This window comes from Oncorhynchus clarkii, chromosome 1 (genome assembly GCF_045791955.1).
Source record: "Oncorhynchus clarkii lewisi isolate Uvic-CL-2024 chromosome 1, UVic_Ocla_1.0, whole genome shotgun sequence".
In the NCBI taxonomy this organism is placed as follows: domain Eukaryota; kingdom Metazoa; phylum Chordata; class Actinopteri; order Salmoniformes; family Salmonidae; genus Oncorhynchus; species Oncorhynchus clarkii.
In genome coordinates, this window is record NC_092147.1 from 60,955,478 (window position 1) to 61,099,656 (window position 144,179).

At 42.1% G+C, this 144,179-nt stretch overlaps 3 protein-coding genes and 1 pseudogene across 4 annotated transcripts; 3 read left to right on the forward strand and 1 right to left on the reverse strand.

Annotated features, from left to right (window-relative positions):
• Positions 1 to 26,575: 26,575 nt before the first annotated feature.
• LOC139409986 (DNA-binding protein Ikaros-like) lies at positions 26,576 to 51,344 on the forward strand. 2 transcript variants are annotated; one of them, XM_071155407.1, is made up of 8 exons: positions 26,618 to 26,897; positions 31,847 to 31,900; positions 32,070 to 32,192; positions 38,290 to 38,574; positions 40,872 to 41,039; positions 41,554 to 41,679; positions 47,568 to 47,702; positions 48,500 to 51,344. In XM_071155407.1, the coding sequence occupies exons 1-8, from the start codon at positions 26,618 to 26,620 to the stop codon at positions 49,207 to 49,209; spliced, it is 1,881 nt and encodes a 626-aa protein (XP_071011508.1). In that variant the 3' UTR covers positions 49,210 to 51,344. The 2 variants fall into 2 exon arrangements, with proteins under 2 accessions (XP_071011516.1, XP_071011508.1); XM_071155415.1 differs by lacking the exon at positions 38,290 to 38,574 and having other exon boundaries at positions 26,576 to 26,897.
• A 4,405-nt stretch (positions 51,345 to 55,749) lies between these two features.
• On the reverse strand, positions 55,750 to 58,522 carry LOC139416734 (fidgetin-like protein 1; annotated as a pseudogene).
• A 4,862-nt stretch (positions 58,523 to 63,384) lies between these two features.
• Positions 63,385 to 70,280, forward strand: LOC139410003 (tubulin--tyrosine ligase-like). The gene is made up of 7 exons (XM_071155426.1): positions 63,385 to 64,091; positions 64,713 to 64,791; positions 64,923 to 65,155; positions 65,390 to 65,525; positions 65,715 to 65,984; positions 66,184 to 66,327; positions 66,865 to 70,280. Exons 1-7 carry the CDS (start codon positions 63,923 to 63,925, stop codon positions 67,070 to 67,072), a joined length of 1,239 nt encoding a protein of 412 aa, XP_071011527.1. The 5' UTR covers positions 63,385 to 63,922; the 3' UTR covers positions 67,073 to 70,280.
• A 1,263-nt stretch (positions 70,281 to 71,543) lies between these two features.
• Positions 71,544 to 93,408, forward strand: LOC139410014 (RNA polymerase I subunit B). Its single transcript, XM_071155437.1, has 15 exons — positions 71,544 to 71,776; positions 75,337 to 75,504; positions 75,643 to 75,789; positions 77,361 to 77,493; positions 77,670 to 77,806; positions 77,976 to 78,199; positions 78,984 to 79,155; positions 79,455 to 79,626; positions 79,802 to 80,083; positions 80,411 to 80,544; positions 80,697 to 80,867; positions 90,919 to 91,075; positions 91,279 to 91,475; positions 91,619 to 91,869; positions 91,999 to 93,408. The coding sequence occupies exons 1-15, from the start codon at positions 71,600 to 71,602 to the stop codon at positions 92,879 to 92,881; spliced, it is 3,405 nt and encodes a 1,134-aa protein (XP_071011538.1). The 5' UTR covers positions 71,544 to 71,599; the 3' UTR covers positions 92,882 to 93,408.
• The last annotated feature ends 50,771 nt before the right edge of the window (positions 93,409 to 144,179 follow it).

Below are 144,179 nucleotides of genomic sequence, written 5' to 3' on the forward strand. Positions count from 1 at the left end.
GAGATTTTTCATCCCCCACCTCCTTCATTAAACATGTTTTCATGAAGGAGGTAGGGGGATGAAAAATCTACAAATTATAATGTACAGAGGCATATTCATGACTTCATTGAACTAACTAAGTGTGACAAGTATAGAGCAGGAGCGACTGAGGGCAGGAAATCCGTAGCAGAAAAAGCCCTTGGCCACTCTCAAAGGACATGACTGCCCCTGGTGCTCATGGGAGTTTTCATCTCAGCATTCTGTTAGGATTTTTCCAAACGGTTAGAGGTACTGTACACAGCATGAGACACAATCTGCTACATCCACGTTAGCCTGAGTCAACGCTAATACACTACCGGTCCAATTTTTTAGAACACCTACTCATTGAAGGGTTTTTCTTTATTTTTACTATTTTCTACGTTGTAGAATAATAGTGAAAACTTCTAAACTAAGAAATAACACATATAGAATCATGAAGTAACCAAAGAAGTGTTAAACAAATCAAAATATATTTAATATTTGTGATTCTTCAATGTAGCCACCTTTTGCCTTGATGACAGCTTTGTACACTCTTGACATTCTCTCAACCAGCTTCACCTGGAATGCTTTTCCAAAAGACTTGAAGGAGTTCCCACATATGCTGAGCACATGTTGGCTGCTTTTCCTCCCAGGAAATGGAGAGCCATACACGCTACGATTCACAAGGACGGAGCTGAAGTGGAGCAGGTCGAGAGCTTCAAGTTCCTTGGTGTCCACATCACTAAGGATCTATCATGGTCCACACACACCAACACAGTTGTGAAGAGGACAATGCCTCTTCCCCCTCTGGAGGCTGAAAGGATTTCCAAATGATTGTCCAAAAGTTCTAGGTAGTCACCTGGAATGATTTTCAATTAACAGGTGTGTCTTCTTAAAAGTGAATTTCTGGAATTTCTTTCCTTCTTAATGCATTTGAGCTAATCAGTTGTGTTTTTACAAGGTGTGTGTGTGGGGTGGGGGAGGGTATACAGAAGATAGCCCTATTTGGTAAAAGACCAGTCCATATTACAGCAAGAACAGCTCAAATAAGCAAAGAGAAATGACAGTCCATCATTACTTTAAGACATGAAAGTCAGTCAATCCAGAGAATTTCAAGAACTTTTAAAGTTTCTTGTACAGCAGTCACAAAAACCATCAAGCGCTATGATGAAACTGGCTCTCATGAGGACCGCTACAGGAATGGAAGACCCAGAGTTACCTCTGGTGCAGAGGATAAGTTCAGTAGAGTTACCAGCCTCAGATATTGCAGCCCAAATAAAAGCTTCACAGAGTTCAAATAACATACACATCTCAACATCAACTGTTCAGAGGAGACTGTGTGAATCAGGCCTTCATGGTCGAATTGCTGCAAAGAAAACACTACTAAAGGACACCAATAAGACGAAGAGAGTTGCTTGGGCCAAGAAACACAGGAAATGGGCATTCATCTGGTGGAAATTTGTCCTTTGGTCTGGAGTCCAAATTGGAGATATTTGATTCCAACCTCCGTGTCTTTGTGAGATGTGGTGTTGGTGAACGGATGATCTTCGCATGTATATTTCCCACTGTAAAGCATGGAGGAGGAGGTGTTATGGGGTGGGGGTACTTTTCTGGTGACACTGTCTGTGATTTATTTAGAATTCAAGGCACACCTAACTAGAATGACTACCACATTATTCTACAGCGATAAGCCATCCCATCTGGTTTGGTCTTAGTGGGATTATCATTTGTTTTTCAACAGGACAGTGACTCAACACACCTCCAGGCTGTGTAAGGTATATTTTATCAAGAAGGAGAGTGATGGAGTGCTGTATCAGATGACCTAGCCTCCACAATCCCCTCACCCCAACTAAATTGAGATGGTTTGGGATGAGTTGGACCGCAGTGTGAAGGAAATCAGCCAAGTGCTCAGCATATGTGGGAACTCTTTCAAGACTGTTGGAAAAGCATTCCAGATGAAGCTGGTTGAGAGAATGCCAAGAGTGTGCAATGATGTAATCAAGGTAAACTGTAGCTATTTGAAGAATCTCAACTGATTCCATATGTGTTATTTCATTGTTTTGATGTCTTCATTATTATTCTACAATGTAGAAAATAGAGAAAAACCCTTGAATGAGTAGGTGTTCTAAAACTTGACTGGTAGTGTACATGGCCAGTGATCAATTCACTGCCTCTTTACAGTTTGATGGATACAGCCCAAGAGCTATGACCTACAGCACAAGCCTATAAATATATGGCCATATACTGTATTTTCATGAGTTTAGAAAGTCATGTGGACATACTGTACTCCAAGCAAGCAGTATAAAAAACACCATATATGTACAGTGTCTTTAGTTCTAGCCTAAATTATGGTGCATGTACCTCATGCATAAGAATAAACTTAAGATAAGGACGGCTATATAGTAGATTCGATTTCTCCCTCAGTCCATCAGGAGACCCAAGATCTTCTGGAATGAACTTTTCCTCCACTATTTCCTTTTTTCCTTTCGGTTATCAGCTTTTTAGAATGATCCGGCTAAATTACCCCTATGTACACTATGTACATGATCAAAAGTATGTGGACACCTGCTCGCCGAACATCTCAACGGTCCCCCTTCTGGGAAGAATTTCCACTAGATGTTGGAACATGCTTCTTCCATTCAGCCACAAGAGCATTAGTGAGGTCGGGTACTGATTTTGGTCGATTAGGCCTGGCTCTCAGTCGTTCCAATTAATCCCATAGGTGTTCGATGGGGTTGTGGTCAGGGTTTGTGCAGACCAGGCAAGTTCTTCCAAACTGATCTCGACAAATAATTTCTGTATGGACCTTTCTTTGTGCACAGGGGCATTGTCATGCTGAAACAGGAAAGGGCCTTCCCCAAACTGTTGCCACAAAGATGGAAGCACAGAATTGCCTAGAATTTCATTGTATGTTGTAGCGTTAAGATTTCCCTTCCCTGGAACTAAGGGGCCTAGCCCGAACCGTGAAAAACAGCCTCAGAACATTATTCCTCCACCAAACTTTACAGTTGCCACTATGCATTGGGGCAGGTAGCCTTCTCCTGGCATCCGACAAACCCAAATCCGTCTGTCGGACTGCCAGATGGTGAAGAGTGATTCATCAAACCAGAGAACACATTTCCATTACTCCAAAGTCCAATGGCGGCGAGTTTACACCATTCCAGCTGATGCTTGGCATTACGCGTGATTATCTTAGGCTTGTGTGCGGCTGCTCGGCCACGGAAACCCATTTCATTAAGCTCCTGACGAACAGTTCTTGTGCTGACGTTGCTTCCAGAGGCAGTATGGAACTCGGTATTGAGTGTTGCAACCAACAACAGACTCGGCGGTTGCGTTCTGTGAGGTTGTGTAGCCCACCAAGTCGCGGCTGAGCTGTTGTTGCTCCTAGACGTTTCCACTTCACAATAATGGCACTTACCATTGACCGGGGCAGCTTTAGCAGGGTAGACATTTTACGAACTGACTTGTTGGTAAGATGGCATCCTACGACGGTGCCACGTTGAAAGTCACTGAGCTTGGGCCTCCTGAGTGGCGTAGCGTTTAAGGCCTGCATCTCAGTGTTGTGGCGGAGTTCGATCCCAGACTGTGTCACAACCGGCCATGGCTAGGAGTCCACCCAAGCATCAAGATCAGGATTGCCTGATCTGTAGATGTCATTCTGTGTCAACATCAGTCTTCAGCCAGTTGTCTGCTGGCTGAAAATAATCCCTGCCCAGGAGGAGAATCAACCCCGCACACATTGCCTATGACAAAAACACTGAAATCATGACTTTGTTTTAATGACCCTCTGCGTCATAACATCTCCAAATTCCAAAGCTCTATTTCCTTCCAGATGAATGCAGCCTGTTCAGAGTAGTCAACGCTGCGTGGTAGTGTTTAGGCCCGGCACCATGAGATAAATGTGAGATTTAAATCATTTGCGAGACTGCAGAGGAGGAGAGAGAGAGGCAGACAAGCTGACTAATAACATAGGACTCTGACTGCTCCAAAGGAAACTATTTCTCACTCCAGAAATACCCATGTCCCTACCAAAAGGACTTTCATCCTGTGGCAGGGGGAGGGTTTCAATTCATTACCAGCTTTTCTTGCTCCAAAACTGGAATCAAAAATATGTTCATTGAAATAAATGACGGAGTAACATGTAAGAGAAATGTTGAATGTGAAGTTATAAATAGGGCTGTGGGTGAAATTAATTATTTGACCTCGGGAGGAATGGACATTGCACTAATCTTCAATATTATTCTATGCCAGGGCAGATATAATGTACCTGACCTTAAAGGGGCACTATGGGATTCAAAAGACACCACCCCGCCATTTTGATTAAACAGCTGAGGAATGAGAGTGGAGAATTGTAATCACTCTCAAATTCGTAGACAGATCTATTGGATGAAAGGACTGACCATCCATGATATCACAATTATAGTTTTAACCATGTTTTTGGGCTACACAGTGTTTGTTTACATTTACGTCGTTTACAAACAATGGGAGTAAAACAAGCTTACATTTTGGGTTCTGGTGGAGTACGACTGTTGAACTAAGCACATGAGGCACATGAGGCATTTCTAAGTCATATTGTTATATATATGTCATCATACCCATTATACTAACAACAAAAAAGAAATTTCTGAAATATATGTAGCAATTCCAGATTTCCCCTTTAAAGATATACTACTATGTATATCGACTTGGGAAAGGGTTTTAGTATTATTAAGGTAGGCCTATTCAGTATTTTTTAAGTCACACGCGTCATTTGAGACACCCTTGAGTGAACCACACTGTTAGAGACAGGCAGTGTCATTTTCACAGCACCGGTTATCAGAATAACTCTAATGAGGCTATTTTTGACACCCTTGAGTGAACCCCACTGGTAGAGACAGGCAGTGTCATTTTCACAGCACCGGTTATCAGAATCACTCTAATGAGGCTATTTTTTTTATCAACAGCACTTTAAACATGTACTGTTCTTGGGGTGTTTACATTAGCTAAATCCAGTCTGAGTAAAAACCATCCATCATCACTATGACAGCCTAGATTACAATGAATTATCTCGCAAGAGCATCAATAGGCCTACATTTGGCCACAATAAACAATAGTGATTGAGATGACCATATAATTTATAAGATACTATTTAATATTGAAGAGTTTCAATTTATTTACACAAACCTGAAATGGTATGTGATGTATCCGATGTATTTTTGCTCCACTGCACACAACGAAACAGCTCTTTGTAGGCAGCACAACAACATTACCAGATCAAGTCCTTCACAAATGCGCTATCCTTGTGTATCCAACTGACATAATTTTCTTTCTTCAAATTAAAAGTCAGCTATTTCATATATAGTCTCTTGTGCCAGACTGTCAGCACTATCTTTGATTGAATATTCAACATGCAACAACTTCAACTGTATTATATTATTGTCCCCATCCATAGTTGTTTTGTCCAAGAAAAGGGCTTTGGTAGTATCACGTGTCCACAAGTCCTAATTGTAGGCCGACGTGTACTGTCAGGCTCCTGACTCCATCTAGTGATAATTTCTAAGTATTGCTGAACGTAATGCACAAAGTCAAAGATAATTCAATAAGAAGGCCCACTGTGCAGTGTGCAGACACACTGATGTGATCACATGTAGTATAGGCCTAGTTTTGAACATATTTTCTTATTTAGAATTTCCAACAAATTACAGGTGAGGTCTTTTCTCCCAATTCCCCTTCCTTGGCATAGATAATTTTTGTTCAATGTCACACACCACTCGAACCAGCCCTGAAGGCCAATACACTGTAGGCCTAAAAACCATACCTATAAATTCACTTGAAGTGTTTTATAGCTACACTATTATACTATTTAAATAAATTGTATCTTATTATTATCTCTCTCTGATTAACACAGGTAGCCTAGTGGTTAGAGAGTTGGGCCAGTTACCACAAGGTTGCTGGATTGAAACCCTGAGCTGACAAGGTAAAAATCTGTCGTTCTGCCCCTGAACAAGGCAGTAAACCCACTGTTTCCCAGTAGGCAGTCATTGTAAATAAGAATTTGTTCTTAACTGACGTGCCTAGTTAAATAAAGGTTACATTTTATTTTTTATTTTTTATCCTTGACTTCATTAAATACTTGAAAGGCTGCTCATCTTTCCAAGTCGGTAATTTGACCCCAGCAACTAACAATACCAGTCTCCAGGAAACAAGAGACGCAGAATAGTCATACCTGCCTTGACTTTGTCATAGTTAACCAACAAAGGCTCTGTGACTCAAGCGAAAGTGGGACTAATTCATGTTTTCTGTCGATCTGTCACCCGGTGTCTGACTTGAATGATGCCTGGAGTGTGCGTTCTATCTGCGTTATCCTCTGCCGACTGATCAAATGTAAACTAAGCTGGTGCGAGATGGATGCGGAGGCAAAGGAACTTGTCCTCGATGGGACGATATGACTTTAACAGCTTACTAGAAAAAACGGGTAGTACATTCCTGAAATTCAACCCACTGGCCCAGCCTTCTGCCGACAATGCTCTCTTGGCACCTTTACGAGATGAGGTCTTGCTGATTGATTCATGCGATGGGCATCTAAGGCTGCGTTTACCCAGGCAGCCCAACTCTGATCTTTTTTTCCCTCACAAATCTGACCAATCAGATCAGCTCTAAAAAATATCTAATGTGAAAAGATCTGATGTGATTGCTGATCAAAAGACCAATTAGTGGAACAAATTGGGCTGATGTGCAGAGGCTGAGGTGGATTTGGCAACTTAAGGAAGACATCGATTTATAGATATCCTTATATTCCCTCTCGGTTATGGGTCGCCCCTGGTTCCAGAGAAAGGCCCCAGACACCCCCAGTCAGGCCATCATAGGGACATGCAACCTGTCAGAAAACAACACATGGAACTCAGACGAAGCTCTTCGGGCCAGTCCTGGACATAAAATTTGAATTTAAAGAAATTTAAGGCTAAATGTGAAGTACACTTATAAGGCTGGTAATTACCTACCCATAGGATTTCTCAAATTGATTTATTTTTGTTATTAAGATTTTATTATATGTACATTCAACATTTCACTGTAGCTTATGCCAAATAGGCTTACAGTTTCCCACACTTTAATAGCCTATAATGTCGCTATGCAACCTGGTCTCAAAGCATTTCATTTTATCCCGAGACACTCCATGTAGTATGGAATAGCCCATCCGTGAAAAGGATTGACTAGTTGTGCATTCCGAGGTGCCGTTCTGCACACCACTGTTGTACTACGCCGTTATTTGTCTGTTTGTGGCCCGCCTGTTAGCTTGCACAATTCTTGCCATTCTCCTTAGACTTCTCTCATCAATAAACTGTTTTCACTCACAGGACTGCCGCTCACTGGATGTTTTTTGTTTGTCAAACCATTCTCAGTGAACCTCAGTGGACACTGTTGTGTGTGAAAAGCCCAGAAGGGTGTCTGTTTCTTCGATACAGGATCCGACGCGCATGACACCGACGATCATGCCGCGCTCAAAGTTGTTTAGGCCTCTCATTTTGACATTCTAACGTTCAATCAAACAGTATCTGAATGCCTCGATGCCTGTCCGCCTGCTTTATGTAGCAAGCCGCGGCTACGTCTGTAGGAGCGATCTATTTTTGTGGAACGGGGTGGTGTACCTAATAAACTGTCTGGTGAGTGTAACTAGGAATTAAATGAAACCGCAACAGGATAGACAATAAACAGTAGCAGCAGAATATGTGATGAAATAAAAAAAGTTAGTGCTAAAAGGGTCATTGCGGGTACTATTTAATGAAGCTGCCTGTTGAGGACTTGTTTCTCAAACTAGACACTCTAATGTTCTTGTCCTCTTGCTCAGTTGTGCACCGGGGCCTCCCACTCCTCATTCTATTCTGGTTAGAGCCAGTTTGAGCTGTTCTGTGAGGGGAGTAGTACACAGCGTTGTGCGAGATCTTCAGTTTCTTGGCAATTTCTCGCATGGGAATAGCCTTAATTTCTCAGAAGAAGAATAGACTGACGAGTTTCAGAAGAAAGTTCTTTGTTTCTGGCCATTTTGAGGCTGTAATCGAACCCACAAAAGCTGATGCTCCAGATACTCAACTAGTCTAAAGAAGGCCAGTTTTATTACTTCTTTAATCAGAACAACCGTTTTCAGCTGTGCTAACATAATTGAAAAAGGGTTTTCTAATGATCAATTAGCTTTTTAAAATGATAAACTTGGATTAGCTAACACAACATGCCATTGGAACACAGGAGTGATGGTTGCTGATAATGGGCCTCTGTACGCCTATGTAGATATTCCATAAAGAATCTGCCGTTTCCAGCTACAATAGTCATTTCCAACATTAACAATGTCTACACTGTATTACTGATCAATTTGATGTTATTTTAACGGACAAAAACATGTGCTTTTCTTTCAAAAACAAGGACATTTCTAAGTGACTGCAAACTTTTGAACAGTAGTGTGTATAATTTTGTTATACATATACATATACATATATATAAGTTTGTTTTTAGGTTCATGTGTAGGCTAAATCAGTGTGTCTATGGAATAGAGAATGTGTCTCTTAGTGTGACTGGGCTTGCTTTGGTGTGGGTCCTCTTTACTTCATTGCTGTGATGAGGCGGGTCCCAAGAACTTGTACAGCATAGATAAAACGGGAAATGACTTCCCCTGGCTATGCAGCAGACCTCCTAGCCCCCATACACTCCCACAGCACAGTATGTATCTTCATGATGTACCTTCACTGATCATTATACACCACACTGCCCAATATACATATATATATTTTTTCACCTTTATTTAACCAGGTAGGCTAGTTGAGAACAAGTTCTCCTTTGCTACTGCAACCTGGCCAAGATAAGGCAAAGCAGTTTGACACATACAACAACACATAGTTACACATGGAATAAACAAGCATACAATCAATAATACAGTAGACAAATCTATATACAGCATGTGCAAATGAGGTAGGATAAGAGGGGTAAGGCAATAAATAGGCCATGGTGGCAACGTAATTACAATATAGCAATTAAACACTGGAATGGTAGGATGTGCAGAAGATGAATGTGCAAGTTGAGATACTGGGGTGCAAAGGAGCAAGATAAATAAATAAATAAATACAGTATGGGGATGAGGAAGATTGGATGGGCTATTTACAGATGAGCTATGTACAGGTGCATATACCTACAGTGGGCGATACATGAATAATGTGCAAATGTACAAAACTTGATTCTCTAGCATTTCTATCCCACCGTTCCTTGAGACAATTGAGACATGGATTTTGTATGTGTGCCATTCAGAGGGTGAATGGGCAAGACAAACGATTGAAGTGCCTTTGACTGGGGTATGGTAGTGGGTACCAGGCGCACCGGTTTGTGTCAAGAACTGCAACGTGGGTCTGCCTTCAACACCGTGTAGAGGGGAGTGCAACTCAGTATTAGGAAAGTGTTCCTAATGTTTAGTATACTCAGTGTATGTGAAACAAGTGTATTTTTCCCCCCATTCACATTGGACAAGGCTTACCACAATAATCCATTAGAGGGCATCCTAAACTCAATAACATAATGTGCCTCAGGCTATGACTATGACTGTAAACCCCAGGGCATCCATGGACTTGCTCGGGATTGCACTGACAATTCCTTGAAAACAAATTGAACATTTTTAGGAGTGTACAACCAGCTTGTGAGGGACCTATGGTACCTTTATTGCACAAATTAATATTGTGTTTTCCCCTTAAGCTATATCAGTTCAGAACCACAGCAAGTAACAGAAAATTATGTTTTTATTTCAATAATAATCCTGCAAAAAATATATACATTTTCTGCTTGAAATAAATGAATAACTGCCGTAGGTTATTCTGACAGGTGTGATTCCAAATTAGTTCCAAAGTAGAAACAACAAACGTGAAATGAAAATAAGTTACATGTATGTTTGTTAGTGAACTGTGGAAATGATGTCTCAAATAGAGTTTACTGCCTTCCTTTTAATCTGAAAAAAGCCAAATTACAACCTGTAAAACGATGAAAATAAAACCTAATATAACTCAAACGGAAAGTGATAATTGCGTTGTTTGCTCTATAACCTGTTAATTAATGTGCCTTGCAACTGTGATATATATAGAGGCCTAAAGGCAGAGACAATAAGAAGACACAGTGGCAGAGTAAATTCAACCACACCTTTGTTTTATCACAAAACCGGATAGCACCCTCTGCCAGTGAAGTCCACAAAGCATATTGCATGTACAGTAACAGACAGCAGCTGCCTCCACTATTCCAGTACCATTTCAACTTCAACATTTCAACAACAGTGACAACTAAAAGATACCATAAACAAGCTAAATATGATGTGGCTCTCCATGATTTCTCTCTCTCTCTCTCTCTGTGTGTGTGTGTGTGTGTGTGTGTGTGTGTGTGTGTGTGTGTGTGTGTGTGTGTGTGTGTTGTGTGTGTGTGTGTGTGTGTGTGTGTGTGTGTGTTCAGGAAAGTAGAAAACATGTTGACTCACCCTACTTGTAGAGAAACACCAATGCCATCCTCCTCTCTTTCATGTTTTTCATGTTAACGAAACGGTCTATCACTCTGTCATACAGTACATGCTTTAATTATTTGTTGTCCTAGGCTACCTGGCTAAAATGCTTGCTCGCTAGCCTAACTTCCATTCATGGGCAACGTTAGCTATTTAACATTAGCCCTCAAAATCTAGCTACATATTGAACTTCCATCCTCTCAGGCCAGGGACACAACAATGTATGAATTAATGGTTGGATCAGAATCATTGTTATTATCATTTGCCAGTACGGAGAATTAAGTAAAACCACAAGTCCAAATCCCTTTCTCCATCCATGGCTAATTTAAGGAAAGGGACAATTTTAGCTAGCTGGCTAGCTAACCACCGGAGGACAACAGCACAACGAGATGCAACAATTCAACTGTTTCTGTCACTGACGTATGCTCTCAATGGGATTTGATAGGAGTGATGCCAAATCCGAGCTGGCTTCCCTTGACACTTTTGTTTTAGTGTGCCAGGACCAATCAGCTCAGCGCTGATTGGCAAATTTTTTATGCTTGTTTTGTTAATGGAGGCCAGATGCTCGCTGGCTTACTTTGTCTTCAATGCTATGGGTGGCAACAATGTCATACTCGTTTGGACCAGACTGCATCAGATAGATGGCCTACAGGTACAGTAGGGAGACAGAGGGGCGCTGTTTCGCTCTCTCGGATGCTTTCTCTTGTGATACATTCAACTTCTTGCGAATTGAAGATAAATTATGAAACAGAGAGAGAGAGAGAGATGAAAAATACATTATTATTATGAATAATTTTTGGGGGCAATTTTTGGGGGAAGCCTGGCTTCTCTTGGCATCCATGCATATACGCCACTGGATCTAAGCAGCTAGCTGCCAGTCGTATCACACAGTTTTTTGGAATCCACAAGATTGGATCATACATGGCTACTTCTTTATCAAATGGAGAATTCGTATATTGGCTCAAGTTTTTCAAGTCTTGTCATACCATAGCAATTAGCACAAAGCAGAGTTTGGATTTCAGAATGTTATAAACGTTTTCCAACGGTTCTCATGGTGTTTTTATAGCTTTCACAGTAATGTTGCCAGAACACAATCTGGATGTTTTTAGGGCCAAGTCTCTGCGTCTTTTTGTTTTTTCCTTTCAATTAAGACCTAGACAACCAGGTGAGAGGAGTTATTCAGTAATTCGTGACCTTAATTCATCATTCAAGTACAAGGGGACGAGCAAAAACACGCAGACACTGAGTGTGACGCAGACACTTGGTTTAAGGAATAGTGCGAGATTCTGGCAATTAAGCCATTGTTCTACTTATCCAGAGCATGCTAGCGGTACCCATAGACTTCCAGTCATTGTGCTAATGCTAGTTAGCATTGCCGATCGAAACTACCTCCAACTTTCTTCAAACTGCACGCAGAGACATACAAATGGTATGCACAAGTTCATCTGACTCTGGGTATGCAGAAAAATGGCTTAATTGCAAGAATCTTGCACTATCCATTTAATGTGTCCCCAATATACCTATAGAAACCAATTTTCCTGTGAGGTTTGTAAAAGTTTTTTAAACAAGTTTTTTTTTTCATTTCACTTCACCAATTTGGACAATTTTGTTTGTGTCCATTACATGAAATCCAAATAAAAATACATTTAAATTACAGGTTGTAATGCAACAAAATAGGAAAAATGTCAAGGGGGATGAATACTTTTGCAAGGCACTGTAGAGCTCACCAGTAGTGGGTTTGGCGACGAAAAGAGGAATCATATACAGAAAAGAACCCCATGCCTACTGTAAAATATGGTGGAGCTTTGAGGTTTTGGGGCTATTTTGTTTCCACTGGTGAACGTTACCCATTACCAGAACATTTTAGCCCAAAACTTGGTTGTGTTTGCCAGGAGGCTGAAGCTTAGCCACAAGAGGATCATCCAGCAAGACAATAACCCCATGCACACATCAAAATCCACAACGAAATGGTTAATTGACCACAAAATCTAAAATTACACCGGCAATTTTGCCTTCTCCAGACTTGAACCCCATTGAAAACCTGTGGTTTTTATTGGCAGTCCATAATATACCAAAGGATATCAAGGATCTAGAAAAATGATGTAGCCTATATATTCCCATAGATTTACAAAGTAGCCTGCTAATTACCATCATTTCTGACAATTCCTGTAACTATGGTCAATTGCCGGGAGTTTTGCAAACCTGCGATTGCAACATTTCCTAAACAAAAGTGGGTTCCTCAAATGTCTATATTAGTCTTTCAGGAAAATTCATAGTCCATTGTTCAGATGAACTCCATGTGAAGCTTTGCTTCCCATGTTTCTGTTAGATCAACTGTACAAGTTAACACTTGTCAGCATTTGTGTCGCTTTTGGAAATACAGTTGGTGGCTAGCACATGACAGTGTCGCCTAAAAGACTAACAACGACAGTTGTGACACAGGAAAAACAATGGTTGACATTAGCACAGAGGGAGCAGAACCACACCACCAAAAGAAGGAAGTCTGGGAGAAAAATCAGGAAGAAAGAACCATTCATCATACTGCCAAACGTATCCAAGTTGTTTAAACGTTTAAGCGTTTTTTAATACTTATACATACTTTCAAACTTTTTTCATAGTGACCAAAACATGTATGCACTTTGTATGTGGAAATCAACATGAAACTCAGGTACACAAGCTTAAACTGTACTCAAATGACAAAAGAAGAAGGCCTGAACACAAATAATGATTAGGATTGGAACCTATATAGAAGTATCAAATGGAACATGTATTGCACACTTTAGGCTACAATTACAAATAAGCAGAGGAAAACCATCCCCCAAAGTCAGGGAGTCTTGTGTGTTGTCGAGGATGTAAAACCTGTTTCCTAGTTGGGCCCCAGTTGAGCGAATTTTACCGGCTTTTGGAGCACCTCTCTCCAGATGGTTGAATCCAGAGCAGCTCGTGGTAATGGTGGTTTTTCACAACCCAGATCCATTTTCCTGGTGCCCGACACCCTGTGAGATCTGTTTCCTCTACTGATTAAGCTGGCTTCCCATCTTTTTCCCACAAAAAGTTATCAGATGACTGATTGTCAACGCCAACATTCAGAGGCCTCTGGACTCTGGCCTATACTGTTGTTCTGATGTGCTTTTCCCCTCCAATTCATTTTTACAGTTTTGCTCAATTGCATACAAGTGAACAATGTTGTCGATTTTTTTTGTACTCAAAACACAGAACTGTGGCTTTTTGCCAAACAGTAAATGCATTTTCAAAATGTACAGTAGTTGCCTTCACAAAACATAAATGCATTCATGAAAACTACACGATAAAGTGTAAAGAGCAGAACCAACTCACCTGCTTTTTACACTGATTTAACTATTGGATGTTCAATATGATTTTTTGGGGAAAAGGAATTACAAAGGAATAGTTTTACCACGTTAGAGTTCAGTTCAGGTCACAGGATTGACCTTACACCTGAGACGTCAATGTCCAATGTTGGTGAAGTGAGGACTGTAAACTTAAGATGAACTCCATGTGAAGTTTTGCTTCCCGTTCGTCATAACAATTGATTATCTCTTGAATTGTGCAACATTTTATTTTGTATGGTCAGAAAGAGTCACCGTTAAGGGAGTATGTGTTAGCATTCTGCTGTTAATATTATTTATGCTCTAAAACGAACTGCCTCGGTGTTGATGTGTTTCACAGGACCACTCAGGATCGACGGAATCCTCCCGCTCATGCTCGCACTGCACCCCTGTCCAGAATGGTGACCACTGTGCCTCCACAAAACCCATTTATGCACCCCACGCAACCAGTGTTTCCAATCTAATGCTTCCTCAAGAACACATGAGAAATATTAAACAAAGCACATGAGAAAGTTTGGAAGGTGTCAGTGGCTCTTTTATGCCATCCAATCTGTATGTGTGAATAGATCTATAATGATGTGATGTAAATGACTGATTCTGGCTGAGTTGGAGAATAATGAGAGGCCTCATTGGCATAATATCCGTGATTTAGATGAGTAGTTTTGTGAATTCAGGGCTGTGAGCTTTTTGCTATCATTGTCCTCTTAGATTCCAGTGTGCGTGTGTGTGTGTGTGTGTGTGTGTGTGTGTGTGTGTGTGTGTGTGTGTGTGTGTGTGTGTGTGTGTGTGTGTGTGTGTGTGTGTGTGTGTGTGTGTGTGTGTGTGTGTGTGTGTGTGTGTGTGTGTGTGTGTGTGTGTGTGTGTGTGTGTGTGTGTGTGTGTATGTGTATGTGTATGTGTGTGTGAATGCGTATGTATGTGAATGCGTGTGTCAGTCTGTCTGTATGCCTGTCTGAAAAAATAATAGCGAGGGAGAGAGGAATAGGAAGATTTTTTTGTTGTTGCAATTTCCTTATCCTAATTGTGGGGTGAAACCAGACACATTTAGCCTACATCATGACAACATCACATGTAACATGTAGCCTAGCCATGTCAACACATTGCATTTGGGCAAAACAATCTGCGTTTTAACCATAAATAACATGCAACTGTTGTTTCCCTACTCAATGATCATACAACACTGAATCATTGATTAACACCTCATTGAAATTTGCCATGGTAGCCTGTTCCACCTCTGGGCAGCCTAACTAGCACATGTGCAGAAGGTACAATTGTTTAGCTATCGGGAAGAGGCATCCAGAGAATACAGTCAACACAGCTACTCAGAATTGGAAAAAAAACGTTAATGTCACGTGCACAAGTACAGTGAAATACCTTTCTTGCAAGCTCTTAACTCAACAACTCAGTAATACATGTCAATGTAGTATTAAAAATAACATAAGGTAGAACAAAAATAATTAAAAATAAGAAATAAGAAGAACACTAAAAAGTAAGAAGCTACATACAGGATCAGTTCCAATACCATATGTACAATGTGCAGGGAAACTGTGGATATCAGTGGAGGCTCCTCAGAGGAGGAAGGGGAGGATCATCCTCCTCAGTGAATTTCATAAAAATAAAAATAGTGAAATATTTATCCTTTTTAGATAAAAGTATACTAAATATATTCATGTCACCAAATAATTGTTTTGCAATGAATGTCTACAGTAGCCTCAGCAGCACTCTGTAGGGTAGCACCATGGTATAGCCGGAGGAGAGTTAGCTTTTGTTCTCCTCTGGGTACATTGACTTCAATACAAAACCTTGGAGTCTGATGGTTCACACCCCCTTCCATAAACTGACACAATAATTATGACAACTTCCGGAGGACATCCTTCAACTTATCAGAGCTTTTGCAGCAAGAACTGACATGTTGAGAAAGAGAGAGAGATTCCTATTTCGTAGTATATTTATTTTCACTTTCACTTACTTATCTACCATTGGATGCGGCAATTCTGTTTGAAAAATGCTTCTTAAACGGAAACAAACGGATTGAAACAGGGATAAAAATACCTGAATTTGTCCAATAGAAACTCTCGTTTGCAACTGCTGGACTAAGGATTACACTCTAGATCAGCTAGATGCAGGCAAGAGTGTGCAAGGCGGTACTGAATGTGTCACTGTCTGTCACCTTGACTACTCTTGACCTGTGCACCTACGTTGTAAACTTTCATTCATAGGCAAGGTTGTAGCAACCTCATAATGGGTACAGGGAAAAATTGTAGTAGCCTAAACCTATCAATATTACATTGAGCTGGGTGTATGGAATATTAATAACAGTCATCCAATATGCTGTAATAGAAATAAGACCATGTTAATTCATAAAAATTATATTCCTCCCTCGTCGTAATAAGGATCTGACCCTTTTTTTCAATTTTCGCCTAAAATGACATACCCAAATCTAACTGCCTGTAGCTCAGCACCTGAAGCAAGGATGTGCATATTCTTGATATCATTTGAAAGGAAACACTTTGACGTTTGTGGAAAAGTAAAAGTATTGTAGGAGAATATAACACATTAGATCTGGTAAAAGATAATACAAAGGAAAAAACACGTGTTTATTTTTTTTTAATCATCTTTGAAATACAAGAGAATTCAATTCAGATACCATTTTAATACCATTTTGTTAGCTATTTAGCAGTCTTATGGCTTGGGGATGAAAACTGTTCAGGAGTCTGTTGGTGTCAGATTTGATGCACCTGTACCACTTGCAGTGCGGAAGCAGAGAGAACGGCTTGGGTAGCTGGAGTCTTTAACAATTTTCCGGGCCTTCCTTTCACACTACTTGATATAGATATATAGTGAGAACACTAACCAAGACTCAGTTCTTTAGGAAGTGTGTCGTCTACAATGACATCCCCAAAAGTGATGACTTGTACTGTAGGTATATCATGCAGGCATACCACTTATTTGGGTAAGAGTGATACAAGGATAGGGGTTATTTTTTAAGTGCTTGCTTAGATCTGCAGTAAGATGAAAAGGAGACAGAGTGCTGGTGCAGGTTCATGTGTTGACAGGAAACTGGGATGTGCTGCTTTCCTGTCTCTTCTCCATTGTCTACCGTATGTCTGTGTTTAAAATCGTCTTGCCAGGATTTGACTTAGTGAGAGTGACTCGAATGTGCATGTTGCTACGTCTCCAAAGTAGTACATATCATCCAAAGCAGTCTGTTGCACAGGGGTAGAAGAAATTGTAGGAAGGTTTTGAAGAAAATCACAGGGAACGCACCCCTAAAAAATTTGAGAACTCACCATAAAAAACAACACACTTTTACACGTCAAAATGATTTTACTCAGTTTCCACATGTTCTGCCTCAATACCACCCATGGTTATGCGCCATAATAAATGAAAATATTTTTCAATTCAATAATCAAACAGTGGGATAGTTTTTGATTTAGATCCCCATTAGCTGTTGTACATGCAGCAGCTACTCTTCCTGGTGTCCACACAAAACATAAAATACATGACAGAGTAAAATAGTTATAGACAAGAACAACATAACATAATATTACATTAAATAAAACATTTAAATATGACAAAAGATTCATACATTGATTGTACAAGACAATAGGAACCCCTGCTCTTTACATGACATAGACTGACCAGGTGAATCCAGGTGAACCCTATGATCCCTTACTGATGTCACTTGTGAAATCCACTTCAATCAGTGTAGATGAAGGGGAGGAGTCAGGTTAAGGAAGGATTTAAAATACTTAAGACAATTGAGACATGGATTGTGTATGTGTGCCATTCAGAGAGTAAATGGGTAAGACAAAATATTTAAGTGCCTTTAAAAGGGGTATGGGAGTAGGTGCCAGGGGGCAATGGTTTGTGTTAAGAACTGCAATGCTGCTGGGTTTCTCAGGCTCAACAGTTTACGGTGTGTATCAAGAATGGCGCCGGGGGAGATGGCTGCCATTTTACGGGCTCCTAACCAATTGTGCTATTGTGTGTTTTTTAGCGTTATTTGTAAATTATTTTGTACATAATTTTCTGCCACTGTCTCTTATGCCTGAAAAGAGCTTCTGGAAATCAGGACAGCGATTACTCGTACTGGATGAAGATTTTTTCTTTAACGAGTCGGACGCAAATGATTTACTTCAGACACCGGACAGGGCCCTCATCCCCGTCATTCGCATGAAGAAGAGACGGAGATATCGGGGACGTAGGTCAGTGTGCCTTGTAAGGATCTGACGGAGAGTGGGTAATCCACCTCTACCATCAGTCCTATTAGCCAACGTGCAATCATTGGATATTAAAATGGATGAGTTCCGATCAAGACTAACCTACCAACGGGACATTAAAAACTGTAATATATTTTGTTTCACCGACATGACATGTTTCACCGACACAGACATGGATAACATACAGCTGGCTGGGTTTTTCGTACATCGGCAAAATAGAACAGCTGCCTACGTTAAGACAAGGTTTGGCGGTCTGTGTCTATTTGTAAATAACTGCTGGTGCACTAAATCTAATTAAGGAAGTCTCAAGGTTTTGCTCGCCTGAGGTAGAGTATCTCATGATATGCTGTAAACCACACAATTTACCAAGAGAGTTATCTTCTATATTTTTCAGTGCTGTCTATTTACCACCACAAACTGATGCTGGCACTAAGACCGCACTCAACGAACTGTATAGGCCATAAGCAAACAAGAAAATGCTGATCCATAGGCGGCGCTCCTAGTGTTCAGGGATTTTAATAAAGGGAAACTTAAATCCGTTTTACCTGATTTCTACCAACATGTTATATGTGCAACCAGAGGAAAAACAACTCTAGACCCCCTTTACTCCACACACAGAGATGCGTACAAAGCTCTCCCTCGCCCCCTGACCAGAATTCTATGCCCGACTTCCTGCTTATAATCAAAAACTAAAGCAGGAAGTACCAGTGACTCGGTCAATAGGGAAGTGGTCAGATGACGCAGATTCTAAGCTACAGGAGTGCTTTGCTAGCACAGACTGGAATATGTTCCAGGATTCTTCCGATGGTATTGAGGAGTACAACACATCAGTCACTGACTTCATCAATAAGTGCATCGATGACATCGTCCTGACAGTGACTGTAGGTACCCCAACCAGAAACCATGGATTACAGGCAACATCCGCACTGAGCTAAAGGCTAGAGCTGCCGCTTTCAAGGAGCAGGACTCTAACCCAGATGCTTATAAGAAATCCCGCTATGCCCTCCGACGCACCATAAAACAGGCAGAGCCTCAATACTGTCATGCCCTGATCTGTTTCACCTGTCCTTTTGATTGTCTCCACCCCCTCCAGGTGTCGCTTATTTTCCCCAGTGTATTTATCCCTGTGTTTCCTGTCTCTCTGTGCCAGTTGGTCTTCTATGTTTCCAAATCAACCAGCTTTTTTCCCTTTCTCCTGCTTTTTGCATTCTCCTTTTTCCAGTCCTCCCGGTTTTGACCCTGGCCTGTTTCTGGACTTTGTACCCGCCTGCCTGACCATTCTGCCTGCCTTGACCACGAGCCTGTCTCCCACTCTGTAACTCCTGGACTCTGATCTGATTTTGACCTTTTGACTGTCCACGACCATTCTCTTGCCTACCCCTTTGGATTAATAAACATTGTAAGACTCCAACCATCTGCCTCCTGTGTCTGCATTTGGGTCTCGCCTTGTGCCTTGATAAATGCAGGACTAAGATTTAATCGTACTACACACACAGACAGTCGTCGGATGTGGCAGGGCTTGTAGACTATTACAGACTACAAAGGGAAGCACAGCCGCGTGACAAGAGCCTACCAGACGAGCTAAATTACTTCTAGGCTCACTTCGAGGCAAGCAACACTGAAGCATGCATGAGAGCACCAGCTCTTCCGGACGACTGTGTGATCAAGAGCTCCGCAGCCGATGTGAGTAAGACCTTTAAACAGGTCCACATTCACAAGGCAGCAGGACCAGACGGATTACCAGGACATGTACTCCGAGGATGTCCTGACCAACTGGCAAGTGTCTTCACTGACATTTTCAACCTGTCCCTGACCGAGTCTGTAATACCAACATGTTTCAAGCAGACCACCATAGTCCCTGTGCCCAAGAACACCAAGATAACCTGCCTAAATTACTGCCGACCCGTAGCGCTCACATCTGTAGCCATGAAGTGCTTTGAAAGGCTGGTCATGGCTCACATCAACACCACTATCCCAGAAATACTAGACCCACTCCAATTTGCATACCGCCCCAACAGATCCACAGATGACGCAATCTCACTCCACACTGCCCTTTTCCACCTGGACAAAAAGAAAACCTATGTGAGAATGCTATTCATTGACTACAGCTCAGCGTTCAACACCATAGTGCCCTCAAAGCTCATCACTAAGCTAAGGACCCTGTGACTCAACACCTCCCTCTGCAACTGAATCCTGGACTTCCTGACGGGCCGAAACCCCAGGTGGAAAGGGTAGGTAACAACACATCTGGCACGCTGATCCTCAACACGGGGGCCCCTCAGGGGTGCATGCTCAGTCCCCTCCTGTGCACCCTGTTCACCCATGACTGCATGGCCAAACACGACTCCAACACCACCATTAAGTTTGCCGACGCCAAAACAGTGATAGGCCTGATCACCGACAACAATAAGACAGCCTATAGGGAGGAGGTCAGAGACCTGGCAGTGTGGTGCCAGCTTAACAACCCCCCCCCCCCCCCCCCCCCCCAACATGATCAAGACAAAGGAGTTATTCGTGGACTACATCCCCCCTTTCCCTGTAGTGGAGCAGGTTGAGAACTCCAAGTTCCTTGGTGTCCACATCACCAACAAAATATCATGGTCCAAAGAGGGTAGTGCATACAGCCCAGTACATCACTTGGGCCAAGCTTCCTGCCATCCAGGACCTCTATACCAGGCGGTGTCAGAGGAACCCCCTAAAAATTGTCAAAGAGACTGTGCTCTCTGCTACCGCATGGCAAGTGACACCGAAGCACCAAGTCTAGGTCCAAGTGGCTTCTTAACAGATTCTACCCCCAAGCCATAAGACTCCTGAACAGCTAATCAAAACGCCACACGTACTATTTTTATTGACCCCCCCCCCCACCCCCACCTCCATTTTTACGCTGCTGCTACTCTCTGTTTATTATCTATGCATAGTCACTTTACCTCTATCTACATGTACATATTACCTCAATTACCTCGACTAACCTATGCCCCCGCACAATGACTCTGTACCGGTACCCCCTCCATATAGCCTCGCTGCTGTTATTTTATTGTTGCTCTTTAATTCTTTTTTAATTTTTCTATTTTCTTATTTTACATTTTTTTATTTGATTTATTACTTCAGTTTATGTTAGTAAATACTTTCTTACACTTATTTTTTTTTAAACTGCATTGTTGGTTAAGGGTTTGTAAGTAAGCATTTCACTGTTGTATTCGGCACATGTGACAAATAAAAATGTGATTTGAATGGTCCACCACCCAAATGACATCCAGCCAACTTGATACAACTGTGGGAAGCATGGGAGTCAACAAGGGCCAGCTTCCCTTTGGAACACTTTCGACAACTTGCAGTCCATGCCCTGACGAATTGAGGCTGTTCTGAGGGCAAAAGGGGGTACAGCTCAATATTAGGAAGGTGGTCCTAATGTTTTGTTACACTCAGTGTATGTTTCAAATGTATGCGTAGGTAGGCAAAAACACTTGACCAATATGGTTAGCCACATGTACTGTAGGAATGGCTATAAACTCTTCCCACAATCTGATTCTTAGCCTGTTGCTACTACAGAGGTGGCATTGTAAGTCTGAAATTGATTGGTCGTGTCATACCGGACCAACTTCCTCAATGCAATTAACTGTTCTGTTTCCCTTCATCATAGTGACATACAGACTGTGTCCGAAATCTGGCTTGCCTACTCCTTACTTAAACTGCACACTGTGTACTAATTGTACTACGTACTATTTAGCACGTAATGTTTATAAAATGATGCAGTATGCCACAGCCAAAACGAAAACAAACGAGATCAGACTGGGGAAAATCTTGACATCGGTGTCCTTCAGGTCGGAGAAGTCGTGGCTTTAGGATGATGCCCGAGTTTCTGACCCAAGATTTAAGTGCCTTTCAATGGGGTATGGTAGTAGGTGCCAGCTCGCACCGGTTTGAGTGTGACAAGAACTGCAACGCTGCTGCAACGCACACAGTTTCCCGTGTGTATCAAGAATGGTCCACCACCCAAAGGTTATCCAGCCAACTTGACACAACTGTGGGAAGCCTTGGAGTAAACATGGGCCAGCATCCCTGTGGAGCGCTTTCGACACCTTGTAGAGTCCATGCCCTGATGTTTGGTATACTCAGTGTACTGTATATTGTCAAGGCATCAAGACAGAACAACAACAAATGTCTTATACACTATTCATATAAACATATTCATACATTATTAGATGTGTAGAAAGAGGATAGGTGCTGTGATACAAGTGCTGTGTTTTTTTTAAAGATTAACTTCCTTTTTGCCTGAGTAACCTCTGGTGGCCGAGCATTCCATGATGTCATGTCTGATGGGGTATGTCTGTTTGAATTGTATGCAAATAGATTATACAAGTGGTTAGGGATTTTCAACACACAAATGTTTTTCAAAAATATTCCAGGGGAAGTAGTCCATTTCTCCTCAACCCTCAACCAGGAAAGACTTTCATTCTCACTGAGATAGTGTTTCCAAACCCTGGTCCTCGAGCACCCCCAACAGTACACAGTTTTGTTGTAGCCCTTGACAAACACCCCTCATTCAACTCATTGGGGGCTTGATGATTAGTTGACATGTTGAATCAGGTGTGCTTGTCCAGGGTTACAATAAAAATGTGTACTGTTGGGGTTACTCGAGGACCAGGGTTGGGAAACACTGGTCTATATCATGCTCACACTGAGGTAGCGCATGTATCTTAGTGTGAAGACGGGTGGGGCCTTAACCGCTTTTTTTCTGTATAGACTTTTCATTCAACATTCCCCATTCACCCGTGTGTATACTTGTTACTGAGACACTAATCTTGGGTAACCCAGAACTAAGATCTTGCGGAATTTGGTCAGATGCTCGATTAAGGTACCAGAATGTTTACCTAGTCTGTCCGCCAGAGATCACTGAGACAGCGAAAGCAAAAGTCTTCCTCTGTGCAGTCTTCTGTGCTTGATGTTAGTTAATAGCTGTGCCACTCTGGGTGTGGACCTGTCTGCTGGACAGTAATTGACATGTGTTAACCACCGTTCAACTGTAGGGTTCTGCTCTGTTCCTGTCTTTGACTGAGGGAATCAGATGTCTCTGACTAGCCTGGTCCCAGATCTGTTTGTCTTGCCAACTCTTATGGTCATTGTCACAAACAGACCTGGGACCAGGCGTCTTTGACTAATCAATATAGCTCAATGTCACAAGTATCAGTCTGTCTTACTTGTATTTGATAGAACCGCTTTCCAATCACAATTTCACAGCTAGAAATGTAAAGTTTTAAATTAAAAGTTTAAATGAGTTTAGACTCTGTTTCCATCCCCAGTTTTTTACTGAGCAGTTTGTTACCAACCGCCATAGTAGCAGTTTAGCAGCAGACACTACAACTTTCCTAAGGCTTCATATACCCAGGCATGCTTGAGAGGCTGTGTGCTGAGATAATAAAAGCCCTCCAAAATTTAGATTAAAAAAAAATAATATCAACATGCCTCTTCATTGCCAAGGAGCATATTGATATTTGTGCTTTAGATATAAAAACAACATTCCTTTCCCACAAGGTTGCCAATGGACTGAATCTCATTATTGGTCCCCTTTTCAAAACAGGGTTACAAACACAATGACTGAATCACCCACTATCATTCAGGATCTCCTCAATGCCTGCCTAGCCAGGAGATTCATTTCTCTATCCTCATGTACATTTTTTTTGTCTTCATTTCTCTATACAGAGGCTAAATGTCAAGCTTGCCTGACTCCTTCTAGTGACACATCCATTCCAGCAGATAATTACCAAAAGGAAAGTGATGCTTTAGTGTGCCGAGGGGAATTTAATTTACTCTGAAATAAAGAGTTTTTCACTTTCCAATTGACGTTTTAGATACATGTGACTATTTAATTTGATTACCGGTCTTGAACATCATTGACTTATTAAGGTGTTGAAACCAATTAAGGGCTACATGCTGTTCGTGCTTCCAGATTATAAACTGTGAATACTGCTTAAAGATCCATGAAATAAGAAACAGGCTGAATATTTTGTTCATTAGTCTGTTGGCCACATAGAGATGCTGTTATTATGAGGCAATCCAGGTAATGATGTTTAATTACAGCAAAATGCTTTACAAAACGTTGAAGAACCTAAAGCAGTGTAGGATTGTGTTTGGTGTATGTCGTCTGGTCTATGATGATCATGTATGTGTGAAATAAAACATTGCTATGAATCGGGGTTTCCCATTTGGCAGCACATGGTCCAAATTTGGCCCTTGGGTGATTTTATTTGGCCCTCCAAGTTTTCTGAGCAAAAAAATATACATATTTGTTTTTACATCGTTGTACTCCAACAAATCAGCTCCAAGTGATTTTCATGTGTAAATATTTTCCCATGGATACTAGTGAGATACTGTATATGTGATTGTATACAAATGTAAGCAAGGTTTGAAATGATTGTGTTTTAGTGAAATATTACAACTGTTTGGGCTTCTTGCGGTCAATTTGCAGTCTAAACATTTTTTGTAATTATGTTCCAGGCCACTGACCATCAGCGCAAGAAAAAAATGATATGGTGTAGAAAATGTTTAACTGACTGAAAAGGGCCTTTATCCAGTCAGGATCAAAACATTTTGTTTAAATACCCATGCTTATTCAAAGTCTTTACTAATGCATTATAACCCCATCATAACGCATTCTACCTGTTGGCTTTATTAATGTTACTGAAAGTTTCAAAAATAGTGGTGTTCAAAAACAAAACTGTACCACCTGCAAACATTGTGACACAACATAAGCACCGTTGGATTCAACCTCTCTTTAAACTAGACTGTGTCCTTGTGTCCTGGTGTAAGCCCCACCACACACGTTGAGTGAGAAGATCTGCTGTGTCACTGGGATAGGGTGGTATCTCTACAGCTGGGAAGACCATGCTCCTCTGCTGGTTATGATTGGAGCGTGCGTTGTCATGGGTCACGCCTCTGATCCAGGATTCCCTCCGTCTGGCCTCAGGTCAGGAGTTGGGCTACGAGGGGGGGGCCTTTAACGCCATGACACAACTATTAACATTGGCTTCTCACTCACAGTAAGTTCCTTACTTGACCTGTACTGTAGCTGAAGATACTTTTATAGGTGCTGGATCAAGATAACTCTTTTGGAGACTGTTGTAATCCATACTGACATGTGGAAACAGCAGACCAAAAAACACACACTCCTGTGAAAAGTTCCTCTTTTGCACCATGACCAGACCAACTGCCTGTGAATGTTATGCTGTTTTGTAGATAAGGGCTGCCTTCCATTGTAGGTGACTCAGCTATCCAGAACACGCTGCATCTCCACAGATAATACCACTCAGAAAGGTCAGAAAATAATGGGATAATGGGGAACAACTGTCGCTTTTCTCCTAGCATACTTGCAGCAAAGATTCCCTGTCCCCGAAACGTAATTTAAGGTATTATAATGACAAAACATGGCAGACAAAATGAGCCCACTTCTTTGAATAAAATAAGAGGTATATTACTCATTATTTATTGACCATTTTTATAATTATTAATCCACAAAAGATTTGGCTTTGAATAATTTGAGGCAATATCCTTATGTGCATTCAACACTGCAATAAACCAATGTTCTGAACATGTTAGTTTAAAAAAAATATACATTTGACAAACTACTATGAATTCTGAGAAAAATAAGAAAAGTTCATGGGCCCTAAACTATGTGTGCTGAAATGTTTCTACTATGTTGGCAGAATATGAATTCAATGCACTAGAAACAAAACAATGCAATTATAGAGCGAAGAGAAAGGCAGTACTTCAAGAATTCATTCACTGTTGTGCACAGTCTGCCTGTGCAGGGACATGCCGAGGTATCCCTCAACAAGCATGCAGCTGATTTACAGAGACATAGTATCATTGCGTCAATGGGATGCTTGTCTTTAAGAGTCTGTTTAAATTGTAATTAGGTGTTTTCGCACGTTACTTTTCTTCCCGTTATTCCAATGGCAGTGCTGCTTGGAAATAAATCATGTCAAATGACACTTCTAGAACAGATCATTGTCCTCAAACTCATCGCCTGATCTAGGCAGAGCTCCTTTTTCTCTCTTTTCCCTATGTTACCTCAAAGGCATCTGTCCTACTGAAAGGATGTAAACAACGTGAAAACGTGGGTGATAGCCTTTTTAGGAATATAGGCCTATAGGCCTATTAGCATACATTCCCGAAATGTCATTAAATTATGAATTTTTTAAATAATGAAATAAGTGTTAAAATAGTATACAAGTATAGGTAAGTATATGAGACTATATTCATTTGTTAATATATAAGCAAAATGAAGGATGCAACTTTCTACAATGATTGTCGGCTGTTGTCAATGTAAGCAGTCACAACAGTTGTTCGAATATAATCGGGAAACCAACACAGTTTGTTATTTTAATCGCACTGTGGCTATTATAGCATGCCAGAACAGGTGACTGAAGGGGCGCTGCCAATGCAAGTGAGGAGTCCCCATCCTTCTCTACGAAATAAATAAATAAACTATGAATCGTCCAGTCTCCTGTGCGCCCAGCCTGGTGCGCCTCATCCCATCTCATGCATGGCTGCCAGTAATGGTCTACTGGGTGTCAGCTTTTATTTGCAGGACACAAAGCAAGTGCCAAGGGCTGCTGCATCGACTCCCCGAGCAGACTCGGCCTCTGGATAAAAGCAAGCAAAATGCTTCAGTCGAGCACAGAAACATAGAAATGTTAGGCTGGAAAGAGGAAGTACAGTGGAGAGGGGAGGGACCGAGGGCAGAGTTCCATGGGGCTGCCGCGGCGCTTCGAACTTCTGCACATGGAGCGGGGGGGAGTTGGAAGAACTTCATATTGCAAACTCAAGGAATAGCAGGTAGAGTAACTTTCACGATGGTTGTTAAGTTCAATGTCATTTAAAGTGTTTATTCATATTTCTAAATGGTAAGAAATGAAATATCGTTACTCTTTAAAAAATGAACTATGTTAAACAGATTGGAAAACATTGTCCTGACGTCTGGGGCAGGTGCGTGAGTGTGAGCGTCTGAAATCCTGTGACGCGAGTGGTGAATGTAACCGAGTTGACTAAATTAAGGAACATTTTAATGTTACATGAATGTTATACAATTTTGATACGCATTATAATTAATATCGAATGTATTTTCTTTGGAAAATAATGGAATAATGGAATATTTTCCTCCTTTCCCAAACAAATTTTAGGAGATCACAGGAATTGCTCACAATTATCTTAACCATATCGAAGCAGTAGGCTATATGTCTTGCCATTGACAATTAAGCCTGTTAGAATTAGGCTAAACATAAAAACAAAAAAATAAATGTCCTTGGTTTCAAAGTTTTCTATAGACTCGTTTCACTTTTCGTGCCAGATTGCCACCTGTTGCAACTGTGCGCATCCAGAATGAATATCTGAAGTCTACCAACCATTTTACATCATGACATTCAAGCTGGAGTTCTTATTTCAGAAGTCCACTTTCCATTATTACAAATGAAACCAAGTCAATTTAAATAGCAGGTATAAAATTGATCTGAACAGTCCTCAATGAAAGCGACAGGAAATAGGCTAGAACTGCGTTGCCGAGAGTATGAAAAACGTAATCTGTTTCTATGCCCTTTTCAAAGTTACATGAAAAAGACACACTTAAAAATTCCTTTTCAAGATACACAAGACGGTCTGAAATATTGGTTGATCTGATCCGAACCTGACATGTGTGTTGATAGTATTGGTGGGCAGGGCTCAAGTATAGCCTACTGTTAACATGTTGTGAAACTGACATTCAACAAGAACACCATCGAATATTAATTGTAAGAGAAATAATGGGGAAACAACTCCACAATACTTTCCTCGCACATTTGTGCGCTGGGACAACATTTTACACGCTTCAACATGGATGATATGTTATTATTGTTATGTAGAACTATAACCATAAACAATGATTCATCCTACTTAGGTCGGCTAATTAATTTGGTTAATACGGAATAATAAGATATCGTATTTTCATTACTGCATTGTCTAGATTGTCCTCACAAAACTTCAACAGCAATGTTGATCTTGTTTTAACTTGATTTTAATTTGTTGTTAACAATAGTATTTCCATTTTGTTGACAGTCCAAACTGCCCTACAAAGGCCAAACGCAGTAACTACATTTTTTATTTATTTTTTTACTGCAAATCTGATTTCAAAATATTTTTATGTCTAGACAGACAGCAGTTTCTGATATTCCATTATATATTTTAATCAACTGGCTAGTTCTTGTGTCAGGAAACTATACACCACATGAATCAGAAAACACCCTTGGCCATTTCTGAACAACTCAACATTTATGACCAAATTCGTAGTTACTGCGTTTTGCCTTTATAGGGCAGCATAGCCTACCTCCTCATTCAGTATTGACATTGACAAGGTTAGGCTACTCACCTTTTTTTTTATATAGGGCAGCCAAACACTTGCATTTCAATTTGATAGCAAGGTTTGCTCTTTTCAAGCAAACCACTGCCACCTCAAAGGTTTCTGTTCTACGGAAAAGATGAGAAAACAATGTGAAAACTTGGGCGATGGCCTTATTATGGTAGGAATTTGTTATTTTTTGAATGAAACGTTCATTTTAAAAACGAATCCAAAATTAAAAACACAGCAACCTGTACAAATGGACTCACCCTCAAGAAAAACAAACATGATATATTTCAATTACTATTAGTAAATTAAGCACTGAATTGCAACCCACCCCATAGCACAATGACATTTGATGTATCTGCTTCTTCCTATTGAGGAGGGTTGGAATGCTGAAAATACACGTTTGTGGACACATCAGCATCCTTGTTATTACCATACTGAGGAAGGAGACAGCGAAAGAAAGGCTGTTATTAAAATGATTCTCACTGAATACCGGTGTAATGAAGTGTGTCAGATGCAAATGAGGACAATAAGGAAACTCCTTTCAATGCCCCTATACTGTAGCCCCTCTAACCCACAATAGGTGCCAAAACATCAGCTTAGTACGATTATCATCTTTCAATTTATGGCTGCACGTTTCATTAATTGCTAATGAGTATTCTCTCTATAATTTTCAGATAAAAAATAAATGAAAACGATGACTGTTTTGAGTGTTATGTTACGTGGTATAATGTAGTAGGGCATGGTTCCCCAAATGGTGGTTTGGGAGCCACAGGTGGGTCGTTGCTAAGGCATGAGTGAGTTGTGGCACAAATACTGTTTTGTTTCACACTGGAATGAATGAGGTGGCTCTCAATACACAAAAAATAATTCATATTCATTTTTACATCTCAGTATCAAAATATATTCAATGAATCAAGCTGATGACATTATTTTGGGGGGATAAATTAGCAACAACAGTCACTGTTCTTAATTTGTTGTCCAAATGAATGATTTTCTGGAGAAACAAATTATGATTTTCGAGTACCGTCTTTAATCACACTTCTCACAGAAGCAGCATATGCTTATAATAGTTTGAGGGGGGGAAAAACATTTCAATAATGATACCTGATATGATATAATTCTTGTTTGACTTTACTTTATTAGAAACATAGCCTAATGTTCTATATCACCCCTCAGATTGTATTGATTTTCATATGACTGTTTTATTCATTCATATAGACCCCATATTATTCACATATGTTTTATGTTGATATTCCTGACATTTAAGGAGAAATATGTGTTGCCAAATTATAGTTTACATTATAAAATTCCGTCAGTCGGTTTGTACTTCCTCCCAGTATCCAAAGTTTGCTGTTGTTGTGCACTTTGGCTGTTTAACGGTTTGACTGTTACAGTCTCCACCCTGCTCCCTGTCGTGTGCTCTGCACAGCCCTTCCACCCCACCATCCATCCATCACACACACACACACACACACACACACACACACACACACACACACACACACACACACACACACACACACACACACACACACACACACACACACACACACACACCCTTGAGTTAGGACTGGGGGTGTTGTGAACCCACAGCCCTCATCCTGCCTCTCCTCCCCTTACTGAGCGCACTCAGACCCACTGCCATGACTCTTCCTGCCCTTTGTGAGGCACTTTCAGAAAGCAGGTGTTGCCCTTAGTGCCTTGTTTTGTCACATTTGACTAAGGTGGTGTCATTCTGAAATAATGTCTGAATGAAACCATCCACAAAACACAAAATATATTGAGAATTGTCAACAAGAAATGAACTACAACATAACATGTCATTAAGATATCCAACTAATTGGGTTTTGTCACAAACACCTGTGGTTTATAATGAACCAGGAAACAAAATGATGATAAAACAAATAAAATAAAATAAATGTAATCTAGCATAACTAAAAGTAATAACAGTGTTACTTTGGGTGAATATACAGCTTCCTGAATGCCTTAACAACTGTGTTGTGGTTAAACATGGGAATGCATTTCTCACTTCTGTGAAAGTCCCCCACCAACACGATCAGTATTTCCCTTCGCACCATACGCCTAGAAAAAAAGGCACATGAGAATACCACCCCCTCCCGACCTCCAAACTCCAGATGCTAAAGAATGATGGTGCCGGCAGGGCCTCCTAGTCCTGTATCGACACACCAGCATGCAACACCCACTGTGCTCGCTGCGCCAGCATCTTCTGCACCAATGACCTCTGCCCTTCCTACCCCTTCCCCAACCCACCACCACCTCCCCCACTTGGGTCCTGGGTGTTCGTGGGTTGTCGAACCTCTGACTTGACTCGCCTGTCCGCTGAACATTGGGCGTTGCGACCGCAGCAGGGGCTGCTTGGTGGCTTCCCACTATTTGTTCCAAATGTGTGGAGCCATCTGTCAGTAAAACAGGAAGGCCTAGGTTCCCCTTCTCCCTCGGGCTCGCTTCGCTATTTTAGGGAGCTTCACTTCTCCCTGTGTGGCTGGCTGGGCCGGGAAAGCAGCTCCACCAAGGGCCTTCTTGAAGTGGCGGAGCCGAGGCTGAGGCTGTTGTGCCCATCTGCTGCAGGCTTGAGGCGGATGCATTATTAATGGGGCCACGCGCACTGGTGACTCCTCAGATATGCAGCAGGCCCCTGGCCAGGGGATGTGCTCTTCTTCACTACATTCCCTCCTCTTGTGCGAAATAAACTTACTTAGGTGCCCCTTGGCCTTCTCCTTCCTCTATCTCTCTCTCTGTCCCCTGGTTCTCTCTGTTTACTTTCGCTCTCTGATACACTCCCTGTCTGTCTTGGTTCCCTCCCCTCACTATCTCTGTATCCCCCCCTCTCTCCATCTCTGTCTCTATCTCTCTCGGGGTCCCTCTCTTTATTATCTTTCTCTCTCTCCTCTCTCTTTCTGATGGTTGCACCTCTCGCACACGTCTTTGCTCGGGTAGTGGCGCGCTCAGCGGTGCATGCTCAGTAAATTAGAGTGAACATGAGCGTCGATCAGCTGGGCACGACAAACAGCCGTATCCTCAGTGACCTTGGGCCACTGAATTTTCTGCTTAATTTTGCGGCAGTCAGTATGCGTTTTTGGATGATTAGGTGGCAGGAAATTAACAATAAATAACAAATGTGGTCTGAAAGCTCCTCATCACCATAGCCCGTCATGCAGGGCCAAGCCACTCTCCCAGCCCATCCTCTCTGTCAGACATGTAATGTAATGGGACAGCGGTGTGTCTTTCGGTGTGACAAAAGGGATCTTGCCAGGGTGACAGAGTTGTAAAGAGAGAGGTCATAGCTTTCGTCAGTTGTGGCTTTTTATAATGTTGTCTTTTTCAGCCCTGCTGTGCCGTTGATACAATTTAAACACATCTACATCTCTGTCTCTCTCTATCCCATTAGAGTACCTGCACCGAATGGAGACGGAGGAGGCACAGGAGATGTCTCAGACGCCAGGTAAAAGCCACTGTTTTCAGACCTCAGAGTGAGTTGCACAGAGCCCAAGCCGAGTGGCACAATTCACAGCACATATAATGGATTATAGATGATTACGGTTCTACCATATGAGCAATAACGAACCATGTTCTGGTGACTAATGGGTGTTTTCTGGTGTTTACCCATGCAGGCAGGGACAGCCCCCCTCCCAATGATGTGTCTGAGGACCAAGATGAGGCCATGCCCGTCCCAGAGGACCTGTCTGCCAGCTCCAATTTGCAGCACAACAATAGGGGTGACAAAGGAGGCATGGGTGAGTGACAGTTCCTATAAGTCTGTGCCACATATGTTTAAATGTGCCACTCCCACATCAGTATGCCTATAACCAGTTATTACACCTAGACCAGTATAGCCATCAAACCTTCACCCGTGTGCCCCAAAACCTAGCAGTTTCCATAGGAACTTCAGAAATATGTATACCGTCACAAGGACAAAAGCAGTAGTATGGTCCACACAACTCATAATGAAAATAAAATGATTTAAAAAGAGCAATTATCATAATATATTAATAAATGCCATATGATGAATACATACTAATACATGCCATATGATGAATACATACTACAATAATACATTCCTGTTACAGCTGCCTGCACTAGATATACAACAGAAAAAGTTCCACCCCCTTATTTTTTTTAACGGTAAAAGAAACCAAAACTACATTTCATAAAAACAAATGTGTCGGTAACTTAACTATTTTGTGTTAGTAAAATAAAAAACGGTTTCCCAACCAGTAGTTAGCACATGAACAACAAATCCCTTAGTTCCACTCATTAGTTGCAATCTAGCGCTTAATCGAGCTTAGTCCTTTTGAACATGTAGTCTTGATGCATTTAGGTCATTGGCAGGAACGGTTGGACATTTCTCTCATCCGTCACATGATGTGCAAAACCTTAAGGAATGGCTAATGTGGCCTTGATATGAGGATGTAACTAAATTAAGCCAGGGAATACCATTATCTGATCTACAAGTTAATTGAAACTCGGGACATGACTGGCATGTCAGGGGACACCAGGCAGCATTTACCAGATGAAGTTCTGGAATTCAATTTTTTTGCTTTATGAGAACATCTGTGAACCCCCCCCCCCCCCCCCATATCATGTTGTATACGTAAAAGTACAGCATCTCATACAACCAATATCTATGGTAGGTTTATGGGACGTGTTAGTGGTTGTGATAACTGGAGTACACGATAAGTGTTACTGTAATTTGTGGTGTAAAAATGGAACGTCCTTTCATATTAGCTCCAGATAGCTGTGTGGTGTAGTTTACCCTTGTGCGTCGAGGCTGCATTTAGTCAGAAACAACATGTCGGAGCAGAGGAAACTGAAATAGGATGTGCAAGAGTTTCCTAAGAAGAACTTGCCATCAGGCAGTTTCAACACTCCAGGAGATAAAGACTTCAGGAGCAGAGCCAAGATCGGAGATCAGCATTGCACATCACCAGTGCATCTCACCACCACACAGCCAGCGCACCTGCAAACACACTCACCACTTTCACTTCAACTGTCAAGCTTTTAACTCAGCAGCACACATAAGGAACTCCAACCCTCGCCAGCATGCCATAGTTTACGACATGCACCAGGAATCTATTGTAACTGCCCTACTATCCATGAAGTGCACATTTATCCTCATCAAAAGTCACTTAGTCAATGTGACAACGTCTGTCAGCATTGAGGTGAAATCATCGTAAAATATTTTGAGGCTTTCACCTCCTGCAGCTTTAGTTCCAAGGTTTATCCATGAGCCACCAATTGATTGACTTTCTGAAGCATTACATGGACTATACTAATTTTGTTTATCATAAATGCTCCTTTTTTAGGGCTTTGTGCAAGTTTGCAGTTGAGCTAGCGCTGGAAGAGGAGGCCATAGGTTCAGTCCAGTCAGGCTGTTCTTTCTCCATATGACTGTCTTTGTGGTTGAGCCTATGATTAGTCATTTCACTTGCCGGATTTGACATAACTAGGGAAAACTGCTCAAATGACTAAAGTATTCACTGATGCACAATGGGGACCATGCCATAGGGATTTCAGTCAGACAGTCAACATTTTTTACATATCTAAGAAAAATGACTGACAATTGTCAATCAATTTGGGAATGTGGTTACAGACATTATTCCATATTTCATCAGAAATAAAATGTTCTTTGGCGAGTTCGTTTTTTAAGGATGTGTTGTATGATTCCTAACCTCTTTATCTGGTCTTATAGTATTTTGATACACAGGAAGAGGTCCTGATTCAGGAGAGAGTTCTGCAGAAACATAGACAACACTGTGTGTGTGTGTGTGTGTGTGTGTGTGTGTGTGTGTGTGTGTGTGTGTGTGTGTGTGTGTGTGTGTGTGTGTGTGTGTGTGTGCGTGCGTGTGTGTGTGTGTTTGTGTGTGTGTGTGTGCGCGTGTGCGTGTTTGTTTGTAAGTGTTTGTCTTTGAGTGTGGGTGAGTGTAAGTGTTTTTGAGTATGTGTTGCTCTGCACTCCCTAAAGATCTAATCACCACTGTGAGAGGAAGTGGCTGTTATGCTGTATCTATGCAATGCATCACTGGCTCTCTGATAAACCCCAAATGCATCAGGGAGTTATTATTATCTGTTAGGATCATGTGGTACAAAGGCTATTGGCCTGAAGTGCAGGACGTAAGCAGGACTGTGTAACTGAGACAACGAGGCTGCAAGTATAACGGAAGCTCAAGACCTCAAAGCCAGGTTGTTTGTTGCAGTTTTCCATTCACTTTCCAATGCCAACATACTGTAGGTTTGTCCTACACAGCTTCTCTAGTTTCATCCTACACAGCCTTCATCATACGATTCAAAAAGCCCCAAAAGGATTTCCCTTGTGTGGGAAGGACAAGACACATTGTCACAAAAGGTTGCCTTACTGAATGAAATTGTCTGAAAATATTTTTTGTCAGTACAGTCACACAGACACCTAGTTTCCTGAATCGGGGTCGCAAATGACATGTCACAGTATGCCTGTCCGGTGACACAATTTCTCTTTCAGTAGGTATGAGTAATTAGGGCTATCCAGTCTTCACTACAATCCTGTCTATTTCAGACTGAAGTGGTAAGCTTTTGAGTTCTAGGTTAGAGTTTCAAAAGAGTGGGGAAAAGTACACTTTGTTTTTGGGGCTCCTTATCGAAACCGACACACCCAATGGAATTGTGTTCAGTATGGCGTCTACGTGGATTTACACACATGTGGATGGTCCCACAGCGGAGTTAGCACACACTGGGCTATTTTCATCAGGCACTGAGAAAAGCAGCTCCGTTGCAGGAACCTCCAACAGGCTCTTTTTAACTTCCACACTGCATAACTGAGCCATCATCAATGGCTTGTTATCAGTTACCTGTGTTTCCTTTTTTTGTTGTTGCTAGTTCTGTCAGAGTAGATTGTGCGTTTCAGTGGGTGGTCTCTTTTGTACCAGTGAATCCAATCAATGACACTGGAGCTGTCACTAAGTATATGGTAGCCTACAATGTTGAAAATTATGTCTTTAGTTAAAATTGTTTTTATTTTTTTATTTTTTTACTTCCAAGCAAAGTAAATAAGCCTAGGGTTTTGTCACAGAAGGTCTCTGGAAAGATACTTCAGTTTCAGTGGTCTACACCAACCCTCATGTTGTCATTCTGGCCCCTCTTTAACCCACCTCCTCATAGCTGAGCTAGACAGCATTGACATCGGCAAGGCCGAGGGAACGACTGCTGCTGTGCTGCAGCTTCTCAGGGATATATGGGGAAGTTGTGACTAAATTGGGGATGGGAAGAAGGGCTTGTACTTTATATCATGCTTGTCACACATCCTGATTTACTAGTTTTGGGAAGCAAGTGTCAAATCTCACAGGAAAGGACCAAACAAAGAGAAAGAGCAATAAACCAACAACAGTGAATCACTAGACCCGACTCTCGATTTCAACGCCAGACATTTAAGTCGAATGAACGATGCGTTTTTTACTATGAATAATATCGAACCAAAAGGCAACAGAAAGTCTCAGTGAGATTCTAAAGGGTAACACCACTGCAACAAGAGCACTTTCTGTGAGTGAAATCTTTTTTTCTCTCTCATTGCCGTAATCACATAGACGTTTAAAAAGAAAATGGTTGTGTTCATGTTGTAGCCAAACAACCCAGTAATCCCTCAGGTCTATGATTCTGGCTGACCAGTAGGTCTAACATGCTTGGGGAGATGCAGGCCTTAACTCAGCACCTGTGGTTAGTGATAATATCCTCTTTAAGGTTATCAGTGCCCGGGGTGTTCTCTCTATGTCAGTAGTAATCTGTGCCTTTTCTGCTTTCATCTAGCTAACTTCCTTTGTGCCGGGTGTGCGATTTCTATAAGCATATGGTTTGTGTTTCCTTCATCTCGCCTGCTCGACAGAAACACATGTCGTGGTCTATGTGTCCACTCGCAAAGAAAAGTCGCAACAGGCAAACAGACAAAATGTTGTGTGGTGAGGGAGGAGCAGTTTTTTTTCACAAGGCTGCCCTGGGCCTAGAGTATTTCAGCAGTTAGCATAACGTAACTAATTCTAACGTTATTTTGGTCTTTGGTTTGTCCACTATCACCAAGGTGGCGCTTAAGTGTATTATTTGAGTAGTTAGCATAGTACTGTATACCAAAGGCTGATTTTATCCCGTATCACCAAGATGGTATTCAGTTAATACTGAAGTATTCATCTGAGAGCAACAAAAAAAAGTCCAAAAGAGTTCACCCAAGTTGCCTTTCCTATCTCACTGGATGAATCATGCATTACGGGAGCTTGTTCCCTAGGAGTGTCAGTGAAAACAAGAGTCCCCACAAAAGACGGTTTCAGTTACACTGTTTTACAATTCCTTGTCTGTGCTTCCCTTTCTGTCACTTCACCATAATGATTGGTATTTCAGTTAGGTAGGCCCTGTGTCTGAAGCTTCTCCTTTTTCCCTATAGATTCCTATATTTCATTATTTCCACTCCTTCCTCTTCGGGTGTACAAACAAGTTAGACACATGAGGAAATCAACCAACATGACATGCAAATCACAGGCTAATAGTTGAGGGATTGTCGAGGCTTTAAGTGGTTAAAAGTAAAGTCCAACAAATTGAGGAACCAGTCACTTGACCTGATATCCCTCCAATACTCAATCAGATGCCTGTCGTCACATTTCCTTTACATCCGCGGCTTTTTATAGTTGTGCTTTATTGAGATGATAGATGTTGATTAAATTATGGTTAAACAAAAATATTTGTGCAAATGGATTGTCATGCCATAGTCTGGTTACAAAGTTAGTGAAAAGAACAGTTCCCACTGGACAAAACAACTTGTTGAATCAATGTTGTTTCCACATCATTTCAACAAAAAATTGAACGTGAGGATATTGAATCAATGTGGGAAACTAATTGAATTCGCAAGACGTTAGCAGCGTAAGGGGCATTTCATCTTTTTTTCACCCAACTTTGAACCTAAATCCAATGACATGGTGAATTTCTTTGTTGATTTCACGGTGAATTCATGTTAGTTGACAATTAAACCAAATGTAAATCAAAACTAGATGTTGAACTGACGTCTGTGCCCAGTGGGTTATATCTATAAACCAAACATTGATTGTGTTACACTTAGAATGCAAGCGTTTTTGGATTATCACTGACATTTTTTACATTTATTATTTCTCCCTTGTTTGGTGTGCGAGTGTTAGTGTGTGTGTGTTTGTTTACCGTAGTTTGTTGGACTAGTTTACACCGCTGCCGTCCCTCGTTTCACACAACTTCCTGTGTCTCTGTTTCCTGTTTATCTTGCTGTCATTTTCACAGTGTGTGATGATGAGAGATGCAGTATGAGTTTCCCTATTTCCTTTAGCAAAAAGTTTAAAATAAAAAATAAAAAAAAGAATATATATATATATATATATATATATATATATATATATATATATATATATATATATATATATATATTATCCATCTGTTATGTTTGATCTGGAGCACTGATCACAAGAACCCACTGCATGAGTTCACCAAATTTGTTTCAAGGTTTTGCCCTAGTGTGCTCAGCCAATCAAGTTGAATTGAGGATAGCTACACAGAAAGTGCTGATTTACATGCTCTCACTCTGCAATTAACTTTTGCTATCAGTAAGTTCATTGGAGGTGAGGCATACCATCACAGATACATATTCATAGACTAAAACAACCATTCAAGTAGAGAGAGAAACAGACACATGCCCTTAAACTAATAGTCACATATTGACCCATAGACAGTCAAAGATATACATGTACTCCAATAGTAACATAGTAATGTACTCATATTTTTACACAGTAATGTAGGCTATAGTCCCCCAGAAACATGCTCCCATTCTAAACAGTGGCCCACTGCCCTCTTTTCCAGCCTGTAACATTAAAGTTGAGGCTCGCAGTGACGAGGAGAATGGGCTCGCCTTTGACATGATGATGAATGGCGAGGAGGAGGAGGAGGAGTGTGCGGAAGACTTGCGCGTGCTCGATGCCTCGGGGGCCAAAGTGAACGGCTCCCATGCAGGCGGCCCCGACAGCAAGGGCCCCTACTCCTCGGCCGGGGGTATTCGCCTGCCCAACGGGAAGCTCAAGTGTGATATCTGTGGGATAGTTTGCATTGGCCCCAATGTGCTGATGGTGCACAAGCGAAGCCACACTGGTAAGCCATCTGCGATACCCATCGCCCTTACTTTGCACCCACCCTCACTGGTAGGTAGCCTTACTGAGAGATCATGTGTATGTGGAGTGGAGAAGCTGAGATGGATTCTGTCAGTGTCTTTATCTTCACTTCAGACACTGAGAGCAGTAGACAGAGCACTGTTAGGGTAAATCTTTGCTCAAAAGTTTTACTCCAAAGTTGTCCGCAAAGCATAGGCTACAACACAAGTCATTGGGTTTTCACACTGTTTTACAGAAATGAATTACATGCTTATCACCTAATAAGTATGTTTTTGTATATTGGAGAGCTAAGCACCACTAAGTAGGATACCATGCTACAGTGCTAGGTATCCACCAATTGTGTTGAATTCTGTAAGATAAGAACCAGGAGGTGCTAACTGTTACCATGTACTTTCTCAGTAAGTGAGGTGCAATGAAGCAGTTGAATACTCGTTTGGTAAAAGTTATTGCTTAACCAATAGGTGTTCATTGATGATGGAAGAGCTTAACATGAGGAGATCAATTCCATTTAGTTGATGTGGATAATATAGAGCTTTCATTGGTTTGTAGTGGTCAAATGGGTTTCAGAGGTGTATTTTCACATAGTTACTGTGCTATAGTCAATATATTGGTCTGTAATGTTGGCAACAGGAGTTTTAGAGTAAAATATGGAAGTATTAGTTAAGTACGTCATGTGTCCTGTGTAGTATCTAGATATTCTGTATGGGTGACTTTTGGGTGACTCATTCTCTGAGTGTCCTTTTAAATTATTACAAGAGAGAAAATGCTTGTGGTCGGTCTATTTGTTGTGTGATAAAATAAAAAAGTAAGATGAATATAGTCCCTAAACATGACCTTGCATCACAGTTGAAAAACAGGATATCAGCAGCAATGAAAAGGAATCTTTGCAAAATGGCAATTATCCAAGTATTACAACTTTTTCAAAATTCAAATTTGATATTCTATTGAAATGAACCCAAACCAGTGGGGGGGAACACTTTTTAAAAAGGCACTTAACTGCCAAGCTTTAGAAACTAATGAAACCCAAAATGGAAGAAAGGAACACTAGACTAAATGTAAATGCAAAAGAACGTAGAATAAAATATATAATGAAGTGCCTCCTATTTAAATAGAACATATTCTGTGGTGACTCTGCTCCTGAAATGCATTTTTAATGAGTTTCCTTTTTTCTATATTTTTGCTGCTTCACTGGTGAGTCTTATTTTATGGGGGCCTTTTGAGAAAAAAAAAGCCATATTAAAACCTTCTCACAGAATGCCACAACACACGGAGAGGATGGATATTGGTTTATTCCAGAACCACTGATCAGGAAGACTGGCTCTCAACACAAAGTGTTTCCTTCGCTTTATTCAAATTAGCTTGAATTTGCATTGTGATGGGCCGCTCTTATTTTAGAGCCAAAGAAGAGGGGGAAAAAATTAGATTTTCAGATCAAATTGACCCAGGCACTGGTGCATTACGAAACTGGCAGCCTTAGTCTGAAAGGCTCTTGTTCGATCAGAGTGGTACTCGGCTCTGAGGTGCAGGGCCAGGGAGAGCACGGAGAAATGGAGTGTCACTCCGCTTTCAAACCCTCCTAGGCTGGTTGATTGGGTTGTGCTCCGAGTTCCTCCATCATCCACTGTGTTCAAGTACTCGGGATTCTTTTAGTACAGTGACCCCGAATTCACATCCACAGTGGCGCTATTTGGGATGCTTTAGTTCCTGCATCCAGTAGCAAAATTCAGACAATGACTTTATACCTAGCCTATTATTGTCTGAGGAGTATCTGTTCGCGTTGAGCTGAGCTGACATTGGTGTATCTCAAAGCAAACTAGAAACTCCCAATGGTTGATAAACTGATACAAACTACAAATTGGTCCATCTCATGCTGTAGGATGACAAAAAAAAAAAATCCCATTCGTACATTCACCTTACACTGTCAACACTCTGCATTAACCCTCGTTTATCTAAAACAAATAGAATTCCATTCATATAGGCCGACTCTTACAAATAAAATACTCATTTGCTATATTATTGTAATTTTGTGTCTGAGCTCACAACACAAGATTTTGCTGAAAATGTTCCTATTTAATGTTAGCACCTACATAACTTACAGATGCCTATACTCCAGTTGTGTGTTTGTGAGATTACAAAAGTGTGCTTGTTAGTGAAAAATATCCAAACACTCATTTGCAATCTGCCAATTACATTTAAAGTGTTGATACTGTAGATGAGTGGCAGCTGTACCTGTGTGAGGGCCCTCACAGCGTGCTGTGTGGTGTTTCTTGTCCTCAGGAGAACGTCCGTTCCAGTGCAGCCAGTGTGGTGCTTCTTTCACCCAGAAAGGAAACCTGCTGCGCCACATCAAGCTCCACTCAGGAGAGAAGCCCTTCAAGTGTCACCTGTGCAACTACGCCTGTCGCAGGAGAGATGCCCTCAGCGGTCACCTGCGCACCCACTCTGGTGAGTTAGGAGGGTAGGAGTAGTGGTCAGTGTGCTGTGGAAATGGGCTGTGTTCATTAGGGCATGCATTTTTAAAACCATTTTGCAACAGAAAATGAAAATGAATTTCTCTTACTGGACAAGTCAATGAAGTCCCTCCCTGTTTCAGTCAGTTTTCTTCCATTTAGGGCCAAATTAACATTAACATGGCCATGGTAATTACCAGGTGGAATTGTGAGAGAACACCTACAGTGTACTCTGTGAGATGGATATCTTGTCTTATTGTGGAGTGGGAGACATATCTGTCATCTGCAAAGAAATTATTGTAAAACCATTACATTTATCATGTGAGTGAAACATGTGCCTGGGTGTATTGGAGAATGAAAAACAACCCTGTCATAACTCAAAATACAACACACAGTACACACCACTCCACAATATGGACAGTACTATGGAACCGCTCATATGCACTTGCACACCGCTCTCAATGCATTGCTGCCAGTGCTCACCGCTCTAGCAATGTCACATCTTACAGTTGGAAAGCCCCACAAGTGTGCCTACTGTGGGCGGAGCTACAAGCAGCGTAGCTCTCTGGAGGAACACAAGGAGCGGTGCCACAACTACCTCCAGTGTATGGGGCTGCAGAACAGCATCTATACAGGTTAGTGTCTGTCTCTCACCTCCGCCCACGCTGTTGACCTACTGTGCACTGTAGTTGACTCAGGACTCTCTCTGGTAGCAACGTTAATGAACCAACAATGTTGCAATTAGAACAATGCTCCTAGCAGGTCAGGACAACATTTTATGACATGTATCTGCACGATAAATGCTGTATCTCTATCAGTAAGGCTTCCATAATGCATTAGACAAGGGCTTTTGGCTGTTTCTGTTGACTCATAACCCAGTTATTCTAAAAGGGGGAAAAAAAATGTAACAAATATTCAGTAAAGAATACATTTTCTTGGATGCCGGATAGGGTTTTACTACTTCATTCTGTGAATCAACGAACCATAAATAAGAGTCTGACGTCTTTTCCCTTGTAAATCTTTTCGGTTCGTGTTTTGTAAAAATAAATACAAATGAATGGACAGTTCTGCTTAAATCTAATAATAATTTCCTGAATGTGGAACACGGCTTAAAGTTAAGTATAGTGAGAGAATGTGGCTTTTGCTCACGCTAAAATACCTCTTATACAAATGACCCATTGGAGGTGGATGTACATGTAACCTACTGATCTGACAACATTAGGAAATGGGCCGAGAGAGCAGGGGTTTGTATTATTATAGGAGGAAATTATCAGACAGGTTGATCACTCTCCTTTGCTTAGTCAGTGTGTGCCTTCAGAAAGTATTCACACTCCTTCAATTTTTTCACATTTTGTTGTTTTACAGCCTGAAATTTAAAATAGGATTAAATTGAGATTTTGTGTCTCAGGCCTACACACAATACCTCATAATGTCAAAGTGGACATTTTTAAAAATGTTTACAAATTAATAAAAAATGAAAAGCTGAAATGTCTTGAGTCAATCATTTGGAAGGTGTATCAATACACCCAGTCGCTACAAAAGTACAGGCATCCTTCCTAGCTTAGTTGCTGGGGAAAAAGGAGACCGCTCAGGGACAATAGTCACTTTGAAACAGTTGCAGAATTTAATGGCTGTGATATACTATTCTTCAGATATACAGTTCAACATATTATATACATATACTGTCCATATTATCTATACATCCCATCACACACATATACAATGCATTCGTAAAGTATTCAGACCCCTTGACTTTTTCCACATTTTTTTTACATTATAGCCTTATTCTAAAATTGATTAAATTAATGTTTTTCCTCATCAATCTACAAACAATACTCCATAAGGACAAAGTGAAAACCGTTTTTTAAAACATTTTTGTAAATGTATTAAAAATAAAAAACAGAAATACCTTATTTACATAAGTATTCAAACCCTTTGCTATGAAACTTCGAAATTGAGCTCAGGTGCATCCTGTTTCCATTGATCATCCTTGAGATGTTTCTACAACTTGATTGGAGTCCACCTGTGGTCAATTCAATTGATTGGACACGATTTGGAAAGGCACACACACCTGTCTATATAAGGTCCCACATTTGACAATGCATGTCAGAACAAAAACCAAGCCATGAGGTTCGAAGGAATTGTCTGTAGAGCTCTGAGACAGGATTGTGTCAAGGCACAGATCTAGGGAAGGGTACCAAAAAATGTTTGCAGTATTGAAGGTCCCAAGAACACAGTGGCCTCCATCATTCTTAAATGGAAGAAGTTTGGAACCACCAAACTCTTCCTAGAACTGAGCAATCGGGGGAGAAGGGCCTTGGTCAGGTAGTTGACCAAGAACCTGATGGTTACTCTGACAAAGTTCTTCTGTGGAGAAGGGAGAACCTTCCAGAAGGACAACCATCTCTGCAGCACTCCACCAATCAGGCCTTTATGGTAGATTGAATAGATGGAAGCCACTCCTCAGTAAAAGGCACATGACGGTCTGTTTGGAGTTTCCCAAAAAGCACCTAAAGGACTCCCATACCATGAGAAACAAGATACTCTGGTCTGGTGAAACCACGATTGAACTCTTTGACCTGAATGCCAAGCATCATATCTGGAGTAAACTTGGCACCATCCCTACGGTGAAGCATGGTGGTGGCAGCATCATGGTAGGGACTGGGAGACTAGTCAGGATTGAGGGAAAGATGAACGGAGCAAAGTACAGTGAGATCCTTGATGAAAAACTGTTCCAGAGCGCTCAGGACCTCAGGCTGGAGCGAAGGTTCCTCTTCCAACAGGACAACAATCCTAAGCACACAGCCAAGACAATGCAGGAGTTGCTTCGGGACAAGTCTCTGAATGTCCTTGAGGGGCCCAGCCAGAGCCCGGACTTGAACCCAATCGAACATCTCTGGAGAGACCTGAAAATAGCTAGGCAGCAACCCTCCCTATCCAACCTGACAGAGCTTGAGAAGATCTGAAGAGAAGAATGGGTGAAACTCCCCAAATCAAATCAAATCAAATTGTATTAGTCACATGTGCCGAATACAACAGGTATTACAGTGAAATGCTTAATTACGAGCCCCTAACCGACAGTGCAGTTTAAAAAAATGCGGACAAGAATAAGAGATAAAAGTAACAAGTAATTGAAGAGAAAGCAGTAAAAAAGAACAATATATACAGGGGGGTGCCAGTACAGAGACAAATACAGGAGTGCCAAGCTTGAAGCGTCATAACCAAGAAAACCCGAGGCTGCAATCGCTGCCAAAAGTGCTTCTACAAAGTACTGAGTAAAGGTTCTGAATACTTATGTAAATGTGATATTTCAGTTTTTTTATGATGGGGTATTTCCTTTGTCATTATGGGGTATTGTGTGTAGATTGATGAGGATTTTTTTTTTTTAATCAATTTTAGATGAAGCTGAAGCATAACAAAATGTGGAAAAGGTGAAGGGGTCTGAATACTTTCCGAATGCAATAAATGTATACAGTATATACAGTACCAGTCAAAAGTTTGGTGGTTTTCTTTATTTTTACTATTTTATACATTGTAGAATAATAGTGGAGACATCAAAACTATGAAATGACACATATGGAATCATGTACTAACCAAAAAAGTGTTAAACAAACCTAAATATAGATTTTAGATTCTTCAAAGTGGCCACCCTTTGCCTTGATGACAGCTTTGCACACTCTTGGCATTCTCTAAACCAGCTTCATGAGGTAGTCACCTGGAATGCATTTCAATTAACAGGTGTGATTTGTTAAAAGTTCATTTTTGGAATTTATCAGTTGTGTTGTGACAAGGTAGGGGTGGTATACAGAAGATAGCTCTATTTGGTAAATGAACAAGTCCATATTATGGCAAGAGCAGCTCAACCCTGGAATGAGTAGGTGTATCCAAACTTCCAAGCCTGTACAAAATAAAAATACTCCAAAACATGCATTTTGTTTGCAATAAAGCACTAAAGTAAAACAAAAAAATGTGGCAAAGAAATCAACTTTATGTCCTAAATATACAACGCTTTATATTTGGGGCAAATCCAACACATTATATCACTGAGTATCACTCTTCAAATGTTCAAGCATTGTGGTGGCTGCATCAGGTTATGGGTATGCTTGTCATCTGCAAGGGAGGTTTTAAGGATGAAAATAAACCAATAAGAGCTAAGCACAGGCAAAATCCCAGAGGAAAATCTGGATTAGTCTGCTTTCCAACAGACACTGGGAGACAAATTCACCTTTCAGCAGGACAATGACCTAAAACGCAAGACCAAATATACACTGGAGTTGTTAACCAAGGTGACATTGAATGTTCCTGAGTGACCTAGTTACAGTTTTGACTTAAATCGGCTTGAAAATCTACAGCAAGACTTGAAAATGTCTGTCTAGCAATGATCAACAACCAACTTGACAGAGCTTTAAGAATTTTTCTATGTTGTAAAAATTGTAGGAACCAGGTGTGCAAAGCTCTTAGAGTCTGACCCAGAAAGACTAAAATCTGTAATTGCTGCCAAATGTGATTCTAACATGTGTTGACTCAAGGGTGTGAATACTTACAGTTGAAGTTTACATACACCTTAGCCAAATACATTTCAACTCAGTTTTTCACAATTCCTGACATTTAATCCTATTAAAAATGCCCTGTCTTAGGTCATTTAGGATCACAACTTTATTTGAAGAATGTGAAATGTCAGAATAATAGTAGAAAGAATGATTTATTTCAGGTTTTATGTCTTTCATCACATTCCCAGTGGGTCAGAAGTTTACATACACTCAATTAGTATTTGGAAGCATTGCCTTTAAATTGTTTAACTTGGGTCAAACTTTTCGGGTAGCCTTCCACAAGCTTCCCACAATAAGTTGGGTGAATTTTGGCCCATTCCTCCCGACAGAGCTAGTGTAACTGAATCAGGTTTGTAGGCCTCCTTGCTCGTACACGCTTTTTCAGTTCTGCCCACAAATTTTCTATAGGATTGAGGTCAGGGCTTTGTGATGGCCACTCCAATACCTTGACTTTGTTGTCCTTAAGCTATTTAGCCACAACTTTGGAAGTATGCTTGGGGTCATTGTCCATTTGGAAGACCCATTTGCGACCAAGGTTTAACTTCTTGACTGATGTCTTGAGATGTTGCTTCAATACATCCACATCACTTTCTGTCCTCATGATGCCATCTATTTTGTGAAGTGCATCAGTCCCTCCTGCAGCAAAGCACCCCCACAACTGGATGCTGCCACCCCCGTGCTTCACGGTTGGGATGGTGTTCTTCGGCTTGCAAGCGTCCCCCAAACATAACAATGGTCATTATGGCCAAACAGTTCTATTTTTGTTTCATCAGACCAGAGGACATTTCTCCAAAAAGTACGATCTTTGTCCCCATGTGCAGTTGCAAACTGTAGTCTGGTGTTTTTATGGCGGTTTTGGAGCAGTGGCTTCTTCCTTGCCGAGCGGCCTTTAAGGTTATGTCGATATAGGACTCGTTTTACTGTGGATATAGATACTTTTGTACCTGTTTCCTCCAGCATCTTCACAGGGTCCTTTGCTGTTGTTCTGGGATTGATTTGCACTTTTCGCACCGAATTACGTTAATCTCTAGGAGACAAAACGCGTCTCCTTCCTGAGCAGTATGACGGCTGCGTGGTCCCATGGTGTTTTTCTTGTGGACTATTATTTGTACAGATTAACATGGTCCCTTCAGGCATTTGGAAATTGCTCACAAGGATGAACCAGACTTGTGGAGGTCTACAATTTTTTCTGAGGTTTTAGCTGATTTCTTTTGATTTTCCCATGATGTTGAGCAAAGAGGCACTGAGTTTGTCAGTAGGCCTTGAAATACATCCACAGGTACACCTCCAATTGACTCAAATGATGTCAATTAGCCTATCAGAAGCTTCTAAAGCCATGACATCATTTTCTGGAATTCTCAAAGCTGTTTAAAGGCACAGTCAACTTAGTGTTTGTAAACTTATGACCCACTGGAATTGTGATACAGTGAATTATAAGTGAAATAATCTGTCTGTAAAGAATTGTTGGAAAAATTACTTGTGTCATGCACAAAGTATATGTCCTAACCGACTTGCCCAAACTATAGTTCGTTAACAAGAAATTTGTGGAGTGGTTGAAAAACAAGTTGTACTTGCTGCAAACTAAGTGTATGTAAACTTCCGACTTCAACTGCATGTAAATTTGATATCTCTGTATTTCATTTTCAATACATTCGCAAAAAAATCACTTTGTCATTATGGTTTACTCTGTGTAGATGGGTGAGATCAAAAAAATCGCTATAATCAATTTTGAATTCAGGCTGTAACACAATAAAACGTAGAATAAGTCAAAGGGGATATATACTTTCTGAAGGCGCTGTACACCAACTGTCTCTCAATAAAAGCATCCTCATCATTGCGCCCTGTAAGAAATCAACTTTCAGGGATGCTTAAGCCAATATTAGCAAGATCCTGTTATACAATAATCCTACTTTTGATCGGGTCAGATTTTACTACTTTGATTCTGAAACCTACTTTTCTGTCTTGCTTTCCAGTAGTAAAGGAAGAAAGCAACCAGAATGAGCAGAGGGAAGACTTAAGCCAGACGGGATCTGAGAGAGTCTTGGTGCTAGAAAGACTAGCTAATAATGTAGCCAAACGTAAGAGCACTATGCCACAGAAGTTTGTAGGTAAGGGATAAAGTCTGCTTCCTTTGTATACCAACAAACATTGCTTTAACTGCAAAGCACACGACTTCGGTTCCAAATGTGAGAATTGCGTATTTCAGTTTGATGCATTCTGATTTGCCACGATTGCGCTGCAGAATATGCTATTTAATAAAACAACACATATTCAGCATGATCACCCTTGTGCCTGGAATCTGTTATCATTACAACAATGTTTGAGCTTTATTTAAGTTGATCAAACATGATATTTCCATTGAATTCAACTTGATTCTAACGCTTTGTGTATTATACATTTATTTGAAGATGACTCTTACTTAAATTAAATTAAGTAAATATATTAATAAAAATATGCTGACAAAACATGTAAAAAATTTCAACAAATAAAACAAAGTAATCAGCCATGAGACACTAAGGAGAACAATGTAAAGAATGGAAAACTCGAAATAAGGAGATTCACCAATCAATATCAGTAAAATTGTGACCAATCCATTTTGGGGCGGCAGGTAGCCTAGTGATTAGAGCATTGGACTAGTAACCAAAAGGTTGCAAGATCAAATCCCCGAGCTGACAAGGTAAAAATCTGTGGTTCTGTCCCTGAACAAGGCAGTTAACCCACTGTTCCTAGGCCGTCATTGAAAATAAGAATTTGTTCTTAACTGACTTGCCTAGTTAGATAAAGCTAAAAAAGCTTTGACCCCTAGAACTACAGAGAAACACTAGTGTTTGATATAAGGGATCTTGGGTTTTCTATTTGAATTGTAACATTGGTAATTCATCTGTTTTCCCTTTCTAATCCTCAGGTGGGAAGCGTCTCTCCGACCTCTCCTTCGAGGGCAACCCCGGGGAACTGATGCAGCCTCATGTCATCGACCAGGCCATCAACAGCGCCATCAGCTACCTGGGTGCCGAGTCCCTGCGACCTCTCATCCAGACCTCCCCAACCTCCTCTGACGTGGGGGTCATTGGCTCCATGTACCCCCTCCACAAGCTGCCTCCAGAGGGACAAGGGGCAGGGGGCCACGGCCTGTCAGCCAAGGACAGCGCAGCTGAGAATTTGCTGCTGCTCGCCAAGTCCAAATCAGCCTCCAGCGAGAGGTACGGCTCCCCCAACCACAGTGGCCAGGATTCCACTGACACGGAGAGCAACAATGAAGAGAGGGCAGGTGGCGGGGCATCGGGCCTCATCTACCTGAACAACCACATCACGCCTGTGGTGCGTAATGGCGTGCTGCCCCTGGTAAAGGAGGAACAGCAGCGGCAGTACGAGGCCATGCGGGCCAGTATCGAGATGGCCTCAGAAGGGTTCAAGGTGCTGAGTGGAGAGGGGGAGCAGTTGAGGGCATATTGCTGTGAACACTGCCGCATCCTCTTCCTAGACCACGTGATGTACACCATCCACATGGGCTGCCACGGCTTCCGAGACCCCTTTGAGTGTAACCTCTGTGGCCACCGCAGTCAGGACCGATATGAGTTTTCCTCACACATGACCCGAGGGGAGCATTGCTACTGAGTGGCCCACTGAACACACACTACCACACGAACACACACACGCTCACACAGACATACCCCCACACACACTTGCTATTTGAAAGTGGTGATTTTTATACATTGTCAAGAAATTGCATGTTTGAAAAACAAAGAACAAGACTAGTTTATGTTAACTTCACATGTTCAGGAGGAAAAGGGAAACGATTCCTCCATCTGCTTTTTAGAAAACAAAAGGTGGTAAAATAACAATGAACAAAACAAACAACTTAAAAAATGATTGTGCTTCAGCAGTAAGTATCATGTGTCACATACGGTATAGTTTTAAGTCTTTGATCTACCCTTTGATGTCTGTATACATTACATAAATGTCTCTGTTTTCTACCTGGAGAAATATCTGATAGCCTACCTGGATAAATATCTGATAGCCTACCTGGAGAAATATCTGATGGCCTACCTGGAGGAATATCTGATAGCCTACCTGGATAAATATCTGATAGCCTACCTGGAGAAATATCTGATAGCCTACCTGGATAAATATCTGATAGCCTACCTGGATAAATATCTGATAGCCTACCTGGAGAAATATCTGATAGCCTACCTGGAGAAATATCTGTATATTTTATCCTAAAGAATACAATCATACAATAAAGTTGGTTTTTAAATGGCAAGGTATTGCTTGACATTTACGTAAGGGATAATCAACAAGAGGCTATGCGTTCTATGGAAAATAATGAAAGATGTGGAAGGTGTGTTCCACAACGCGGCGGAGGAGTGGAACTAAACCTTCCACTGAGTTGCATTATTATCAAGAGAACACATAGAGCACCAAGTTGAATATCTCTTTTATACCATGGCTGTAATTTAGCACATTTGACACAAGACGTGTTACTTTGCAGGTAGAAATGTGTTCGACATTCACTGTAGATTTTACTATAACTACAGTGGTTGCTGTGGTAACTAAACAAACAGACTTTTAAAATTTAACCTACATTTTTTAAAATTTAAAATACAGCCTGGATTCGAACCAGGGTGTCTGTAATTAGACCCCTGCGCCACTCAGGAGCCCATGCCTGTTTAGCTAACCAAACCATCAGTCCTAGCTTGCTATTATGAAAATTGGGAATTCAACAATACCAACATTGTTTTCAATTTGACTTTTGCTTTCAAAATGAGCTCAAACAAAACATGCAAGAATGAACTATAGAATTAACTACATCCATAAGCAGTATATGTAATATACCGTACATTATTTAACCAATAACAAAAAAAACACGCCCGAGGGGGTGTTATATATGGTCAATATACCACAACCCCCGAGGTGTCTTATTGCTATTACAAACTGGTTACCAACATAATTAGAACATTAAAAATAAATATTTGGTCATACCCGTGGTCATAACCGTACCATGGCTTTTAGCCAATGAGTATTCAGGGCTCGAACCACCCAGTTTATAAAGGCAATTATAAACTGGGTGGTTCGAATGTTGATTGGCTGACAGCTGTGGTATATCAGTCTGTATACCACGGGTATAACAAAACATTTATATTTACTGCTCTCATTACGTTGGTAGCCAGTTTATAATAGCAATAAAGCACCTCAGGGGTTTGTGGTATATGGCCAATATACTGTACCACGGCTAAGGGCTGTATCCAGGCACCCCGTGTTGCATCGTGTTTAAGAACAGCCCTTAGCCGTGGTATATTGGCCATATACTGTACCACACCCCCTCTGGCCTTATTGCTTAAATAATGCACGCTCTAGAATGCCCTTCAAGCCAATCAGAAATGACAATTCAACAATGCCATGGTATAACGTTTTTTATACATTATTTATGCTGTGTACACATGCATGTATTTCTTTTTGTAATTTATTAGTTGGTGTTAGGGTTTCCTATGCTTGATTTGTTCCGTTCAAACGTTCCCTACCATTAATCAAATGTGATAGATGGATTTGAGTTGAATAAACGAATGACTGAACTCGAGTGTTATTTACTGAAATATATTTTTGTTTGATATAAAGTATGGATGGTATTCAGTTTTGTCCCAGCTTTTGAGAAAATGTTACTCTCAATTTGAACTGAACTTTTAAAGTAACTTTACTCATACTGTATATCATGCTTGCAAATATCAATAAAGGATATTTTACATACCCCAAAATAATATTGATATTTGGTATTTTTTCATAGTAAGATTCACCAGTGGCAGGTAAAATAGAGGATGCACTGTATTTTCCCGCTGGACTCATGTCCATAGCAAACGTTTCACACTATTCCATTTCTACACGTGGATATTTGAATGAAAATTAATTGTAGTTATTAAAAGCAATTCATAATCATCAGGGTGCAACATCTGGCACATTTATAAATTTAAAGCAAATAATATTGATCTGACAATATACCGTGGAATAGAGAGCTGTGTTTGCTCTGTACATTTCACTCATTGAGAATAGCCTATAGGCAAAACTAGACGTGCAGTACATGACCCGAAACACTTGAGTGAGCAAACCTCTCAATACTTTCATTACTGCCATGATAACCAAATGGATAAATACATTTATAGAAATATGAAATGTAATTGCACTTTCTCAAACGTTCCTAAATCGGTAAGTTCACAACTTGCCAGTCATTCAAAATGTAGCCGCTACTTGTCACGAAAAAAAAGACTGAATGATTGACATTCATATTCCCGGTGAAAATATATATATTTTTTCAACGCAAAAACATTGCAGCCAACTTGAATTAATGCTGAATAAATGAATGCTTATTGTATTTAAACTACACGTATGATACTTTTCATGACTTCTAACTCCAACATGGGCTTGCTAAAGGGTCCTGGCTATCAGGTTAAAATAGAAATAGATTAATGATATAATGAAACCACATGAACACCAAGCAGCGGTACACTAGGGCTTGAAGGACAGAGGATTTCATTAGGTAATTTACTGTAGTTCAAAAAGATCTAGCAATAGAGGAGTAAGGCTCAGAATTCAGGAAAATATCTACAAGGCAGGGCACTGAACACTGGACATGATCACCTGAGAGAATAGAGTGCTTACACCTAGAACCAAACAGAATGACTGCCGGGGTTGGGGGGAGCTGATGCTAACACACAGAACCAGACAGAATGACTGCCGGGGGGGGGGGGATGCTAACACACAGAACCAGACAGAATGACTGCCGGGGTTGGGGGGAGGGGATGCTAACACACAGAACCAGACAGAATGACTGCCGGGGTTGGGGGGAGGGGATGATAACACACAGAACTAGACAGAATGACTTCCGGGGGGGGGGGGGGGGATGCTAACACACAGAACCAGACAGAATGACTGCCGGGGTTGGGGGGAGGGGATGCTAACACACAGAACCAGACAGAATGACTGCTGGGGTTGGGGGGAGGGGATGCTAACACACAGAACCAGACAGAATGACTGCCGGGGGGGGGGGGGGATGCTAACACCCAGAACCAGACAAAATGACTGCCGGGGTTGGGGGGAGAGGATGCTAACACCCAGAACCAGACAGAATGACTGCCGGGGTTGGGGGGGGGGGGGGGGGGGTGCTAACACACAGAGGACAAGAGAAAGGAATGCCAGGCCAGAGAGAAGATGTGGGTGAATGCTACATATAGCACAGAGATAACCTAGAAGAGTGAAATACATGACCAGGGGGGGACACAGAACAAGAGAGTGGACAACTAGCTAGCTAGCACACTGAGGATGAGGCAGTGGAGCATGAGGCTAGGGCCAGGGCTCAGAGGACCAGGCCTAGCTTCCTGGAGAGAGAGGCGAGGCCCAGCAGAGGAGCTCATCAGGGCTGTGCAGCGACAACGGTGTCCTTCCAGATGGCTACTATGTGATTCTGCAGAAATGGGAAGCAGCTGTGGGCAGCGCCGAGGCTCCCTCCACGCTTCACTGGGACCTAACAGGGGAGGGAGGATATTTGCATAAAAGGGATAATCTGGCCAACACACTCCCCCCTGCCAGAATCCCAAATGTCACTTCCCCTTTCGGACAGTTTACTGAAATAGGCCTACTCTACCATTTAAGAATCAGTGAACTATTCCATTAGGGAGGATCCTATTTGACCATGCCAGATTATGTCCAGAGTAAAAGATCATGGAAAAAGCATCACAATTTAATATGCCCACAAGTCATATCTGTTAATCTTAGGAATTGTTGGAAAAGCATTTATCCAATGGACTGCAAATGTCATACTGGTCCTCACGGGTTTAGATTACATGCGCAGACCGTGATCATAGCTCAAACTGGGACAAATAAAAGGGCATAATACTGTGAAACATGGATGTATGGGCCTATTTGGCAGTCAGCAACTAAAATAATACACAAGACATGTTTATCTCCAGTGTATCATCTATATCATCTGTATCATCATATATCCTCTTGACAGGGATCTTCAATTCAAAGCCAAAACTCAACCCAACATTCCTAGACATATAACATAAGGTGTTAAAGATACATGACGGTAGAAGATGACATTATTCTTGGTGTCAAGTGGCTGGATCTGCCAGCGCCTGAGGAATTCTGTGCATCTGGCCCGGTCCAGCTGCGGGGAGCCCCGCTGTTCTGACAAGCTTCCACCAGCCCTCTGGGATATGCTCAGTACTTGCATTGCTGGCTAATTTTACAAAGTTTCAACACTGAAGCCAGCCCCAGAACTCTGAAATATTAATCAGCAACTTGACAAAAAGATGAAAAATACATGAAATACTTTTTTCATGGTCTTCCAGTTTTTCAAAGATTGTTTCATGAAAATTACATTACAATTTCATTTCATGTGTGCACAATCTATAATCGTCTACTCCTCGACCAGTGGCAGTCTATGTCCAGAAAGGCGTTCAACTGAAAAGGAGATCAACTACATTCAAAATCTCTGTTGACTCCTTGTGCATCTGGAGGACCAAGAATTGGCAGAGAAGGAAAAAAGTTGTGGCTTTCAGGAGAGGACAGTCTTGCATTTGGTGAAACCTGACTAAATAGCTTTGTGAGGTCAGCAGGATACCAAAAGTACTTGTTTTGGGATAATTCAAATATGGATTCTTACACAAACATTAAATGAGTTTTCCTGTTTTGTCAAGTACCAGTTTAATAGCACATAGTCACTGTGGCAGGAAGAGAGGCAATACAAGGCAGATCTGTGGGCAAGTCTTAACATGAGACCAGGATACTCTCAGCGTTAACCAACTTCCCCAGCCATGGTTGGCACATCCATTAGTTAAAGGCCCCTTACGGTTATCTTTTTTTACAATGAAAATTGTCAAAAAAGGAGAAAAAATGCTTCTTAGCAAAGACCAATTTCTTAAGCAAGAATTTAGCTAGGTCTGTCTGGGAGTTGTCTGAGTGAGAAGCCTAGTTGCATGAGCCTAATGGGAGGGATCAGTAACCTGAAAACTAGCTGTTATTGGTAGAGAGGTTTGAAACACTCTTTGTTATTCATCGATTAAAACTTTTTGGGCGACCGACCAGACTCACATAGAAAGATGCGTTATAGATTTGTCATTCTAATTGAAAGTCTAAGAAGCGGTAGATCTGTTCTGTGCTACATTTCTATGCCTATCATTCTTAAGTTTCATTTCTTCGTCTTTTACTTTCAGTTTTATACACCAGCTTTAAACAGCTGAAAATAAATATTTTTTCCAAAACCAAAAGTATTGTCACAGCGGTTTAGATGGCACAACAATTCTCTACACTATCTTTGTTTTGTCACAAACTGAAATTAGGCAAAGTATTAGAATTTTTACAACCAGCAAATGGCGAGGAGATTTCTGCATAGTGTACCTTTATCTTATACCGCCTGGTGATCTCGCCAGGCAGGCCAAAACTCCACCAAACCAGGCTCAAATTTCAGGCGGTCTTCTCAAACAGCCTTTACACTAAAAGGGCATTATCATCATCTTCACAGTATTACTCCAACCCCTTAGTGTGGAAATATATATAAAACGCAGTAAATAGACCAATAAGAGTTTCAAACCTCTGTCAATAACAGCTAGTTTTCCCCTCCCCACTCAGACCACTCCCTGACAATCCTAGCTAAATTATTACTTTAGAAATTGCTATTTGATAAGCTATTTTTATTTCTTTTTTTTACCATTTTAATTGAAAACAAATCACAGTAAGGTACTTCATTTTTACCCAGAAATTACTTGATAGAGATAAAAACAGCTGCATTGGACCTTAAACAAACCCGAGTTGATGAGAAACTGATAGCTGATGTAGGCCTATATTCATCTACTTCGGATAAACAGGTAGCAAATGGAGTGAAAAGGGAACATATGGCCACATGGCCCCATAACCCACCCTCAGAAAAACACTTTGCCACATTTCCTCTCTGTGTACAAAAGGAAAAGCTGTTAGCAATGCATTACCATAGAAGAAATTCAGCAACTTTATTAAGAACATATTACTTACACCAAAATCTTATTTCGTGAATCCAAGGGTAAAAAAAACCTAATAACATATATTTGTGAATAGATATACTGTGCCATGGATCAGTAAGTGAAAAATCAAGTTAACAATCAGAAGGAATATTTAAAAAAAAAGCCTCATCTTATGGTAGTCTGTCGCAGGAAAACTAACATTTAAATGAAAGGTCATTTACTGAACAAAACAAATTAAATATATCCCCAACAGCAGTAAATGTTAAATATAGGCTGATATTTGTAATGGGAGTCTATACTGCTGCCCAGATCAACGACCACAACCAAAAGTCTTGTTCCACTCCTCATAGAGCTCCAGGTCTTTGGCTGAGATGCTGGGCTTTACTGTCCTCAGGGCCTCCTGGAAGTCACAGTGGAGGATGGGCCGCACCTGGTCGGGGGTGATGGTGGCAATGTCACGGAGCTGGATGCTCCGGATGGAGGATCCCGAAACAGCCCCAGAAAAGCCGTCCCTGTGACCACTGTCTCCAGCTCGTCCTCTCCCAGCTGGCTCTTCTCGTGGCCCATGAGGTAAGAGACTATCTGCTGTCGGGCAGCTGCCTCGGGAGGGGGATGTAGACGCTTGGCAAGGCGGCGCCGGGCCGCTTCGTCTATCTCCTGAGGGCGGTTGGTGGCCCCCACCACCAGGACGCGGTCGTTGGCTGAGGTGGCTGCCCCATGCAGCTGAACCAGGAACTGTCTTTATCCGTCGGGATGAGTCGTGCTCCCCGTCCGTACGCTGGGACAGAAGAGTCGATCTCGTCAATGAAGATAACAGCTGTCTGATGGCAGCGGACGATGGCAAAGAGTGCTCTAACCATCTTCTCTCCCTCCCCCACCCACTTCGAGGTGAGAGACGAGGCACTGATGCTGAAGAAGGTGGCCCCTGACTGGGTGGACCACGGAGGCCAGTGAAGATGTCAATTCAGAGCATAGGCCACACCACAATCTCCTTGATCATGGCCTTTGCAAACTCCAGGCCAGCGATGTCGTCCCAGGCTACGGGCGGTCCATCGTCCATAATTTCACTGATGATAAGCTCGATGATCTTGGGCTCAAAGTTTTTCAGATGCTCGTCTACTGGCTGAGTCTCCTGAGCATTGGTGCTACCAACAACACTCTCTTTGTCCTCTGGCCTCGACATGGGGGACACAAATTTGGAAAATGTCCCCCGTGGTCTGTTGGCCCCCAGTGACTTCTTCGTGGCACCCCCAATGGCAGCTGCCATCGCAGGGGGCTGCTGGGCTCTCTGGGACTGGTGGGGGTGTTTTTTCTGCTGATTAACAATAAACTGCTCCCTTGCCGTTTTGAAGTTTGTGCCACCACAGCATGGGTCTTGCCTTGCCTGTCCTCCAGATGCCCCCCCTCTGCCATTCTCTCCACCAGAGTTGTAAAACGTCTTCCTCTTGGAGGTGTTAGAGTTTAAGACAGACTGGTGACCTGCAGGGGCTGGATTTGGTTGTGGTGGAGCTGAGGAGTGCTGGCAAAACAGAGACTGAGCCCATGCTGAGGGGCCAGCAGAGGAATGGGGGTAGCTGGGGACTCCCTGAGCACCTCTTGGTCTTTCTGCTGTAGCACTATGTAAAATGCTTAAAGTGCCGTTGCCCTCAGGCTTGGGCCATGATGGGGGTCCCAATGCTTTGAATGGAGTCTCTGCAGCTTCGAGTCCAGTGGAAGGGCACTGCCTCTGTTCTCTTGTCCAACGAAGATGTTAACATCTGCAGGTGCCACAAGGGACTTTCCACCCCGTCCCAGCCCGAAGCACCTTCCGCACGCACGGCAGCTCCAGCACACCCGCAGTTGTCAGGGACGATTCCCATTTGTCGCTGTGGTTCCTCTGACTGCAGGCCAGGTTCAGTACACTCTCTGCATAGTTGTTAAGCCCCGTGCGAGGTTCTTCCGAGTCCAGCACTGCGCTCCGAGTAGGTCCTGAGCAGGCTGCCCGTGCCGGCCTGAGAGAGCTGGGCGCTCGCCCATGCATATTGTATGGCAAGGATGTGCACCCGATAGGCGTCTGCCGTCTGTTCAGGTGTGCAGGTGCCAGATGAAATGTCAAAGGATCTCCTCTGCCACTCGCCCAGGTGTGCACCACTCATGCCTGGCGTGCTCCTGCCTGTTTGAGGAATGGGGGACAGGAGTCATTAAAAATGCATGACACAAGAAGCAGCCAAGCAAACAACAACACACACACATTTTATAAATTCCATGAGTCTTAAAAAAAAAAGACATCACCACATTATAACACTTATTCAATATAAGTTATGTCTAGACTTACAAGTAGCTAAACTTACATAGCCAGCTATGACATATTGTGATGATGAATATACCGATAAGTGAAAGATAACGTAGTGCCAAATATGTACCCCTTAGCATTGGCTCCAGCCTGTGGCAGAAGCCAGCTAGCTGTTTCCCCTAAATTACTGTTGTCATTTCTCACTCACGCTGCGCATATTCTCATAACAAAGCCTTGATAAATGCTGCGCGACTAAAACAAAACGACTTGGAACACAATTTACATTTAGGATGCCCATTTTCTCAGGAAAGAGGGATGCGCTAGCCCGGGCTACCCCCGAACCAGCGCCAAATTCGAGCTTTCCATGGAAACGGGACTCCATTGTTGGCTAACGTTAGCTCACTGTTCCTAGACTGTTTAGCTAACTACTGTAGTACCGGCTAAACTACTGTAGTACCGGCTAAGATAGCAAGATCCAAGTTAGCCAGTTGACTTAGCTACTAACCTACTGTAACTGTCGTGTTAGACATCTCGACTTACCACAGATAAGTAACAAACAGCTGTAGCTTGGAAAATAGAGAGCATAACTTTTTGCACCATGAAAAAGTTGTTATATCAATATCACATTCGCAGCTGGAAGTACAAAAAATTATTCCCGCGCCAACTCTTTGAAATCACCTCTGTTATTTTTGGGTACGTCAGGTGACCTTTCTTCTTCTTCTTCTTCTTCTTCTTCATTTTAAAATTATTTTTGTCTTCTTCTTCAATGATATCATGGCGGACCGCAAACAAACTTTAAAGTGCATGCTGCCATCTATTGTGCTGGAATGTATTCTGCCCAATTCTATACTATTTTTTTAAATATATATTTTTATTTAACCTTTATTTAACTAGGGAAGTCAGTTTAATTTTTTAAAATTTACAATGACGGCCAAACCCAGACAATGCTGGGCCAATTGTGCGCCGCCCAATCGGACTCCCAATCATGGCCGGATGTGATACAGTCTGGATTCAAACCAGGGAGTGCACCACACATTCTGCCATGAAAATACATTTCTAAACCAAATAAATCCCTACCAACTCCCCAACCCCCTAACCCCATTAAACTTGATCTAAATCATGCTGAAAAACTCCACCCTTGTTCAGCATGTCAACAGCCATATCAACAGTAACATCTGTTACCCCCAATATCCCTTTTGCCGTCTCCACAATAACCTTCAACCTGGCATTTCTGTTTTCCACAACCCAAATCTTATTGATAACCTTACCAATAAAAGCTATGAAGTCAACATTGGCACCGCACATTCATGAACGCAAGATTTCGGAACCATGCCAGGACCATCAGAAGCACCAGCCCCAACAGTAGGTCCACTTAGTACAGGAACATCCTTATAAGCTCCATCAGTCTGCGCTGTGGTTCTACCAATCTGTCTTACAGCCTCTGCATATAATACATCATGACTGATCCTATATCTCTGAGCCTCTCTAGCGTCTCTCTGCACCTGTTATCCACCAAATGCTACACTGAGTTTTCCCCCACAATTACAGCACTTAACCTTCACATTGCTTCAACATTCACCGTAATCATGGCACATATTTTCTTTCCTTTACAATGAGCAGCTACATGTCCCATTCTTTGGCATCTAAAACATTGCAGTGCATATGGGGCAAATTCTCTAACATTGAAACTAAGGAATCCTATATGTACTTTTCCAGGAAAACTGGAACTGCTGCCAAACATACCCTCGTAAAACTGACTGTCCTACCGATCCTCAACTTCGGCGATGTAATTTACAAAATAGCCTCCAACACTCTACTAAACAAATTGGATGCAGTCTATCACAGTGCCATCCATTTTGTCACCAAAGCCCCATATACTACCCACCACTGCGACCTGTATGCTCTCATTGACTGGCCCTCGCTTCATACTCGTCGCCCACTGGCTCCAGGTCATTTTCAAGTCTTTGCTAGGTAAAGCCCGGCCTTATCTCAGTTCACTGGTCACCATAGCAGCACCCACCCGCAGCACGCACTCCAGCAGGTATATTTCACTGGTCAACCCCAATGCCAATTCCTACTTTGGCCGCCTCTCCTTCCAGTTCTCTGCTGCCAATGACTGAAACAAACTGCAAAAATCACTGAAGCTGGAGAGTCTTATCTCCCTCTCTAACTTCAAATACCAGCTGTTAGAGCAGCTCACAGATCATTGCACCTGTACATAGCCCACCTGTAAATAGCTCATCCAACTACCTCATCCCCATACTGTTATTTATTTATTTTGCTCCTTTGCACCCCAGTACTTGCACATTCATCTTCTGCACATCTATCACTCCAGTGATTAATTGCTATATCGTAATTACCTCGCTACTATGGTCTATTTATTGCCTTACCTCCCTTATCTTACCTCATTTGCACACACTGTATATATACATACTTTTTTCCCTACTGTATTACTGACTGTATGTTTGTTTATTCCATGTGTAACTCTGTGTTGTTGTATGTGTTGAACTGCTTTGCTTTATATTGGCCAGGTCGAAGTTGTAAAGGAGAACTTGTTCTCAACTAGCCTACCTAGTTAAATAAAGGTGAAATAAATCAAATAGAAAAGACAGTATAAGTCTGCAATGTTTCAGCTGTGAAATCTTGGAGATCAAAGAACCTTTTAGACACTTTCACAATGATTTCCAGTTTCTTTGATTTTTTTGTTCAATTGTCCTGTACAAATAATCACTAGAGCAATAAACGTAACAAAATCAACCTTCTTCACAATTAATATTTCAGTATCATCAACTGACTGACATCCACAGACTGTTGGGCATCGTCCACTGCCATAGCAGTGTGTTTCCAGCTACTCTTCTGGACTGTGAGTTCATTACGCTTCGTAAAGATATTGCCCTACCAACTAACCCTACACCCATTAAAAAACCTCTCCACTATTCAACTACTTGGCCCGAACTGATCCTACACCAGGCCAGCAGCCTGGGAGGACAGGACACTATCGCTCAACACAGCTTGTAACTCTTCTGCAGTAAAATCTTGTACACCAAAGTACATCTCTGCAGCTGCCACCAACACAGCTGCTATCTGTGATTTGTTCCTGCTGGGGCAGGTAGCCTAGCGGTTAAGAGTATTGGGCCAGTAACTTAAAGGTCACTGGTTCGAATTGCTGCAACACAACCATAAGCTTGGCATACGTCAGGTGATGTCACTCCTACGCAACACTCGTTTCTCAATCATGCAGGGATTTGTAGATCTATGTAGCTATACGTAGGGCTAGATGGGACTTATGTTTACACCTCCTGTGAACACTTGTGTAAGGGAGGTAAGGCACTATAGTCTAGGGTACAATTCTAACTGGGCCTAACCCTGAGCCCTCCCCTCTCAAATCAAGTGCATGACGCCATCTGGTGGTGAATATATAGCTAATACCAGAAAACTGCTACTGTACTTTGGAAATTAAAATATGTTCAGTTTAATTAGGGATAGTCTTGGCAAGTCCAGAAAATCCAGTCCAATAAGTTCAGTTCAAGTCCAGTCAGTCCAGGCCAATTAGTCCAGTCAAGTATACTCCAGTCCAGTCTAGTCAGTCAAGTCTATATACGGTACCAGTCAAAAGTTTGGACACACCTACTCATTCAAGGGTTTTTCTTTATTTTTACTATTTTCTACATTGTAGAATAATAGTGAAGACATCAAAACTATGAAATAATACAGGTGGAATCATGTAGTAAGCAAAAAAGTGTTAAACAAATCAAAATATATGTTATATTTGAGGTTCTTCAGGGTAGTCACCCTATGCCTTGATGACAACTATGCAAACTCTTGGGATTCTCTCAACCAGCTTCATGAGGTAGACACCTATAATGCATTTCAATTAACAGGTGTGCCTTGTTAAAAGTTAATTTGTGGAATTTATTTTCTTCTTAATGCGTTTGAGCCAATCAGTTGTGAGTTGACAAGGTAGGGGTGGTATACAGAAGACAGCCCTATTTGGTAAAAGACTAAGTCCATATTATGGAAAGAACAGCTCAAATAAGCAAAGAGAAATGACAGTCCATCATTAGTTTAAGAAATGAAGTTCAGTCAAGGTGTAACATTTCAAGAACTTTGAAAGTTTCTTCAAGTGCAATCGCAAAAACCATCAAGCACTATGATGAAACTGGCTCTCATGAGGACCGCCATAAGAAAGAGGGTAACCCAGAGTTACCTCTGCTGCAGAGGATTAGTTCATTAGAGTTACCAGTTTCAGAAATTGCAGCCTTCATGGTCGAATTGCTGCAAAGAAACCACTACTAAAAGACACCGATAAAAGGAAGAGACTTGCTTGGGCCAAGAAACACGAGCATTGGACATTAGACCGGTGGAAATCTGTCCTTTGATCTGATGAGTCAAATTAGAAATGTTTGGTTCCGCTGTGTCTTTGAGAGACGCATACAGTAGTAGGTGTGGTTCCCACTGTGAAGCATGGAGGATATGATAGTGTGGGGGTGCTTTGCTGGTGACACTGTCAATGATTTATTTAGAATTCAAGGCACACTTAACCATGGCTACCACAACATTCTGTAGCGATATACTATCCCATCTGGTTTGCGCTTGGTAGGACTACATTTGTTTTTCAACAGGACAATGACCCACAACACACCTCCAGGCCGTGTAAGGGCTATTTGACCTAGAAGGAGAGTGATGTTGCCGCATCAGATGACCTGGCCTCCACAATCACCTGACCTCAATCCAATTGAGATGGTTTGGGATGAGTTGGACTGCAGAGTGAAGTAAAAGAAGCCAACAAGTGCTCAGCATATGTGGGAATTCCATAAAGACTGTTGGAAAAGCATTCCTGAAGCTGGTTGAGAGAATGCCAAGAGTGTGCAAAGCTGTCATCAAGGCAAATGGTGGCTATATTTTGATTTGTTTAACACTTTCTTGGCTACTACATGATTCCATGTGTTATTTCATAGTTTTGATGTCTTCACTATTATTATACAATGTAGAAAATAGTCAAAATAAAGAAAAACACTAGGCTTGTCCAAACTTTTGACTGGTACTGTATGTCCAAACAGTGTTGGACCCCGGACATTGCTCTGCATTGCATTTAACTTTATAATGTTATGTCTCATTATTTAATTAATATAATCTGCTAGGTATTGAATAGGAGCCAAGTTCAACTGACCATTATGAGGCCCATGCTTTCAAGTGAACGAGATACATTCAATCTGGACATTTGTTCAGGGGTTACATCTATATCAATTTCAAACAATCAAAATAGAGGTTTCTCTTAAACCAAAAATAAATGTTTCTCTACCAAAACCTCTGGCCCTTAAATCTCTTACCCTCTTACCCTCTTACCCTTACCCTTTAAAATATATCATATGCTTTCTGAGATATACAGTTACATCATTATTTCCGTTATACACAAATTGAAATAGAAATCAAAAGTTACCTTATTGCTTTTTGCTCTACAGAAGGTATTTAATCTGATAACCTCAAGTGAGGTATCGGAATAGAAAGACTACATCAACCACAATCCATTGCAGGTCATGTTTATCCACGTTTCATGTGACGATAGATGATGGATGACAGCTGTGGGCCAAGAATAAAAGGACCGTTGATCTGCAACAGAACATTATGGATATCTTCTGTTTGGTCGTTTTGTCCTCAAATTGAACAGCTGAAATCTTAGCAAAGTAGCAGTTTACATAGTTAACCAGTCAAAAAAAAATTCTGAAGAAAAATATCCAGCTACCAGAGTAATCGACAGCAATATACTGCTTTGACAGCTAAGCTAGCTAGTTAGCACACCAGATAGGTTCTCGACCAGACGTGTGACCAAGTAGTCACACCCTAATCTGGGGCAACATGAGTGAAATGTAGACCAGAATAATGCAACATGTAGTAGGACTTTTGTCATCGTGAAAGAAATTCATTTTTTTCAGAATCTGGACATGGCTGCCTCATCATGCTACAGCCGCCCGCGAGATAGCGCTTGCCAGCCAGTCTGCTAAATCAACTAGCTACATCGGAGCTTGAAAACAATTCGTTTTTTTTGTTGCACATATAATATTGTGGTATTATGAATTCACCCATGTATACATTTGTCGCCCGAGACGACAACAGTACTATTTATGCTGAAGTTTCCAAAATTCTCGTCGCTACTGGACAATGGAAGAGACTGAAAAAGGATAATCCCCGATTCAACTTGATGTTGGGCGAACGGAACAGACTGCCATTTGGACGGCTTGGTAAGAGTTAACACTTTTGGCATACGCAGTAAATGGTCTTATATTGCATTGAATGCATTTTGTTGCAGTGTCAGTATTCTTGTTCTCGCCCTCGAGCTAAACCCATGAATTGTGTCGCATGAAACCGCTGATGTAGACCTCTGATGGAGGCCCATAGGCTGATACACATCACAAGTGCTAATCTGGCACTCACTGCAATGCGCCCAGTCTCATTGGGAGTCAAACCAAGACCTCCACATTATGCAAAAGTAAAAAGAAAGTTACTCCCTTAAACCACTGATAATTTTCCAGAATTATTCATTTGTGGCCCACCCCTGTCTCAGTTTATGATCAAGAGTTTGGCCTTGACTATCCTGGAGCTTATTGTCTATTGCTACTTTGTTACAAAATTATAACCATATTTTGGTGATATCACTGTATCCACATGCATCCTTGGTCACTGAATCGTATCCTCTGTGGATAAGTCAGAAGATGCCACAAGTAGGCTATATTGGACACACTGAAATGCCGTGTTTGACCTCTGAGAGGGAGAAGGACCTAAATGAATTCTTGTTTACACCGCCCTATTATAATCACTTTCATCCCTTTTTTTTCCTGCATGCGTTTGTTTCTCCTCCACAGGTCATGAGCCTGGACTGATGCAACTGGTGAATTATTACAGAGGAGCAGACAAGTTGTGCCGCAAAGCATCTTTAGTCAAGTAGGCATTTTCAAACCTTGACAAGTTGAAAAGGTTCCAGTGTAATAATTTTCATTTTGATGCTGTAATTTTCACTAAATCCTGCTGATACTGTAAATATCATCAATATCCGCTTACTTTGCATTGTGCAGGTTAATCAAGACTAGCCCGGAGCTTCCAGATCCTGGCAACTGGTTGCCTGAATCGTATATCATCTATCCTACTAACCTCAACACTCCCATTGCGCCTGCAAAGAATGGCATAAGCCACCTGAAAAGTAACCCCAAGACGGATGAAAGAGAAGTTTTCCTGGCCTCTTATCACTCAAGGAAGGAAAGCGGAGAGGGAACAGTGTGGATCGCCAAGTCATCTGCTGGAGCAAAAGGTACCAAACAGTCATCATGTCTAGAGGCTCATATTTCTACTAACAGCTAGTACTGCTAGATTCTGTAGTCATTTGGTATTATGGGGGTGGAGCTCTCTTTTTAAGCTAATGCATGCCTCATATTTTTGGAAGTTTCCTTTGACTACCCAGGGAGTTACAAACACTTTGTTGGCAAAATATCTATTCCAAGGATTGTATACAAAGATGAGGCTTGGGTTGGTTTTCTTGTTCCAGGTGCTGGGATTTTGATATCCCACGATGCAAATCAATTGCTGGAGTTCATTGATAATCAAGGGCAGGTTCATGTCATTCAGAAGTACCTAGAAAGACCACTACTGTTGCAACCTGGCAACCGTAAATTTGACATCAGGTAAGCGGCTGATACTAATACCTTTGAGTGATAGCACATCTAGTGTTTATTACACATTTATTACCAACAAAGACCATATTGGCTTCTAATACACAATTCAAGCTGTCTGAGGAACAGCAAAATAAGAAATGTTATCGCTGGTGTTTTTCCCAGTAATCTGACTCTGCGGGTTTGCTGTTGTGTTCTTAGGAGCTGGGTGCTCGTGGACCATCAGTACAACATCTACCTTTACCGGGAGGGTGTGCTGCGGACGGCCTCGGAGCCCTACGACAGCTCCAACTTCCAGGACGTGACCAGCCACCTGACCAACCACTGCATCCAGAAAGAGCACTCGCAGAACTATGGCCGCTACGAGGAGGGCAACGAGATGTTCTTCGACGAGTTCCGGCAGTACCTGCTGAGCACCCACAACATAGTGCTGGAGACCAACATTTTACCTCAGATAAAGCAGATTATAAGGTAGCTACTTCTCCTCCGGTGCTGTTTTTTTACTTTGTTGAAGGAGATGGAAAAATACAGTTTTGTTCAATGACCTTAAACTTGGCCTTTCCCTTAACATTGCGAAGTTCTACAAATAGTTATTTATAGGTATTTGCTTCACAACTAGGCTATACTCTACTTAGACTCCTGACAATGGTTGTTCTGTCTGGTCTCCTAGGAGCTGTCTGACATGCATTGAACCTGCCATCAGCACTAAGCACTTGTCCTATCAGAGCTTCCAGCTCTTCGGCTTTGACTTCATGGTGGATGAGAGCTTCAAGGTGTGGCTGATAGAGATCAATGGAGCTCCGGCCTGCGCACAGTCAGTCCTATTTTATATTCTTCTCCCAGTGGTCATAAAAACGTAGGCTATAAAACTGTGTCTCTTATATTGTCCTGTTAATCCTCTTCCTCTTGCCTGCACTCGGTTGGGTCATCCTCTCTACATCCGTTATACTGTTATTCATTACATTTTATTCATAGAATCTTTGTTGATTTAAATGATTTGAGACCTGTGCATGGTGTGTGCTCTACTCAGACTGACCGGCAGTTGTTTGTTCATTCACGCCAAGAGGTTTGGGCTGAAATATTAATTCCTTTGAAAATGTTTGTTCCATTGTTCAAGGCTTAGAGGGCTTTACTAACTTTTCATGTTAGGATTTAATGGATGTTTTATTTTAAGATCTCTGACTTCCCGGTGAATCTGAATGTGCTTGAGTGTAAAATTGTCCTTTGAATTGATTTTCCATGCTAGATAAATTTTCTGGACTCTTGATCATTAATTCCTCCCTATATAATCTGTCTGATTTTAACTGGCATGGCATCTTATTAATTGCGCTGTTAACTCTCCCTCCTCTAGGAAACTCTACCCGGAGCTATGCCAAGGTATCGTGGACGTGGCCATCTCCACTGTCTTCACACTGAACAACGATTCCGAACCACGATCATCTTCCTCCTCCCCTGCTCCCTACTCCTCCTCCCCTTCATTTTCTGCTCTCACCTCATCCTCTTGTTCCTCTCCGAAACTGAGAGGACCTCTCCACGTGGGCCCATTCACCCGATTGTAAGCCCCCCCGCCGCTTCAGAAGTTCCACCCTCCGCTCCTCACTTCTAGGCTTTTCTGAGAGGTCCCACAGGTCTGGAAGCTTGCCACCTCATTGGTTCTTGTTTGGCAAGTCTCAAAGTGGTTTGCCCTTGTGATTGACTGAAGATTGAATGTGGGACCTTCTCGTATGTGCTACCAGATTTTCCTCTCTCATACACCACAATGGAAGGGCATTTCAGAGGAAAGCCTGGGCAGACATGCAGAATATGAATGTGGAGACTTGGTGAATGTTTGGGTGATGATGATGAATGGGCGACAGACTGATGACCGGTTTGGGGGTCCCAGAGCAATGAGAGAAGCCCTTGTGTTTCAGTGCTGCCACTGAGGCTCCCCTAGACTGTGTATGGATGACCTCTGAAGATGGAGGGGATGCTTTACTTATTATACAGACTAGTGCCTTACATCTCCACCCATACCCACTTAAAGATGCAACCTGACGAATTAGCATAGCATTTCTGCTACTGTGTGTTACGTGAGCCAGTGTATTGTCGGTCAGGCAAGTGTGTGTGTATGCGATGTAGACTTTTTTTTTTTTTTTCTTCTCTCTCTGGGTTTGTAGATCTTTGGGTTTATCCACAAAAGTTAGCATTCCTACATCTTTGTTTCATATCATGGTTATTCACAAAGCCCCGGAGAGTTTTGTGTACTGCAGTTTTTAAAAGTATTAAAGCAAAAAAATAGGAGGCATCCAGTTTCTATTTTATTGCTATGTAAATTGTATTATAGCTATTTGATAGCTATTATTCTGCGCATGCCGTGTAGTTTTTTTAGGTCTTCGATTTGAGACCTTTTTTCCCCAAGTTAATTTAGTCAGTGTTGTTAATTCCCCCCTTGTATAAGAGAAGATTCATAGACAGATTACTTATTTCTGTCAACAGAGTATTTGTTGAATGACTAGAGAAACCTTCCCTGTCCAACTGAGACTAGATTTGCAACTTTCTAACATTTCAAACTATTTTGAACCTTCTATGGTTCTGCCAGTAAAACTGTTAGAATCGGTCACTTTTATTCTCCCAAGTACATTTACATATAGGCCTACTTGGAATTTGATTCGGTGAAATGGTGCTGCCACAGTACACAGAATCAACAAACAGAATATAGATGATAAACATATACAGATGGAATATATTGACAAGGAATTTACGAATCCACATACACTGTACACAGTTACGCACAGGGGACCTCCGCTACAGCTGTAAATCAGTTTGTTTGTCATCTTAAGAGGGACTGCATGTTGGTGTGGATGCTTATCTCCTAATGCAAGTAGGCCTACTCTCCCCTTTTGCCTCTAATACTGAGAGTTCTTAGCCAAGCACTTCCTTTAAAATGGTCTCTTTATACTTTTTACCTTCCCAATAGGTCCATGAGACGCACCTGTTTGTCAAGAACTGCATTGCATTTTGACACCAGATGTTTTGAAATAGATTTGCGTAGTTCTGCACCAATTGCTTTTGCAGAAATGTTTGTTTAGTGTGTGTGTTGGTGATGCTTGCTCAAAGAAAATGTGTTTCTTGTTAGTTTTTGCTTGTTTATTTAAAACATGTAGTGAACTTGAATTAAACGTAGTAGCTTCAACCCCAGAATTGACTTAATGTCAATGCAAGTTTTTTTTTTTTTTTAAGCGGCAATCCATAGCAGTGAAACGGCCACGTCCATTTGCGATCTTACAACAACAGACCAACACTGTCCCCCCCCCCCCCCCCCCCCTCGGACATCATTGCATGCGCGATAGAACAGCAGTACTGAGTTTTTTTTTTTCTTCTTTTTACCACGATGCTGGATGCTCCTTTCTTCAAAACGATAACAAATGCGCCTGGGGCGGATCTCAGATTTAAGTGTATTTATTTTTTAAGTAGTTTAAGACTATAAACAGTCAGTTAGGTTTTTAACACAGCTTCCATGATGTTAAGTGAACTTGTGAAACCTGCCTGCTAGAAAGTTGTTTTCCCTGCCCTTGTCTCTTTCTGTGTTTACACTGTGATATTCAATGTAGAACACCTGACCACATTCAGTTTACAGATGCTTTGTAGCATTATCACCCACAGTTATCCCATAGGACAAGGTAACTTAATCTATGTTAAACTTTGTTTTAAGTATGAGTTAGTCCCTTAGCCACCAACTTCTTTCTTCAATATCACACATTTTCAAATATTTTTAGTTGAGGAAATGCTTCAACGTGTTTTGAGTGAAACACTACTTAAGGGACAACATTGAGATATTTAATCACTGTCTTTTTTTTATGTTTAAAGATTGCTATGAAGTATGGTGTGAATGACTGCTTGAATAGTATCTGTTTGATATGCACATGGTCAAAGCATACAATGTTTATGAATTATAATCTATTTGTGGTTAAATGTTCGGTTAGTTTGTATATCAGAGGGGCACAAAAAAAAGGTGTTGGTTTCTAGATTGTTTTGCAAAATAAAAAAGACCAACTGTATTATTCAACACATTGCTTGGGAAAACAACCAAAGGAAATGATCAGTATTATTATACAAATTGGGGAAATGTCTTTCCATCAAAGGGAAGGGGTGCCTTAGTGGGAATTGCCTCTTGATGTTTGGAAGAAGCAATAGACCTCCTGCATATAAATGCACCTTTCATTTGTTTGATTGTAAAGATGTGAATTTGCCTATTGCTATTTGGCATGTGTCTGTGTGACTGTTTTAATTGTTCAATCTTTTGTAATGTCTGGTTGTACTCATGCAGAGTTTCTTTGCACTGAACGTTTCCCATTTTTAATTACCTGCTTGGTAGGTTATGAATTCTTATTTCTTATCAATGAGAACTTGTTTGTATGTCTCAAATCAATCCCCCCCCTCAGTATTACTTCCCCAGCTATGAAATCTGTGGGTATGATGTATTTCAAGTCCTTTTAAAGTGCATTCTGTATCTTCCTTTGAGTGTATCATGGCCATGGGAGACAAAGAAGTTAGATTGCAACTTTAAATCAATCATTATCAAACATTTTCACTAAACCAAGGCAGCCAAGAATAAATAAATCGGTTGACACAACAGCAACATTGGCACATTGAAATGTTAACCTCTCCCCCAGTCAAAATGATTTAACTGTATTTAGTCAGATGAATGCCTGTTTCTTTTAGCTAATGTTTATCAAACTTTTGCATGAAAACTGTCACATTATCATGGAGAATAAAATGTATCATTGATCTGAGTCTCCTGACTTCTCTTGTGGCGCATAAGACCCAGGGATTTACACTAGATATGACATGAAAGAAAATCATAGATGTTGTAAATGATTGCCAGCATTGACTTTATCCAACTGAATGGCAGTCATGATGACTGCAATCGACCAACACAAAGGGCGAGTTCGACATTGCAGCCGACTTTAAAGGCGAGTCGAGATTGACAGATCTCCAAATGTCCTTGCATCGTAAACAACTACTCTGTTGGTGCGTTCCTTTGCCAAATCTTACAATGCCTGGATAGGTGTTTTAAGTATCGGCTTACCACAAATGTTAGCAATCTGTCAGTTAATGACAGACGTTGGTCAAGTTCCCCTGATCAGATGTTGGATGCATCAACCAATGGTTGTGTGCCACGTCAGACTGACAGATTTCTATAACATGATGTGGTTGGCTTATGTAAAATACCTATCCAGGCATTGTAAGATCTGGCAGGCGACGGCTGGGAAGAGAAACACGCCCGTTGTCAGTCAGTCACAATTTACCCATTTATCACGGTTTTGATGCTCTCGAACACGGCCACAATCAAATCAAATCAAATTTTATTTGTCACATACACATGGTTAGCAGATGTTAATGCGAGTGTAGCGAAATGCTTGTGCTTCCTAGTTCCGACAATGCAGTAATAACCAACAAGTAATCTAGCTAACAATTCCAAAACGACTACCTTATAGACATGGGGATAAAGAATAAAGAATATGTACATAAAGATATATGAATGAGTGATGGTACAGAGCGGCATAGGCAAGATACAGTAGATGGTATTGAGTGCAGTATATACATATGAGATGAGTATGTAAACAAAGTGGCATAGTTAAAGTGGCTAGTGATACATGTATTACATAAAGATGCAGTAGATGATATAGAGTACAGTATATACGTATACATATGAGATTAATAATGTAGGGTATGTAAACATATTAGGTAGAATTGTTTAAAGTGGCTAGTGATATATTTTACATCATTACATCAATACATAGAGCAACTGAGATCTGATGTCTATAGACTTCTAGCTGTTTGGTTACAGTGGACATTATCTTTGATGCTGAAACTGATTTAGACATAGCATTACACTTTAGATGCTGTTTGGTAATTCATTTTTCTCACTTCTATGAATAGTCAACCAAACTAATACAATTACATTCAACAAGACGGTTTGATTTAGTTTGATAGCTCTGAATATTGGATGCTGTCCCTTTAAATAAATTGACCTTTCACTCACTTCCTATTACAACGATTGTACTTCCTGTGTAACTATGCGCATGTGGTAAACAAGAATAAGCATGGATTTTGCGAGTAAGTGGAGTAGTTTACTGACAAGTCCAAGCCTTAAACATTTAACAGAAGCAGGCTACGGCATACCGAAGGAAAAACAACATGCCGCTGTTCAGGACCTAACGAAGGCTCATATTGAGTCGTTTGACCAAGCAGTTTCAGAAGGACTGTGTCGTGCTGTACAGGTAGGCGAACTTTCACGTGGGACAGTCAGTGCTGTGTCAGCCGTGCCTCCCCAAGCCACAATGTTGGCCAAAAGGAATATTTTTAAAATGTCTTGTGTCCACTTGCAAGTGGTGCGTTTAGGATTTTGAAAATGCTTCATTATTGAAAGAAATCAATATTTTGCTCCATGAAGTAATCAAATCAAAGTGTATTTGTCACGTGAGCCGAATACAACAACCTTACAGTGAAATGCTTACAGGCTTTAACCAATAGTGCAAAAAAAGGTGTTAGGTTAATAATAAGAAAATAAATAAAACAGTAAAAAGACAGGCTATATACAGGCAGCGGTTTGTCGGGCTGATTGAGGTAGTATGTACATGTAGATATGGTTAAAGTGACTATGCATATATGATGAACAGAGAGTAACAGTAGCGTTAAAGAGGGGTTGGTGGGTGGTGGGACACAATGCAGATAGCCCGGGTAGCCACTGTGCGGGAGCACTGGTTGGTAGTCCCAGTTGAGCTAGACTTGGCACTCCGGTACCGCTTGCCATGCGGTAGTAGAGAGAACAGTCTGTGGCTGGGGTCTTTGACACATTTTTGGACCTTCCTCTGACACCGCCTAGAGGTCCTGGATGGCAGGCAGCTTAGCCCCAGTGATATACTTGTCTGTATGCACTACCCTCTGTAGTGCCTTGCGGCCAGAGGCCGAGCAATGGCCGTACCAGGCAGTGATGCAACCACGCTCTTGGCATTGCAGCTGTAGAACCTTTTGAGGATCTCAGGACCCATGCCAATTTTTTTTTTGTTTTCTAAGGGGGAATAGGCTTTGTCGTGCCCTCTTCACGACTGTCTTGGTGTGTTTGGACCATTCTAGTTTGTTGATGTGGACACAGAGGAACTTGAAGCTCTCAAACTGCCCCACTACAGCCCCGTCGATGAGAATGGGGGTGTGCTCGGTCCTCCTTTTTCTGTAGTCCTTAGTCTTGGTTATGTTGAGGGATAGGTTGTTATTCTGGAACCACACGGCCAGGTCTCTGACCTCCTCCTTATATGCTGTCTCGTCATTGTCTGTGATCAGGCCTACCACTGTTGTTGTCTGCAAACTTAATGATGGTGTTGGAGTCGTGCTTGGCCATGCAGTCGTGGGTGAACAGGGAGTACAGGAGGGGACTGAGCACGGACACCTGTGGAGCTCCAGTGTTGAGTATCAGCGTTGCAGATGTGTTGCTACCTACCCTCACTACCTGGGGGTGGCCCATCAGGAAGTCCAGAATCCAGTTGCAGAGGGAGGTGTATAGTCCCCAGATCCTTAGCTTAGTGATGAGCTTTGAGGGTACTATGGTGTTGAACGCTGAGTCAATGAATAGCATTCTCACATAATTGTTCCTTTTGTCCAGGTGGGAAAGGGCAGTGTGGAGTGCAATAGAGATTGCATTATCTGTGGATCTGTTTGGGCGGTATGTAAATTGGAGTGGGTCTAGGGTTTCTGGGATAATGGTGTTGATGTGAGCCATTGCCAACCTTTCAAAGCACTTCATGGCTTTGGACGTGAGTGCTACGGGTCTGTAGTCATTTAGGCTGGTTGCCTTTGTGTTCCTGGGCACAGGGACTGTGGTGGTCTGCTTGAAACATGTTGGTATTACAGACTCAATCAGGGACATGCTGAAAATGTCAGTGAAGACACCTGACAGTTGGTCAGCACATGCCCGGAGAACACGTCCTGGTAATCTGTCTGGCCCCGCAGCCTTGTGTATGTTGACCTGTTTAAAGATATTACCCGCGTCGGCTACGGAGAGCGTGATCACACAGTCGTCCGGAACAGCTAAATGCTCTCATGCATGCCTCAGTCTTGCTTGCCTAGAAGTCAGCAAAGAAGTGATTTCGCTCATCTGGTAGGCTCGTGTCACTGGGCAGCTCGCAGCTGTGCTTCCCTTTGTAGTCTGTAATAGTTTGCAAGCCCTGCCACATCCGACGAGCGTCGGTGCCGGTGTAGTATGATTCAATCTTAGCCCTGTATTGACGCTTTGCCTGTTTGATGGTTCGTCGCAGGGCATAGCTGGATTTCTTGTAAGCTTCCGGGTTAGAGTCCCGCACCTTGAAAGCGGCAGCTCTACCCTTTAGCTCAGTGCGGATGTTGCCTGTAATCCATGGCTTCTGGTTGGGATATTTACGTACAGTCACTTTGGGGACGACGTCCTCGATGCACTTATTGAATAAGCCAGTGACTGATGTGGTGTACTCCTCAATGCCATCGGAGGAATCCCGGAACATGTTCCAGTCTGTGATAGCAAAACAGTAGCTTAGCATCTGCTTCATCTGACCACTTTTTTTTTTTTAAAGACCGAGTCACTGGTGCTTCCTGCTTTAATTTTCGCTTGTAAGCAGGAATCGGGAGGATAGAGTTGTGGTCGGATTTACCAAATGGAGGGCGAGGGAGTGCTTTGTACGCGTCTCTGTGTGTGGAGTACAGGTGATCTAGAATTTTTTTCCCCCTCTGGTTGCACATTTAACATGTTGGTAGAACTTATTTAAGTTTCCCTGTATTAAAGTCTCTGGCCACTAGGAGCGCCGCCTCTGTGTGAGTGGTTTGCTTATTTCCATATAGAGCTCACTGAGTGCGGTCTTAGTGCCAGCATCTGTCTGTGGTGGTAAATAAACAGCCATGAAAAGTATAGCTGAAAACTCTCTAGGCACCCCTCATCTTACCTGAGTTTGTTGTTCTATCTTGCCAGTGCAGAGTATATCCCGCTAGCTGAATATCCATGTCGTCATCCAGCCACGATTCCGTGAAACATAGGATATTACAGTTTTTTTATGTCCCGTTGGTAGGACATTTGTGATCGTACCTCGTCTAATTTATTGTCCAATGATTGCACGTTGGCGAGTAGTATTGATGGTAACGGCAGCTTTCCCAGTCGACTTCTCCGGGTCCTGACCAGGCATCCGGCTCTTTGTCCTCTGTACCTGCGTCGCTTCCTCTTGCAAATAACAGGGTTGTCGGTCCTTTGGGGTGTTTGGAGAATGTCTTGTGCGTCGTCTTTGTTGTAGAAAAAATCTTTGTCTAATCCTAGGTGAGTGATTGCTGTCCTGATATCCAGAAGCAATTTTTTGCCGTAAGATACGGTTGCAGAAACATTACGTACAAAATAAGTTGCAAATAACGCGAAAAACCCCCACATAATAGCACAATTGGTTAGGAGACCGTAAAACTGCCATTTCTTCTGCCGCCATTTTGTTAATCCAACAACCTGTACACCACCATCTTGTCTATTTCAAATCTTGTCATTAATTAAGATAGGGGTGTCATGACATGCGGCACTTTGGGGAAGACCCACCTGTTTCAATCAATGAGAGATTTGAAATTGACACGGTCAAGGTTGGTTGAAAATGATGTGCTACACAACCGTACCTAACCTGTAATTCACAGTAATGGATACCAACATTTTTTGGTTGTTACACCAGATAATGTGAGTTAATCTGTAACTATGCAGCAACCTGGTTGTAGTTGATATCTGTCATGCAAAACCATGGGTTTGGAGAGTTCATGTAAAAATGTTTGTTCCATTTCTCATTTTCAGGCCATCCGTCCCTTGGAGTTTATGTTTAAAAATGACCGGATCAGCCTGGCATTTGTGGAGGCCACCATCTTTAAACCAGTGGTGGGCAAAGGAAGCATCTGCCGGGACCTGAGGGTGTTCCCAGCAGAGTGCAGAGGGAGACGCTGCTCCTACCGGGGGAAGCTTGTGGTAAGCTTGCCTGCAAACCCAACACCTGTACCATATGGATTGTACTGTATATGACGGTCAAGGCGAGGTCTTTCTACAATCTATCACAAGACTTGCCCATTGTGATGAATTTAAGTTTTGTGCTGTGATTCTTCACAGGCAGATGTCAGCTGGTCTGTGAATGGGGTTCCCAAAGGCATCATCAAGCAGTCTCTGGGCCAGTTGCCCATCATGGTGAAGTCTAGGCTGTGTAACCTACATGGGCTCCCTCCCAAAGAGCTCATTGAGCACCATGAGGAGGCTGAGGTAGGAGAATGGCACGCTTCCTACCCGTGCTGTGGCAGGGTTTCCTTTAGCCGGTAATAGCTGGCTTTTGGGCGTAAAAAAAATAAAGCAGTTAAATAAAATTGCCATCGGCCAATTGTCTGGGAGAAGAAAGAAAAAATCCCATTGCAAAATAAGGCTTTTTAGCCTATTCATTGATAGAAATACCAGTTTATGTAAATACATTTGACCGGTCATGCTTGTCGGTCTATGAGTTAATTTGCATAAATCCGTGGAATTAAATTGCCATGTGTGCATATTTGTTATCTTATCACATGGGCACGGCATACAGATACAGAGCCTTTGAACGGAAAATCTGTCAGGCAGCACTTTTACACGCCCAGTCATTGTGCAACGATTCTAAATGCACTCGTGTGTTAAAAATAGCTAATATTTTTTTTCTCAACTGGTAATTGAAGCGGCCTCTCCATTCGCCATTCAAATGCATAGTCAACTGAAGGCAGGCTTCATCAGTGCGTCACATACCAACAACCTACAGCTACTTAATTGTTTGAAACCTTGCTTTAAAGTAGCCTAGGAAAAATCTGACCAAATACGTGAAGGCAGTTATTTCATAGACTTCCATATGCCATTGAAACCAGTAGCCTAATTCTAATTTTCTATTGGTTTTCAACTATCTTTCATTGTCCAGTAGCCAAATGCATTACTGCGCTGCTAATGTTAAGAAGTAATAGTTTATCAACATTTTTCAACTAAACGTTCTGATCTGATACATCAGATGTATTGCTTTTTAACGTTTTATTTTTTTCACGTAGCCTAGACTTACTGGTTGTGTGAATTTGATATGTATCGTCCCTGAGTCTGGGCTATTTCTTTCTAGGCAAGCTGACCATTAGAATATGTAAACTTTTCTTCTATGGAGATAGTAGACTAACAGGCTCCTAGGTTGCACATTCTAAAGGCTAGGTGAAGCATTCCCTAAGTAAATTGACAAAATGATATAGCCTTATTAGCCTACTAAATACAATCATTCAAAATGGGTTACTAAAGCATGATTTGGCCACAGAGGATCATTAGCTTCCCCTAGCTTTAAAAAAAAAAACGAGCCAGGGGAAGCTGTAAAGATATTTTTTTTTAGTTATCAAAATTCAGCCATGCACTGAGCATATTCACTCGTTAACATTGTTGGGTCAGTGCCACTGTTTTTTCCATCCAAAGGATGCTGAGTTATTATTAGCCTAAATTATGACTATTCCGTCTACTTATCACATTATGAATAGTAGGCCTGCAAATGCGATGATCCATGGAATGCTTTATTAAAAGGTGCATTTTTATGGTGAAATTCATTCCCCAGTTATGTACCCAATGCATACATGTCCGGTAAATTAAAATGCTGCCGGTCAAATGTCCTGCGCTACATTTTCATAACGGAAAACCCTGATCTGTGGGAACCAGTCAATCTGATAATTTATGCTTCGACGCAAAAATCAAGGCACATTTTTCTGCTTTTACACGTACATTTTACAGTTTGCAATGCGTCTTTACATTTCTTTAGATTCAATCTCTCTTTCTCTCCATCCTCATTGAAACAGGAAATGGGTGGTTATTTTATTGTGAATGGGAACGAGAAGGTTATTCGCATGCTGATCATGCCAAGGAGGAACTACCCTATCGCTATGTCAAGGCCGAAGTGGAAGAACAGAGGCCAGGGATACACTCAGTATGGTACGCAAGGGAGTTAATGTACACAATGTGGAGGGTGTTAATGTACAAGCCGAACATTGCATTGTTGGAGCAGTTGAGTCCCATGGCCTACTATAAGTAGCCTAACATTTGATTATCGCAGTCCGATCGCCTTGATGCAGACATAAGCTAAAGCTATTCTTTGTCTGTCTCCCCAGGTGTCTCAATGCACTGTGTGAAGGAGGAGCACACCGCTATCAATATGAACCTGCATTACCTGGACAATGGGACTGTGATGCTCAACTTCATATACCAGAAAGAGCTCTTCTTCCTCCCCCTGGGCTTTGCACTAAAGGTGAGATGGAGCAGTGATATTTGGAATAGGAACTTGCATGTGAAATTAAAGTCTGTCCACTAGGTTTTTATGCATGCGACACATGAGAATTGGGCCATATGGCCTATACTGTACGAAATTACAATATATATTTAACATTTTAACCACATTGCCTTTCTGTTTTGGCCAGGCTCTAGTGGACTTCACAGACTTCCAGATTTACCAGGAGCTGATCAAAGGTCGTGAGGCGAACTCTTTCTACAAGAGCTGTGTGTCTGAGATGCTGCGACTCGTCATGGAGGAGGGCTGCATCACCCGCGGCAAGGTGCTCAACTACCTGGGCGAGCGCTTCCGGGTCAAGATGAACCTGCCAGAGTGGTACACCCATGAACAGTGTGCCAACTACCTGCTAGAGTAAGTGTTTGTGTGTGTTATTAATAACTTCACCATGCTCAAAGTGATATTCAATGTCTGCTTCTTTTTTTTTTACCCATCTACCAATAGGCGCCCTTCTTTGCGAGGCATTGGAAAACCTCCCTGGTCTTTACAGTTGACTCTGTGTTTGAAATTCACGGCTCGACTGAGGGACCTTACAATTATCTGTATGTGTGGGGTACAGAGATGAGGTAGTCATTCAAAAAGTAATGCAGTCCATGCAACTTATGTGACTTGTTAAGCAAATCTTTACTCTTGAACTTATTTAGGCTTGCCATAACAAAGGGGTTGAATTCTTATTGACTCAAGACATTTCAGCTTTTCATTTTTAATTGCATTCTAAAGATATTGACCGGGTCAGCTCTAGCAGGGCAGAAATTTGGTGAGCTGAATTGTTGGAAAGGTGCCATCCTGTGACGGTGCCAAGTTGAAAGTCACTGAGCTCTTCAGTACGTGCCATTCTACCTCCAATGTTGGTCTATGGCGATTGCATGGCGGTGTGCTCGATTTTTATACACCTGTCCGCCACTGGTGTAGCTGAAATAGCCGAATACACTAATTTGAAGGGGTGCCCACATACTTTTGGCCATGTAGTGAATGCCTATAGCAGACACTTATTATGATGACTTAGTCATGAGTGGGTCTATTTTTATTTATTTTTTTGGTGTATGGAATCTAACCAACTATCCTGACGTTGCAAGCACCATGCTCTACCAACACACACACACACTCTTTATGGAATGTGTCGTGTCTCTCTGTTCAGCCAGTGCATCTGTATCCACCTGAGGTCGGACGTGGAGAAGTTCTACCTGCTGTGTCTGATGACGCGGAAGCTATTCACGTTTGCCAAGCAGGAGTGCATGGAGGAGAACCCGGACAGTCTGATGTGTCAGGAGGTGCTCACGCCAGGACGGCTCTACCTAATGTTTCTCAAGGTCAGTTCAGACATCAGGACAGCCCTGCACTGGACTACTGACAAATGATGAACAGTTCTGGATCTGACGTATTGGTGAATCAAAAACAATTTCTTGTCAAGCTGCTACAACATTGTGGGGAACAGAAGTTGTCATGTTTGGCATTGGTAATGTAAAAACACCACAACAATGTCAGGCCAGAATGCTAGTGGTGAAACCTTGACTGTAAGGCCTTGGTATTAAACTCACACTCTAGTTGTCCTCCAGGTCATATAATTCCTCTGTCGGATGTGTTTTAACCATTTGCAATGTGATGATAGGAGAAAATGGCTGCCTGGATGGTGTCTGTGAAACTGTCTATGGACAAGAGGGCCCATAGGCTGACTGGTGGGGTGAGCTCTGATAATCTGGTGAAGATGTTCAACATGGGCTCTGATGTTACTCATCCCTTTGAGTATCTGCTAGCCACTGGGAATCTCACTTCAAAGACGGGTATGCTGTGATACAAAACATTCTACTTATTTGTCATTACAACGTATCCACTGTTCTATTTTTCTCAATTTTTCTCTATTTTACTTGGAGTTATGCAGATATACATGACGTGTATAAGTTACCTAGAAACACATGCTGGTCCTGAGATTCTGTTCCTCTTCCCTCCTGCCGTCAGGTCTGGGCATGCTCCAGAACACGGGACTGTGTGTGGTGGCCGACAAGCTCAACTTCATCCGCTACCTGTCCCACTTCCGCTGCGTGCACAGAGGGGCAGCCTTTGCCAAGATGAGGACCACCTCCGTACGTCGTCTGCTGCCCGAGTCCTGGGGCTTCCTGTGCCCTGTGCACACCCCCGACGGAGAGCCCTGCGGCCTCATGAACCACATGACGGCCCACTGTGAAATCATAGCCCCGGCCCTGCCCACCACCACCCTCCCTGCCCTGCTCTGCTCCCTCGGTGAGTACAGACAAACCTGGGAATTGTGAATATATAGCTAGCTCACTATGGCGTCCTCCATGTCGTAGCAAGTGTTGGAGATCAGAGACGATGCTGTTGGTTCCAATGGGGTAGTTGTACATGACAAACACTGAACATGTGTCCAAAGTGAAACACAAAGGCCTGGGATTCAACGTGATAGGATATCCAAGGTTACGTCACTCACTGCGATTAGCATGCAGCTGGAACCTATTGGGTCCTAAGATTTATTCGTACATACTGTGTGTCGACATGTGAAAATGCTCAGTCATTTATATGCGGTTGTGTTGTCCCATCGTTCTCCTCCAGGTGTGACTCCTGTGGATGGTTCTCCTGGCAGGGCCTACACTGACTGCTATCCTGTGCTCCTGGATGGTGCCATGGTGGGTTGGGTAGAGACTGATCTGGCCCCCTTCCTCGCAGACTCCCTCCGCAGGTTCAAGGTAAGGCAGGGCATCTCCCAACCATCTGCAGTTATAACATGGGTTTGATCGTCACTCACTTATTTAATAGATAATTCATCACACATGAATAGTGGCAGCTAGTTAGGTTTTTCTGCCTCTTACTCATTCTAGTTCATGCCATTCTCTTGCAGGTGTTGAAGGAGAAGAAGATCCCTCCCTGGACTGAGATAGTTCTGGTTCCCCAGACCAGCAAGGCCAGCATGTACCCAGGCCTGTACCTCTTCACCACCCCCTGCCGCATGGTGCGGCCTGTTCACAACCTGGCCCTGGGCCAGCAGGAACTGATCGGCACCTTTGAACAGGTACTACAGTCGCAAGCTGCTTAAAATGTCTCAATTCCTGGGCATCCTTAGTAAACCCCCTAGTTACTAATCGTAGCCTCTGGGACAAGGAGGGATGCTAGATCAAACTAGTTTTCAAGCTGAGGGTCTTGTCAGTGATTCTTTGTTTTGTCAACTCTAGGACAGTCATTACAGTAATTGTTGGAAGTTGTTTCTTGAGTTTGGTTGGTAGTGTCATGTCAGTACCTAGTTACTTGTAGATGGTTAGTCTGACCGTGGCTTCAGAAAGTATTCATACCACTTGACTTATTACACATTTTGTTGTAATAAAAAAAATAAAAATCACCCATCTACACACAATACCCCACAATGACAAAGTGAAAATATGTTATCAATGTATTAAATGAAATACAGAAATCACATTTACATAAGTATTCACACCCCCGAGTCAATACATGATAGAATCACCTAACATGTATTGAATAAGCTTTCTGGGTAAGTCTGTCTTAGAGCTTTGCACACCTGGATTGTACAATATTTGCACATTTGTTCTTTTTTAAGTTCTTCAATCTCTATGAAGTTGGTGGTTGATCATTTTTAGACAGACATTTTCAAATCTTGCCATAGATTTTCAAACAGATTTAAGGCAAAACTGTAACTAGTTCACTCAGGAACATTAATGTTGTCTTGGTAAGCAAGTCCAGTGTATATTTGGCCTTGTGTTTTAGGTTATTGTCCTGCTGAAAGGTGAATTTGTCTCCCAGTGTTTGGGTGTTGTTGAGCAGCTAATAAGTAGAATCAGATGTGTTAAATTAGGGTTGGACTGAAAATCCACAGGACGGTAGATCTCCAGGAAGAGGTTTGGGCAGCCCTGCTCTATCAGGTTGAATGGGGAGCATTGCTGCACAGCTATGTTCAGGTCTCTCCAGAGATGTTGGATTGGGTTAAAGTCCAGGCTCTGGCTGGCCCACTCAAGGACATTGAGACTTGTCCCGAAGCCACTCCTGCATTGTCTTGGCTGTGTGCTTAGGGTTGTTGTCCTGTTGGAAGGTGAGCCGTCACCCCAGTCTGTGGTCCTGAGAGCTCTGGAGCAGGTTTTCATCAAGGATCTCTGTACTTTACTCCGTTCATCTTTCCTTCGACCACATGGCGTGATTTTTGCTCTGATAGATACTGTCAACTGTGGGACCTTTATATAGACAGGTGTGTGCCTTTTCAAATCATGTCCAGTTAATTGAATTTACAACAGGTGGCCTCCAATGAAGTTGTAGAAAGGATGATGAATGGAAACAGGAAGCACCTGAGCTCAATTTCGATTCTCATAGCAAAGGGTCTGAATACTTATAGTACCTGTCAAGTTTGTACACACCTACTCATTCAAGGGTTTTTCTTTATTTTTACTATTTTTTACATTGTAGAATAATAGTGAAGAAATCAAAACTGAAATAACTCGTATAGCATTATGTACACTGCTCAAAAAAATAAAGGGAACACATTAACAACACAATGTAACTCCAAGTCAATCACACTTCTGTGAAATTAAACTGTCCACTTAGGAAGCAACACTGACTGACAATATATTTCACATGCTGTTGTGCAAATGGATTGACAACAGGTGGAAATTATAGGCATTTAGCAAGACACCCCCAATAACGGAGTGGTTCTGCAGGTGGGGACCACAGACCACTTCTCAGTTCCTATGCTTCCTGGCTGATGTTTTTGGTCACTTTTGAATGCTGGCGGTGCTTTCACTCTAGTGGTAGCATGAGACGGAGTCTACAACCCACACAACTGGCTCAGGTAGTGCAGCTCATCCAGGATGGCACATCAATGCGAGATGTGACAAGAAGGTTTGCTGTGTCTGTCAGCGTAGTGTCCAGAGCATGGAGGCGCTACCAGAAGACAGGCCAGTACATCAGGAGACGTGGAGGAGGCCGTAGGAGGGCAACAACCCAGCAGCAGGACCACTACCTCCGCCTTTGTGCAAGGAGGAGCATTGCCAGAGCCCTGCAAAATGACCTCCAGCAGGCCACAAATGTGCATGTGTCTGCTCAAACGGTCAGAAACAGACTCCATGAGGGTGGTATGAGGGCCCGACGTCCACAGGTGGGGGTTGTGCTTACAGCCCAACACCATGCAGGACGTTTGGCATTTGCCAAGATTGGCAAATTCGCCACTGGGGCTCTGTTCTTCACAGATGAAAGCAGGTTCACACTGAGCACATGTGACAGTCTGGAGACGCCGTGGAGAACGTTCTGCTGCCTGCAACATCCTCCAGCATGACCGGTTTGGCAGTGGGTCAGTCATGGTGTGGGGTGGCATTTCTTTGGGGGGCCGCACAGCCCTCCATGTGCTCGCCAGAGGTAGCTTGACTGCCATTAGGTACCGATATGAGATCCTCAGACCCCTTGTGAGACCATATGCTGGTGCGGTTGGCCCTGGGTTCCTCCTAATGCAAGATAATGCTAGACCTCATGTAGTTGGAGTGTGTCGGCAGTTCCTGCAAGAGGAAGGCATTGATGCTATGGACTGGCCCGCCTGTTCCCCAGACTTGAATCCAATTGGGCACATCTGGGACATCATGTCTCGCTCCATCCACCAACAGCACCACAGACTGTCCAGGAGTTGGCGGATGCTTTAGTCCAGGTCTGGGAGGAGATCCCTCAGGAGACCATCCGCCACCTCATCAGGAGCATTCCCAGGCGTTGTAGGGAGGTCATACAGGCACATGGAGGCCACACACACTACTGAGCCTCATTTTGACATGTTTTAAGGACATTACATCAAAGTTGGATCAGCCTGTAGTGTGGTTTTCCACTTTAATTTTGAGTGTGACTCCAAATCCAGACCTCCATGGGTTGATACATTTGATTTCCATTGATCATTTTTGTGATTTTGTTGTCAGCACATTCAACTATGTAAAGAAAAAAGTATTTTAATAAGAATATTTCATTCATTCAGATCTAGGATGTGTTATTTTAGTGTTCCCTTTATTTTTTTTAGCAGTGTAGTAACCAAAAAAGTGTTCAAATATATTTTGAGTTTCTTCAAAGTAGCCACACTTTGCCTTGATGGCAGCTTTGCACACTCTTGGGATTCTCTCAACCTGCTTCATGAGGTAGTCACTTGGAATTTATTTCAATTAACAGGTGTGCCTTGTTAAAAGGTCATTTGTGGAATTTCTTTCCTTAATGCGTTTTGAGCCAGTCAATTGTGTTGTGACACGGTAGGGATGGTATACAGACTTGGGCTTTTATCAAATAGGGCTAAGTCTGTATTATGGCAAGAACCGCACAAATAAGCAAAGGGAAATGACAGTCCATTACTTTAAGACATGAAGGTCAGTCAATCCTCAAAAATGTGAAGACCTTTGAAGGTTTCTATAAGTGCAGTCACAAAAACCATCAGGCGCTATGATGAAATTGGATTAAATTAGCTCTCATGAGGACCACTACAGGAAAGGAAGACCGAGTTACCTCTGCTGCAGAGGATAAGTTCATTGGAGTTAACTGCACCACAGATTGCAACTCCAACAAATGCTTCACAGAATTCAAGTAACGGACACATCTCAAATTCAACTGTTTAGAGAAGACTGTGTGAATCAGGTCTTCATGGTCTAATTGCTGCAGAGAAACCACTACTAAAGGACACCAATATGAAGAGATTTGCTTGGGCTAAGAAACACGTGCAATGGACATTAGACCAGTGGAAATCTGTCCTTTGGTCTGATTCGTACAAATTTGAGATTTTTGGTTCCAACCGCAATGTCTTTTGAGAAACGCAGAGTAGGTGAACGGATGATCTCCGCTTGTGTGGTTCCCACCGTAAAGCATGGAGGAGGTTTGGGGGTGTTTTGCTGGTCACACTGTCTTATTTTATTTAGAATTCAAGGACCATTTCACAAGCATGGCTACCACAGCATTCTGCCGCGACATGCTATCCCATCTGAGTTGCACTTAGTCCCACTTTCATTTGTTTTTTTAAAGGACAATGACCCAAACCCCACCTCCATGCTGTGTAATGGCTATTTGACCGAGGAGAGTGATGAAGTGCTGCATTTTTTATTTTTTTTATTCACCTTTATTTAACCAGGTAGGCTAGTTGTGAACAAGTTCTCATTTGCAACTGCGGCATGGCCAAGATAAAGCATAGCAGTTCGACACATACAACAACACATAGTTACACATGGAATGAACAAAACAGTCAATAATACAGTAGAAAAAAAGAAAAAGTCTATATACAGTGAGTGCAAATTTGGTCAAATAAGGGTGTTAAGGCAATTAAACATTGGAATGGTAGATGTGCGAAAGATGGATGTGCAAATAGAGATACTGTGGAGCACATATGTCAGAGTCAAGGCCCGCGGGCCACATCCGGCCCGCAAGAAGGTTTTTTACGGCCCCTGGGATGATCTTGATTTATTATTAGAACCGGCCCGCAGCAAGCCGGCAGCCCGCAGATCTTTTACACGCACCAATACTACATTTCCCACAATGCAAAGGTGACGCACCGAGCAGTAGGCTGCTTCATTTCAATATTTATTGGCACAGCAGTCGTCAGCATCACAGTAAAATTAACTTTCAGATACCCATCAAAAATGGCAAAACGGAAGGTGGATACTGAGAACCGGGGGTTTCAAACAAGGTGGGAGTCGGAGTATATGTTCACGAAGGTAGCTGGAAAACCTGTGTGTCTTCTGTGTGGAGAAAGTGTGGCGGTACTGAAAGAGTATAATCTGAGACGACATTATGAAACGAAACACGCGGACACACACGCGGACGCAACTGTCAAGGCCAGTTTTATTTTGGCAGAAGAGATCGCTAAATCAGCCCGGCCATTTACGGAGGGGGATTTCATCAAAAACTGCATGATTAAAGTTTGTGACGAAGTTTGCCCAGAAAAAAGGCAACTCTTTTTAAATGTGAGTCTGAGCAGAAACACCATTGCCGAGAGAGTAGACCAGTTGTCCATCAATCTAAAAGAGCAGCTTGTGAAAAAGGGAAAAGATTTTATTGCATATTCCTTGGCTGTGGATGAGAGCACCGACATTTCTGACATTGCCCAGTTGTCAATTTTCATCCGCGGAGTGGACTCCAACCTAAGCGTGACAGAGGAGTTTTTGGCTTTACGTCCTATGCATGGCACAACTACGGGGCATGATTTGTATGAAGAGGTGTCAAGATGTGTAAATGAGATGGAGCTGCCTTGGGAAAAACTCGTGGGTTTGACAACCGACGGAGCACCTGCGATGTGTGGACACAGGAGCGGACTGGTGGCGAAGATACGGGAAAAGATGCAAGAGGAAAACGCGACAGGTGAGCTGACAGCTTATCATTGTATCATACACCAGGAAGCGTTGTGCGGTAAAGCCTTGAAAATGGAGCATGTAATGAGCATCATCACGCGCACAGTTAACTTTATCAGAGCCAAAGGTTTGAATCACCGCCAGTTCAAGGCATTTCTGACGGAGTTAGAAACGGAGCATGGTGATTTGCCTTATCACACAGAGGTGCGATGGCTAAGCCAGGGAAAGGTGCTTCAAAGATGTTTCGAGCTTCGTGAGGAGATTTGTCTGTTCTTGGACAGCAAAGGGAAAGACACAACACAACTCCGAGACTAAATGTTTCTGTGTGAAATGGCTTTTCTGTGTGACATTACGAGTCATCTGAATGCAATAAACTTGCAGCTGCAGGGTCGGGATCGTGTCATCTCTGATATGTACAGTACAGTGAAGGCATTTAAAACCAAACTGACTCTGTGGGAGACGCAGATGCGGAAAGAAAATTTGAGCCACTTTCCCAGCTGCCAGACCATGAAAGAGAAGCTCTCTACCAGTGCGTTCCCGAGCACACAGTTGGCTGATAAAATAGGTATGCTTGCCGCTGACTTTCGACGCCGATTTGCTGACTTTGAAGCACAAAAAAGCAGGTTGGAACTGCTCGGTAACCCATTTGCTGTTGACGTGGAAAGCTCACCACCAAACCTCCAAATGGAGTTGATTGACCTCCAATGCAATGATGCACTGAGGGCAAAATATGCGGCAGTGGGTGCTGCGGAGTTCGCCCGTTTCCTCCCCGGCACAATGCCCCAGCTGCGCATCCAGGCTGCTCAAACGTTGTCTATGTTTGGCAGCACATACCTGTGTGAACAACTGTTTTCTTTGATGAACCTGAACAAAACATCACACAGAAGTCGACTTACTGCTGAACACCTCCACTCAATTCTGAGGATTTCTTCAGCTCAGAGCCTTACCCCGAACATTGATGAACTTGTGGAAAAGATGGGACACCACCAAGTATCACCCTCAACCTCAAACAAGTGAACATTACTGTGCAATCACATATTTAGAGTTTTTACTCAGTTCAAGTTTAAAAGTTAAAATTTAATATTTGTTTTCACTGCATGTTACTTCTCCTTAAACAAAGTGTTGTTTTTGATTAATAGATTTTTGCACTTTATTTTTTTGTATTTCAATCCAATTATATTTTAAAAATATTTCAGTTGAGTGGATGATAGAAAATTGCTATTATTGTTTTTTCTTTGAAGTAAATTTAGCCCACTTTTGCTAAAATAGAAAATATAGTCTACTGATGGTGCCTTGAATACCGGTTTCTTTCATTTAATGTTCATGTTATGGGGATATTTATATAAAGGAAATTTGTCTTTTGTGTCTGTTGAAAATTAAAGATTACTGACAGAGCCATAAGAAAATATTGCTTTATTTATCTGATCATATTGTAATATATTTGTTAGGTTTTCAGTAGGTTCAATTAGGTTCACTAGACTATATGCGTCATTTAAAAATTTTTCAATGAACATTCGAACAGTCCGGCCCTCGTCTTGTAGCTGATTTTTTTATTTGGCCCTCCGTCCATTTGACTTTGACACCCCTGCTGTGGAGCAAAATAAATGAATACAATATGGGAATGAGGTAGATGGGCTGTATACAGATGGGCTATGAACAGGTGCAGTGATCTGTGAGCTGCTCTGACAGCTGGTTCTTAAAGCTAGTGAGGGAGATGGGAATCTCCAGCTGCATCAGATGACCTGGCCTCCACAATCACCCAACCTCAACCAAATTGAGATGGTTTGGGCTGAGTTGGACCGCAGAGTGAAGTAAAAGCAGCCAACAAGTGCTCCGCATATGTGAGAACTCCTTCAAGACTGTTGGAAAAGCATTTCTCATGCAGCTGGCTGAGAGAATGCCAAGATTGTGCAAAGGGTGGCTACTTTGAAGAATCTAAAATGTATTTTTTGGTTACTACATGATTTCATGTTATTTCATAGTTTTGATATTTTTCACCTGTGTTCTACAATTTAGAAAAGAGTAAAAAATAAAAACCCTTGAATAAGTAGGTGTCGACCTTTGACTGGTACAGTATGTAAAAACGGTATTTCTGTTTTCTATGTTTAATAAATTTGGTAAAATGTCTAAACCTGTTTTTGCTTTGTCATTATGGTGTGTAGATTGCTGAGGATAATATACAGTGCCTTGCGAAAGTATTCGGCCCCCTTGAACTTTGCGACCGTTTGCCACATTTCAGGCTTCAAACATAAAGATATAAAACTGTATTTTTTTTGTGAAGAATCAACAACAAGTGGGACACAATCATGAAGTGGAACGACATTTATTGGATATTTCAAACTTTTTTAACAAATCAAAAACTGAAAAATTGGACGTGCAAAATTATTCAGCCCCCTTAAGTTAATACTTTGTAGCGCCACCTTTTGCTGCGATTACAGCTGTAAGTCGCTTGGGGTATGTCTCTATCAGTTTTGCACATCGAGAGACTGAAATGTTTTCCCATTCCTCCTTGCAAAACAGCTCGAGCTCAGTGAGGTTGGATGGAGAGCATTTGTGAACAGCAGTTTTCAGTTCTTTCCACAGATTCTCGATTGGATTCAGGTCTGGACTTTGACTTGGTCATTCTAACACCTGAATATGTTTATTTTTGAACCATTCCATTGTAGTTTTTGCTTTATGTTTTAGATCATTGTCTTGTTGGAAGACAAATCTCCGTCCCAGTCTCAGGTCTTTTGCAGACTCCATCAGGTTTTCTTCCAGAATGGTCCTATATTAGCTCCATCCATCTTCCCATCAATTTTAACCATCTTCCCTGTCCCTGCTGAAGAAAAGCAGGCCCAAACCATGATGCTGCCACCACCATGTTTGACAGTGGGGATGGTGTGTTCAGCTGTGTTGCTTTTACGCCAAACATAACGTTTTGCATTGTTGCCAAAAAGTTCAATTTTGGTTTCCGCTGACCAGAGCACCTTCTTCCACATGTTTGGTGTGTCTCCCACGTGGCTTGTGGCAAACTTTAAACAACACTTTTTATGGATATCTTTAAGAAATGGCTTTCTTCTTGCCACTCTTCCATAAAGGCCAGATTTGTGCAATATACGACTGATTGTTGTCCTATGGACAGAGTCTCCCACCTCAGCTGTAGATCTCTGCAGGTCATCCAGAGTGATCATGGGCCTCTTGGCTGCATCTCTGATCAGTCTTCTCCTTGTATGAGCTGAAAGTTTAGAGGGACGGCCAGGTCTTGGTAGATTTGCAGTGGTCTGATACTCCTTCCATTTCAATATTATCGCTTGCACAGTGCTCCTTGGGATGTTTAAAGCTTGGGAAATCTTTTTGTATCCAAATCCGGCTTTAAACTTCTTCACAACAGTATCTCGGACCTGCCTGGTGTGTTCCTTGTTCTTCATGATGCTCTCTGCGCTTTTAACGGACCTCTGAGACTATCACAGTGCAGGTGCATTTATACGGAGACTTGATTACACACAGGTGGATTGTATTTATCATCATTAGTCATTTAGGTCAACATTGGATCATTCAGAGATCCTCACTGAACTTCTGGAGAGAGTTTGCTGCACTGAAAGTAAAGGGGCTGAATAATTTTGCATGCCCAATTTTTCAGTTTTTGATATGTTAAAAAGGTTTGAAATATCCAATAAATGTTGTTCCACTTCATGATTGTGTCCCACTTGTTGTTGATTCTTCACAAAAAAATACAGTTTTATATCTTTGTTTGAAGCCTGAAATGTGGCAAAAGGTCGCAAAGTTCAAGGGGGCCGAATACTTTCGCAAGGCACTGTATTTTTTTTAATCCATTTTTAAAATCAGGCTAACTTACCATTTTGAAAAGGTCAATGGGTCTGTACTTTTCAGAAGGAACTGTATATATCTACCAATAGGAGCCCTTTGCGAGGCATTGCAAAACTTTCCTGGTCTTTGTTGTTGAATGTTTGAAATTCACTGCTCGACTGAGGGTCCTTACAATTATTTTTTATGTGTGGGGTACAGCGATGAGGTAGTCATTCAAACAGCCATGCAGTCCATGCAACTTATTATGTGATTTGTTACGCAGATTTTTTCTCCTGAACTTATTTAGGCTTGTCATAACAAAGGGGTTGAATACTTATTGACTCAAGACAGTTCAGCTATTTCATTTTTTATTAATTTGTAAACATTTCTGTAGGCTAGTGACACCTAAATGTACTCAATTTTTAAATTCAGGTTGCAACACAACAAAATGTGCTAAAAGTAAAGGGTTGTGAATACTTTCTGAAGGACTGCTGTATATGTTTTAGTCCTAATTCCTTAGAGGCTTGTGGTATGGTGTGGCCGCTCCTTCCGACTTAACTTAATTATTTTAATCAATAAGGCCCAAGGTGGTGTGGTATGGCCAATATACCACAGCTAAGGGCTGTCCTTATGCAGGACGCAACGTGGAGAGCCTGGATACAGCCCTTAAACCATGGGATATTGGCAATATACCACAAACCTCGAGTTGCCTTATTGCTATTATAAGCTGGTTACAAATGTAATTAGAGCATTTAAGAAACGTTTTGGCACACCTGTGGTATACGGTCTGATGTACCTCAGCATTCAGCCAATCAGCATCCAGGGCTGGAACTACCCAGTTTATAATCTCATTTATACACCCAAATCTACAGAATGCTGTGATATTTGCTTCTTGTGTGGACAGTTCGAGACAGTACCTTATTCTGTTCGAGTACACGGAAACATTTGTGAATTAAGCTTATCTCTCCTGTTTGACAGCTCTACATCAACGTGGGCATCAGTGAGGATGAAATCGAGCCGGGTGTGACCACCCACCAGGAGCTCTTCCTCCACAGCATGCTGAGCGTGGTGGCTAACTTTATCCCTTACTCGGACCACAACCAGAGTCCCAGGAACATGTACCAGTGCCAGATGGGTAAGGGTGCACCACGTTTTCAGAAGCAGGCATCTCTGGTGTTTTCTGAGTTCAGATACCCTTAGATACCTTTTTTTTTTTTTTCAGCTAATTCCTATACAGAGAACACTACATGTGAAAAAATGTGCTTTATTCTTCTAGAATGCCTGACTTTTTAAAAATGATCCCGTAGATGTTGGTGTAACTCATCTTCTCCTCCACAGGTAAACAGACCATGGGCTTCCCCCTCCACTCGTTCCAGGACCGCTCGGACAACAAGCTGTACCGCCTACAGACCCCTCAGAGCCCTCTGGTCAGGCCTGTCATGTACGACCACTACAACATGGACAACTACCCCATCGGCACCAACGCCATTGTCGCTGTGATCTCCTACACTGGCTACGATATGGAGGACGCCATGGTGAGACAGCTAGCTCTACATAAATTCACTTTTTATTTACCCATTGGCTGATTTCACTATACCAGGTGTGTGTGTGTAGAATACATGTATACTGTGTGTGTGTATATTCGTACGTGTTCTATTTTAATTCTGTTTGCGCCTAGATCCTGAACAAGTCCTCATGGGAGAGGGGCTTTGCTCATGGCTGTGTTTACAAGACTGAGCTGGTGGACCTGGCACAGAAGATGAAGGGCGAGGACAACCTGGTGTTTGGGGTCAAACCCGGTGACCCCAAGGTAATGGACAAACTGGACGCTGATGGGCTGCCCTCCATCGGCACAGTGCTACAACATGGAGACCCCTTCTACAGCTACATCAACCTCAACACCGGACAGACCTTTGTCAACTTTTACAAGTGAGTTATCCAGTTTGGCCTAATGTTCTTTCCATTGTCATACCATAATGTTGACTATTTCTCTACTCTATGATGATGAGTTGGCCAGATGCAGCGGCTAATGCAATTTTATAACCTGCTGTCTTGTAGGAGTCAAGAAAGCTGTGTAGTTGACAACATCAAGGTGTGCAGCAATGACGTGGGCTCGGGCCGCTTCAAGCGCGTCTGCATCACCGTGCGAGTGCCCCGTAACCCCACCATCGGGGACAAGTTCGCCAGCCGCCACGGGCAGAAGGGTATCCTGAGCCGCCTGTGGCCTGCCGAGGACATGCCCTTCACAGAGAGCGGCATGACCCCCGACATTCTGTTCAACCCTCACGGCTTCCCCTCCCGCATGACCATCGGCATGCTCATCGAGAGCATGGCCGGCAAGTCGGGCGCCCTCCACGGCCTGTGCCACGACGCCACTCCCTTCACTTTCTCCGAGGAGAACTCGGCACTGGAGCATTTTGGGGATATGTTGCGCGCTGCCGGCTACAACCACTATGGCACCGAGCGCCTCTACAGCGGCCTCAGCGGCCTGGAGCTAGAAGCGGACATCTTCATCGGCGTGGTCTACTACCAGAGGCTGCGTCACATGGTCTCCGACAAGTTCCAGGTGAGGACCACTGGCGCGCGGGACAAGGTGACCAACCAGCCGGTGGGCGGAAGGAACATCCAGGGGGGCATCCGCTTCGGGGAGATGGAGCGTGACGCCCTGCTGGCCCACGGGACCTCCTTCCTGCTCCACGACCGCCTCTTCAACTGCTCTGATCGCTCTGTGGCACAGGTGTGTGTGGACTGTGGTAGCCTACTGTCCCCTCTACTGGAGAAACCACCACCCTACTGGTCGGCCACACGCCACCGCAAGACTGTCTGCCTCCTCTGCGGCAAGAGTGACTCCATCGATACGGTGTCTGTGCCATACGTCTTCCGCTACTTTGTTGCCGAGCTGGCGGCGATGAACATCAAAATCAAATTGGACGTGAAGTGAATTCAGTGTGAAGTTTGTTCAGTCTACCTACCAGCCACAGACAGTGCTATATTGTGCACAGGAAGTTTGTCTTCTCCCGTGTGTGTCTGGCAGTGTTCAGATATTAGGCCTTATGTTTTGTATTAAACGCTTTATCTCCAAATATTATCTGTCACATGTAAAAGTAAAAAATATGATTGCAAAGAACTTACTGGAGTTTACACAATTACCTGAACTACAAAGCCATACTGCTCACCAGAATGGCCAAGTGCTTGAGGTTTACCCTCTTGTTGTCCAGAATGGTCTCTACCTATCATAAGTTATGGCTAAATTGAGACTTGGGTCAAGGATGGATAGAACTTTCCAAAAATGTTCAGAAGTTACAAAGATATTGTACAGTAACTGTCTAACATACACAATATTGTTTTGTAAGTCAGTATATTTAGAGTGAAATCCTCTAAGAAAATACATTGTGATGGTGTACATTGCGCATGACACAGTCAATTGTGACTACTAGGTAATAAAAGGTTTGTCAATGACTAACTACACTTTACTCTTCAGACTGACAATCGATACACGTTCAAGTTGTTCCTGTCATAACCAGCACTTTGAAGGAGACAATGTTGTTCACAGGGCTTTAGCTTCTTGTGTCCTGTTTCTTATACCTACCAGAAGATGCTGGTGGGAGGAGCTGTAGGAGGACAGGCTCATTATAATGGCTGGAATGGAATCAATGGAACGAAGCGTTGTTTCCATTGGTTTGATTCCGTTCCAGCCATTTACAATGAGCCGCTCCTCCCACCAGCCCACTGCTACCTACTTCCCCCAACAGATAAAGTAGTCAAATGTATAATATTTTTTATTTTAAGAGTAGACAATGACCAAATGACGTGGCCTATTGCATTGTTATGTAAACACAATTATTACACCCTTTCACCCACATTGAAGATGAAAGAAAAGCAGCTGATTTGATTTTCACAATTCCCTTTTTACAAGAAACCCATGTCATTAATGCAGGCCTTTGGAAACAATCTTCATTTACGGTACATTTGGAAAGTATTCAGACCCCTTGACTATTTCCACATTTTGTTACATTAAAGCCTTATTCTAACATTGATTAAAATGTGTTTTCCCCCCTCAATCTACACACAATACCCCATAATAACAAAGCAAAAACAGTTTTTTTTTTCAATTTGCAAATTTATTAAAAATAAAAATGTAATCACATAAGTATTCAAACTATGTACTCAGTACTTTGTTGAAGCACCTTTGGCAGAGATTACAGCCTTGAGTCTTGGGTATAACGGTACAAGCTTGGCACCTGTATTTGGGGAGTTTCTCCCATTCTTTTCTGCCAATCCTCGCAAGCTCTGTCAGGTTGGATGGGGAGCGTCGCTGCACCTGGAGCAGGTTTTCAAGAATCTGTACTTTGCTCCGTTCATCATTCCCTCGATCCTGACAAGTCTCCCAGACCCTGAAAAACATCCCCACAGCAGGATGCTACCACCACCATGCTTCACCGTAGGGATGGTATTGGCCAGATGATGAGCGATGCCTAGTTTCCTCTAGACGTGACGCTTGGCATTCAGGCCAAAGAGTTCAAACTTGGTTTCATCAGACTTGGGCTGTAGCGGTCACAAAATTGTCAGCCCGTGACTGTTAACATACACATTTAGCATCTCCTGGCTTCCACACAGCCTACAAGCCACTGAAGCAGACCTTTGGAACATCTACAGTATAATAATAAATCCATGTAATATAGCCTACATCTTTACAATAAATCCATGATTTATTTTGGACAGGTCTAAAGAAGCATGATATGAAGAAAATGTAGTCTGTTTCAGAAGAACAGAGTAGTGTACTCGAGTTGTCCTAATGTGGCTATGCCAAACGGCTGTGGGCTACGCCAGTTCATTCAGAATTCCATGGCATTATTTATATTACTTTATAGTATGAAGAATACAATTGAACAAAGCTGAACAAAATAAATTCTACAAACTATTTGAGGGCTATTCTGTGTTGAGCAGTTAAAGAAATAGGTCATCCTATATCTAGATGATTAATTTAGTTACTAATGTAACTTTAGTTCTACAAACATTGGGCTATATGTTTTTTTTATATACATTTTAAGGATGCAAAAAGTCGCTTGCAAGGCTCTGCTTTGTTTTTTATACCCCTTTTTTCTCCCCAATTTCATGGTATCCAATTGGTAGTAGTTACAGTCTTGTCTCATCGCTGCAACTCCCGTACGGACTCTGGAGAAGCGAAGGTTGAGAGACATGAGTCCTCCGAAACACAACCCAATCTAGCCACACTGCACATCCAACCCGGAAGCCAGCCGCACCAATGTGTCGGAGGAAACACCGTACACCTGGCAACCTGGTCAGCATGCGCTGCACCCGGCCCGCCACAGGAGTCGCTAGTGTGCGATGAGACAAGGATATCCCTGCCGGCCAAGCCCTCCCTAACCCGGACGACGCTGCGCCAATCGTGCGTCGCCCCATGGACCTCCCGGTCGCGGCCGGCTGCGACAGAGCCTGGGCTCAAACCTAGAATCTCTGGTGGCACAGCTAGCACTGCAATGCAGTGCTTTAGACCACTGCACCAATCGGGAGGCCCCCTGCTTTGTTTTTTGTGCAGGCTGAGCACACGTCATTAGTCTCGCATTCACAATTTGACAAGCACTTGATAATGCCTCGAATTTCACGACGGCATCCCCTTTGAGGTTGTAATGCACCCTTAAAAAAAAAATCCATGCTTTTGTTGTGCCCTTCTCCCTGAGTGCTGCATGCTCTCCATCATGATTGGGTCTTTCTCACAGGCTACAAGTGAAGACAGACATATCGGGACACAACTGCGCATGTCCTTATTAGAGGTCGACCGATTAATTAGAATGGCTGATTAATTAGGGCCGATTTCAAGTTTTCATAACAATCGGAAATTGGTTGATTTTGCAGATTTGATTTTTTACACCTTTATTTGATTTTTAGTTAAGAACACATTCTTATTTTCAATGACGGCCTAGGAATGGTGGGTTAACTGCCTTTTTCAGTGGCAGAACGACAGATTTTTACCTTGTCAGCTCAGGGATTCAATCTTGCAACCTTACGGTTAACTAGTCCAACGCTCAAACCACCTGCCTCACGAGGAGCCCGCCTGTTACGTGAATGCAGTAAGAAGCCAAGGTGAGTTGCAAGCTAGCCTTAAACTTAATCAATCATGATCACTAGTTATAACTACAAATGGTTGATGATATTACTAGTTTATCTAGCGTGTCCTGCGTTGCATATTATCGGTGCAGTGCGCATTCGCGAAAAAGGACTAGTTGCTCCAACGTGTACCTAACCATAAAAATCAATGCCTTTCTTAAAATCAATACACATAAGTATAGATTTTTAAACCTGCATATTTAGCTAAAAGAAATCCAGGTTAGCCTGCAATATTAACTAGGTGAAATTGTGTCACTTCTCTTGCGTTCATTGCACGCAGAGTCAGGGTATATGCAACAGTTTGGGCCGCCTGGCTCATTGCGAACTAATTTGCCAGAATTTTACGTAATTATGACATAGCATTGAAGGTTGTGCAATGTAACAAGAATATTTAGACTTATGGATGCCACCTGTTAGATAAAATACGGAACGGTTCCGTATTTCACTGAAAGAATAAATGTTTTGTTTTCGAGATGATAGTTTCCGGATTCGACCATATTAATGACCTAAGGCTCGTATTTCTGTGTGTTATGTTATAATTAAGTCTATGATTTGATAGAGCAGTCTGACTGAGCGATGGTGGGCACCAGCAGGCTCATAAGCATTCATTCAAACAGCACTTTTGTGCGTTTTGCCAGCAGCTCTGCTGTTTATGAATTCAAGCCTATCAACTCCCAAGATTAGGCTGGTGTAACGATGTGAAATGGCTAGCTAGTTAGCGGGGTGCGCGCTAATAGTGTTTCAAACGTCACTCGCTCTGAGACTTGGAGTAGTTGTTCCCCATGGGTAACGCTGCTTCGAGGGTGGCTGTTGTGTTGCTGGTTCGAGCCCAGGGAGGAGCGAGGAGAGGGACGGAAGTTATACTGTTACACTGGCAATACTAAAGTGCCTATAAGATCATCCAATAGTCAAAGGTTAATGAAATACAAATGGTATAGAGGGAAGTAGTCCTATAATAACTACAACCTAAAACTTCTTACCTGGGAATATTGAAGACTCATGTTAAAAGGAACCACCTGCTTTCATATGTACTCATGTTCTGAGCAAGGAACTTAAACTTTAGCTTTCTTACATGGCACATATTGCACTTTTACTTTATTCTCCAACACTTTGTTTTTGCATTATTTAAACCAAATTGAACATGTTTCATTATTTATTTGAGGCTAAATTGATTTTATTGATGTATAATATTAAGTTAAAATAAGTGTTCATTCAGTATTGTTGTAATTGTCATTATTACAAATACATGTAAAAAAAATTGGCCGATTAATCGGTATCGGCTTTTTTTGTCCCCCAATAATCGGTATCGGTAACAGCATTGAAAAATCATAATCGGTCGACCTCTAGTCCTTATCCAACTCCAAGGTGCATATTGAAGATATTGGAAGAACTGTCCACATTTACTTTTCATCAGCCAACAAGATGAGTAGGCCTAACGAACAGCAAAAGCACTAGCCTATGTCAATCTACTATCACCCATAGTACAAAAGTCCACCTATTGTGTGCGAGAAATAAATATTCCAAACATAGTCTGGGACACTTCACATAAGTACAGCAATGTGCACATGGCAGTAGGCTATAAGCGGGAATATTCCATTAGTGGGAAAACACCATTATCAAAAGTGACCGCAAATGTTTTATGGTGATAGTAGATTTTTATGGGGAAAATTATTTTCCCCAAACTTGAAACACAAGCTGCTTATGTATGCCAGTTAGGCTCTAATCCCCTTGTAAAGCAGGTTAATGTGCTCAATTTTAATAGGTGATACAAATCTTATAAAAACGTATAGGCCTATGGGCTCGGCTACATAAGGTGTGTGACTATGATTTGAAAAAGTAATTTTTTTAAAAGGCTGTTTCCTATGCTGGGCATCATTCACAAGTGATAACATATCATTATTTTTTATTTATTTAACCAGGCTAGTCAATTAAAACCAAATTCTAATTTACAATGATGACCTAGGGAACTGCCTTGTTCAGGGGTAGAATGACAGATTTTTACCTTGTCAGTTCGGGGATTCGATCTAGCAACATTTTGGTCACTGGCCCAATGCTCAAACCACCTGCTGCTACCTGCTGCCCCTTCACACATGATAGGCTAATATTGTCACCCCTCAGACTATTCTTGATTTAATCTTGTCTTTACATATACTAAATAATATATGTGTGAAATTTGTTTTGATTTAGAATGGACCATTATCATGCACCTGTCTTGAAACAGGGGCAGGGGGGAACTACATGTCATCTATGCACTTAAATAGCAGATGGAGAACGCTTTTCCAGTGATTTTTCATGCCAGCCAGGTTGGCTATACTCCTGTTGTAAAGATAAGCAATGTGCTTAAAATTAGGAAAGTTGAGAAATAAATATAGTAGGCCTAACATACCTTAAGGGAACATTTCGGCATTTCGTGTATGATCAGTGAGAAAGTCCATATTGCAAATGTACGGTCCCTTACTAGACGTCCGAAATCGTTTGTAAAATTCGCGGTCGGCGTCGGGCCGTGCGGTAGGGCCAGACCTACCGGGAAGTCATCAAATGAACTTTGTCGGACATTCGGTTTCCGTTTTATAAAATAAACAAGTTTTTGAGCGTTTTTCCGCTATCCCGGAATTTCCCACAAGAGGGCATACGGAATCATATGGCAATTTGGCAAAACATCACGAATCACGACGGGGCCTTATCTCGAAAACGGAAAATATTTCGAAGCCGAAACTTGGTGAGCGTAGGTTTGGCATAATGGGCAGTTGGCCCCGAACAAGATGGCGTCTAGGCCTCGACGGTTTTTGAGTTATGGCCGTTTTTCTGGGATTAAAGGTCCTAAATGGAAATAGAGAAATTATTTTTCCACTTCAGGTCAAAGTCAAGGAGCCTCCGGTGTCAATAAAAAAAGAACCAGCCATTTATCTATCGTCATTTAAGAGAAACGGAACAATGACAACTTGGCAATGGTCACAAATAGGCGTTTTTTTTTTTCAACGGTTACAGATCCAGTTGCAGGGTGTTCATACGAATCTTTTTAAAGTGTGCTGCGGAGCTCTGCGAGATTTCTGTGATTTTCTATGATTTTCTGAAATAACACACACATACTAAACCCTCCGTAAATAACTCAGTTGTTAACGTAAAGACTTAAAACTCAGGATTCTGTAACAGCATACCCCAATGAGGATATGTGGTGATTTATAGCTTCCTGTGCCAACCGGAAGTGCCATAATTGGTGTCTCAGGGGCTGTTTCAAAGGGTTAAAAAAGTCTGATCTGTCCAAAACTTCATATATGTGATTAGGCAACCCCCATGAACTGTAAATCAGTCATTTTTCCCCAAAAAATTCAAAGGAAAAAAAAATCACACTAAAACACAACTTGGAAGGAGGGACGTATTGGGGTGCGTAGAGACAGACAGTGGCTGCAATAGTTAGCTTTGTTGGAGCTAAAAAAGAACCGTCAGACCTAGAGTTCCGAAACTTTAGAAACCTGTTCTAGACCTCCGGTCGATGGTGCGTGGTGAGTTACGTGGCTCTAGACGGTTCTCGGACCGAGAAACAGCCTCGTACATTTGCAATACCTTCAATTCATTTTGACCATTACGAAAATGACGACGTTTAGAAAAGTCTCAGAGACGCAAGGCTAGGTGCATTGAAACCGGCTCGGCCCATAGAGACAGACCCCGACGTTTCTGTCCGATAGCTCGTTCAAGGACCCCGTAGCAAGGCATGGAAAAAAGTGGATTTTCTGCACCAATTAGGGTTTTTCTCGGACACCAAATGACCTATCGAGCCGAAACTCGGGATTCGGGGTCGCCTCACATAGGACTTCACATAATGTCCGAACTGGACCCGCAGCTAGAACGTAACTATGTGTTTTACCTTTTTATTATGTTTTAAACTAAAGGCGCTGTGAATTATGGGACTGCTCTGACATATGTGATAGTTGGCTTCTAAATGAGTAGTAAAAAGTGGGTTTGGTGTCATAATGACATCTAATTGACTGATGGACACTGACTTGCTAGTTGACTTTTGTGCATTTGCAATATGTTTAAACGGAGAGGGACCATCACCAAAATGGCATTCTGAAATAAACACAAAAAATGGCATCACCATAGTCTCCAGACTGTGCTGAGTTCAACGAGCTATCCCGCTTGACCGTAGCTCGCTCGGTCTAAGCGCAACGACCATTAGAAAAGTAGGCCCAAAATGAAGCCTGCCCCACAATGTCATTTGCTTTTGAGTGACAGTGAGAGAACCGTTAGGGTGAGAAGAAAAATTCCACCACATGAATGTTCCTAAGGTCCTCCCGATCTGTACAAGCCTAACCTTGACCGTGTGGCATTAACCCTTAAGAGTAAAACAGTGTTTTTTGATCTCACAGATTACAGTGTCATCTCTCCCCATAGGAATACATTGCCTGCACCCCTAATTTCAACCTGAAGTCTATATGGGTTATGAATGCCGTATGAACCTGTCTTCGGTACCAGTCCATCAGGCCACTATGAGGTCTACCTGTGTTGATTCTGAGCTTCCTGGACCAACCGGAAGTGGTTAAAATGCCCCTAAAAGTGTTTACCCATACCCTGCCTGCAGTTTGACAGACATAGTGCATTCAACCCTGTGTAAATCAGTCAGTTCTTAACGTAAGGACTTAAAACTCAGGATTCTGTAACAGCATACCCCAATGGGGATATGTGTTGATTTATAGCTTCCTGTGCCAACCGGAAGTGCCATAACTGGTGTCTCAGGGGCTGTTTCAAGGGGTTAAAAAAGTCTGATCTTTCCAAAACTTCATATGTGTGATTAGGCAACCCCCATGAACTGTAAATCAGTCATTTTTCCCAAAAAAAATCAAAGGAAAAAAAAATCACACTAAAACACACCTTGGATGGAGGGACGTATTGGGGTGCGTAGAGACAGACAGTGGCTGCAATAGTTAGCTTTGTTGGAGCTAAAAAAGAACCGTCAGACCTAGAGTTCCGAAACTTTAGAAACCTGTTCTAGACCTCCGGTTGATGGTGCGTGGTGAGTTACGTGGCTCTAGACGGTTCTCGGACCGAGAAACAGCCTCGTACATTTGCAATACCTTCAATTCATTTTGACCATTACGAAAATGACGACGTTTAGAAAAGTCTCAGAGACGCAAGGCTAGGTGCATTGAAACCGGCTCGGCCCATAGAGACGGACCCCGACGTGCCTGTCCGATAGCTCGTTCAAGGACCCCGTAGCAAGGCATGGAAAAAAGTGGATTTTCAGCACCAATTAGGGTTTTTCTCGGACACCAAATGACCTATCGAGCCGAAACTCGGGATTCGGGGTCGCCTCACATAGGCCTTCACATAATGTCCGAACTGGACCCGCAGCTAGAACGTAACTATGTGTTTTACCTTTTTATTATGTTTTAAACCGAAGGCGCTGTGAATTATGGGACTGCTCTGACATATGTGATAGTTGGCTACTAAATGAGTAGGAAAAAGTGGGTTTGGTGTCAATTGATATCCATTTGGTGTCATAATGACATCTAATTGACTGATGGACACTGACTTGCTAGTTGACTTTTGTACATTTGCAATATGTTTAAACGGAGAGGGACCATCACCAAAATGGCATTCTGAAATCAACACAAAAAATGGCATCACCATAGTCTCCAGACTGTGCCGAGTTCAAGGAGACGCCCCGCTTGACCGTAGCTCGTTCTGAGTGCAGCAAACTTGAAAAAAAGAAGGCCCAAAATGAAGCCTGCACCACAATGTCATTTGATTTTGGGTGGCAGTGAGAGAACCGTTAGGGTGAGAAGCACAATTCCACCACATGAATGTTCCTAAGGTCCTCCCGATCTGAACAAGCCTAACCTTGACCGTGTGGCATTAACCCTTCACAGTAAAACAGGGTTTTTTGATCTCACAGATTACAGTGACATCTCTCCCCATAGGAATACATTGCCTGCACCACAAAATTCAACCTGAAGCCTATATGGGTTATGAATGCCGTATGAACCTGTCTTCGGTACCAGTCCATCAGGCCACTATGAGATCTACCTGTGTCGAATCTAAGCTTCCTGGAGCAACCGGAAGTGGTTAAAATGCCCCTAAAAGTGTTTACCCATACACTGCCTGCAGTTTGATAGACATAGTGCATTCAACCCTGTGTAGATCAGTCAATTCTTAACGTAAAGACTTAAAACTCGGGATTCTGTAAGTGGCTATGTAAATCAAGACATGTGTTTACTTATAGCTTCCTGTGCCAACCGGAAGTGCCTTTAATTGGGTCACACTCTCTGTTTCGAAGGGTTAAAAAAGTCACATCTCTCCAAAACTTCATATGTGTGACTAGGTAACCCTTCTGAACTGTAAATCAGTCATTAATCCCAACAGATGTCAAAGAAAAGCTCCCTCACACACACACAGGAAGGATGGAGTGATAAAGTGCGGTGCTTAAAGACACAGAGAGCAGGAAATGGCATTACCATAATCCCTAGGCCGTACCGAGTTCAGCGAGATATCCCGCTTGACCGTAGCTCGCTCGGTCTAGGCGCAGCGAGCATTAGAATAGTAGGCCCAAAATGAAGCCTGCACCACAATGTCATTTGCTTTTGGGTGACAGTGAGAGAACCGTTAGAGTGAGAAGAAAAATTGCACCACATGAATGTTCCTAAGGTCCTCCCGATCTGAACAAGCCTAACCTTGACCGTGTGGCATTAACCCTTAACAGTAAAACAGTGTTTTTTGATCTCACAGATTACAGTGTCATCTCTCCCCATAGGAATACATTGCCTGCACCCCTAATTTCAACCTGAGGCCTATGTGGGTTATGAATGCCGTATGAACCTGTCTTCGGTACCAGTCCATCAGGCCACTATGAGGTCTACCTGTGTTGATTCTAAGCTTCCTGGACCAACCGGAAGTGGTTAAAATGCCCCTAAAAGTGTTTACCCATACACTGCATGCAGTTTGATAGACATAGTGCATTCAACCCTGTGTAGATCAGTCAATTCTTAACGTAAGGACTTAAAACTCAGGATTCTGTAACAGCATACCCCAATGAGGATATGTGTTGATTTATAACTTCCTGTGCCAACCGGAAGTGCCATAATTGGTGTCTCAGGGGCTGTTTCGAAGGGTTAAAAAAGTCTGATCTTTCCAAAACTTCATATGTGTGATTAGGCAACCCCCATGAACTGTAAATCAGTCATTTTTCCCAAAAAAATTCAAAGGAAAAAAAAATCACACTGAAACGCAACTTGGAAGGAGGGACGTATTGGGGTGCGTAGAGACAGACAGTGGCTCCAATAGTTAGCTTTGTTCGAGCTAAAAAAGAACCGTCAGACCTAGAGTTCCGAAACTTTAGAAACCTGTTCTAGACCTCCCGTAGATGGTGCGTGGTGAGTTACGTGGCTCTAGAAGGTTCTCGGACCGAGAAACAGCCTCGTACATTTGAAATAACTTCAATTCATTTTTGCATCACGAAAATGACGACATTTAGAAATGTCCCAGAGTCGCAAGACTAGGTGCATTGCAAACGTCTCGGCCCATATAGACAGACCCCAACGTTTCTGTCCAATAGCTCATTCAAGGACCCCGTAGCAAGTCATGGAAAATAGTGGATTTTCAGCACCAATTAGGGTTTTTCTCGGACACCAAATGACCTATCGAGCCGAAACTTGGGATTCGGGGTCGCCTCAGCTAGGCCAACACATAACATAAGAAATGGACCCGCAGCTAGAACGTAACTACGTGTTTTATGGTTTTTTTATGGTTTGAACCGAAGGGGTTGTGAATTTTGGGCCAGCTCTGAAGTATGTAATAGTTGGCTACTAAACGAGTTGGAAAAAGTGGGTTTGGTGTCAGTTTGTATCAGTTTGGTGGTCAGAATGATATCTAATTGACTGATGGACTCTTGTCCACTTGACTCTTGTACATTTGCAATATGATCCTATAGTGAAAAAACATCACCAAAAGCGACATTCTGAAATCAACCCAAACGAGCGATTGAGATGACCCAGAATCACTGCAAAGCCATCCCGAGTTCATCGGGCCAGTCAATTTCACATTCCTGCAAGATTTTTATAGCATGACAAATTCGTGATGGTACCTGCCCTTTAAAACATATTGCAAATGCACAGTGACTTTGAAAAAGTAAGAAACAAAAAAAAAATACATCTAAAAAATTTTGAGCATGACAAATTCGTGATGGTACCTGCCCATTGAAACATATTGCAAATGCACAGTGACTTTGAAAAAGTAAGGAAACATAAACAAAAAAAATCCAAATTTTTTATTTTTGGGTGACCAGTTGCACGTGCATTTGCAATATGATTCTATAGTGAAAAAACATATTGCAAATGCACAGTGACTTTGAAAAAGTAAGGAAACATAAACAAAAAAAATCTAAAATTTTTTGGGGGGGATGACCAGTTGCATGTGCATTTGCAATATGATTCTATAGTGAAAAAACATATTGCAAATGCACAGTGACTTTGAAAAAGTAAGGAAAAATAAACAAAAAAAATCTAAAATTTTTTTGGGGGGATGACCAGTTGCACGTGCATTTGCAATATGATTCTATAGTGAAAAAAACATATTGCAAATGCACAGTGACTTTGAAAAAGTAAGGAAACATAAACAAAAAAAATCTAAATTTTTTTTGGGGGGATGACCAGTTGCACGTGCATTTGCAATATGATTCTATAGTGAAAAAACATATTGCAAATGCACAGTGACTTTGAAAAAGTAAGGAAACATAAAAAAAATCTAATTTTTTGGGGGGGGGATGACCAGTTGCATGTGCATTTGCAATATGATTCTATAGTGAAAAAACATATTGCAAATGCACAGTGACTTTGAAAAAGTAAGGAAAAATAAACAAAAAAAATCTAAAAATTTTTTGGGGGGATGACCAGTTGCACGTGCATTTGCAATATGATTCTATAGTGAAAAAACATATTGCAAATGCACAGTGACTTTGAAAAAGTAAGGAAACATAAACAAAAAAAATCTAAATTTTTTGGGGGGGGATGACCAGTTGCATGTGCATTTGCAATATGATTCTATAGTGAAAAAACATATTGCAAATGCACAGTGACTTTGAAAAAGTAAGGAAACATAAACAAAAAAAAATCCAAAATTTTTATTTTTGGGTGACCAGTTGCACGTGCATTTGCAATATGATTCTATAGTGAAAAAAACATATTGCAAATGCACAGTGACTTTGAAAAAGTAAGGAAAATTTTTTTTTAGGGATGACCAGTTGCACGTGCATTTGCAATATGATTCTATAGTGAAAAAACATATTGCAAATGCACAGTGACTTTGAAAAAGTAAGGAAACATAAACAAAAAAAATCTAAATTTTTTTTGGGGGGATGACCAGTTGCATGTGCATTTGCAATATGATTCTATAGTGAAAAAACATATTGCAAATGCACAGTGACTTTGAAAAAGTAAGGAAACATAAAAAAAATCTAAATTTTTTTGGGGGGGATGACCAGTTGCATGTGCATTTGCAATATGATTCTATAGTGAAAAAACATATTGCAAATGCACAGTGACTTTGAAAAAGTAAGGAAAAATAAAAAAAATCTAAAATTTTTTTGGGGGGATGACCAGTTGCACGTGCATTTGCAATATGATTCTATAGTGAAAAAACATATTGCAAATGCACAGTGACTTTGAAAAAGTAAGGAAAAATAAACAAAAAAATTCTAAAAATTTTTTTGGGGGATGACCAGTTGCACGTGCATTTGCAATATGATTCTATAGTGAAAAAACATATTGCAAATGCACAGTGACTTTGAAAAAGTAAGGAAACATAAACAAAAAAAATCTAAAATTTTTTTGGGGGGATGACCAGTTGCATGTGCATTTGCAATATGATTCTATAGTGAAAAACATATTGCAAATGCACAGTGACTTTGAAAAAGTAAGGAAACATAAACAAAAAAAATCTAAAATTTTTTTGGGGGGATGACCAGTTGCATGTGCATTTGCAATATGATTCTATAGTGAAAAAACATATTGCAAATGCACAGTGACTTTGAAAAAGTAAGGAAAAATAAACAAAAAAAATCTAAATTTTTTTTTGGGGGATGACCAGTTGCACGTGCATTTGCAATATGATTCTATAGTGAAAAAACATATTGCAAATGCACAGTGACTTTGAAAAAGTAAGGAAACATAAACAAAAAAAATCTAAAAAATGTTTGGGGGGATGACCAGTTGCATGTGCATTTGCAATATGATTCTATAGTGAAAAAACATATTGCAAATGCACAGTGACTTTGAAAAAGTAAGGAAACATAAACAAAAAAAATCAATTTTTTTTTTTGGGTGAGCAGTTGCACGTGCATTTGCAATATGATTCTATAGTGAAAAAACATATTGCAAATGCACAGTGACTTTGAAAAAGTAAGGAAACATAAACAAAAAAAATCTAAATTTTTTGGGGGGGGATGACCAGTTGCATGTGCATTTGCAATATGATTCTATAGTGAAAAAACATATTGCAAATGCACAGTGACTTTGAAAAAGTAAGGAAACATAAACAAAAAAAATCTAAACATTTTTTTTTTGGGTGAGCAGTTGCACGTGCATTTGCAATATGATTCTATAGTGAAAAAACATCACCAAAAGCGACATTCTGAAATCAACCCAAACGAGCGATTGAGATGACCCAGAATCACTGCAAAGCCATCCCGAGTTCATCGGCCCAGTCAATTTCACATTCCTGCAGGATTTTTATAGCATGACAAATTCGTGATGGTACCTGCCCATTAAAACATATTGCAAATGCACAGTGACTTTGAAAAAGTAAGGAAACATAGAATCAAATTATTTTTTTTTGGGTTACCAGTTGCACATTTCAGATCACCAGTTGCACATTTCAGATCACCAGTTGCACATTTCAGATCACCAGTTGCACGGAGGAAAATCGTTACTTTTGACTTTGACTTTTGACTTCCTATGAAATCATATTCCAAATGGAGAAAACATATGCCTTATGCACTAGTAAAAAAAAAAAAAAATGATAATAAAGTATGACTAAAGTATGTTGATAAAGTTCTTATACATGTGTAATTGACATAAAAATTGAAAGAATTTTGAAAAACGGTCCAGAAAGCACTTTTTTAAGGATGTGTGAAGTTTTTTACCAAATTTTGACATTTTTGACTTTTGACTTTTGACTTCCTATGAAATCATATTGCAAATGGACAAAACATATGCCTTATGCGCATGTAATTAAAAAAAAACAAATTTGATATCAAAATTGGACAAAAGTATATTCATACAGTTCTTACACATGTGTAATTGACAAAAAAAGCGAAAGAAATTCGAAAAAAGGCCCAGAAAGCACTTTTTTAAGGGGTAAAAAGTTTTTGAAAAAAATATCATTTTTTCAAAATTTTTCTTTTGGATGTTGACTTGGGTTGCATTTCCAATATGAAAAACCCAGGTGGAGCGCACTCGCCCCCTGTTGGATTTTTGAGGTGTTACAATTGGCAATTGCCATATGGCATTTGCCATATACTTTGCACGAATCAACGCCGCTTTGGGTGGTATTGGACATCGTGTACATGGTTTGTCCAATGCCAATATTTTGACATTCATTTTTGTACAAATCAGGGGGGTATTCCCTTACCTATAGAAAGCTGATGGAATCCTCCTATGTAGTAGAGGCCATCACTGTTTTCTCACACAATTGCATAGCCAATAGAAACGTTGCGCAACATGACCTCATGGGCTCTCGTGAACTGTTTGAAACTATTTGCATTGATGTCAGAGTGATTAGAGGGACAATAGAGTGCTGAGTGCCAGGCAGTTAGCACGTTTGGTAGGCTACTAATGACCATAATCTGCATCAGAGCTTGGAGAAGCCTAATTACCCGGAGAAAGTTGACTCACTTCATGACTCATGACCGCCGGTGTAGCGGTAATAAGGTCACCACAACAGGATTACCTTGGCGTGACGTTTTGATAATGTTTTGATAAACGTGTAATTCTCTCTTGGTCAACGAGGTTTTATCAATATATTTCCCTAGTTCTACTCTCCAAAATGTTAATTAGGAACAGAGAAGACTACGAGGCTCCTGGACGTCATCTCTTGTTGACACGGTCAGCGACAGAACCGTTCACCTGCGCGAGCAGAAATGTGCCCAACCCGTGACGAATCCATGCCCTGTATCGAAATGAATTGAATAAAGTGTTGAACTTCTTCCGTACCCGTTCTCTGTCTTCGCTAGCCACTGACTACACTTTAGCTAGCTAGTTAGGACTAGATCAACACATATTTTTGTATTACTTAGCCTAGATAATTGTACTGTATGTCGACTTTGGTGTCTATTTCAGGGATGAGCATAAGAGCATTAAAAGGGGGAGAAGACCACTAGAAGTCTGGCCACTGGAGAGGTGCAGCTATGGTGAGGGCCAATTTACTGGTTTGGCCAGGACCAGCATGAGGGTTAAAGTTTATACTGTGTCGGTGAGTGTCGCTATTAAGTTAAGTTTCAGCATCTTAGCAATACAAAGTGTTCTATACAGCTGTCCACATTCTACAAGGAAAGAGCCACTTAATCAATGATATAACCATCAAGCAGATTACCCCGGATACCAGACTTCGATTAAGCAATAGGGCCCAAGGTGGTGTGGTATGGCCAATACACCACTGCTAAGTGGGATATTGGCAATATACCACAAACCCCTGAGGTGCCTTATTGCTATTATAAACTGGTTGCCAATGTAATTCGAGCAGTAAAAATAAATGTTTTATCATACCCATGGTATACGGTCTGATATACCACGGCTGGCAGCCAATCAGGGCTCGAACTACCCAGTTTTTAATGAGTGATAACTCAGTTCTAGAATGTTGTCATTGATGAGAATTCATCTAAAAATCTATTGACATCCACAATTGACTTTGTTTAGACATCCAGCCTGTGTAGTAGTTTCATGACCAGAAACAAATATTCAAAGGCAAAGTATTTATTTATTCGGAGTGGTACATGCATTCACACAGTCTTGATTTATATGATCCTTCCCATGTGATATATCAAGTGTTAAAATCACAAGTTGTCAAATAGGTTAAAGGAAAAACTGCACTTGTCCTCATGAAAATGACAGTTTATTAAATATTCTACATCTGTAACGGCATCAATCAAATCAAACTTCATATATGTAGCACATTTCTTACAACAAATGTATTTCAAGGTGTTTAAAGTCACGCATTGAAAGGCATGTGGCACTTAACATCATTCCTCTGGCCAGGTCTCTATAGGTGACCAGGGGATTCTCTCTACCACATGCGAAGGCCTCCGTGGAGCTCATAAGTGCAGCCATGCAGCTTAATTTGGCGGTTCACAATATCAGCGGTACGGATATAGAATACGAGTGGAGGGAGCCAGCCGTGCCCAACCAGTTGCAGTCAGTGGAGGACCCGTACCCGGGCACCTGGGGCATGCAGGCATTTCTGGCTGGCATGGCGCTGTCGGTGGAACAGCAGGAGGCTATACGGCAGGCAACAGTTGGACAGCTCGCCAACACCAACTGGCACACCATGAGGAGAGGGAGGTTGACGGACAGCAATTTTGGAGCAGTGGTTAGGGCCAAGTTCGTTACTCCGTTGCTGCTAAAAAGGGTCCTCAGATCTGTAAAGTGGGGCACAGATAACGAAGAGGAGGGCATCAAGGCATTCAAAATGGCTACAGAGATGGATGTGTAGGAGTCAGGCCTTTTGGTTCACGGGGTCTGGGATCCTGGGTGCCTTACCGGATCGTCTGCTGGGCACCACAGTAGTGATAGAGGTGAAGTGTCCCTATGGTGCAAGGGACCTTACCATTGAAGAGGCAGTGAGGCAGACTCATATTGCTCCTCCTGTCAGTACCTGTTTTCAGGGAAGCCAGTGGTCCAAAAATATTCCACATAGTTCATACACACACACTAGGCTCTCAGAATAGGTTATATTACATAGAGGCTTTGCTCAAAGCAGCCAACTAAAGTAATGTAATTAACTTTATCATGGGCACAGTGGGAATTTATATATGTGATGTTCTAATTATTTCTTACCCCGTGTGTCTTACTTTCTGAAGGCCCCAGTCATCCCAGACATTGTTGAAAAACAAGTTAACAATGATTAAAGATCATACACAAACAATAGGCTCCTAGAATAGGTTATATTACATTCAAGTTTTGCCCCAAGCAGCCAACTACAGTAATGTTGTTAACCTAAGTTCAATTACAAAGGCTGGTCGGAGTGCATCTCCTCAGTTTCATTCAGTATTACAACACAATTCACAGTGCATTTCATCAGTGGGAATGTATATCTTTGATGTTTAAATTATTTCTTATCCCCAGAGTGAGGGAGTACGTCACTTCCAGCAGATATCCTTGCCGAGGGTGGCGTTGATCATGCACTGCTTCTCGTGGGGTGAGCCTGATGTTCCGCATGTCACGAATTCTACAAATTCCATGTTTTACTAAATATGGTTTCATATTTGAGTTACTGACCTGTCCATCCACAGGCTCAATGTGCTGTAGTCTCCACAACTGGACGCTCGCTCTCGAATCACACTGGTGTAGCACATGGTGATGTATGAAACTTACACGTCAGCCAAGTGTCCCGTGCTTGCGTTGCCTCATTAGCTAGCTTTTCACGTGGCGCTGACTGGTAAGACGCTTAAGGAGGGCGCTCACGGCAGAGGTCCCAAGTTCGCACCAGGTATGGGCCGAATCGGGAGGAAGTGGTCCTGGATGCCTAGTGACTCGGATGTACAGTTGCACTCAGCTCAATGTTGCTGTTGAGTGAGTTTGAGGGGTGAATGTAGCACATGGGGATGTGTGAAACTTACTCTGCAGCCTTAAGCGGTCTGCTCGCTGTTACCTCAATGTTCCCTCCATTTTTTTGGAGCACTGAGCAAATTTTATGTCTCGTGATCAGAAACTTGAATGCTGTGAGAATTTTGTGCCACCTCCGGCGCTCGTTTACAGTGAACACTGAGGCTGTACCCTTACAGTTTTAGACAGTAGCCAATAGGCTATTGTGGCTATTTGAGCATAATATAGGCCTACCAACAAAAAAACAAGGAGCAAATCCCGTAACATTTTCACATAGAAATAGCTTTTGATTTCTATGATGTAGCCTACAGTAGCCTATATGTGGTGTTCAATGCAAGCCTACATTGCATGAGACTTTTTTACATTATGAAGGGCTTGACATTAATTAATGATTTTTTTACTTGGTCTGTAACACCACGGGCCAAATAGGTGACTGTAAATTGCATTGTGTTTTATGATGCAAGAAACCACTTTACAAAAACCAAAAAGGTACATTTTTTCCCCCTTTATTTAACTAGGCAAGTCAGTTAAGAACAAATTCTTATTTACAATGACGGCCTAGGAACAGTGGGTTAACTGCCTTGTTCAGGGGCAGAATGACAGATTTGTACCTTGTCAGTTTGGGGATTATATCTTGCAACCTTTCGGTTACAAATCCAACTCTAACCACTAGGCTACCTGCCACTGATTATTATTATTATTACCTCTGCCGATTGGCTTATTTGCATATTCAAGCCTGTCTCAAAATATAACACTGCCTCTTTAATTAAGACATAAGCTTTTTACCTGGCTGTCTTTTCAAAGAAAAGCTTGAAATGTAGCCTACACATTTTGTGCTCTTGTAGAGAGCAATAACTCCCCATTGCTTACCTATGCTTATCTCTAACTGGGCTAATAACTTGCTAACTAGCAAACACTATCAACAAATGTACATATGCACAGCTCTGCCCTCTGACCTCAGTGAAGGTTTTTACATTTATTTAACTATGCAAGTCACTTAAGAACAAATTCTTATTTACAACGGAGCTGGGCAAATTGTGCGCCGCCCTATGGGACTCCCAATCACGGCCGGATGAGATACAGCCTGGATTCAAACCAGGGACTGTAGTGACGCCTCTTGCACTGAGATGCAGTGCCTTAGACCGCTGCGTGTGGCAGTCCTTGAGGAGGTGTGTGGCCACGCATGCACAGTTTAGAGGGAACATTGCTCACAAGCTAGCTTTTGAGGTTTCGTGATTGCCTAGGATGCAAGTGTGTTGGTGAAGCAGAGGTCCCGAGTTTACGCCAGGTATGGGCCGAATCGGGAGGTAGTGGTACTTGCTAAGCAAGCAATGTGACGTCCTTTACACTGACACAGGATGTCGACACCCAATCTTAAGTCATGAGAACCATACAAACACTGCACAGATATACAGTATCTTACAAATTCATTGATGCATCACCTTTGAGTAACTGATCTATCAGTCCACAGGCTTGATCTGCTGTAGTCTCTACAATGGGACGCTTGCGCTCGGATCACACTGCCACAGGATATCCATGCACCTGATGGTCTGAGGGATGTACTCTTGTTGGACTTGACATTTGGTCAGTGCTGGGTCTTTTTCAATGCTGTATAAACATCTTTATCTGGATAGAAAATGCATTGTTTATCATAAAAATGCATTGTCACCTTGGACAATGTAACAAGTGGTCCCTCAACACCCAATCCTCATGCCTCATTGTTTGTTCTTGTTTCCCAATCAACTGGCTGTATCTTCTTCTTCTGCCATGGTAGATACAGACCTGAGTGTTGTCACTGGATTTCCGGTCCACCCATCTGAAAGACAACAAAAAAACATTTTTGCCAGCTAAAATGATTACTAAAATAGTAACATCTATATTAAAATACCATAACCCACAGACTTGACTATAGTAATGGTAAAATAGACTGGACTTGCTTTTGATCTGCTCATCAAAAATCCTACTATGTTGATGGGACGTTTCTGCTGGGATGGAAGAATTGTCTGGAATACTATTTGCCCAAAGAGGTGAAGTATTACGAAGAGATATGACTGTACTTCTGACAGCCATGAGATCACTGAGGAGGACCAACAGTGATAGGGGGATAGCCTTAAAAGGAACTGATATGCAGGGATGTAGCATCAGGATTTTGGGCACTGGCCAGCAGACCACAGTTTCTACACTGTGGTCCTAAATCTGTGGCATGCAATGTTTTTAAAGGCTAGTTTGGCACATTGTCTACAAGCCTAGTCTGAAAAGTACTAGATAGAAATTAAGCTGGCCTTGGGATAGCTTAATTTCTATCCCTGCTGACATTTCTAACTGACTTCACAGGCCATTTGATTAGTCCTGTACAACAGATGCACTCGTGGAACAAAACTGTTTCTGTGTTTTGTTTGGGGAAATATTTTAGCCCACAAGTTCTTTGTGAGCTAGCTAGCCAACTTTAGCTAATGTAGCTAACTATCCAACTAAGGTACCTAACTAGCTAGCCCACCAGGCAATATTTAGTTAGCTAGCTAGTTAACATTAACTCACCGTTCATGTAGTGACACTTTTCTAATTGGTGACATGCTAGCTAATAAACTATCCTTGCCACGGTGCCAGCCTAATGTTAGCTAGCAAGTCTGACTAAACAAATGGTGAGTTAACATTAACCTCTTATGGCTGCAGGGGCAGTATTGAGTAGCTTGGATGAAAAGGTGCCCATTGTAAATGGCCAGCTCCTCAGTCTCAGTTGCTAATATTTGCATATTATTATTAGTATTGGATAGAAAACACTCTAAAGTTTCCAAAACGGTCAAAATATTGTCTGTGAGTATAACAGAACTGATATTGCAGGCGAAACCCTGAGGAAAATCAAACCAGGAAGTGGCTTCTATTTTGAAAACTCCATGTTCCATAGCCTCCCTTTGCTCCATTTAAAGGGGTATAAACCAGATTCCTTTTCCTATCGCTTCCTCAAGGTGTCAACAGTCTTCAGACTTGGTTCAGGCTTTTAATTTGAAAAAATTAGCCAGAAAGATAACATCGCGTCAAGTGGTCGCATGAGTTTTGCTCACGCAACAGAGTTTGGACAGCCATTGCTTTTCCCTCTCCTACTGATAAAGACATTTGCGGTTGATATATTATCGATAATATATTTTAAAAACAACCTGAGGATTGATTATAAAAAATGTTTGACATGTTTCTGTGGACATTACGGAAACTATTTGGAATTTGTCTGCGTTGTTGTGACAGCTCTTTCCTGTGGATTTAAATAAATATAAATAAATACATTTCAATAAATATAAATAAATAATAAATATAAATATCTTTATGGAACAAAAGGAACATTTATTGTGTAACTGGGAGTCTCGTGAGTGAAAACATCCGAAGATCATCAAAGGTAAACGATTAATTTGATTGCTTTTCTGATTTTCGTGACCAAGCTACTTGATGCTAAGTGTACATAATGTTTTGTCGAGCGATCGATAAACTTGCACAAACGCTTGGATTGCTTTCGCTGTATAGTATATTTTCAAAATCTGACATGACAGGTGGATTAACAAAAGGCTAAGCTGTGTTTTCCTATATTGCACTTGTGATTTCATGAATATAAATATTTTTAGTAATATTCATAGAATGTGGCGCTATGCAATTCAGCGGTTGTTGATGACAATTATCCCGTTAACGGAATTGCAGCCATAACAAGTTAACTAGCTAGACAAATATCCCTTCCCTGATGGGCTAACGTTAGCTAACATGTCAGCACGTGAAAAAAGTAGCTTGCTAACTCACTGAAGACTTTATTTTTACTTCAAATCAAATTTTATCAAATTTTATTGGTTACATACACATGGTTAGCAGATGTTATTGCGAGTGTAGCGAAATGCTTGTGCTTCTAGTTCCGACAGTGCAGCAATATCTAACATGAAATCTAACAATTCCACAACAACTACCTAATACACACAAATCTAAGTAAAGGAATGGAATAAGAATATATACATATAAATATATGGATGAGCAATGACAGAGCGGCATAGGCAAGATGCAATAGATGGTATAAAATACATATGAGATGAGTAATGCAAGATATGTAAACATTATTCAATTGGCATTATTAAAGTGACTAGTGATCCATTTATTAAAGTTGCCAATGATTTCAAGTCTTTCTGTAGGCTGCAGCCTCTGTGTTAGGGATGGCTGTGTAACAGTGATGGCCTTGAGATAGAAGCTGTTTTACGGTCCCTCCGTCCCAGCTTTGATGCACCTGTACTGATCTCACCTTCTGGATGGTAGCGGGGTGAACAGGCAGTGGCTCGGGTAGTTGTGCTCCTTGATGATCTTTTTGACCTTCCTGTGACGTCGGGTGCTGTAGGTGTCCTGGAGGGCAGGTAGTATGCCCCTGGTGATACGTTGTGCAGACTGCACCACCCTCTGGAGAGCCTTGCGGTTGTGGGCGGTGCAGTTGCAGTACCATGCGGTGATGCAGCATGACAGGATGCTCTCAATTGTGCATCTGTAAAAGTTTGTGAGGGTTTTAGGTGACAAGCCAAATTTCTTCAGCCTCCTGAGTTTGAAGAGGCGTTGTTGGGCCTTCTTCACCACACTGTCTATGTGGGTGGACCGTTTCAGTTTGTCCGTGATGTGTACTTCGAGGAACTTAACTTTTAAGGAAAGTAATGTGCGTTGTACGCTTAACTACAGTCGGTGGGTATCTAGCTAATTTTCATAAGCACATAGCTAACCACAGATCTTTGACCTAACCAAAATAGCTTGTTAGCAGATAGCAAACAGCGCTTACCTTATCACACACGACTCCAGTGGTGCCTCTCGATTACAGAGGTCGGAAAATGACAAATTAGGGTATTGGTTACAATCCAGTTCATATGAGAGAGCCATCCTTGCTTCTGATCGACGGAGAGACCGAACGTTAGCTAGTTTTCTACAAAGGCCAGAGGGTAATTCAAAAAAAAAGAAAATGCTAAGGTAGCCAGCTAGGTATTTTGAAAATGGTAAACAAGAATACACATGACTAATACACAATATCAATTATTTACAGGAGAAACTAAAAAGGCTATATTATCTACTTGCTAGGTTACTTGCTACCTCTCAATGAGTTTGCATGGAGAAATATCCCTTGAGGGATGACTTCAGCTTGAGTCAGGATGTGTAGTTCTGTATGATAGCCACATTAGTGGCTAATTAGCATTTCAATTGTGGGGGGGGGATTACAGGTGAATATATTGCTAAAAGTGACCTTGTCCGAGAGATCTGCATTGTTATCAAAACGTCACGCCAGAGTAACCCTACATGAAACACAGACCTTTTTATGAAGTCGCTCTAAAATCACAGATGGAAAAATGAAGGGTGAAAACCCTTTTATGGGTTTTACCGCTAGGTTTTATGGGTATTATGACTCATACTGTAGTTCTCAATATGGCAACCGGAGTATGGGCGAGTGGGTGTGTCGAAAGGAGTGGGTGTTTTGAAAGGAAAGTAGTGGGTGTATGGAAAGGAGTGGGTATATCACAGGAGGTTGGTGGCTCATTAATTGGGGAGGATGGGCTCGTGGTAATGGTTGGAGTGGAATTGGTGGAATGGTATCAAATACAAGAAACAGATTGTTTCAATGTGTTTGATGCCATTCCATTTGCTCCCTTCCAGCCATTATTGTGAGCCGTCCTTCCCTCAGCAGCCTCCACTGTCAGTCGAAAGGTTAGATGGTTTTGATTTCACCGTTTTTTTTTCTTCCATTTCTTACAAAGCAACTATCGTACTCTGAGTTACCATACTGCGAGAGTTTGGTCTGAGTATAACTGACAATTGTTTATTTTGGATGAAAAGTATTGATGGTGGGTGTATTGTTGCTTCATGCATTGTATGCATGTGTGTGCTTCAGTGGAGGCTGGTGGGAAGAGCTATAAGAGGACAGGCTCATTATAATGGCTGGAATGGAATTAATGAAACCGAGTCAAACTTGGTTCCATTAATAGGTAGCCCCACTATGTTGTTGGACTGTAGTGCTTGTCAAGCTGGAGCGAAGGGCACTATGTCACGTTGTTGTTGCAGTTCACGTCCTTCCCATTGAGTAGTATACTGTGGGTGTTTCTCAAAAATGAGTACTACTGTGCTCCTAGCACTGGGAGGGTCGGAGTCAGAGCATTGGGGCAATTGAATGGTTGGAAATCCAGCTCATCAGGCTCCTACCCTCCATGTCTTTTCCTTCCACTCCACTAAAAAGCGCTCTGCGGTCACAGAAAATAAAAATGGCACTCCAAATTCGCTCCATTCATTAAAATCACAATTTAACCAGCACTCATCTATTTTTGTGACTACCGGGACATACCAATTGGTTTTAAAATATTGAAACTAAACCATATGGATTTGAATGAAAAGTATTTTAATAAACATGAAAATGTGAATGTAAGATGCGAACATAATTTCAAATAGGCTACATGTCATATTAAACAGCATATAAACACTCTAAATAGGTCAGGAGCCAGTCAGGGAGCCTAAGAAGGAAGGCACATTTATTATTTAGGCTATGTTATTTCAAGGCTATACCCTACAAAGAAATACATTGTGAAGCCTTTGCAAGTGTGACACATTAGGCTGGTAGGGACATTTTGTTGTATTAAATCATTATAGTCTCTAAATTGTGTATATAGGCTGCGACTTACTTAGAATTATATACAAATGAAACAAAAAATGACTTCTTAGTGCCTTTTGAATTCATTTTTAGAAACAGGAGTTTGGCCAGTCTATTGCTTCAGGCAAATGCGATGGTGCCTGGGGAGCCGGCCAGCAGCAGACAATATTCTCTCCACACTTTCAGAGCCACTGGGAATGCTAAGCACCCTTTTGGCCACTCTTGCCAGGTTGGGCAGAGATGCGGAGTTGTTTCGTTTTTTTGTCAATAGGTAGGCCTGAAGGTTTTAAGACAAAATAACCCAATCAAAATGGAAGGCACCTTGATTATGCCCTATTGTAGATAATAGAACAACATCTTTGAAGAGATCAGATGTTTGTCTATAAATACTTTGCTACAATGATACACTTCTCTATATACCCACCTCGTTCCTTTCTTTTAGCATGTGCACATGGTAAGTACACCATCATGCTTTTTGGATAAGTGTCTTTTCAGATTCCACATTGATTCTTTAGTTGTGGACACTGCATCACCGCACTCCGTCTCTTGCTCTTGGTCATCATCTTTGTAAGTCACCTTGATTTTGCGCTGTGTGTTTTATCAGCTTCTTTATGAAAATATTTAGCAGACAGACCATAACAACAGTTTAGTTTAGGGCATTTGTAGTTCAGGAAATCCAGACTTCTAAGAAGTCTTAGAGAATAACAACACAAAGTTGAAACCATTCCCCCCCCCCCCAAAAAAATTGGCTTATACTCCCCTATCATCGAGGCGATCTCACTGCAGAGTTACAGGCCAGGGAGTCAGAGGGCTAATCCTTAGAGAGAAATCCCAACCATCCAGCAGACCCAATCTGGGGAGATTTGTTATTGAAGCAGGACAAAACAAAGGAAAGAAAACAAAACAACAACAGCAATACACATCACTCGGGGTGGGGAAAACGTCAAATTATTTTGGAGTAACTCATCCATTACAAACATTTATTTTTCTCTTTTACAGGCATGCATGTGAAGAAAATCTATTTGTATATTTACCAAAGGGCCCCAGGGGACTGGTAATTCCCCGTTTGGACACATGACTCACATCGTGATTCACGCATTCCAAAAAAACAACAACTGCCTGTTAAATCAAAATAAACAAAATAGAATAACAAATTTAATTATCTCTTGATAAACTCCAATAAGGAAATAATTGTATCCCATAAGGTAATGGAAAAATAGACTAGACAGCTCTCTTTCTCACTCATAGGACTATTGATAAATTATAAACTTCTTCTTAATAATTTGTTTTTACATAGTCCATAAAAAAACATGTCTGCTGTCTTTCTAGTGAGCGTGATCAGGCCTCACCAGGAAGTCAGAACAGAGGTCAGAGATCAGTCCGCACTATTAAGTGAGTTTTTGTTTTCCTGTACCACAGACATTATTTAAAGATATTTCAAACATTTTTTGTATCAGATTTACATTGTGTTTTTCAGTACATTTATTCTAATCAAGAGAATTTACATGTGTGCAGCCAAAACTCTGACAATAGAATCTTTCATTTGTGTACAGCATCCTTTCTAAACCATGAAAAACCCACTAAACCAAAATAAAAAGATCCCACACTTCTAAATCAAACAGAGTATGAACCACTAACAAATATTCATTAACAGGTGAGTTGAGTGTGGGTGATGGCATGTGTGTGAGATACAGAATCATTGATAAACATGAAAAAATAAAACTTGGTAGCGAACATTTCATCAGTCCTGAAAGAAAGAAAATAAACATGTACTTAGTTTTCACTATGCTACATTTTAATCAGTCCCTTTAAAATCATTAATCGTGTTTACTGCATCTTGGGCAGGAAGTCTCAATAAGCCCATGCGTATACAGAATTATACTTCAGACATATCAGTTGATACGGTGTCCCGTAAAGCCCCACCGGCCACTCCACCTTTCCAGGAGCCCCGTTTACTTCCCCAGAAATGCTTTATTGGAAAGCCGAGCACCTGTCGGGCGTTCTTAGCTCAGTGTGCCCTCACTTTCGAGTTTCAGCCCTCCTCCTTCCCCTCGGATCGCTCCAAGAGAGCCTACCTCATCAGATTGATGTCTGGGAGTGCTCTCACCTGGGCTACCGCTGTATGGGAACAACAGCCGGCCATGTGCGTGAGTCTGGAGGGGTTCATGGGAGAGGTGAGGAAGGTTTTTGATACCCCGTTCTCCGGGAGAGAAGCTGCCCGGAAGCTAATCCAGCTCCGGCAGGACGCCCGCAGAGTGGCCAACTATGCGGTGGATTTCCGCATGTTAGCAGCGAAGAGTGCGTGGAACCAGGAAACACTGTTCAACATGTTCCTGCACGGCATCTCGGAGGAGGTTAAGAACGAGCTTGCTGCTCTGGAGTTACCCACCAATCTTGAATCCCTCATCTATTTGACCATCCACATTGATGGGTGATTGCGGGAATGATGGATGACAGGAAATTCGATTTTGCTCGCATGTAAAGGTATTCCACCTCGCCTCTGAGTCATCCCGGAAGTCCCCTACGGTCTAGTTGCTCAGAGCACCCAAAGTTTCCTGACCTTCCTCGAGAGTCACCGAAGACGGCCCGAGGCACTGTTTCCCGAGCCTATGCAACTAGGCAGAGCTGGGCTGTTGCCAACGCAACGGCAACACAGGATCAACACCAGGAGCTGTCTGTTTTGCGAGACTTTTGGTCATTTTGTATCCTCTTGCCCGGTAAAAGACCAGGCTCCCCGCTAGGAGCGAGTACTCTGGTGGGCCATATGGAGAACTTTTCTGCTTCCCTTACTCGCACCCCTTTTCATGTCATTCTGCTCTGGGGAAACCAGCCCAAATCTCCCTGGGTCCTCATTGACTCTAGGACTGATGAGATCTTTTTGGACGCCACACTGACTTCCGAGCTGAACATCCCCACTCATCTCCTCTCTATTCCCGTAGATGATAGAGCACTGTTAGAGTACGGGGGCTCTATAGGTAGGATCACCTATAACACCACTCCCATCAACCTACATGTGTCAGGGAATCACAGCGAGACCATTCAATTGCTGCTCATCAAGTCCCCCCAGATTTCCGTGGTTTTGGGATTCTCCTGGCTCCAGCAACACAATCCTCTCATCAACTGGTCTATGGGTGCTATCATGAGCTGGAGTCCGTTCTGCCATGCCCATTGTCTGAATTCGGTAAAACCTGCCTCGGGACGTCTTCCTGGAGGTTCGGAAGTTGTTCTGGACCTATCCGGGTCTCTCGCCCTTTGAGTGTTCCTTGGGATATCAGCCTCCTTTCTTCCCCGAGCAAGAGGAGGAAGTCAGCAATCCCTCTGCCCAGATGTTCAGCCACCGCCGTACCTGGAAAGGAGCCTGGGCCGCTCTGTTGAAGACCACTTCCAGTTATAGGCGACAAGCGGATCGCCACAGGACCCCTGCTCCACGCTATCGGCTCGGGCAGAGGGTATGGCTCTCCACCCGGGACCTGCCCCTCCGGGTGGAGTCCTGTAAACTTTCCCCCCATTTCATCGGCCCGTTCCCCATCTCTAGAGTCATTAGCCCCACTGCTGTTCGTCTTTTGTTACCCCGTACCCTCCGTATTCACCTTACTTTCCATGTGTCTAGGATTAAGCCCGTGTCTCACAGCCCTTTGTCTTCTGTTTCCAGGCCCACTCCTCCTCCCCATGTCATCGATGGCCATTCGGCATACACGGTGAGATGCTCCCTGCCACTTCATATGTTTACATTCCCTACATTACTCATCTCATATGTATATACTGTACTCTATACCATCTACTGCATCTTGCAAACCTTGATGTAATACATGTATCACTAGCCACTTTAAACAATGCCACTTTTAAATGTTTACATACCCTACATTACTCATCTAATATGTATATACTGTACCCGATACCACCTACTGCATCTTGCCTATGCTGTTCTGTACCATCACTCATTCATATATTTTTATGTACATATTCTTCATTGCTTTACACTTGTGTGTATAAGGTAGTTGTGAAATTGTTAGGTTAGATTACTCGTTGGTTATTTCTGCATTGTTGGAACTAGAAGCACAAGCATTTCGCTACACTCGCATTAACATCTGCTAATCATGTGTATGTGACAAATAAAATTGGATTTGATTTGACTTTGAGTGTTCGGCCACGGGGCAGGAGTTTCCAGTACCTGGGAGGATTAAGGCCATGAGGAACATTCTGTACCCAGCCCTCATCGCCGACTTCCACCGCCGGCACCCCGGTCAACAAGGTATGCGCCCATAGAGAGGGGGGGGGGGGGGGGTACTGTCACACCCTGATCTGTTTCACCTGTCTTTGTGATTGTCTCCACCCCCCTCCAGGTGTCGCCCATCTTCCCCATTATCCCGTGTATTTATACCTGTGTTCTCTGTTTGTCTGTTGCTAGTTCGTCTTGTTTGTCACATCAACCAGCGTTTTTGTTTCTCAGCTCCTGCTTTTTCCAGTCTCTCTTTTTCTCGCCCTCCTGGTTTTGACCCTTACCTGTCCTGACTCTGAGTCCGCCTGCCTGACCACTCTGCCTTGCCCTGACCATGCCTGCCGACCTGTACCTTTGCCCCACCTCTGGATTATTGACCTCTGCCTACCCTGAGCCTGCCTGCCGTCCGGTACCGTTGCCCCACCTCTAGTTTACTGACCCCTGCTTGCTTTGACCTGTCTTTTGGATGCCCCGGTTGGATTATTAAACCATTGTTAATTCGACATTGTCTGCATCTGTGTCTTACCTTCTTACCGGAAATATGAAATAAATAGGGATTCTATATGTAATTCTACACCTAAATTATATAAAACAAATTGGGGGTAAGAAAATACATTTAAGGAAAGGTAAGAAATTAAACCTACTTTCACACCAGACAGTAAGTGTGTATTTTGTATTTGTTAAATTATTTTGATTTGATATGAAAGTAAAGGAATTTATATTCCTAGAATCGTACCGCAATTGTTTAGATGGAGTATTTGGCTGTTTTGGCTTCCAGAGCCAATTCGACGATTTAAACAGATTATGTAAAGTCCTTGGACTAAGGAGTAACGTTAGGCTCCTTTAGTCCAATATTGGGCTAGGCACCCGCTGTGTCAATGAGTCAAGCAATATCACCTTAATCCCTTTACAGTCCATTTATTTTATATTTTTTTTATTTAAACTTTATTTAACCAGGTAGGTCAGTTGAGAACAAGTTCTCATTTACAACTGCGACCTGGCCAAGATAAAGCAAAGCAGTGTGACACAAACAACAACAGTTAGTTATACATGGAATAAACAAACATACAGTAAATAACACAATAGAAAAGTATTTATACAGTGTGTGCAAATGAGGTAAGATAAGGGAAGTAAGGCAATAAATAGGCCATAGTGGTGAAATAATTACAATTTAGCAATTAAACACTGGAGCGATAGATGTGCAGAAGATGATGTGCAAGTACAGATACTTGGGTGCCAAGGAGCAAAAAAAAAACTGTATGGGGATGAGGTAGTTGGATGGGCTATTCAAAGATTGGCTATTTACAGGTGCAGTGATCTGTGAGCTGTTCTGACAACTGGTGCTTGAAGTTAGAGAGGGAGATATGAGTCTCCAGCTTAAGTGATTGTTTTGCAGTTCGTTCCAGTCATTGGCAGCAGAGAAATGGAAGGAAAGGTGGCCGAAGGAGGAATTGGCTTTGGGGGTGACCAGTGAAAAATACCTGCTGGATCGCGTGCTGCTATGGTGACCAGTGAGCTGAGATAAGGCGGGGCTTTACCTAGCAAAGACTTATAGATGACCTGGAGCCAGTGGGTTTGGTGACGAATATGAAGCGAGGGCCAGCCAATGAGAGCATACAGGTCGCAGTGGTGGGTAGGAAATGGGGCTTTGGTGACAAAATGGATGGCACTGTGATAGACTGCATCCAATTTGCTGAGTAGAGTTTTGGAGGCTATTTTGTAAACGATATCGCCGAAGTCAAGGATCGGTAGGATAGTCAGTTTTACGAGGGTATGTTTGGCAGCATAAGTGAAGGATGCTTTGTTGCGAAATAGGAAGCCGGTTCTAGATTTAATTTTGGATTGGAGATGCTTAATGTGAGTCTGGAAGGAGAGTATACAATCTTACCAGACACCTAGGTATTTGTAGTTGTCCACATATTCTAAGTCAGAACCGTCCAGAGTAGTGATGCTGGACGGGCGGGCAGGTGCAGGCAGCGATCGGTTGAAGAGCATTACTTGCATTTAAGAGCAGTTGGAAGCCACAGAAGGAGAGTTGTATGGCATTGAAGCTCATCTGGAGGTTAATTAACACAGTGTCCAATGAAAGGCCAGAAGTATACAGAATGGTGGCGTCTGCGTAGAGGTGGATCAGAGAATCACCAGCAGCAAGAGTGACATCGTTGATGTATACAGAGAAAAGAGTCGGCCCGAGAATTGAACCATGTGGCACCCCCATAGGTCCGGACAATAGGCCCTCCAATTTGACACACTGAACTCTGTCTGAGAAGAAGATGGTGAACCAGGCGAGGCAGTCATTTCAGAAACCAAGGCTGTTGAGTCTGCCGATAAGAATGTGGTGATTGACAGTGTCGAAAGCCTTGACAAGGTCGATGAATACAGCTGCACAGTATTGTCTCTTGTCGATGGTGGTTATGATATCTTTTAGGACCTTGAGTGTGGCTGAGGTGCACCCATGACCAGCTCGGAAACCAGATTGCATAGCGGAGAAGGTACGGTGGGATTCGAAATGGTTGGTAATCTGTTTGTTAACTTGGATTTCGAAGACCTTAGAAAGGCAGGGTAGGATAGATATAGGTCTGTAACAGTTTGGGTCTAGAGTGTCACCCCCTTTGAAGAGGGGGATGACCGCGGCAGCTTTCCAATCTTTGTGGATCTCAGACGATACAAAAGAGAGGTTGAACAGGCTAGTAATAGGGGTTGCAACAATTACGGAGGATCATTTTATAAAGAGAGGGTCCAGATTGTCTAGCCCGGCTGATTTGTAGGGGTCCAGATTTTGCAGCTCTTTCAGAACATCGGCTATCTGGATTTGTGTGAAGGAGAAATGGGGGAGGCTTGGGCAAGTTGCTGTGGGGGGTGCAGGGCTGTTGAGGGGTAGCCAGGTGGAAAGCATGGCCAGCCGTAGAAAAATGCTTCTTGAAATTCTCAATTATCATGGATTTATCGGTGGTGACAGTGTTTCCCAGCCTCAGTGCAGTGGGCAGCTGGGAGGACGTGCTCTTATTCTCCATGGACTTTACAGTGTCCTGGAACTTTTTGGAGTTTGTGTTACAGGGTGAAAATTTCTGTTTGAAAAAGCTAGACTTTGCTTTCCTAACTGCCTGTGTATATTGGTTCCTAACTTCCCTGAAAAGTTGCATATCGCGGGGGCAATTCGATGCTAATACAGTACGCCACAGGATGTTTTTGTGCTGGTCAAGGGAAGTCAGATTTGGAGTGAACCCAGGGCTATATCTGTTCCTGGTTAAAAAAAAACATTTAAAATGGGGCATGCTTATTTAAGATGGTGAGGAAAGCTCTTTTAAAGAATAACCAGGCATCCTTTACTGACAGAATCAGGTTAATATCCTTCCAGGATACCCGGGCTTGTTCGATTAGAAAGGCCTGCTTGCTGAAGTGCTTTAGGGAGCGTTTGACAGTGATGAGGGGTGGTCGTTTGACCACGGACCCATTACGGACTCGGGCAATGAGGCAGTGATTGCTGAGATCCTGGTTGAAGACAGCAGAGGTGTGTTTGGAGGGCAGGTTGGTTTGGATGATATCTATGAGGGTGCCCGTGTTTACGGATCTGGAGTTGTACCTTTGTGTGAGATTGAGGGCATCTAGCTTAGATTGTAGGACGGCCGGGGTGTTAAGCATGTCCCAGTTTAGGTCACCTAACAGTACGAGCTCTGACGATAGATGGGGGGCAATCAATTCACATATTGTGTCCAGGGCACAGCTGGGGGCAGAAGGTGGTCTATAGCAAGCGGCAACGGTGAGAGACTTGTTTCTGAAAAGGTGGATTTTTAAAAGTAGAAGCTCACAATGTTTGGGCACAGACCTGGATAGTAAGACAGAACTCTGTAGGCTATCTCTGCAGTATATTGCAACTTCGCCCCCTTTGGCAGTTCTAACTTGTCGGAAAATGTTATAGTTAGTGATGGAAATTTCAAGGTATTTGGTGGCCTTCCTAAGCCAGGATTCAGACACGGCTAGGACATCCAGGTTGGCAGAATGTGCTAAAGCAGTGAATAAAACAAACTTAGGGTGGAGGCTTCTAATGTTAACATGCATGAAACCAAGGCTTTTATGGTTACAGAAGTCAACAAATGAGAGCGCCTGGGGAATGAGAGTGGAGCTAGGCACTCCAGGGCCAAGATTAACCTCTACATCACCAGAGGAACAGAGGAGGAGTAGGATAAGGGTAAGGCTAAAGGCTATAAGAACTGGTCGTCTAGTGCGTTCGGAACAGAGAGTAAAAGGAGAAGGTTTCTAGGCACCGAAGAATAGATTCAAGGCATAATGTACAGACAAGGGTATGGGAGGATGTGAATACAGTGGATGTAAACCTAGGCATTGAGTGACAATGAGAGAGGTTTTGTCTCAAGAGACACCATTTAAACCAGGTGAGCCTCCTCTGGCTTTTACGTCAGCAGACTAATCAGCAGGGCTCCGTGTAGTAAAAGGATCCAGGCCAATTAGCAAAATAGGTATTGTAGCCCAAGAAAATTGGCTGATGGACCTCTTCAGCTAACAGTCCGATATGCTCTAGACAGCTATTGGGCCATGGCTCGCAGGCTAGCAGATGGGCATTCAGGGGGCGTCGCAACGGAGGAGCCTGTTGAAAACCCCCTCAGGCGGATTACGTCGGTAGACCAGTCGTGAAGGATCGGTGGGGCTCTGTATCGGCAGTAACAGGGGTCCAGGCCAATTGGCAAAATAGGTATTGTAGCCTAAGGAGTAGCTGATGGGCCTCTTCAGCTAGCCGGGAGATGGGCCTAGCATAGGCTAGCTCCAGGCTAATTGGTGCTTGCTTCGGGACAGAGACGTTAGCCAGGAGTAGCCACTCGGATAGCAGCTAGCAAGCTGCGATGATCCAGGTGAATAGGTTCAGATCTTGCGGTAGGAATCCGTAGATGTGGTGAAAAGAGTCCGGTATGCTTTGAGTTGAATCGCGCTGTGCAGACTGGCAGGAGTACTCCAGGCTAAAGGTTAGCTGATGACTGCTAGTTAGCTGGCTAGCTTCTGTTGGGGGTTACGGTTCTAAAGTAAAGAAAATAGCAGATCCATACCACATTGGGTGAGGCAGGTTGCAGGAGAGTATGTTGGAGTTAAGGTTAAAAATATATAAAAAATATATACGAAATATATGTGAAGAAAAAAATATATATACACGACAAGACAAAGACAAAGACGTCTGACTGCTACGCCATCTTGGAGTACTTGACATTACAGTCCATTGCAGCTACTTATATCAACAGGTTACACAGAAAGTAAATGTTAGTAAAGCTTTGACTAGTTGAAGCGGGCTACTAGCTAGCTACTGTAAATGCATGCCTTCAATGCAGAAATGCTGTCAATAAATAAATGCATTATGGGAACTGTAGGTTTTCAGAGAAACACATTTTTCGTTTTGTCCACTAGAGGGTGGCAATACATCACTTGACACAATGTATACACTACAGACACATAGATCTAAATGCAATCCATTTTAACCCAGATAATCACACTTGACATCATGGGTCTTCCTTTACTAATTGCTATCATTTATGTGGCATGAGCTAAAGAAAGAAGTGGTGAAAGTGACTGAAACATTTTAGCGAGCAAGTGTGTCATAATACTGGTAAGCTGCACAGGCTGCAGACCAGGGCCTTGGGAGGGAGAGTCCTGCTGCCCTAATGGACCACATCAAGTGGAGGGGAAACAATGGTGAAACAGAACACTCAATAAAAAAGGGAACCCCTATATAACAGTTTCCAGCCAGCGGTTGACTGGCCAATTTTTCCAGCCACGATCGGAGGGTGAATTAAGGTGGTTGTCCTTGGGGGATACCCTGAGAAAGAGAATGCTTTATTAAAAGCACAGGTAGAAATTACATGTTAAATTGAGCTATATTAAGGTGATTCCAAGGATTTTATATTGTTGGTTTCTCAGATGGACTTTTCCACTTGTCTATATTATGTTCACCAGATGACAGCGTTCATGTTTTTATCAACATGTAATCACATCAAATCATGATGGACCTAGGGAAACTGTGACAGAAAGATTGCCAGCAGTCATCATCTCATATAGACCAAGGACTCCCACAAAATATGTGTTGTTTCCCATAGTTTTGGCATCAGTTATCGGGCTGATACTGTAGCTACATTCCTCTCCTCCTAGAGCAGCATTTCCCAAACTTGGTCCTCGGGATCCCAAGGGGTGCGCGTTTACTTTTTTAAATGAGCTGTGTAGCGCTAGGGGGAAGGGACAAAAAGTGCACCACTTGAGGTTCCAAGGACCGAGTTTGGGAAACCCTGTCCTAGAGCCTACCTGCAGTATGGCAGTAGCAAGTTTCCAATCTAAACAAGACATGTATTGCAGCATTGCACCATTTTCCTGGAGGGAGAATGATAATAAAAGCTATGGTTTATAGCTATGGTATTTAGATGGATGTATAGCATTGGATTTATAGCATTCACATGTGGTAATTGTTTGGGCCGGGTTGATCGTTTTATCGGAGCATGGCTCAAGCTATCGACACTCTCTGCTGGTAAAATATGGAGGTGCATCAGATTTGCGCCGGACACTCACACTACTTATCACAGGCTTTATCTTCTCCAGAGAGGAGGAAAATGAATATACTGTAGAACATTTACTCTCCACAGTGCCAGCACTCTGGCTGACTAGATGGAGGAGTGTAATGTTATGGCATTGTAAACCCCCCCCCCTCTCTCCCTCTTTTACACACACACACACACACACACACACACACACACACACACACACACACACACACACACACACACACACACACAAATTAAATTCCTACACATTATGTAACCAGTTCCTATTTGCTTTGCGTGCTCTCACACCTGGACAGGTGCCAAAGGTTCACACGCAAAAATGCGATGCATACTCTTCCCTTACCTAACCCAATCAGAAACCATAGCTCACATGTTTGGCTCTGTGTAACAATTCCACTTATGTCAATTACCTTGGGATAAAACACAAAGTAATATAAACTTTACATCAGGGAATGGTGTGTGAAATACTAGCCTACCTTCATCTAGAAGTACAAACAATGCCTGCAGGTTGCATGCGAAGGAGGAATATGGTTGTATAAATGACAGACTACCAAATTAACTCCAAGCTGTTATCGTTAGTCTATAGAAGTAAGAGGAATATAAACAGTGGACACATAAAGAATGTATGAATATGAAACGGAATTTCCCCGCTAATAACAAAAAAAAATTCTCCCAATACTTCATCATGAGTTCTAAGAAACTACAGGCATCTAAAGGAGTCATGGAGCCTGTTTTCTTTATCTACTCTGCTTGCAGACAGACACCATCATTCCCCTTTTATCTCTGTGGGTGGTTATGGCCTCACAGTCACACACCATCTCTTCTCTCTGCTGGGCACTCCCCTCTCCCAAACGGATAATGTTACTCCATCTGTAACACACCACATCTCATCCAGAATATTTAGATAAAACCTGGACATCTGTCTCTCCTTTTCCAGACTCAGATCACTGATAGAGAAAAGGTAACTGGCGAAGCACACGCGGAGGTCGGGCACCCCAGATAGTATATGAACGTGTCATAAGCCATATGTCTTAAGCTCAAAGATTCTTGAAAGTCGGGATGTTTCGACAGGGAAACTTGGATGGATTTTGTTGCATTATTTGAGTTTACAATATACATTTAGTGGAATTATATAAGGAAAATATTTGTTATTCGAATTTTCCAAATACTTTCAATATTATTAATTTCCATGTCTGGTCTATGCTTGGAGCAAAGGATCCCAATTTCAAACTCTTAAAAAAGGTGTTTAAGGCTCTGATGGAGTTGACAACAGATATTCAAAACAAACACATTTTTGCCTCAAAAAAGAAAAGTTCAATAAAAACTGAAGTAAAATATGGAAAATTATTTATTTGAAAATTCCCAATAAAAACATATCTTTACAGACCATGAATGGTCTTGTTGCACTACATGTAATGATGACACAACTGCTTCCCACAGTTGTCAAGTTGGCTGGATGTCCTTTGGATGGTGGACCATTCCTGATTCACACGGGAAACTGTTGAGCGTGACAAACCTAGCAGTGTTACCGTTATTGACAAAAATCAGTGTGCCTGCACCTACTACCATTCAAAGGTACTTACATTTTTTGTTTTGCCCATTCATGCTCTGAATGGCACACATACACAATCCATTTCTCAATGCTTAAAAAATTCTCAATGCTTAAGTACTACTTAAGTAGTTTTTTGGGGTATCTGTACTTTACTTTACTATATATAATTTTGACAACTTTTACTTCACTACATTCCTAAAGAAAAAAATGTACTTTTTACTCCATACATTTTCCCTGTCAACCAAAAGTACTCGTTACATTTCGAATGCTTAGCAGGACAGGAAAAGGGTCAAATTCACTCTCTTATCAACATAACACGTGGTCATCCCTACTGCCTCTGATCTGAGTGACTCACTAAACACAAATGCATAATTTGTAAATAATATCTGAGTGTTGGAGTGTGTCCCTGGCTATCCATACATTTTAAAAACAAGAAAATGGTGCTGCCTGCTTTGCTTTTTATAAGGATTTTTTAAAGGATTTATACTTTTACTTTTGATACTTAAGTATATTTAAAACCAAATGCTTTTAGACTTTTACTAAAGTAGTATTTTACTAGCTGACTTTCACTTTCACTTAAGTAACTTTCTATTAAGGTATCTATACTTTTACTCAAGTATGACAATTGGGTACTTATTCCACCGGCAAGTCGGTTAGGACATCTACTTTGTTCATGACACAGGTAACTTTTCCAACAATTGTTTACAGACAGATTATTATATAAGTATAAACACCATGGGACCACGCAGCCGTCATACCGCTGAGGAAAGAGACACGTTATGTCTTGTAGAGATGAACGTAGTTTGGTGCGAAAAGTGCAAATCAATCCCAGAACAACAGCAAAGGACCTTGTGAAGATGTTGGAGGAAACAGGTACAAAAGTATCTATATCCACTGTAAAACGAGTCTTATACCGACATAACCTGAAAGGCTGCTCTGCAAGCTCCAAAACCGTTCATAAAAAAGCCAGACTATGGTTTACAACTGCACATTGGGACAAAGATCGTACTTTTTGAAGAAATGTCCTCCAGTCTGATGAAATAAAAATAGAACTGTTTGGCAATAATGACCATCGTTATGTTTGGAGGAAAAAGGGGGAGGCTTGCAAGCCGAAGAACACCATCCCTACCGCAAAGCACGGGGGTGGCCGCATCATGTTGTGGGGGTGCTCTGCTGCAGGAGGGACTGGTGCACGTCACAAAATAGATGGCATCATGAGGAAGGGAAATTATGTGGATGGAAAATTATGTGGATATATTGAAGAAACATCTAAAGACATCAGTCAGGAAGTTAAAGCTTGGTTGCAAATGGGTCTTCCAAATGGACAATGACCCCAAGCATACTTTCAAAGTTGTGGCAAAATGGCTTAAGGACAACAAAGTCAAGGTATTGGAGTGATCATCACAAAGCCCTGACCTCAATCCAATAGAACATTTGTGGGCAGATCTGAAAAAGCGTGTGTGAGCAAGGAGGCATACAAACCTGACTCAGTTACACCAGCTCTGTCAGGAGGAATGGGACAAAATTCACCCAATTTATTGTGGGAAGCTTGTGGAAGGCTACCCGAAACGTTTGACCCAAGTAAACAATTTAAAGGCAATGCTACCAAATACTAATTGAGTGTATGTAGACTTCTGACCCACTGGGAAAAAAATCATCCTCTCTACTATTATTATAACATTTCACATTCTTAAAATAAAGTGGTGATCCTAACTGACCTAAGACAGGGACTTTTTACTGGGATTAAATTTCAGGAATTGTGAAAAACTGAGTTTAAATGTATTTGACTAAGGTACATGTGAACTTCCGACTTCAACTGTAAGTGTTGTGTACTGTCTCAGCTGTACCAAACTGCCTGAGTAAGAGGACATTCCCAAGGCAGTTTGTGTTGGGCAAATAACACAACTCACCAGTAAATAGCTTCTGTAAACTCATAGAAGCAGAATGTTTAAATAGCACCGAACTGACTCACAGAAGAGGTATGCGTTTCCTAAAGTAAGGGCTAGATTCAACCTGTAGCAGAAGCTCTGCGTTATAGAGCAATTTAAATGTAAAGAACATTTCAGATTGGGCCGACATATGCAGCATTTACCGTGAATGCAGTCTCCACGAACCTAGAAACATTGGCTTTAAATTAAAATCTTGGATATTTTAACAATATGCATTGAATCCAGGCCTTAATCTACTTCTGACCACCTGAGATTGAACTACTTCTTGGCCCTGAATTTGATGACAGTCACACCACCAGAGGAGCTGGATCAAACCACAGCACCCCAAGGGGCCAATTTTCAAGCTGACTGGCCAATGTTTGGACAGGCTCAGGCAGGTGACTGGAAGAGGTGTGTGTCTCAGAGCCTTTGATGCTCTTCATTGACACGCTAACAACACAAAGCATTCAAACCCAAACACATCCAAACCCAAACACACCCAAACACATCCATGTCTACTGTTGCATTGTTTTGTTTGATTTCGAAGCAATCCAAAAGTTTAAGGACTAGTGGTAGACTGGTAACACCATACACTGCAACTTCTGGGCAAAAGGGAGTGTGGTCCCCTGGTTTATCAAGAGCATAGATACGGGGGCCATCTTGAGCCATTCCATTCTCTCTGTCCGAGTGTAAATAAGTCTCCCCACTGATGTACCCAGTCAAGGGTTGATTACGGTTTACAATAGACATTTATTTTTCACAGTGGTACTCCTCTCAAGGATTGGAAAACAAACCAAGTAAAGTCCCTATTGCTTACACTCTATGATTGGATCAAGATGTGTACGAGTCGCTTCAATGCAGAAATCCTTGGGATATGGGAGTGGAGGATGAATGGGCAAATGGAACGGCTGCTTTACGTGTACAGTGGTTCAATCATTTTTACAATCCAATCTTTTTTTCCGTCAGTAGAGTAGGAAAGGACTGTTTCGAGACATGCCCAATGCCAAGTGTGGTAGTTTTAGGAGTTCTATAGATGAATGGTCTTCATGTTGACGTGTAGCAGATGTGATGCCATGTGGATGCTGTGTGTCACTCCTCTAGTCATGCTCAGAGCTGAGGCTACACTATGATGTCGCTCAATCCTTACACTCTTAAGGGTTATTCAGCTATCCCCATAGGATAACCCTTTTTGGTTGAAGGTAGAACCCTTTTGGGTTCCATGTAGAACCCTCTGTGGAAAGGTTTCTACATGGAACCCAATAGGGTTCTACCTGCAACCTAAACGGTTCTACCTGGAACCAAAAATGGTTCTTCAAAGGGTTCTCCTATGGGTACAGCCGAAGAACCCTTTTATGTTCCAGATGGCAACTTTTTTCTAAGAGTGTACCTCTGACATATGACTTAGAGTTAAAGGCTGCAATTTTGTAAGCTGTACTCAATTCCTTGTATCAGGATCTAGGCGGCTGTTGCCGAATTAAATACAAATGCGCTCAAACACCCGCTATACAATGAGTGTACAAAACATTCTCTTTCCTTGACACAGACTGACCAGGTGAATCCAGGTGAAAGCTATGATTCCTTATTGATGCCACCTGTTCAATTCACTTCAATCAAAGTAGCTTTTTTATGCCTTGAGACAATTGAGACATGGATTGTGTATGTGTGCCATTCAGAGGGTGAACGGGCAAGACATAAGATTTCAGTGCCTTTGACCTGGGTATGGTAGTAGGTAGCAGGCGCACCGGTTTGAGTGTGTCAAGAACTCCAACGCTGCTTTGTTTTTCACGTTCAGCAGTTTCCCGTGTGTATCAAGACTGGTCCACCACACAAAGGACAAAGGAGGCTGACACAAATTGTGCAGAGCAACAGATGGGCTACAGTTAATCAATTGACAGTCTAGTATAACATTGGTGCCCAACGACCCATTAAAGAACTTGTCGTCCCTTGACACGAATGGGGTATGGTAGCCGAATACCTTATAGAGTTCCACTTCTTTCAACAAAAAACAAGATGCTGCGATTGCAGTGGGCACTATACTGTGAGACACATATAGTATAACAACCCACAAACACTAAGCGGCAAGCAGCAGCCAAATAGTGTACATTAGTTGTCAGGCATGATTACTGGGAGCTTATATTTCTCTGTGGCCAGTCCCTGGACACATACCTCCCAACAATAGCTGGAAAGAGCTGGTCCGTGACAACTACATATGTACAGTAATGATGCACAATGGTGCATATTATTTGTGATGATGGAGGAGTGACGATCCATGCATGGGGAAGTATTCCATGTATTCTTACACTGCAGGGAGTGGGAAAAGTCTGCAAAGAATTCTCCTTCTGGGAGTGACGACAAGGCTTATGACATTACATAATTGGGATCAACTGGATTTAGTTACCAGGGTGCTACAGGTACAGTATGGCTCAATATACAACATCACTACTGACAAAGTAGCCTACTTCTTCTAGCCTATCTGAACTAACTGAGAGAAAGCTCTGACATCATGACATGAACGCCTGTATAAAATAGTGAATAACAGCCCCATTGACACAGGCTCTTCTTTTCAGATGGAGGCTGAATGATAAAATGAGGCATGTCCTTGGTACCCCAACACTATACTACACAGCAAATATAGATATGAGAAAGAGAGAGAGAGTTCAAGAGGAAATGGGAGCCCCTCAATTATCTCAAGTAGACACATTCCACTGAACTGGACTTCCCAGGGGCTCTTTGGGGAGGGGAGGGGGGGGGGGTCTCATGGGGTGCTCTTTCATGGCTCAGAGTCCCGGACAGGCCCCAAGGACCCTGATAAGGCCTGACAACAGATGGTTATTACCCGTAGTGAGGCTGATAGCCTGACTGCTCCTTATCTCACCTAGCGGATGGGAACAGGACCTCCAACCCCTAGAAGGTCCCCAAAATAACCTTTGTTGTCAGCATGACCGAGCAGAAGGTCAAACAAAGAGGCCCTCTATCTTTACCAGGTGGTGGTGGAGCGATTCTGGAGGAGGACAATCACACCTTTGTCTATGTGTCACAGTATAGAGTAAGCCGAAGTACCAGTAGATAGATGTATTGTGTAAAGGCCTATTTCTTGCAAATATATGTTGAAAATGTTTCCTAGTTATTTTGAAATGCACATAATAACAGTGTAAACTACTTCCTTCCGATGGAAATGAGGATGGAATCAACGTGTGCAGAGCCTGAATGTGATAATTGAAGATAAAATAGGAGCAGATCACGAGTTTTGGGTGATTGGGAACATCCATTTTGTATGTTTAATTTAAGTAAATAACAGCTCCATGTCCAATCAGAGTACTAAACCTTGTAAGGTGCTAAACCAATCAGAAACGAGAGTGGTGAGGTCATGGTATAATGGCACCGGAGGAGATGGCTGCAGTTTTACAGTCCCCTAACCAATTGTGCTATTGTGTGTTTTTTCGAGTTATTTGTAACTTATTTTGTACATAATGTTTCTGCCACCGTCTCTTATGACCGAAAAGAGCTTTGAGATATCAGGACAGCGATTACTCATCTTGTACTGCAAGAATAGTTTATTAATTTAACGAGTCAGACGCAAAGGATTTACTCCAGACACCAGACAAGGCCCTCATCCTCATCATTCGCAGGAGAAAGAAATGGAGATATCGGGGACGTAGGTATGGGTGCCTTGAAAGCATCCGACAGTGAGTGGGTAATCTAATCTGCCAACGTAAAATCACTGGATAATAAAATAGACGAACAACAAGCACGTATATCTTACCAACGGGACATTAAAAATTGTAATATCTTATGTTTCACCGAGTCGTGGCTGAACCAGGACATGAATAACATACAGCTGGCAGGTTTTACACTTTTTCAGCAGGATCCAACAGCTGTTGGACGAAATCTAAGGAAGCCTCTAGAGTATCTCATGATAAGCTGTAGATCACACTATTTACTAAGAGAGTTTTCATCTATATTCTTCGTAGCTGTCTATTTACCACCACCGATAATGGCACAAAGACCGCACTCAACGAGCTGTATTAGTCCATAAGCCAACAAGAAAATGCTCATCCAGAGGTGGCGCTCCTAGTGTCCGGGGACTTTAATGGAGGGAAACTTAAATCCATTTGACCTCATTTCTACCAGCATGTTACGTGTACACCAGGAGGAAAAAAACTCTAGACCACCTTTACTCCACACACAGAGACGCGTACAAAGCTCTCCCTCGCCCTCCATTAGGAAAATCTGACCATAATTCTATCCTCCTGATTTCTGATTACAAGCAAAAACTAAAGCAGAAAGCACCAGTGACTCAGTCAATAAAAAAGTGGTCAGATGAAGCCGATGCTTAGCTACAGGACTGTTTTGCTAGTACAGACTGGAATATGTTCCGAGATTCTTCCGATGACATTCAGGAGTACACCACATCAGTCACTGGCTTCATCAATAAGGGCATTGATGACGTCGTTCCCACAGTGACTGTATGTACATACCCCAACCATAAGCCATGGATTACAGGCAACATCCGCACTGAGCTAAAGGCTAGAGCTGCCGCTTTCAAGGAGTGGGACGCTAAAATGAAATCCCGCTATGCCCTCCAACCAAACAGGCAAAACGTCAATACAGGACAAGATCGAATCGTACTACACCGGCTCCAATGCTCGTCAGATGAATCAGGGCTTTCAAACTATTACAGATTACAAAGGGAAGGACAGCCGCGAGCTGCCCAGTGACATGAGCCTACCAGACAAGCTAAATTACTTCTATGCTCTCTTCGAGGCAAGTAACACTGAAACATGCATGAGAACACCAGCTGTTCTGGAAGACTGTGTGATCACGCTCTCTGTAGCCGATGTGAGTAAGACCTTGTGGCCGATGTGAGTAAGATGGGTCGCCCCCAGGTGGTAAGGGTATGTAACTACACATCTACCACACTGATCCTCAACACGGGGCCCCCTCAGGGATGCATTATCAGTCCCCTCCTGTACAACCTGTTCACTCATGACTGCCGATGACAACAGTGGTAGGCCTGATCACCAACAGCGATGAGACAGTTTATAGGGAAGAGGTCAGTGACCTGGCCGTGTGGTGCCAGGACAACAACCTCTCCCTCAATGTGATCAAGACAAAGGAGTTGATTGTTGACTACAAGAAAAGGAAGACCGAGCATGCCCCCATTCTCATTGAATGGGCTGTAGTGGAGCATGTTGAGAGCTTCAAGTTTCTTGGTGTCCACATCACCAACAAACTATCATGGTCCAAACACACCAAGACAGTCGTGAAGAGGGCACAGCAAAGCTTATTCCCCCTCAGGAGACAGAAAATATTTGTCATGGGTCCTCAGATCCTCTAAAAGTTAAACAGCTGCTCCATCGGGAGCATCCTGAGGGGTTGCATCACTGCCTAGTATGGCAACTGCTCGGCCTCCGACTGCAAGGCACTACAGAGAGTAGTGCGTACGGCCCAGTACATCACTGGGGCCAAGCTTCCTGCCATCCAGGACCTCTATACCAGGAAGTGTCAGAGGAAGGCCCTAAAAATCTTCAAAGACTCCAACCACCCTAGTTATAGACTGTTCTCTCTGCTACCGCACAGCAAGTGGTACCGGAGCGCCAAGTCTAGGTCCAAAAGTCTTCTTAACAGCTTCTTCCCCCAAGCCTTAAGATTCCTGAACAGCTAATCAAATGGCTACCCAGATTATTTGCATTGCCCCCCCCTCTTTTACGTTACTGCTACTCTCTGTTTATTATCTATGTGTAGTCACTTTAACTCTACCTACATGTACATATTACCTCAATTACCCCAACTAACTATTGCTCCGCACACTGACTCTGTACCGGTACCCCCTGTATATAGCCTCACTATTGCTATTTTACTGCTGCTCTTTAGTTATTTGTTACTATCAAACTACTTTCTTAACACTTATTTTTCTTAAAAATACATTGTTGGTTAAGTGCTTGTAAGTAAATATTTCACTGTAAAGTCTACAACTGTTGTATTCGGCGCATGTGACCAATAACATTTGATTTGATTGATTTGATTAATCTAACATGACATGGCTCTTTGATATCACTCTAAACAAAGGAAGGTCTAGCCTGAGCAGTAGACCTTGGTGGGAGGAGCTATAGGAGGGCTCATTGTAATGTCTGGAATGAATCAATGGAACGGAGTTAAACACGTTGTTTCTGTGTGTTTGATGTTTGATACCATTCCATTTATACCATTCCAGCCATTACAATGAGCCTGTCCTCCTATAGCTCCTCCCACCAGCCTTCTCTGAGCCTGAGGTACCATAAGGTACGGTGTGTGTTGAAATGGTTTTGTGCTTGGGTAAACTTTTCCATGAGTCAGGATGAGTATGGAACTAACCCTGTAATGATGTGTTGCATTCTGCCCACAGGTAGGCAGGCCTACAGTATGCAGGTGAGCTAATGATGATCCCCATCTCAGAGGAAGATTTCCAGGATACAAATTATGTGAGTGACTCAATTTGGGTCATAGATGGAAAAAGTATGTTTGGAGCACAGGTATTTGCTGGCTCTAGTCACTGCCCGCTGCATCTTCATCTTGAAATAGTGACCTCGGGATGACCTGCTGAATCGTCCACATCAGTAAAGCACTCAAACATCCCTTGAGTCCAAATAAAGGAAAGTTCTTAAAAGCAACTTGAGAGCTTAAAACTATGATAGAAACATTATGCATGAATCTCAAGCCACTTTCTCCCTTAAATTAAAGCAAGAATTGACAACCATAGAGGAAGTATGTTAAAAAAATACATATTCTATTAATCCTATTTAAGGGCCATGTCTACACAGCAAATTCTCCAGTGTTAAAATCAATTCTGAGATTGTTAAATGTAACACTTTTCCAAAGTCTTCAGTGTATATAAGTCCACACAGATGCAATAAGTCCTACCACTTAAAGATCAGATTAGTTTAGAAAAATGTATGTTATTCATCTTTGTGTTGTATAAGATTAATCAATCAAGGCAAAAACATAGATATTGGAAACAAACAATTCCAAAAAATCAACCTGCAACAGAGCATGCTGAGAAATGTGATATTGAGTCCCCTCCCACGTATTTTTTACTCTGAGAGAGTCAATGGGAATGAACTCAACTCTGGAAATGTAACACTTGGTAAATAGTGGATTTAACACTCTGGAGTGGGACATAGGTATCTGAGGCCGTGTTTAATCAACTCTCGAATCAACACCTTACAACTCTAGAAATGTTACACTGAAAATACTAGCCGACATCCGCATAGCGGTTGTTTTGGCGGTGCTGGAGGTGGAACTGTGTTAGAGCTGTCAAATCCACATGCGGGTCCTTGCATTTCCTTATTGAGGACACTGTCATTGGATGCAACGAAACCATACACAAATTAATATCTGACAAATCCCATACAGCCGAGTTAGAATTCATGCAGCAGTGTTACAAGTTCAAACACTCAAAAACATGCAAGACACCTGCTATTTTCATGACATGTACTGACCAGGTGAATCCAGTTGAAAGCTATGATCCCTTATTGATGTCAAATGTTAAATCCACTTCAATCAGTGTAGATGAAGGGGAGGAGACAGGTGAAAGAAGGATTTTTAAGCCTTGAGACAATTGAGTCATGGATTGTGTATGTGTGCCATTCAGATGGTGAATGGGCAAGACAAAGTGCCTTTGAACGAGGTATGGTAGTGGGTGCCAGGCGCACCAGTTTGTGTCAAGAACTGCAACGTTGCTGAGTTTTTCACACTAAACAGTTTCACATGTGTATGAAGAATGGTCCACCACCCAAAGGACATCCAGCCAACTTCAAACAACTGTGGGAAACTTTGGAGTCAACATGGGCCAGCATCTCTTTGGAATGGTTTCGACACCTTGTAGAGTCCAAGCCCCGACGAATTGAGGCTGTTCTTAGGGCAACTCAATATTAGGGCAACTTAGTGTTTTGTACACAAGTCGATGTGCACGGGTGCGAGGTAATTGAGGTAGCTATGCACATAAAGGTAGGGGTAAATTGACTAAGCAACAGGATAGATAATAGACAGTAGCAGCAGCGTATGTGGTGAAAGTGTGTGTGTGTGTGAGTATGTGTGTGACGTCAATATGCATGTGTGTGCATGTTATGTGTGTGTGGGTGTATCTAGGGCATGTGTGAGTGTGTATGTGTATGTGTGTGTTGGGGTGTCAGCGTAAGTATCTGTGAGTGTGTGGTTAGAGTCCAGTGTGTGCAGTCACTGCAAGAGACTTTGAGCAAAAAAGGGTCAATGCAGGTAGCCATTTAATTAGCTATTTAGCAGTCTTGTCTTTTTGCCTTTGAGGGAGATGTTGTCATCCTGGCAACACACTGCAAGGTCTCTGATCTCCTCCCTATAGGCTGCCTCATCGTCGTTGGTGATCAGTCCTAACCAACGTTGTGTCATCAGTAAACTTGATGATGGTGTTGGAGTCATGCATGGCAACTCAGTCGTTTAGCAGTCTTATGGCTTGGGTGTAGACGCTGTTCAATTTCCTGTTGGTTCCAGCACATCCGGCATGCTGACCATCAACATGGAGGCCCCTCAGGGGTGTGTGTTTAGTCCCCTCCGGTACTTCCTTTTCACCCACGACTGCGTGGCCGTGCATGACATTCCTATCGGATCTGTGGATCTTAAAATTTTTCCTCATAATCCTGGACTATAGGACCACCATTTTATTACTTTTGCAATCGCAACAAATAATCTGCTCAGACCCCAACCAAGGATCATCAAAAGCTGTGATATAAATTCTTAGACAACACAAAGATTGCTAGATGCCCTTCCATACTCCCTCCACCTACCCAAGGACGCCGGAGTACTAAAATCAGTTAACCCCCTAACTGAGGAACTCAATTTAACCTTGCGCAATACCCTAGACGCAGTCGCATCACTAAAAACAAAAAGCATTTGTCATAAGAAACTAGCTCCCTGGTATAGAAATGGCGCTACTGCCACGTTCTGACCTTAGTTCCTTTGTTTTGTCTTTGTTTAAGTATGGTCAGGGCGTGAGTTGGGGTGGGCAGTCTATGTTTATTTTTCTATGTTGGTTTTTGAGTTTAGCCTGGTATGGTTCTCAATCAGAGGCAGGTGTTGTTAGTTGTCTCTGATTGAAAATCATACTTAGGGAGCCTTTTCCACCTGTGTTTCGTGGGTGTTTATTTTCTGTTTTGTGTGTCATCAGTAGACAGGACTGTTTCGTTTGTTCGTTCTTCCTAGTTGTTATTTTGTTTAGTGTTCAGTTGTGATTATATTAAAAATCATGAACACTTACCACGCTGCACCTTGGTCCTCACCTTCTCCTTCATACGACGACCGTTACAGCTACCCCAAACTGGAAGTCTTCCGACTTGCTTGGAAAGACAGTACCGTGCAGTATCAAAGAGCCCTCACTGCTGCTCCATCATCCTATTTTTCCAACTTAATTGAGGAAAATAAGAACAATCCAAAATATATTTTTGATACTATCGCAAAGCTAACTAAAAAGCAGCATTCCCCAAGAGAGGATGGCTTTCACTTCAGCAGTGATAAATTCATGAACTTCTATGGGGAAAAGATCATGATCATTAGAAGGCAAATTACGGACTCCTCTTTCAATCTATGTATTCCTCCAAAGCTCAGTTGTCCTGAGTCTGCACAACTTTGCCAGGACCTAGGAACAAGGGAGACACTCAAGTTTTTTTATTCTATATCTCAAGATACATTGATGAAAATAATCATGGCCTCTAAACCTTCAAGCTGCATACTGGACCCTATTCCAACATAACTACTGAAAAAGATGTTTCCTGTGCTTGGCCCTCCTATGTTGAACATAATAAACGTCTCTCTATCCACCGGATGTGTACCAAACTCACTAAAAGTGGCAGTAATAAAGCCTCTCTTGAAAAAGCCAAACCTTGACCCAGAAAATACAAAAAACTATCCCGCCACTCGGACATGTAGACTTCAGGGGTCTCTTCGGAGGTGGGAATCAAGGGAGACAGGGAACAGATTCCCTCTCCCTCCTACGTTCTCGATGCTGCCCATCGATCCGGATGGTTAAGGCTATGAGGGAGTCATGGTTCATGGGCAGCTCCCAAGCTTCAAGCTCATTTTTGATCACCTCCAATAATCCATGAAGGAACATGTCGAACAATGCTCAGAACACTGTGGTAGGCTGGGAGATTGCGGGTGTGTCCCGCTGCACAGTGGGGAATTTGCGGAATTGTTTCAGCAATATGCTGTCTTGAACACCAGATCATGGCGTTCTGCCAGGTTATTGAGTCCCTCCAAAAGACTTTGAAGTAACTCCTCATGTCGTCCAATGGTGGCTCCTTGCAGGGAGACAGCATTGTGGAGCTGGTCTGAGTCTGCTTCGTCGGTCATGGCCAGTTCATACTATCACGTTTAGGAAGACTCAGATGCAGACAGTGTCAAAGTAACAAAAGTTTATTACTAGAGCAGGGGGCAGGTGAAACGACAGGTCAATGAAAGGCAGAGGTCGGTATTCCAGATCAGCAGTCTCAGGGTCAGGGCAGGCAGAGGTCAATAATCCAGTCTGGTTGGGCAAGGTACAGGATGGCAGGCAGGCTCAGGGTCAGGGCAGGCAGAAAAAAAAACACAGCCATTTTTCCAGCAAAAGAGAGGAGTCACAAAAAGCAGAAATATAGATCAAATTAATCACTAACCTTTTATGATCTTCATCAGATGACACTCATTGGACTTCATGTTACACAATACATGAATGTTTTGTTCGATATTGTTTTTATCCAAAAATCTCATTTTACATTTGCGTGTTGTGTTCAGTAGTTCCAAAATATGCTGTGATTTTGCAGAGAGCCACATCAATTTACAGAAATACTCATAATAAACATTGATAAAAGATACAACTATTATACATGGAACTTTAGATAAACTTCTCCTTAATGCAACCGCTGTGTCAGATTTCAAAAAAACTTTACGGAAAAAGCACACTATGCAATAATCTGAGTACGGCGCTCAGAGACCTAAATAGTCAAAGAGATATCCGCCATGTTGTGTAGTCAACATTATTCAGAAATAGCATTAGAAATATTCACTTACCTTTGAAGATCTTCATCAGAATGCCCTCCCAGGAATCCCAGTTCCACTCCAAATACCTTCCTTTGTTAGGGCGTTTGGTAAAAAAATCCAAACACGATTGCAAGTCCAGCCGAGAAGTCGGACGAAAAGTCCAAAAGGTTATATTACAGGTCGTAGAAACATGTCAAACTAATAATAGAATCAATCTTTAGGATGTTTTTCACATAAATCTTCAAAAAGCAATGGAACGCAAGCAAACTTTCACATGACCACGCATCACGAGCTTGTGGCAATCTGCCAGACACCTGACTCATTCCCCTCTCATTCGACCCCACATCACAGTAGAAGCATCAAACAAGGTTCTAAAGACTGTTGACATCTAATGGAAGCCTTAGGAAGTGCAACATGACCAATATCCCACAGTATCTTCAATAGGGAATGAGTTGAAAAACGACCAACCTCAAATTTCCCACTTCCTGGTTGGATTTCTTCTCAGGTTTTCGCCTGCCATATGAGTTCTGTTATACTCACAGACATCATTCAAACAGTTTTAGAAACTTCAGAGTGTTTTCTATCCAAATATACTATATGCATATTCTAGCTTATATGGCTGAGTAGCAGGCAGTTTACTCTGGGCACCTTATTAATCCACGCTACTCAATACTGCCCCCCAGTCACCAAGAAGATAAAGGAGCATTGGTGGAAAATCAGATGGCCGAATGGTAAAGAATATCTAGCCGCTCGAGAGCACCCTTACCTGCCGATCTATAAATTATGTCTCCGTAATCTAGCATGGGTGGGTAGGATGGTCATCTGAATCAGGGTTAGTTTGGCAGCTGGGGTGAAAGAGGAGCGATTACGATAGAGGGAACCAAGTCTAGATTTAACTCTAGCCTGCAGTTTTGACTGAGAGAAGGACAGTGCAACGTCTAGCCATACTCTCAAGTACTTGTATGCAGTGACTACCTAAAGCTCTAAACCCTCAGAGGTAGTAATAACACCTGTGGGAAGAGGTGCATTCTTCTTACCAAACCACATGACCTTTGTTTTGGAGGTGTTCAGAACAACGTTAACCTCTCTGGGATATGTGGGATGCTAGCGTCCAGAGCGCCAAATTCAAATAAATTACTATAAAAATCAACACTTTCATGAAATCACACATGCATGAAATTACACATGCAAGATAGCAAATTAAAGCTACACTTGTTGTGAATCCAGCCAACATGTCAGATTTCAAAAGGCTTTTCAGTGAAAGCAAATGATGCTATTATCTGAGGATAGCAGCATAGTAAACAAAGAGAGCAAAGCACATTTCAACCCTGCAGGCGCGACACAAAACTCAGAAAAAAATATATAATTCATGCCTTACCTTTGACGAGCTTCTT

Coding starts and splice junctions, on each gene's coding strand:
- LOC139409986 (XM_071155407.1), top strand. CDS start 26,618: ATGGTCTACTGGGTGTCAGCTTTTATTTGCAGGACACAAAGCAAGTGC. Junction 41,680..47,567: donor GCAGAACAGCATCTATACAG/GTTAGTGTCTGT, acceptor CTTGCTTTCCAG/TAGTAAAGGAAGAAAGCAAC. Junction 47,703..48,499: donor TATGCCACAGAAGTTTGTAG/GTAAGGGATAAA, acceptor TCTAATCCTCAG/GTGGGAAGCGTCTCTCCGAC.
- LOC139410014 (XM_071155437.1), top strand. CDS start 71,600: ATGGATTTTGCGAGTAAGTGGAGTAGTTTACTGACAAGTCCAAGCCTT. Junction 79,627..79,801: donor GAATCTCACTTCAAAGACGG/GTATGCTGTGAT, acceptor TCCTGCCGTCAG/GTCTGGGCATGCTCCAGAAC. Junction 80,084..80,410: donor TGCCCTGCTCTGCTCCCTCG/GTGAGTACAGAC, acceptor GTTCTCCTCCAG/GTGTGACTCCTGTGGATGGT.
- LOC139410003 (XM_071155426.1), top strand. CDS start 63,923: ATGAATTCACCCATGTATACATTTGTCGCCCGAGACGACAACAGTACT. Junction 64,092..64,712: donor ACTGCCATTTGGACGGCTTG/GTAAGAGTTAAC, acceptor TCTCCTCCACAG/GTCATGAGCCTGGACTGATG. Junction 66,328..66,864: donor GGAGCTCCGGCCTGCGCACA/GTCAGTCCTATT, acceptor TCCCTCCTCTAG/GAAACTCTACCCGGAGCTAT.